The 120,594-nt window shown below is 45.2% G+C and overlaps 1 protein-coding gene across 2 annotated transcripts; it reads left to right on the top strand.

Moving 5' to 3' along the window:
* The first annotated feature begins 4,291 nt into the window (after window positions 1–4,291).
* On the top strand, window positions 4,292–102,941 carry SH2D4B (SH2 domain containing 4B). Of its 2 annotated transcripts, XM_058542789.1 has the most exons (8): window positions 4,292–4,489; window positions 36,723–36,886; window positions 39,028–39,175; window positions 57,628–57,775; window positions 74,809–75,025; window positions 79,043–79,170; window positions 99,033–99,253; window positions 102,849–102,941. In XM_058542789.1, exons 1-8 carry the CDS (start codon window positions 4,292–4,294, stop codon window positions 102,939–102,941), a joined length of 1,317 nt encoding a protein of 438 aa, XP_058398772.1. The 2 variants fall into 2 exon arrangements, with proteins under 2 accessions (XP_058398772.1, XP_058398774.1); XM_058542791.1 differs by lacking the exon at window positions 99,033–99,253 and having other exon boundaries at window positions 79,046–79,170; window positions 102,849–102,937.
* The last annotated feature ends 17,653 nt before the right edge of the window (window positions 102,942–120,594 follow it).

A 120,594-nucleotide genomic window follows, 5' to 3' on the forward strand; every position in this document is an offset into this window, starting at 1 on the left:
CAACCCTGACACGTGTGAGGGGCCACACAAGGTCGTGAACGCCAGGAGGCGGGGACCGTCGGGAGCCCTCTGGAGACCAGCTAACACAGAGGTGAACTGAGCATGTCCCAGGTTGGGTCTTTCTGAGGGTGAATGTGCTGTGTTCCTACTCCAGCTTAACGCCTAGGTATGTTTCAGTGAAGGTTTTCACCTTTCTTCCTACGAGTCCCCACACTGTTCCAGTCATTCCAGTATTTCATATCTGTTGTGAATGGGATCTTTTTCTTGTTGTATTTTCTAAGTCATTGTTGTACTCATACAGGGACACTATCGATTTTTACAGCCATGATTTTTCAGTGGAGCTTAACTGGTGACAAGGCAGTAACTACTCTAGACTTTCCCTGAGCCCTTGGATTGCAAAACCGAGACCAGGTGAGCTCCTAAAGGGGCTCTGGGAGCAGCTTCCCCAGGTGACTGTGCCAGGGGAGGTGGGAGGGATGTAAGGAGAGCCTTCCTGCGGCCTGTCCTTATGTGGTGGCTGTGCCCAGGGTGCCTGCAGCTGGGATGATGGGGTTCTCTGGCCACCAGTTGATCCTGCCTTTGAGGGGGCTGTGTGGTCAGGGCATGGGGGAACAGCGAGGGCAGGTGGTCCACCTGATGGCCCACAGATTGAGTCCCTCTGCCCCCACCTCGCAGGTCCAAGTCTCGAGCAGCCTCTGTCCAGAGTCTTGTTCTGGACACCTCCCCAGCACTGCACAGGCTCTGGTCAGCTCCACTGGGAGAGTTCCTTCATTCATTCTCTTCTCCAATAGCTCTCATCTAGCGCCCCTCATCAAGCAGTGTTCTAGGCACTGAGAACTGCAGTGAAGTACCTGCCCTTGTGCTTGTTATCTAGTAGGGAGAGAGAGACAAAGCACAAACAAATAAGTAAAGTGGTATCTTACAAAGTAAGTGAGAAGGGAAAAAAGTCCAGCAGAATAAGGGAGGATCAGGAGTATAAAGGAGTTAAAACTTTGAGCAAAGATTTGAAGGAGTGAGTGAGCCACGTGGGTTCCTGGCAGAGGGAACAGCCTGGTGTGTCTGCAGAACAGCAAGGAGGCTGGCAGGATGGCTCTGTGGTGGAGGGAGAGCGGGGCGGGGCTGGGGTGAGGCAGATGAGGGAGGCCTCGTGGGCTTCGCCTCTGACTGAAATGGGAGCCGTGCGAGGTTTTGAGCAGAGAACGACACGATGTAAGTTTTAAAAGGATCTTCGGTGGAAGCAGAGCTGCATGGTAGGAGGCTCTGGGATGAGGAAAGGCTCCCCGTTCTGCCCCAGGAAGACCGACAGTGCCCATACTGTCCTTGTCACCTCCCTCCTAGACTTTGGCCAAAGCCCGCTGACTGTTCTCCCTGCGTCCCGTTCTTCTAGTCTCCTCTCCGTGCCAGCGCCAGCGCCATCTCTGAGAAACGCCTCCAAGTCCTTCTCCAGCTTAGGAAGCTCTGGGGACCTGAACGGTCTATCCATCCCCACAGTGTAGGCTTCCTGGCTAGGGAGGTCTGGCTGTGCCTGCAAGGCCCTCTCTGGGGGTGGGTGTGGTGTGGACAAGGCTGTGCATGTGGGTCTCTGCCCCAGCAGCACTCACTTCTAGAGGCCAATTTTTTGGAGTCGCATTTTAGGACTTTTGAAATACATTTTATTTCAGTCATATGAATTATATAAGTATGCTTTGCTCATTGTATAAAATAATAGGACGTTTGTAAAAGTGGTCCCCCCACCCCTTCCAAGAGGAAAGCAGGAAAGCATGTGTGCTCTTCCAGTCTTTCCCTTTGTCTACATAAAAGTAATCAGACATAAAGAATTTAAAAAATGGATTACACTATGCACAAAGTTCTGCATGTCGCCTTTTCATTTCATCTGCCGTAGACCTTTTCCCCGCCCCAGGAGGCAGATAGACTCCATTCTTTGTGACAGATGTCGTGTTCTGCTCTGGGCGGCTCCCCACCCCACAGAGGGGCATCCGGGGGGTTTCCAGTCCCTTGCACAACACAGCTTGCTTGCACCGCCTGCCCAGAAGGAACTGCGGTAGCGTGCAAAATTACATCACACTGGCCAATGAAAAATGAAAACAACAAAACCAGTGGATAGGCGGCAGAAAACCGGGTCTGAATACCCAGGGGCCTCACCCTCAGCCAGAGCCGCGGAGCTCCTTCCCCTGGGGTCCCGGCCGTTAAGAGGCCCAGTGTCCGCCCCTCCGCCCGGCACGACCCCGGCCCCCCACGTGCAGGCTCCCGCCCCCGCCGCCAGGGGGCGCCCGAGGCCGAGCAGCCCCCACCCACGCCCGCCAGCGCGTCGTCCCTGCCCAGATCCGCCCCCGGGCAGCTGCGCCCGCGGACCCGGGGTTGCCAGGGAGGCTCCCCTGCGGCACAACGCGGGGCACTAGCTGTGTCACTGCCGTCAGTGAGGATGACCCCGTCGCCACTCCGGCGGAGGCCGGCCCCTTCCTGCTGCGCCGTGCAGTGCTCGCTGCCCGCTCCTTCCTGTAGGGTCTGGGGACCCAGAAAGGAAGGAGGGTGCCGGCAGGAGGATAGACGCGCGTCTGCCCTCCGTCCCCTTGTCTCCTCTCTGGGCTCCAGGTGCCTACCCGGCCACAGTCAGGGCACGAAAAACGAGCTGTGCGGAGGCAAGGAGGCTGGGGAGCCCTCGTCTGAGAAACCGAGGGGGCCCGGACGCTGGGTCGGGAGTCGCTGAGAGGTCTGAGGTGGGAGGACAGACCAGAGGGCAGGGTGGGAGCCCGGAGCACGGCGTCGCGGGGGCTGGAGCCTCTGTGGGGAGGCTCCAAGGCCTGGGTCACACTGGGACGAGCCAGCTAGTCCTGGGGAGGGGCAGCTTGGCCCTCTACACTTCTTTTTGACCCTGGGGGCTTAAAGCTCATCTGAACCCGCCTGATCCTTCTCTCTTTTGTGGGAGCCTTGCAGAGGGAGAAGAGCGCCCACCCACAGCTGCCTCCCATCGCTTTTGGGTGCCTGACCCCCCTTTGGTCCTCATGGGGAGGGGGAGACTCGAGGACCAGCAGTCCCACCAGGCCACAGTGCCAAACCCTGTTTGTTTTCTCCTGGTCGGGTTAGGTTTTCACGCCATCCAGTTTCAAAACACTCATCCAGCGGCCAGTGGATGTCCAATTTGAAAACGGAGTGGAGTCCCTGTGCAGAAACGTGTGGACTGGGTAGCCACAGGCAGGTCACTCACCCTTCCTGGACCCCAATGGCCTTGTCCGAAGTCAAGGGCAGCTGTGAGGAGCTCTCAGCACCTACTGGCTGAGCTTTGGGTCTCAGCAGCGGCAGCTCTGAGCCGTTGGAGAGCAACACGGCGCTCTGTCCGGAGCGCTTCAGATCCAAGGCACAGAGAAGACCCTGTCTCATTCTTTTTAGTGATCTCCAGACACCCGCAGAAAACAACAAACAGTTAGCGACAACAACCAAAACTGACCCCTGGAGGTTGATGTGTGAGCACACGCAGAGCTTTAGAACCTGTGACAGGGAAGGGGGAAAGGGCGGCCGCTGCCTCCGTGTCTGAATTCTGTGATAAAGCTCCTTCAGTTGTCCCTACTGATTCCATTCTGGTTTCTTCCTTGGCTGTAACACAGTTAGAAGAAAAGCTCTTTCCTCCCCCCAGGCAGTTTTAAAAGCATTACCTCAGGATGCTGAGTGTCCTGGAAAAGAAGGTTGGCAAGGTGGAGCAGGCAGGGCAGAGGCTGAGGAGCCCGGAGGCTCCTGGCTGGCTCCTCTGGCCTGTTTGAAGTTGGCTGAAAAGACATGGAATTAGTAGGCGAAGCTGCCTCCTCCTCTTACCTGTGGAGGAGAGATCGGTTCCTGGCTGGCCCGGGCAGTGTCATTGATACAACTGGTGTCATCGTTACCTTCCACTAACAGATCACTCGACACCTGCCAACCCAGGCGGGGCTGGGCCTGGGCATTGCCCTGTGAAGCTGGAGGCTTCCCCTCTCCCCATTGTCCCAGAACTCCAGGGGAGGCCAAGACACAGGCGCGCTGGGCTGCGGTGCTTGGTGACCCAACAGGAGGACTAGATTGCTTCTGGTGGCTGCTCCCCTTGCAGGGTCCGGCTCCCTCTCCGTTTCCTGCTGCCCGGCCCCTGTTGCTGTCCTGGGAAGAGGAGATGAGTTTGTCGCTGGCTGGGAGTTGAGGCCGAGTGACGATGCTGCATGGAGAAGGGGCTCTGGGGGTGAGGAGCCAGGGTTGAGGAGGGGCCTGGGTGTGCCGCCTGCCCCGGCTCCCCTGGCTACTGCCCTTCTGCCGTGCGCATCCAGGTGGCATCATGCTGCAGCAGATCTTGCATGACCTGTACATCGACCCTGTGCTCCTCGCTGAGCTCAGCGATGTGCAGAAACACATCCTCTTCTACAAAATGCGAGAGGAGCAGCTGAGGCGCTGGAGGGAGCGCGAGGCTTGGGAGGCGCTGGCCCAGGCAGAGGGCCTCAGGCCCCCAAAGGTCAAGCGAGGTATGTGGCTGGGAGTCACTGAGGGGCCGACCCTGGCCTCCCAGGAAGTGGAAAAATTATTGATGCCAGGCTATGTTCTTCTTTGAAATGGGCACTGGTGTGATGAGGGCTGGGGGCTTGAAACCCTTGTTCTGTGAACATTAGCCCAGGCCTCTATATTTTGACCAGGTCTGTACGGCTCCAAGGCTGCAGAGGGGGCTACCCAGGGACCCCCAGGGGGTTGGGGAATGGGGACTTGCTTTGTCTTGTTGTGGGAGGCCCAAGTTCTGGAAGACACTTTTGAGATCTCAGATTGTCCTCAGACACAGTTGGTGATTGCCTGGTGAGAGAGAGGGCGTATTCTTGACCCTCATCTGTGGTTCTGGGACAGAGGGACAGGGTGTAAGATGTGAAGTTCCTCCTTCCCTGGTGTGCGCGCCCCAGTGGATGTCAGCTAGCCAGCACCGTGCACCATGCCCCGCCTCCCTCGGCTCGTGTGAGATGATGCTTTGGGTTGTGCCTGGAGCCCCACTGGGCATCCGGAGAGAGGGTGTCAGGGAATGTCCTGCACAGTGAGTGACCAGCCCCTAATGGCAGCAGCAACTGCAGACAAGAAGCAAGGCTCCAAGCTACGTTTCGGGTGGTTTCTATGCAGTCAGGTGCCAGTCAAGCCCGTGGACCGGTGCACCTGTGAATGGAGGTGCAGCTGAAGCAGTCAGGCTGCTGAGGCGTGGCCCCGGACTCAAGACCCTGCTGGGGTGGCACTTGACGTGCATGCTGCACTTGACAGTTTGCGATGCCTGTTCATCTTCTCTCCTTCGCTCCCCACAGCAATCATCCTCTTGGCCTCCGTGCTGTTCACCAGAGTCAAGTGTAGACGTGGTCTGTTTAAAGTTTTCAATCCAGGACAAAGTCCTGTTTCTGGACTGGGCACACGGGCCCCTGGGTGACCTGGCTCCTGCTCTCCACTCCAGGCTCCCTGCTGGCCAGTCCCTCCCGTGTGCTGCAGGCCACGCTCACCTATCAGAACCTGCTTGCTCTAGCCTCTGCCTTTGCACATGTAGTTCTTCCTGTTGCTCATGTCCGCCTGCCTCCGTCCTTCCGACAAACTCCTCCAGGACTAGCCCCCAACCCCTGGAGTCCTCTGGGGATGCTCCTGGCACGGGGAAGTCCTTGCTTCTCTGCAGCTGCTGGGTGTGTACGACCCAGCTCTTCCCTAGTACTCACCATGCTGTCATCGTCATTTGTCCCCTGCTTGCCTGGCTCTCCCAGGGGACTCAAAGCTGCCACACTCCATTCTGTCTTCCATCCTTGGGTCTGCCACAGAGCCAACAGAGTGTTAAATCCCTGTTTTGAACAAAACACTCCCAAGGAGGGAGAGCTCTGACTTGGCTGCACGTGTCTGGTGCCGAGGCTGGGGCCTTCCAGGGAGGCTGCGCTGGTAGCTGTACCACTAGCTGGTGAAAAGGACGGGTTGCCTTTCCAGCCCCTCCCGGCCTGGGCCCTGGGACCTCACATCGTCTGTATGGTGGTTCTTCTGGGAGGAAGACAGATGTCTCAAAATTTAACTGCAAAAATATTTTTACAGCGGTTTGTCACACAGTGACGTATACATTTTCACATATAAATTATACATTAAACTCATTTGGGTTTCTGGTGCAGAAGACTCTTTTCTGGGTAATTAGTTTTCTGATTTATAAACATGGAAAAGAGGGTGAAACACACTGTGGAATGTGTGTGTTCCCGGTCAGGGTCCTGCCAGAGCCTAGCTCTGTGCTTCGGTCCTGCCTGTGGAGGTGTCTGGGCAGACCATGGGAAGCCCGTGGGGAGGGCTCTGCCCCAGGAGGCTGAAGAGCATCCTGCTGCGGGCCCAGGATGCAGGGTGTCTGCTCCCTGTCCTGGGAGCATGATGAAGGGTCACAACCACCCCAACCTGCTCTGTGAGCTTTACGTTTACTAGTTGCCTGCCCTCCCGTAGCCCTGTGACCCCATTTCAGATGAGGAAGCCACGGCTCACAGAAGTGACACAGTCCATCAGATGCCAAGAAATGGAGTTGGGGGACACATCCCGTGACTTTGACCTTGGGTCCGATGACTGATGTTTTTCCGTTCATATACTTCTGAACGCAGACTTCATCCCACAAATGATCTGTGCACAAGTTCATTTGCTCATCCATCCCTCATTCACTCCCTTATCCGACGTCACTAAGTACTGGCTTTGGTGTACAGACAGACCACAGGGAGCACAGCCAAGTGGAGGGCCAGGGGCCAGGCTTCGTGCAGAGCATCCGCATGTTGGCTCTGGGCAGGGGTCCTTGGGCATGGTCTCCATTGGCTAGATCTTTGCTCCTCCTACCTTCACAGGCACCCCCTTCCGGGTTTTTGCCAGCCCCCGCCTGTCCCTGCCCCCTGATTTGTCCTGGAGGAGGCATCTGCTGTGGCCTGTTGAGGTGTGTGCCAGCCCCTTGGGGTCTCTGAGCACAGCCTGCTCGGGCCTTGTCGGCCAGAGTGATGCCTCACCTCCTCCTGCCCGTCTCCCCGCCCTGCTTGTCCTCTGATGCCTCCCCCACTCTCTTTCCTGGGCACATTTCCCACCTCCTGGCAGCCCAGACCTCACTGTCCCTAGGGCTCAGGTCCTGCAGGGCAGGGCAGGGCAGGGGACGCCCATCCCTGAGCATTTCCCCGCTCTCCACCTGTGCCTGGAAAGGGTGGAGTAAACACTGTGACGCGCCTCATTCTAGCTTACAGATCTCGGGGGTTTTACTGATGCAGGGCGCACGTTTGGGGTCCACAAAGCAATAAGCTGGGGTGAAAGATGACGGTCAAGGCCGGCACACGTTGCTCGCCTGACCGTGCCAGCCCGTCTCTTTTGTTTTCACTTTATACTCTGGTGCGAATCTTCTGCCATGTTTTGGAAGACACAGACCCTCAGCTCAGGTCGTTTTCTCATTTACCATCATGTTTGCTGTTTTGTCACGTTTCTGACAAACTCTGAGGTTTGGCGGAAATTGGTGCGGCTATGCTGAGACCCTGGGAAGGCGTGTTGTAATGCTTGTTTCTGCTAGATTTCAGCCGAGCCCTTCAGCATCACTCTGACCTTTGCAATGTCTTCTGTCTCAGTGCCCTTTTGCCACCACAAGAACCCACAGCTCTATCAGGAGCTGCAGCCTTCACAACCTTGCAGGCCCCTCTGTGCTTGCTCCTTATCCCAGTTTCTTGGGGCTGGAGCTGGGTGTTGCCTGGGACACAGGACTCAGGACACGTGTTCACACTGCTGCTGTGACCCAGGAAGCTTCCCCACCTGGACCTGTCCATTCTGCCATGACTGACAGTTCATGTCAGTGTTAAACTGGTTCCTCCGTGACTACTTCCTTATCCGTCTGGATGTCCTTTGCCTGGGAACCAGATGGCCTTCCCCACCCCCCTCCTTCTGCTTTCTCCTTTAATGTGGCCAACACCAGCCACGCTGTGAACCAACCCACACACTGAGTGGGTGGCTGCCCCTCCTCTGTCTTTCTCACCCACACAGCCAGCCCTGGGTCAGAATCCCCGCATGCCTCCTGTGCTGGCTCACTGGCGCGCTGGCCTGCCCGCTATTCCAGCCTATGGAGCCCAGCTGGGCTCCAGCCCCCGCTGCCTCCATGCCCCACGGCTCGGGTCAAGAGGCAGCTCCCATCCTAGGCACGCCCCTCTCTGCAGGCTCAGCCCTGAGTTGGGGCTGGAGGGAGACACCCTCGTTAGCGTCCTCTCTGTGTCTCAGCATTGACTCACTCCTGCTGCATATCTGCCCTGGCCTTGGTGCCCCAGGAGGGCCACGTCCATGCCCTGATGAAAGCTGTGGGATGGTTCTTCTCACTGGGCATCTGCCTTCTCTCTTTCCCGGGAACCATCCAGGAACCCTGGCAGCCTGCTGGGCCTGAGCCCTCCAGCCTCCCTGTGTTCCCTTTCCGGCGTGGAAGTTCTGCCCTGAAACGCCAGCCCTGCCTGGAGCCCTGTGCTTGCCTGCACACATTCCTAATGTAGCCGTGTTGTCAGTGGTCCCCCTACCCCCCCCCCCCTTTATACACACAGCAGCCGAAGGGCCTTTAAAGTACTACCTAGCTCAGGCAGCTCCCTGCCTCGGTGGCTTCCATTGCACTCAGAGAAAAGGTGAATGCTTTTCACTGGCCACTGCCCACTGCCCACTCTCAACCTAATTTCCACCCACTGGTGTCCCTCCGTGTGGAGTGCTCTTTTCCCAATTCCTCTTGAGGCTGGTTCTGTCCCATCATTCATTTCTCAGTTAAACATTGGGCTCTTCACTGACCCTCCAGTCTCTCTTACAACACCTGCCTAATTGTCTTCATAGCATTTACTGCATCTGAAAGTATCTTTTTTTCATTGTGGTAAAATACACACAACATAAAATTTACCCTTTTAACCATTTTTAAAGTGTGCAATTCAGTGATATTTAGTACATTCAAAATGTTGTGCAACCACCACCTCTATCTAGTTCCAGAACATTTTCATCCCATCAAAAGGAAACCCTGTATTCATTAAGCAGTCACTCCCCACCCCCTCCTCCCCTCAGCCCCTGGCAACCACCGATAAGCTTTCTGTCTCTATGGATTTGTCCTCCTACCCGCCCCCCCACCCACGTGAGGTACATCAGAGCCAAGTCATGATTATCTCCTTCCTTTTCTACTCCCCGTCCCTCTGGTTCTGGTGGCAGATCCCTTGGCATTGGTTCAGCCTCTTCCTGAGTGCTCCACCACTAGACCTAGGCTATGGGACCAACTACATCACTGCCTGGCCAGCCTCTGCTTTTCTGGAGTCTCAGAGGTGGGGAATGGGGCCTTTTCTGTGGCTGTCAAATCATCACCCCTTGTGCGGTTTTACTTTTTTAGGATAAGTTGGAGGAAATTCAGTTATTCCAATAAAAGTCGTCTTTTGGTTCTCGGGATGCATTATGGTGGATGCAGGACTAGTCCGCAGGGAGTTGCTGTGATCTGCTGACAGTATACGGTGGGTGCAGCACTAGTCCACGGGGAGCTACTATGATCTGCTCAGAATTGGAGGCATGGCAATATGGCCTGGGACTGCCCTGGTTGTGACTGTGGGGCTAGGTTTGGGGCCCCCTCCTGGGAAAGGCAGTGGAACAGAGGCCAGGGATCTGAGAGCTGTGTGTGTATGTGAGAGTCATATGTGTTCTCCTGGTAGTTTGGGTCGAGGAGAGAGGGGCTGGGGGCCGGATCTTTCTGCTCCGCCAGCCTGGACTGTGAGACCCAGTGTGGGCCTTCCAGGTAGTAGGTGCTCCACCCGGGTTCATGGACTTGACCTTGATGGGGCCCCACTTTCGGGCTCCCCAGCCCCATGTTTTGCCCCGTGTGGCAGGCAGAAAGGTGGGACGGCAGTGCTGGTGAGGGAACTCCTGTCACTCTGCTCCCCCCAGCTCAGTTCCTTCCTCTGTAATGGGAGGGTCCTGGGTCGTGTGAGGGTGAAGGAGCTCACCCTGCCTGCACGGCACTGGCTGTGGGCCTCTGGTTCCTCTGAGCCCACCCCTCACTCCCTGTGCCTTCCCGCCTTCCCCAAGCCCGGTGGTGTGGTTCTGACGGAGGCAGCGCTGTCTGGCAAGGGGCGCAGGCTCCCCGGCTCCCCGGCTCTGGCGCCAGCACTTGCAGAAGCTGAAAGGCCCCCGAGTCGCTAGGCGGACAGCGAGAGGAGCCAGGCAGAGGCTGCTGGGAGAGGACGTGGGGGCACCCGCTGTGATGGCTCTTGGTGCCTGGCAGGCCTGGGTGTCTCCAGGGTGATGGTGCAGTTCTCTTGGCTGTGGAGAGAGATCAACCTTATGTAGGGCCCTTAACTGTTGGCCCCAAGATTTCTGTATCTAGAAGGAGAGAACCGAAGGCGTGGCCTCGTCCAGCTGAAGGCTTTGATAGGAGGACCCTGAAGGGGGTCCCGGAGAGGGGGCTCAGATTCTGGAAGCTAAGGAGGAAGGGTGAGGGCGGCCAGCAGAGCAAGGCCTGCAGACTCACCCAGAGGAAGTGCTTCCTCGTGTCTGGCGTGTCCTGGGCACTTTATGTGCCCCCGTTTACCTCACCCCTTAGGGAGCTGGGAGTTGAGTCCTTTTTATTTCATAAAATCTAAGACATCATAGCTTGAAAATCACTGTTGTTTATATACTACTAAGAAAGCTCTAAATGAAACCTGGTATACCATTGTTTGTAAGACATCTTGATTTCAGAAATGTTTAAATGTGTGTCTTCAAATCAATGAAATTAGTTATTATCCCCATTTGAGTTGAGCAAACTGAATCTCAGGAAGGTCAAGCAGCCTGCTCTGGGGACCGTGTAGCAGGTGGGGTTGGAATCTGATGGAGGCCTGCTAGGTTCAAGATCCCTGTTCTTCTCAGCACAGCACACGGCATGTCCCTCCTCACAGCTGCTCCCTCGGGGAAAATGGTATACTGCAGGTGATTACACACCAGCACGAGAAAAGCAAAAATAAAACAAAATTATAAAAGTAATCAAAGAAAATATGAGAGAATATTGGGGAGAGCAAAGGCTTTCTTAAAATAAGACACAACAAGAAAAAAAAGGAAAATAAAGATCACTATGACTATATTAAAAAAATCTTGATGAAAGATACTAAACTAAGTTGAAAAAAAGAACACAGATAAATGAGAGAAAAATATTTGCAACATATATAACAGGCAGAGGATTAGTATCCAGAGAACATAAAGATGCTCTCCAAATCAATTGGCAAAAGACAAACAGTAGAAAAATGGGGAAAAGATGCGAACAAGCAATTCACAGCAGTAAGATTTCAGCTCGCAGTGACCACGTGATGGCTGTTCAACCCCTGGTCAAGCACATGGATGCGAACTGGACAAGGAGGGTGGTGGAAGTGGAAGAAGTGCGAGGGCAGTCACGCCAGGGAGGACCCAGGGAGGCAGACAGCCTCTCCCTTCCATGGCTGAGGGGCAGACGTGAAGAGGGACACAGCGCTTGTCCTTTTCCATCATTTCTGCAGGTTCCTGAAGAGCTTGGGCCCACAGGATGGGGTAGATGATGAAGGCCAGTGCCCAGGACCGCACAGCTGGCAGCGGTCAGTGGCCCAGCAGAGGACTGGAGTTTCCGTGCAGTTCTCCTCCGTCTCCTGTCCCGCTTTCTCCTGGCTGCTGCCAGAAGCCCAAGGACCGTTTGCACAGACGGAGTTTTGCTCGGCTCTGAGGGGAAGCGCCTCTCGTGCCTGCTGCAGGGCTGCAGTGGGGGATGCTGGGCTGAGCCCCCGGGGTTAATTTCTGTCCCCTTCCCTCAGGGGTGATCACATCTGCCACCTGCCTGTCTCTCCTTCCAGCCTGGAGGTTGGCAGGGGCCTGCTGAGAATGGCCACCACCTGGTTATCTCCTGGCTCCCTGTAACCCCACCCCGTCTCAGCTCCAGCTCAGAGAGGCTGGGCTGAAGGAGCAGGTTGCAGACAGCTGCCGGTCCCTCTGTGTCTCTCCCAGTGGCTGGCATGACTGCTTTCCAGGTGTTTCTCACGTAAACATTAGCTAAGCTTCTTAGGGTTTTCCCATTTGGAACCAGATTTTGCATTAGACTTTGGGGTCTAAATTCTTTGCGTGCATTTTCACACCTATTTCCCCCATGTCCTTTCAAACTTACATGACTGTAGGCCTCAGGCATTGTTTATTTTTATGCTTTCATTTCACTGATGTGCTTATCTGGCCACCACGGTTGGGTTCTCACATTTGGACTCTGTGAGATGCAAAGATTTAGGACATCTGGTCCCTGCCCCTGGTGCGTATGCAATGTCTGCATTTTACAGATTAAGCTACTTGTGCCTCAGACATTGTTCCAGATGAGGAAACTGAGCTGGTCAGGAGCAGGGGTGAGACAGGGCTCAGAGAACCTCCGGCACACTGACTCGACCATGACTCAGTACTGAGGGCGGCTGGTGTTAGAGGCGGGCGACTGTGGATGTCCCAGTGATCATCACACCACGTCCGACATATGTGGGGCATTATGGTCCTGCTGGAAGATCTTAGGTTTGTCTCTTGTTCTTCTCATAAGAGAGGCAAGGCTGCGTAGAGAGGCGGCCTTGACCTTGGAGCCATTATACAGTCATGAGGTTGGAGGGAGTGAGGAGAGGATGGTCTCGTGCGACCTGACCCCATGCCTGTGTCATTCACCCACAGCAAGGACAGTTCTGAAAACAGCCTAAAGCCGCCTGGCATTGTTGACAACGAACCTTATGTCCACACTGTGCTGGCCTTCACATCCTTTGTGCTGGAGGGAGTTTGTACAGTGGTTAGGGTGCCTGGGTTCAAATTTCAGCTCTGCCTACTCGCTAACTGTGGCTATTTTCCACTTATTATTAGACTTTAGAAAGTCGCTCAAGCCTCCCTGAGCCTCAGTTTCCTTTTACGTAAACTGGGGATGATGATAATAGGACCCATGTCCCAGATTTGTGGGGAAGATGAAATGGGATGGTCCCAGTAAAGCCCGGTATGTTGTAAGTACCTGATAAACATTGGTATAAGCACATTTCTCACACGCCTGGTCGAGTTCTTTTCCGTTTTTTCCAGAAGATTGAAGTTCACAGCCTAGAGCAAAGACACCTATGTTAAAAGAACACACTAGCTGTTGGGGCAGCCACCTCTTTGCAGGATTTGCTGGAAGGCACCATTTCATCAGAAGTGGCCCTCCCCTTAGTAGATATCTATCTGTCTATTATCTATCACCTATCTGTCTATCTGTCTATCTGTCTATCTATCTATCTATCTATCTATCTATCTATCTATCTATCTATCTATCATCTCTCTATGTATCTCTCTATCTATTTATTTTAAGGGACTGGCTCACATGGTTGTGGGGGCTGACAAGTTCGAAATCTGTGGGGCATTCAGGATCTCTATGTTACAGGCTTGAAGTAGAATTCCTTTATCTTGGGGAAGTCTCAGTTTTTTGCTCTTAAGGCTTTTAACTGATTGGATGAGGCCTACCCACATTATGGAGGGTAACCTGCTTTACTTAAAACCAATTAATTGTAAATGTTAAATCACATCCACAAAATACCCTCACAGCAACATCTACACTAGTGTTTGACCAAATAATTGGGCACCACAGGCTAGCCATGTTGACACATAAAATGAACCATCGCCACCTGTAATTGATTCTGCTCACATGTAGTAAGCACCTACTGTGTGCAGTGTGCATCTACTGTGAGAGGTGCTAGGAGTCTGCTTATTAGACTCCTATGATCTGGCTTGGGGGTGGGGGGCAGACAATTCAGCAAGGACATGCTAGGGAAAGGAGGATTCTTCCAAGCTATCTCCCAGGATCCAACAACAGCAGACACAGCCCCACTAAAGCTATCCCAGATCTGAATCCTTGTGGCTTCCACTTCCAAGATCTATTATCATCAAATGACCCCCACCCTTTCTGTGTCTCAGTTTAGATCGCATTTAGTGGGCGTCTGATTGCCCAGCTCTGGCTCAAATCTGTGAGCAAAGAGGCAGGGTCGTGGCCAAGCTAGGGCTGCTGCCTTTCAGGGTTATGAGCTATGGAAGGCAGAGCTAGAAGGGAAGTTGGGTATGATGGGTAAGCTGATAGTATCTCTGCTTAGGGTGAACCATCTTGTTTTCGTTGACCCAGACTTTCCCATTTTGGTTTGTTTTTTTTTGCTGAGGAAGATTCGCCCTGAGCTAAAATCTGTGCCAATCTTCCTCTTTTTTTGCTTGAGGAAGAGTAGCCCTGAGCTAATGTCTGTGCCAGTCTTCCTCTATTTTGTATGTGGGTCACTGCCACAGCATGGCTGAGGAGTGGTGTAGGTCCATGCCCGGGATCCGAACCCGTGAATCCGGGCCACTGAAGTGGAGCATGCTGAACTTAACTACTATGCCATGGGGCCAGCCCCCCCAGACTTTCCTGGTTTTAAAACTGAAAGTTCTGCATCTTGGGAATCCTCCCCAGTTCCAGACAAACTAGGATGGCTCGTCACCCTATCTCTAGTACCTTAAACACACTCACATGAAAACTCCAAAAAAAACATGAGTTTAAGGAACAGGAAAACTGGTACCATATAAGTGCAGAGGAGGAGTCACAGAGAAGGGAAATCTTCCTGGGCTATTTCTTGAGGCAGAGACCTTGCAGCTGGGTCTTGAAGGAAAACTAGGATATGGTGGGCATGTATGGCTCAGGCTTCCCAGCACTTGGACACTCTTTCTATTTGGAGGGAAATTGGAAGGCAAAGGGGGTGATATCAGCTTTCCCGCTCTTTGGCTGCTGGAAGGTGCACGTCTAGAGTGTAAAGTAAGGGTGAAGGCTCTGTTTTGTTTGTTTGTTTATGAATGTCTATTTTTTCCAGTAGTATTTGATGGAAAAAAAAATCCTTTCTCCATTGAATTACCTTGGCACTGTTGTTGAAAAGCAATTGACCATATATGTGTGGGTCTATTTCTGGACTCTATTCTGTTTCATTGATGTATATATCTAGACTTACACAAATACCACACTATCTGTAGCCTTATAATAAATCTGGAATCTAAGTTGTGTAAGTCACCCAACTTTGTTCTTTTTCAACATTGTTTCGGCTATTCTAGGACCTTTGCTTTTCTGCGTGTATTTTAGAATCAGCCTGTCAATTTCTATGGAAGCCTGCTAGGAATTTGAGATTGTGTTGAATCACCATTTGGGGTGAGTTGACAATACAGTTGAGTTTTTGAATCCATGAAGAAGGTATAATTCTCCATTTATTTAGGTCTTTGATTTCTCTCAGCAATGTTTTGTAGATTAGAAAACACATTTTGTTAAATCAATCTCTCTTTTATGTTTTTTGATGCTATTGTAAATGGTATTTTAAAATGTAATTTTTACTTGTCTGTTGATAAAATATAGAAATATAATTGATTTTTGTATATTGATCACCTTATCTCCTATGACCTTGCTAAAATCACCTACTAGTGCAAATAGCCTTTTTTTATAGATTCTTTGAGATTTTATATGTAGATGATTGTGCCATATGCAAACAGAGACAATTTTATTTCTTCCTTTCCAATATGTGTACACTTTTTATTTCTTTTTCTTCTGTTATTTTACTGATTAGGATCTTCAGTACAGTGTTGAATAAAAGTGGTGAGAGCAGACCCTTGCTTTGTTCCTACTTTTAGGGGGCAGTATTCAATCTTTGATCATAAGGTCAGTGTTAACCAAGATTTTTCATAGCTGCACTTTATCAGGGTGAGGAACTTCTCCTCTATTCTTAGTTTGCTGAGAATTTTTTTTAAATTGCTGTTTTAATAGTTTTTAACAATGTGAGATTTTGGGTGGTACATTTTTGTTTGTCCTTCACCATATATATGTCTCCCTTCACCCCTTTTGCCTACCCCCCACCCCCATTGCCCCTGGTAACCACAATACAGTTTTCTCTGTCCGTGTGTTGACTTATATTCCACATATGAGTGAGATCATACAGTGTTTGTATTTCTCTTTCTGGCTTACTTCACTTAACATAATACCCTCCAGGCTCATCCATGTTGTTGCAAATGGGACGATTTTGTCTTTTTTTATGGCTGAGTAGTATTCCATTGTATATATATACCACATTTTCTTGATCCAATCATCAGTCGAGGGACACTTAGGTTGCTTCCACTTCTTGGCTATAGTGAATAATGCTGCAATGAACATAGGGGTGCATAAGCCTCTTTGAATTGTTGATTTCAGGTTCGTTGGATAGATTCCCAGTAGTGGGATAGCTGGATCATAGGGCATTTCTATTTTTAATTCTTTGAGGAATCTCCATATCATTTTCCATAGAGGCTGCACCAGTTTGCATTCCTGGCAGCTGTGTATGAGGGTTCCTGTTTCTCCACATCCTCTCCAACATTTGTTGTTTTTTGTCTTGGTGATTATAGCCATTCTAACGGGTGTGAGGTGGTATCTTAGTGTTGTTTTGATTTGCATTTCCCTGATGATTAGTGATGTTGAACATCTTTTCATGTGCCTATTGGCCATCTGTATATCTTCTTTGGAGAAGTGTCTGTTCATTTCCTCGGCCAATTTTTGATCGGGTTGTTTGTTTTTTTGTTGTTCAGTTGTGTGACTTCTTTATATATTAAGGAGATCAACCCATTTGTCAGATATATGTTTTGCAAATATCCTCTCCCAGCTGGTGGGTTGTCTGTTCATCTTGATTCTGGTTTCGTTTGTCTTATAGAAGCTCTTTAATCTGATAAAGTCCCACTTGTTTATTTTTTCTTTAGTTTCCCTAGTCTGGGTAGGCATGTCATCCGAAAAGATTCCTTTATGACCAATGTCAAGTAGTGTGTTGCCTCTATTTTCTTCTATGAATTCTATAGTTTCAGGTCTCACCTTCAGGTCTTTGATCCATTTTGAGTTAATTTTTGTGAATGGCGATAGCAGATGGTCCACTTTCATTCTTTTGCATGTGGCTGTCCAGTTTTCCCAACACCATTTATTGAAGAGACTTTCCTTTCTCCATTGTATGTTCTTAGCTCCTTTGTCGAAAATTAGCTGTCCGTGTATGTGTGGTTTTATTTCTGGGCTTTCAATTCTGTTCCATTGATCTGTGTGTCTGTTTTTGTACCAGTACCATGCTGTTTTGATTACTATTGCTTTGTAGTATGTTTTGAAGTCAGGGATTGTGATGCCTCCTGCTTTGTTCTTTTTTCTTAGGATAGCTTTAGCTATTCGGGGTCTTTTGTTGCCCCATATGAATTTTAGTATTCTTTTTTCTATTTCCGTGAAGAATGTCATTGGGATTCTGATTGGGATTTCATTGAATCTGTAGATTGCTTTAGGTAATATAGACTTTTTAACTATGTTTATTCTTCCAATCCAGGTGCATGGGATGTCTTTCCATTTCTTTATGTTATCATCGATTTCTTTCAATAATGTCTTGTAGTTTTCATTGTATAGGTCTTTCACTTCCTTGGTAAGATTTATTCCTAGATATTTTATTCTTTTTGATGCAATTGCAAATGGTATTATCTTTTTGAGCTCTCTTTCTGTTAGTTTGTTATTAGCATACAGAAATGCAACTGATTTTTGTAGATTGATTTTGTATCCTGCAACTTTGCTGTAGTTGTTGATTATTTCTAATAGTTCTCCAATGGATTCTTTAGGGTTTTGTATATATAAAATCATGTCATCTGCAAATAGTGAGAGTTTCACTTCTTCGTTACCTATTTGGATTCCTTTTATTCCTTTTTCTTGACTAATTGCTCTGGCCAAAACCTTCAGTACTATGTTGAATAGGAGTGGTGAGAGTGGGCAGCCCTGCCTCGTTCCTGTTCTCAGAGGAATGGCTTTCAGTCTTTTCCCATTGAGTATGATGTTGGCTGTGGGTTTGTCATAAATAGCCTTTATTACGTTGAGGTACTTTCCTTCTATACCCATTTTGTTGAGAGTTTTTATTGTAAATGGATGTTGTATCTTGTCAAATGCCTTCTCTGCATCTATCGAGATGACCATGTGGTTTTTATTCTTTGTTTTGTTGATGTGATGTATCACATTGATTGATTTGCGGATGTTGAACCATCCCTGCGTCCCTGGTATAAATCCCACTTTATCATGGTGTATGGTTTTTAATGTATTGCTGTATTCAGTTTACCAATATTTTGTTGAGGATTTTTGAATCTATGATGTTCATCAGCGATATTGGCCTGTAATTTTCCTTCTTTGTATTGTCTTTGTCTGGCTTTGGTATCAGGTTGATGTTGGCATGCTGAGAATTTTTATTAGGAATGAATATTAGATATATCAAATGTTCTTCTGCATTCAGATAATCATAGTTGTTTCTTTTTTAGTCTGCTGATACGACAAATTACTTTGATTGATTTCTGAATGTTGAATCAACCTTGAATTCCTAGGATAAACCCTGTATGGTCATGATACATTATTTTTTAAATATATTTCTGAATTCAATTTGCTAATACTTTATTAAGAATTTTTAAAATCTGTCTGTGAGAGATCTTGTTCTGTAGTTTTCTTGAAATATCTTTAGTTTAATGTCAGGATGATGTTGACTTCATAAAAATAAGTTGGAAAATAGTCTCTCCTCTTCCATTTTATGGAAGAGTTTGTGTAGAATTGGTAATATTTCTTCCTTAAGTATTTGGTAGAATTCACCAGTAACGACTTCTGGGCCCAGGCATTTGTTGTGAGCAGGTTTTAAACCACAAATTCTTTAGTAGACATTTTATATCTTTCAAAGAATTTATTTAATCTAAGTTACCAAATTATTGGAGTTGAATTCATGATGTGAACTATTGAATTTATGAAGTTGTTCATAAATTCGTTTGTCTGTAGGATCTGTAGTGATGACCCCTCTTTCAGGCCTGATATTACAAATTTCTGTCTTCTCTCTTGCTATTTTGAACAATCTGGTGAAAAATTTATCAATTTTACTAATGATTTCAAAGAACCAATTGTTATGTCATTGATTTTTTTTTCTATATTCTGTTTTATGGATTTCTTTTATTATCTTTCTTTCTTTTATTTTTAGATTTAATTTTTTCTTATTTTCCAGTTTCTTAATGTGGAAGCTTAGACCATAGATTTGAGATGCTTCTTAATTCTTAATGTAAGCATTCAACACTATAAATTTCTCTCAATATACTGCTTTGACTACATCCCCTGGATTTTTGTGTTGTATTTTAATTTTTCTTCAATTAAAATATTTACTAATTTACCTTGTGATTTCTTCTTTTATCCATGGGTTGTTTAGAATTGTGTAGTTATACTTAGAAATATTCAAAGGGATTTTTTCTAGATAACTTTCTATTATTGAGGTCTAAATTGATTCTCTTGTGGTCACAGTACATACCATAAATGATTTCAAACATTTTAAATTTGTTGAGATTTTTTTTTTGATGGCTGAGAATATGATCTATCTAGATGAATGTCTTGTGTGCACTTGAAAAAGAAAATATTGTGTTGTAGTGTAGAGTGTTCTATAAATGTCAAGTAGATTAACTTTGTTGATAGTGTTGTTTAGACCTTCTATACCCTAACTAATTTTTTTTCATACTTATCCTATAAATTACTAGGATGTTTTAAAAATAACTTTATTGAGAAATAGTTCAGGTACCATACAAGTCACCCATTTAAAGAGTAGAATTAAATGGTTTTTAGTATATTCACAGATGTGTGCAACCATCACCACAGTCAATTTTAGAATATTTTCATCACCTCGAGAAAACCCCATACACTTCAACTATTGCACACCCTAGACTCCCCTCTCCCTGCCTCAGCCCTTAGCAACCACTAATCTATTTTATGTCACTATAGATTTCCCTATTCTGGATTTTCATATGAGTAGAATCATATAATATGTGGACTTTTGTGACTGGCTTCTTGCACTTAGCATACTATTTTCAAGGTCCATACATATTGTGGCCTGTATCAGTACACCATTCCTTTTTATGGCTGAATAATATTCCTTTGTATGGATCTACCACATTTTATTTATCCATTCCTCTCTTAACGGACATTTGGGTTGTTTCCATTTTTTGGCTATTATGAATAATGCTTCTACAAACATTCATGTACCAGTTTTTGTGTGGACATATGTTTTCATTTCTCTTGGGTGTGTACCTAGAAGTGGAATTGCTGGGTCATTTGGTAACTTGATGTTTAATCATCTGAGGAATTTTCAGACTGTTTTCCAAACAGTTGCACCATTTTTACATTACTACCAGCAGTGTGTGAGAGTTCCAATTTCTCCACATCCTCACCAACACTTGTTATTATCTATGGTTTTGAGTAAAGCCATCCTGGTGGGTGTGAAGTATTATGTCACTGTGGTTTTGATTTGTATTTCCTTGATGAGTAATGATGTTGAGTGTCTTTTCCTGTGCTTATTGGGCATCTGTATATCTTCTTTGGAGAAATGTCTATTTAGATCTTTTGCTCATTTTTTGACTGGGTTGTCTTTTTATTATGGAGTTGTAAGAGTTTTTATACACTCTAGGCACAAGTCCCTTATCAGATATATGATTTGCAAATATCTTCTCCCACTCTCTGGGCTGCCTTTCTACTGTTTTGATGGTGTCCTTTGAAACACAAGTTTTAAATTTCACTGAAGCCTAAATTATATATGTATATATTTTTTTGTTGTTGTTGTTTGTGCTTTTGGTGTTATATCTAAGAAATCATTGTCTAATTTAAGGTCATGAAGATTTATGCCTATTTTTATATCTATATTTTCAAATTTATTGAAATTCAAATTTATTTAACACAGAATAGCACATGATATTCTCATATTCTCATGTAATCACTTCTTGTTTTACATTGTTTTTATCATTCCTAATGCTATGTATTTTTGTTTTATGTCTTTTTTGCTTAATTAGGCATGCCAGGTGGTTTCTTATTCTGTTACATTTTTCAAAGAACAAATGTTTGTTTGTATTTATAATATATACACTTTGCATTTCACTAATATTAGCTTTTTTCTTCATTAATTTTTTCTCTTTTATCTTATTTTATTGTTCTTTTTTATTGTCTTAGATTGAAAACTTAGTTTATTTATGTTACATCTTTTTTAAATAAAGCTTTTAAAAATTCTCATTATAAAATATTTGAACATATAGGCAAGATAGAAAATAACATAATAAATACTTATGGACCCATAATGTCTTTATTAAATGTTAATATTAGTGCCTTCTTTGTTTTTATTTAAACAGTTCATATATATACTGTTGAGACCCACTTTAATGTCTTTCTAAAATTTCACTCCCCATCTCTCTCCCCATATGCAACTCTTATTATAAGTTCAATGTGAATCATTCTTATACCTCTTCCATACTGTAATATATATTTTTTAAGCAATATGTTGCTTAATCATTAAATTAATGACATTATACTATATGCAATCTGAATTTACTTTAATTTTGTGGTTCTGCATTTTTAAAAGAAATATATCTGTGTTGTTCAAACCTATCTATTTTTCTTGCTATAGAGTATTGCATTATAAAACATACCATGATTTATTTATGTTTTCCTTTATTGGGTATTTATGTTGTTTCCAATTTTTCATATTTTGAACAATATTTACATGAACCTTCTTGTTCAGGTTTCTCTGGGCATATGTGCACAAGATTCTGTAAATTATGTACCTGGAAGTGCTGTTCCTTAGTAATACTGTATAGCATCTTCAACTCTACTAAACATTGCCAAATATCTTCAAAGTGGTTATATCAGTACCTACTACTCTCAGCAATTTGTAGGAATTATTATTACGCCATATCTTTTCCAACACTTGCTCCATCAGACTTTTTCATTCTTTCCAATCTTGTAGGAGTGAAATTGTAGTTCATTCTTGTTTTTGTCTGCTTGTGTCTAATTAGTGATGAAGTTAAACATCTTCTTTTTGTGTGAAATTTTTGTTGTACGTTATTGTTTGTCAGTCACCATATAAATGCATCCCTCCACCCCTTGTGCCCATCTTCAACCCCCCTTGCACCTAGTAACCACCAAGCGGTTCTATCTGTTTGTATGTTGGTTTATCTTCCACATATGAGTGAAATTATACAGTGTTTGTCTTTCTCTTTCTGGCTTATTTTGCTTAACATAACACCCTCCAGGTCCATCCATGTTGTTGCAAATGGAATGATTTTGTCTTTTTTTATGGCTGAGTAGTATTCCATTGTATATATATACCACATCTTCTTTATCCAATCATCAGTCGAGGGACACTTGGGTTGCTTCCATGTCTTGGCTATAGTGAATAATGCTGCGATAAACATAAGGGCGCATAAGCCTCTTTGGAATGTTGGTTTCAGGTTTGTTGGGTAGATACTAGTAGTGGGATAGCTAGATCATAAGGTATTTCTATTTTTAATTTTTTGAGGAATCTCCATACTGTTTTCCATAGAGGCTGTGCCAGTTTGCATTCCCACCAGCAGTGAATTAGGGTTCCCATTTCTCCACATCCTCTCCAACATTTATTGTTTTTTGTCTTGGTGATTATAGCCATTCTATGGGTATAAGATGATATCTTAGTGTGGTTTTGATTTGCATTTCCCTGATGATTAGTGATGTTGAGCATCTTTTCATGTGCCTATTGGCCATCTGTATATCTTCTTTGGTGAAGTGTCTATTCATTTCCTCTGCCCATTTTTTGATCGGGTTTTTTGTTTTTTGTTTTTCAGTTGGGTGAGTTCTTTATATATTATGGAGATTAATTCCTTGTTGGATATATGGTTTGCAAATATTTTTTCCCAGCTGGTGGGTTGCCTATTCATTTTGATCCTGGTTTCATTTGCCTTATAGAAGCTCTTTAATCTGATAAAGTCCCACTTGTTTATTTTTTCTTTTGTTTCCCTTGTTTGAGTAGACATGGAATTCGAAAAGATGCCTTTATGGCTGATGACAAATAGTGTACTACCTATATTTTCCTCTGGGAGTTTTATAGTTTCAGGTCTCACCTTCAGGTCTTTGATCCATTCTGAGTTAATTTTTGTGTATGGTGAAAGAAGATGGTCTGCTTTCATTCTTTTGCAAGTGGCTGCCCAGTTTCCCAGCACCATTTATTGAAGAGACTTTTCTTTCTCCATTGTATGTTCTTAGCTCCTTTGTCAAAGATTAGCTGCCTGTAGATGTGAGGTTTTATTTCTGGGCTTTCAATTCTGTTCCATTGATCTGTGTGTCTGTTTTTGTACCAGTACCATGCTGTTTTGATTACTATAGCTTTGTAGTATGTTTTGAAGTCAGGGGTTGTGATGCCTCCAGCTTTGTTCTTTTTTCTCAGATTGCTTTAGCTATTCAGGGTCTTTTGTTGTTCCATATAAATGTTAGTATTCTTTGTTCTATTTCTGTGAAGAATGTCCTTGGGATTCTGATTGGGATTGCATTGAATCTGTAGATTTCTTTAGATAGTATTGACATTTTAACTATGTTTATTCCTCCAATCCAAGTGCATGGAATATTTTCCATTTCTTTATGTCATCATTGATTTCACTCAATAATGTCTTATAGTTTTTATTGTATAGGTCTTTCACTTCCTTGGTTAAATTTATTTCTAGATATTTTATTCTTTTTGTTGCAATTGTAAAGGGGATTGTCTTCTTGAGTTCTCTTTCTGTTAGATCATTGTTAGTATATAGAAATGCAACTGATTTCTGTAAGTTGATTTTCTACCCTGCAAGTTTGCTGTAGTTGTTGATTATTTCTAATAGTTTTCCAATGGATTCTTTGGGGTTTTCTATATATAAGATCATGTCATCTGCAAACAGCAAAAGTTTCATTTCTTCCTTTCCAATTTGGATTGTTTTTATTTCTTTTTCTTGCCTAATTGCTCTGGCCAGAACCTCCAGTACTATGTTGAATAGGAGTGGTGAGAGTGGGCACCCTTGTCTTGTTCCTGTTTTCAAAGGGATGGCTTTCAGTTTTTCCCCATTGAGTATGATGTTGGCTGTGGGTTTGTCATATATGGCCTTTATTATGTTAAGGTACTTTCCTTCTATACCCATTTTGTTGAGAGTTTTTATCATAAATGAATATTGGATCTTGTCAAATGCCTTCTCTGTGTCTATTGAGATGATCATGTAACTTTTATTCCTCATTTTGTTAATGTGGTATATCACATTGATTGATTTGTGGATGTTGAACCATCCCTGCATCCCTGGTATGAATCCCACTTGATCATAGTGTATGATCTTTTTAATGCATTGCTGTATTCGGTTTGCCAATATTTTGTTGAGGATTTTTGCATCTATATTCATCAGGGATATTGGTCTGTAGTTTTCTTTCTTAGTATTGTCTTTGCCTGGCTTTGGTATCAGGGTGATGTTGGCCTCATAGAATGTGTTGGGAAGTGTTCCATCTTCCTCTATTCTTTGGAATAGTTTGAGAGGGATGGGTATTAAATCTTCTTTGAATGTTTGGTAAAATTCTCCAGGGAAGCCATCTGGTTCTGGACTTTTATTTATGGGGAGGTTTTTGATTACTGTTTCAATTTCTTGTGATTGGTCTATTCAGGTTCTCTATTTCTTCTTGATTCAGTTTTGGGAGGTTGTATGAGTCTAAGCATTTATCCATTTCTTCTAGAGTGTGCAATTTGTTGGCATATAGTTTTTCATAGTATTCTCTTATAATCTTTTGTATTTCTGTGGTATCTGTTGTAATTTCTTCTTTTCCATTTCTAATTTTATTTATTTGAGCCTTCTCTTTTTCTTGGTGAGTCTGGCTAAGGGTTTGTCAATTTTGTGTATCTTCTCGAAGAACCAGCTCTTTGTTTCATTGATCCTTTCTACTGTTTTTTTATTTCAATTTCATTTATTTCTGCTCTGATTTTTATTATTTCCCTCCTTCTGCTGACTTTGGGCTTTTTATTCTTCTTTTTCTAATTCTGTTAGGTGTAGTTTGAGGTTGCTTATTTGGGCTTTTTCTTGTTTGTTAAGGTGGGCCTGTATTGTTATGAGATTCCCTCTCAGGACCACTTTTGCTGCATCCCATATGAGTTGGTATGGTGTATTTTCATTTTCATTTGTCTTCTGATATGATTTTATTTCTCCTTTAATTTCATCAATGACCCTTTGGTTGTTTAGTAGCATGTAGTCTACACAGCTTTGTCACTTTCCCAGTTTTTTTCTTGTAGTTGATTTCTAGCTTCATGGCATTATGGTTGGAAAAGATGCTTGTTATGATTTCAATCTTCTTAAATTTATATAACCGTGCTTTGTTTCCCAACATACGGTCTATTCTTGAGAACATTTCATGTGCGCTTGAGAAGAATGTGTAATCTGCTGTGTTTGGATGCTCAGTGATCTCTGTATATCTATTAAGTTGATCTTGTCTAGTTTTTCATTTAAGTCCACTGTTTCCCTGTTGACTTTCTGTCTGGATGATCTATCCATTTATGTAGTAGGATGTTAAGAGCCCCTACTATTATTGTATTGTTGTTAATATCTCCTTTTAGGTTTGTTAATAGTTGGTTTATGTATGTTGGTGCTCCTGTGTTGGGTGCATATATATTTAAAAGTGATATGTCTTCTTGGTGGAGTGTCTCTTTTATCATTATATATTGCCCCTCTTTGTCTTTCATTATCTGTTTTATCTTGAAGTCAACTTTGTCTGATATAACTATGGCAACACCTGCTTTCTTTTGCTTGCCATTAGCTTGGAGTATTGTCTTCCAACCTTTCACTCTGAGTCTGTGTTTGTCTTTAGAGCTGAGATGTAATTTCTGGAGGCAGCATATTGTTGGGTCTTGTTTTTTAATCCATCCCACTACTCTTTTGATGGAGAGTTCAGTCCATTTACATTTAGGGTAATTATTTATATACAAGGATTTATTGTTGCTATTTTATCACTCTTTTTCTGGTTCTTTTGCATTTATTTTGTTTCTCGTCCTGTGTGTTTTGGACTACCAATTCAGTTTCATAGTTCTGTATGGGGGTTCTCTTAGTTTTCTTTTTCTTTATCATGTGTGACTCTGTTCTGATTATTTGGTCAGTGGTTACCATGAGGTTTGTATAAAAAATCTTGTGGATGTTATAGTCCATTTTTGGATGGCCTCTTATTCCCCTAGATTGAGTCGATTTGATCCCTTTCCTCTTCTTCTAAGTTATTGTTGTCACATCTTATTCATTCTTGTGTTGTGAGTTTGTGTTTGACATCATGAGGTTATATTTATTTTTGGTGCTTACCTTCCCTTGATCTTTGGTTTTATAATTAAGTGTTTGCTAATCTATTCTGATAGAGAGCTGCAATTTTTCTGGTTTTGTTGACATATTTTCCTCCTTGTTCAAAACTTTGAATCCCCTTTCTCTTTTTTTTCCTCAGGCACAAGGGCTTCTTGAGCACTTCTTGTAGTGGGGGTCTTAAACTTCCTTAGCTTTTGCTTATCTGCGATAGTTATTATTCCTCCATCATATCTGAAGGATACTTTCACTGCATAGAGTAGTCTTGGCTGAAAGTTTTTGTCCTTCAGAATTTTGAATATATCATTCCACTCTCTCCTAGCCTGTAAAGTTTCTGTTGAGAAATCAGCTGAAAGCCTGATGGGAAATCCTTTGTAGATTATTATTATTTTTTTTTGTCTAGATGCCCTTAATACTTTCTCTTTGTCATTGATTTTTGCCAGCTTTACCACTATATGCCTTGGAAAGGGTCTTTTCGTGTTGATATATTTAGGAGATCTATTTATTTCATTCACTGGTATTTCCAGCTCCTTCCCCAGGTTTGGGAAGTTCTCAGATATTATTTCTTTGAACAAGTTCTCTTCTCCTTTTTCCCTCTCTTCTCTTTCTGGAATACCTATAATCCTTATGTTGGATTTCCTAATTGAGTTGGATATTTCTTGGAGGGTTTCTTCATTTCTTTTTAGTCTTAGTTCTCTTTCCTCCTCCATCTGGGGCATTTCTGCATTGCTGTCCTCAATATTGCTAATTCTTCCCTCCATATTGTGAGCCCTGATGCTTAAGGCTTCCAGATTTGTCTTTATCTCCTCTATTGTGTTTTTCATCTCTAATATTTCTGATTGGTTTTTCTTTATAGTTTCAATCTCTTTTGTGAAGAAACTCCTGATTTCATTGAATTGTCTATCTGTGTTTTCTTGTATTTCATTAAGCTTTTTTATGATGGCTATTTTGAATTCTCTGGCATTAAAGTTATACATTTCTGTGCTTTCTGGGTTGACTTCTGGGTGCTTGTCATTTTCCTTTTGGTCTGGAGATTTAATATATTTTTGCATAGTGCCTGTCAGTGTTGGCTTATTTTTCCTCATAGTGAAAATATATGGTCACAATTTCCTCTTGCTGCCACTGGGTGGGGGTCAAGGGCTGTGTATTCTGGCCCACCTTGATCTGTGGGCACTCTGGTTGGCCCCCAGCTGAGCTGAGGCATGGCTGAGCTGAAGTGCAGCTGATCTGAAGTGCCCCTGATCTGAGGTGTGGCTGAGTGGAGGCTGCTGGGGAGGAAGTGTGGGAATAGCTGGAGCTGGAGCACAGCTAGGCCAAAGCAGCTGGGGCTCAGGTGCGCGTGGGTTGAAGCAGCTGCAGCTGAAGTGTGGCTGGGCTGAAGAAGTAGGAGCTAGAGCACCACTGGGCTGAAGAAGCTGGAACTGGAGTGCGGTTGGGCTGAAGTTGCTGGTACCAAGTCAGCTGGAGCCTGAGCACGGCCAAGCTGAAGCAGCTGAAGCCAGGCTGTGGGGAAAGTCAACTCAAAGGAGCTGGGGCCGTGGTGCAGTGGAGCCAGAGCAGCTGGGCCTGTGGCGTGGTGGGCCCTGAGCTGCTGCCACCTCTGGTACAGGGGTGCTGGCACGCCCTGCTGCTGGTGGGCCCGGGCACCTGGGGTCCGCTGCCTCTGGGGCTGAGGCCAAGCTGAAGTGCCACTGTGCCAAGGCTGCAGGTCTGCTGTGCTGAAGCGCCAGCAGGCCAGGTGGCGGAGGGGCGCTTACCTTCCCCTCCCCTATCTCAGAGGTCTCGCACCTCACTGTCACTCTCTGCTCTCCTGGGGGGCTAGCTTGCAACAGTTCCACTCCCTCCATAGGGGGATTCCCCATGGGCTGTGAGAAGTCTTGGTGCTGGTTTTCCCAAGGAGACCAGCCCCTCCCCCCCTCTCTGAGAGGTGGGTGGTCTCAGTCTCAGGGTCACAGTCCTTGGGGAAGGAAGGGAGCTCCTCTTACCTCCTTCTACTTCCTCTGGGGATTCCAGCACCTCAGTCCTCGTGTGTATGGCTATGTGGGTGCCTCTTATGTCCCCTGTGTTGTGTGAGTAGCTTCTGTTGGAATATGAATGTCCTTTTTGTTGTGTCCTAGAGGGAGAGTTCAATGGGGGAAGCTCCCTCCACCATGATGCTGACGTCACTCCTAAACATCTTTAATGTGTTAGTTACTATTTATGTTTTCTCTCCTATGAAATACCTGTTCATAACAATAATCTGACAGGAATGTGTTAAGCTGCAAGCAAGAGAAAATCCAATCACCAGGGAATTCCATAGTAGGGTTTTTTTCTCACCTAAGAAAAAAATCTAAAAATAGGTAGTCTGGAGCTGGGTTAGTGGCTCTATGATATCATGACTGTCTCTGGCTCTTCTTTCATGATCTTCAGATGATGGCTCAGCCTTTTGGGTCTTCACGTGGTTGTTGTACTTCTTAGCATCACATCTGTGTGCCAATCATGAAGAAAAGGGGGAAGAAAGCATGGTCGTGTCTATATCAGAAAAGCAAAAATTTCTCACAACCTTCTACTTATATTTGTTGGCCAGAAGTTTGTCATGTGGCTGCCCTTCCCTGGAAGGGAGACAGAAAATGAGATTTCAAAGCAAGCACATTACTCTCTTGATTAAACTCAGATACTAAGAGCAAGGAAGTAATGGAAAGAAGGTGGATGGATAACCAGTGGGTAACTCAGCATTTGTGACAATATCTATTGCCCTTTTTTTCTGTAGGGTTGTTTACCATTTTCTTATTGATTTACAAGGATTCTTTGTATATTCCAGATAAATTTTTTTCCAATCAAGATTCTGTGAGAAAATTGAGCCCTAATGTTGAATTGTGGTCCATGGATTCCTGGAGGTCTGAGACTTTCCATGTTGATAAGGTCAAAACTGTTTTCACAATAATACTAAGATGTTATTTGCTCTTTTTATCATGTTTACACTTGTACTAATGATGGAAAATCAAAGGTGGGTAAATCTGTTGGTATCTTAATAGTAGTAGTCATTGTATCTTTTCACCGTCACACACTCACAGTAAAAATAATGATGGTTTCACTCGATGAAATAGTAAACCTTATTCAGTTTATTGTATGACAAAATGGGAAGTATGCATAAAGCATTCTGCTGCATATTGAAGAATGATGAATGTCGTGAGGAAAAGCACTGTGTGATTCTTTGAGTTACATGCTGAACTAGCCTCTTTATTCATGGAATACCATTTTTACTTGAAAGAAGACTGACAGCCAAACTATATCTTTTTTCAGACTTGGGTATTTGAAAGTGAATAAAGTGAATCCATCACTTTAAGGAAAACAGCTGACAGAATTTATGCCCATGATAAAATTCCAGCTTTCAAGCAAAAATTAGAATTTTTTGGAAGACTTGTACTTGCCACAATGAGCTTATTAGATTCCCAATACATAAAGGCTTTTCTCATGAGATTCATAATGATATTAATAAATATGATTTTCTAATGTTGTAAAATAAAATGAGTCCACATTCAGAAGATCTGCTTGACTCAGTGAGCAAATATTTTCCAAAGGACCAGTGAATAATGTTTCAAAATCATTCAGGAGTAAAAGCTCCATTCCAAATGCAAAACAAATCAATGGATTTTTATTTTATTTTGCTTTTTAAAATTATAAACTTTTTGTTTTGAAGTAATTTTAGACTTACGGAAGAGTTGCAAAGTGGTTCAGAGAATTCCCATATAAGCTTCCCCCAGCTTCCCCTAATGGTAACACCTTATGTCACCATGGTACATTAACCAAAACTAAGAAATTAACATGACCAAAGAATTTTAATATAAAAAAGTACAATAAATTCATTGTTATGGTTTCAGGTTCCACATCACAACTAACCTACTACCACTTGCTTGAGTTTTAGTATAGTATCAAAGAAGATTATTGATAAATACCTGTAAAACTGTTAATTTTTCTCTTTTCTTGTTTTCCAACTATATACCTGTGTGAAGTCAAAATTTTTTTATATACTTCAACTAACATTACGGATCGGAACAGAGCAAATACAGAAGCAGATATGAAAATCCAGCTGCTTTCTATTAGCTGGACATTATAAATAGATTTGAAAAAAATATAAAACATGGCCACTCTTCCAATTAGATTTTTTTTGTTTTAGAATATTTAGTTGTTTCATAAAAATGTTATATAAGTTAGTATGGAATGAATTTGCCATTATTTTAAATAAATAAATATTAAAATTTTTCTCAGTTTTAATTTTGAATGTGGTAAATATTGACAGATATAACCCATATGAACAAAAACTCTTTGATATACTCAATATTTTTAAAGAATGTAAAGGGGTTCTGAGAGCAAATTATTTGATGACCATTGCCCTAATATACGTTGAATGTAGTGAGTTAACTTTCCTACAATGCATGTAGACTAGTACTATCTTTATATACCATCCTTGGGAGAACTCAGAAAAATCATTATTCAAATTACATTTTATAGGGTTTATTTCTCTCACAGGACCCCAGTAGAGAAAGATTGTTCTAAACACTAATACATTAATAGAAGTAAGATATATTGAACTGTGATTAGCAGATAACCCCTCTGTAGATGTTAGCTGTTATTATTGCTTTTATTAATTGTTGAAATCATTTGACAGTTATGTGTATTCAAATATCTTCTCTCAGTTGGTGTTTGATTTTAATTGTTTTTATGGGGTGTTTTGTTGTGTAGAAATTTTAAGCTTTATGCTGTATTCAAATTTATCAACATTGTCTCTTATACAACATGATTGTCCTTTATTCTTTCTATGTCTTGTAGAAGAAATTCTTCCCTTCCCCAAGGTTATAATGATATGCTTTTATATTTTCCTCTAAAAGTTTCTAAGTTTCCAAGTATTCCTTTTCACAAACTCCTGAAACCAGTCTTTTCAACATCACCAGTGACGTCCACGTTGCTGAATCCAGTGGTCAATTCTGTCTTCATCCCGTCCACCACCAGCAGCCTTTGACATGGTTGATCTCTCCTTAATTCCTGAAATTCTTTCTCCCCTGGGCTTCTGGGATGTCACTCTTGCTCGGTTGTTCTGCCTCACAGACCTCTTTGCCCTTGCCTCCTTTGGGGGTCGTCCTCCTCTCTAAGTGTTGGAGGGTCCGAGGCTTCCATCCAGGGACCTCTTCTCTTTTCTACCTGTTCTCACTCTCTACCTGCTCTTAACCAGTTTTGTGGCTTTAAATATCTATACACTGATGACTCCAAACCTTTATATCTGAGTTCCAGCCTCTCCTCTGAACTCTGTTTTATTCAGCTGCCTATTGGATGTCCAAGAAGCACCTCAAACTCACATTGGCCGAAACAGAAACAGTGATTTCTCTAAGCTGTTTCTTCATGTTGCCCATTGCAGTACATACACCATTCACTTGGCTGCTTAAGCTGAAACCTTGGAGTTTTCTTGTTCTCTTTCTTTCACAATACATATCCAAAATTTAAGCAAATATTGCTTTTTCCTTCAGAATAAATCCTAAATCTTAACCACGTTGTACCTCCTCCACCAGCACCACCTGAGTCCAAGAAAACGATGGTCTTTCACCTGAACTATCACAGATGCTAACTCGCTTACAGGCTTTCTTGACCCCATCTGTTTTCCACAAAACAGAGAGAGTAAGCATTTTGAAATGCAAATGACATTATGTCACTTTCCCCACCCTCCCCCTCTCATGGCTTCCCATCTCACTCAGAATAAACTCCCCAGTCCTCACCATAGCCGAATGCCAGCACGCTGGGCTGCTGCTGCCTCTCCAACCTCACTTCCAGTCCTCCTGCCCGCCCTCTCGACTGCAGCCACAACAGCCTCCTTGCTGTTTCTTGAACTTGCCAAGCACATTACCAGCACCTGGCTTCAATAATGATCCCATTCAGGCCCCTGTGTCACCTGGAGAACTTTTATTCCCCTTCACCCTGTAGGAGTCCCATTCCTGGTGACCACTCTTTGCTTCGAGACCCACATGGAAGCCTTGAGTTTCACACTTATGTTTGATACAGACTCCAGAGAGGTATATCTTATATTTCTATGCATTTTTTCTTGTTATTTTGTATCTATTATTGCTATGTGTTTGGAAAAAAGAGATATCTTCATGGGGACATCAAAAAGAAAAGCCTTTAAGCCTATAATTTTCTTTTGTGCTCACTGTTACCTGTGCACATATTTTTTTTGCTTCATTTTCCTCCCTGCATAATGTGTAATTTCAGTTTTGATTTCCTCTAAGATTCATGGGTTAGCTAGGAGATATTTTCTTGATTATACATCAGTTAAGATTTTTAATGGTTATTATCCCCCATTGAGTTCTAATTTTTGTATTATTATTAAAGAATATGGCCTATATAATTTTTCTCATAATTGCAAGATCAAAAGGAAAAAATATATTCTCAACGTTTAAGGAATAAAGTTCTGTAGTTGTTAAATGAAATTTATTGACTATATTATTCAAATCCTCTATATTACTAATTTTTAAAATCTATTTTAAAACCCACTTCTGAAACAAATACGGTAAAACTTCCCCCCCATGAGTATATACATTTTCAAATTCTCCTTGAGTTGTTAGGAGTTTTTTTTTTTATGCAGTTGTCTGCTATGTTGTATGTTGTATAAAGTTTTATGACTGTTATATCTTCTTTGTGGGTTGCATCTTTTATTATCACATAATATTTTTCTTTGTCTTGTTTAATACATTGTCCTTGAATTTGCTTTGTCTGACACTGCCACTTCTGCTTTCTTTTTGCTTGCCTTTGCACAGTCTGTTGTTACCTAGCTCTTTATTTTTTAACCTTTTTCTTTTTTTCTTGGTGAGAAAGATTGGCCCTGAACTAACATCTGTGCCCATCTTTCTCTATTTTGTATGTGGGATGCCGCCACAGAATGGCTTGATAAGCGGTGTGTCAGTCCGTGCCCGGGATTCGAACCTGTGAACCCTGGGCCGCTGAAGCAGAGTGCACGAACTTAACTACTATGCCACCGGGCCAGCCCCTACCTTTTTCTTTTTTTAATGTGTGTTTTATTGAGATAATACATAGTTGGATTTTATTTTTTAGCCACATCTGACAGTCTCAGATTTTTAATAGGGGAATTAATTCTGTTCATATTTTTGTGTTAACAAATATACTTAAGGTTTAGAGCTTCAGTGTTATTTTGTGTTTGTTATCTTTACCAGTTGGGATGTGCTTGACCATAAGTAACAGAATACACGACTAAGAGTTGCTTAATTAAATAAATCCTTTGTATTATATTCTCATAGTTCATTTAATAATTATAGAACTTTATTCCTTGAAGTGCTGTATTTTTCTCAAATGACAAGAAATCTGGAGGTGTACTTCGAGGGGCACTATTGGCTTAGCCACTCGACAAGATCATTGAGGCTCCATCTCCTTCTGTCTTTCTGCTTACTCATCCTTAGCTTTTGTGGCTTTCTTCCTCATGGTTGCAAAAGCCTTCCAACAACTCCTGCGATCACTTCTTCATTGCAGGAGGAAGAAGGAGGTGAGGTAAAAGAGCAAAGGTGAAGGGGTTTCTCCTAAGGAGTTTTCACTTTTAGTTTGGAGAAGGAAAGCCCTTCCCTGGGACTTCTGCCTACATCCACTTCGTCAAGAATGGGGACATCCGGTCACTCCTAGACTGATCACTTGCCAACGAGAATAATATTACGTGATGGGTTTAGAACAATTTTATTTGTCCTTTGAGGCTGGGGTGGAAACTTGCCTCTCCTGAAACTGAGGGATCTCTGTTGTTCCCTGAACAAATTGGAGTTTTCTGATCAGGGAGGAAAGTGGGCTGGAATGGATGGTGGGTAGGTAACTGCAGTGTCTGCTGTAACAGCTACATATTTTTGTTCTTTTTTCTTTTCCCTTTTCATATTTTTGCAGGATTGGTAAGCCTCTCAGTATTCCCTTTCCCCCACTATTAATTTGGAAGTTTTATAATTCTAACAGTGGTTGCCTCCTTGTTTCTATCTAATCATAATTAAACCTGTGTGTATCTATAACTATACTGCTTTTAACATGCTAAAAAATAACAGTGTCCTCCTATATTAGTCAGGGGAATTAATGCTGCCTTCTGCAATAGATAAACCCTGGAATTTCAGTGGATTAATACAAGGAAGGTTTATTTCCTGATTACACCACAGTTTGATGTGGATGGGGTAGCTGTTGTGTGGCTTGCTTTGAAACACTGACTCATGGATCAGAACGCTTTTCTCTTGCAATTCCACCATCTTGGAGTCACCTATTTCCAGCTGGGTGGATGAGACACAGAATGTGGAAACGGCACACCAACTGCAAAAGCCTCAGCCTGAAAGTGGTACAGTCACTTCCCCCGACATCCACAGACTAGAATTCAGTCATATGGCCCCATGGAACTGGAGGGAAGCTGAGAGAAGTAGTCATCTGGTGCGCTCAGGGAGAGGAAATGGGGTGCTGGACACAGCATGCTCGCTGTGACAGACTGTCATTCTGGTCACCCACACATTTGATTCTTCTCCTCCATATGAATACACTCACCACCTGCTTAAGGGGGACACTCTCATGTCTCATTCAGTCACTGCATCCAGCCCAAAGTCCACAGTCTGCAAGGCTTCTGCATTAGTCTCTATAAAGTCTGTATGTGGCTGAAAAGACAGATCATCTAAACACCCCTCACCCCTTTAAGAGTCAACGTGCAGCGGTGGAGCAGGGTCAGTATACCCACCGCGGAAAAGAAGGAGGGTGCGCACCCCACTCAGGCACTAGTCTAGAGCACTGTGACGTCCCCTGCCTGGCAGTGAAGGGACGGCCTTGACCAGATGCTGACTGGCCCTCGAGGGGCTCCTCCTGTTCACTGTTCCCTGGGCCTCATCTGAATGAGTGTTGAGGATCACGCTTTCCTTGGACCAGCATAGCCTTTGAAACCTGCCTCCTGTTCATTGAGGTTGGGTACCCGAGGGCTGTTTAAGTCTTGAACAATCAAAGGCTTTTTTTAGTCCAGACTGAAAACCTCAGGAGGCTTCTGATGTGTTTGCTTCCCAGTAACAACAGCTAAAATTCTTTTCAGGACATATTCCACAAATTGACTGTACTTCTGCAACTCTTTACCCCATGTCTCTGCCTTTCAACTGAAGGACATCTACCTTAGGCTCTTTGAAAATAGTTGTGAGAGATCACACTCAATGTGTTTGCATTAGCCAGGCTCTGCTGAGGAGCAGAGACAAAGATGGGATTAAATACACTAGGGTTTTGTTAAGGAAATACCTGTGAGAGAAAGAGGGCAGAGAGCTGGCGGAGTCTGGGAGAGCCATCACACCGAGACGCAGGTCTGACCTTGAGTGAAGGAGCCGGGAAGGAAGGTTGGATGGAGGTGTTGTAGCAGCCATGCAGTCCACGGAAGGTCTGCCAAGGCCTCAGGGAAGCTGTCCATCAGAGAATCCCGTGTCTCCCAGGAGCGAACCTGCCACGCTCAGTCTGAGGCTGGGTGCCACCTCTGAAAGCCCGGCCTTGGGCGAACCCCGGAGCAGGGAGCTGGAGTACTCAGTCATTGTGCTCCCTGTGGTTGGATGTCTGCGCAGCACATCCTCATGGCCGCCATGGTGCTCTCTGCCCTAGGTCACCTGACTCACTTTGGAAGTTTTACTGGGCTCTGTCATGCAAAACCTTTAAAAATCCCATCTCTTGCAATTTGGGCCCTAGAAAGAGGTGTTTTTTCCAAGCCTACAAAGTCCCAAATTTCTGTATTCTCTCTATTCTCTTTCATTTCTACTTGCAAAGCACTCAATTCTTTCTTGAACTCATTTCTTTCTCTTAAAACCTTGCCAAACACAGCTGCTAGCAACCAACACACAGTGCCCACGTTCTATTTTCCAATCTCCTCCCTTAGAGTGACAAGTTCAGAAGGCATGAAGGTGTCTGCCTTTTAGGTTGGTGTCTGACAATTTTACCAAATGTTTTGCTCCTGCGTCTCATGGATCTCCAGCCATTCAGCCTGCTAAACCTTACTCACGGGCCAACTGCTAAGGCAATGACACAGTTTATGTTTCTGTCTCAGTAGTACCCCACTTTGCGGATAGATTTCCATTTTAGTCATGGTATCATGGAATCTCTTGCAGTAGGCAAACTGAAAAATCTCAGCGTCTTCACGCAACAGGGGTTTGTTTCTTGCTCATGTTACAGCTGATGGAGGTCAGGCAGCCGCCCAGGGCCTTCATCTTGCAACTCCACCGTTTCCAATTCCTTGTTTCCAGACAGCAGATGGGGAAGAGAGAAAGAGAGAGAGAAGGCTCAGGGCTCCTAACTGGCTTGGCCCCGGAGCCACACGGTCACTCCTTCAGACAGTGCTGCTCTGTGTCTGGTGTTCTGTGCTGCAGGCCTCCAGCTGCGGCCGCCAGTGCCGGCCCTGGACACCTGCTCCAGCAGGCTGACTTGGCTGCTGCACTGCTCACTAGAGGCAGTGGCAGGGAGAGAGTGCAGGCCCATGTCTCTCTGGGATCCTTTCTGTAGATGTCAGCGTTCCGCAGAGTGATGTGAGGCTGTGCACCAGCCCACCGGGGTCATTCCTTACTAATGAGAACTGGGGCCTGTTTCTTTTCCTCCCTCATTCCTCCTCCTGCTGTGAGGCAGCGAGCGACAAGCACATCCAGTGGCTCCAGGGGGCGGACGGCGAGGTCTGGGTCTGGATCATGGGAGAAGGCCCCGGCGACAAGCCCTACGAGGAGCTCTCCGAGCAGCTGATGGCGGAGCGGGCGCGGCTGCAGGCGCAGAGGGAGGCCGAGGAGCTCTGGTGAGCGGCGGGTGCGGGGGCCCGGACGCGCGGCCTGGGGTGCCGCCCGCTCCCCTCCCCGCGAGCGTGGTCGCTGTGAGCATTTCTGCCGCAAACCTTTTCCCCGCTTTAATGATGGCCGTCAGGCAATTGGCTGTAAAAGATAGCAGTGACTGGTTGACAGTGTCTGTCTTGGTCGTTTCATTTCTCTGTTGGCGAAGTCCTCGCAGTCACTCCGTTGGACGTGACGGAAGTCTCAGCCCTCCTAACGGTGCGCACAGCGAGGGTGCGGGTGGTGCTGGTCTGCAGTCAGCAGCGTCTCCTCCCGCGGCCACGACACCGACGCGTCCTCGGGCTGGCGGGGGCGGCCGCCCTGGAGCGCTGGGTGCCCCCGCCGCGCCGCGGAGGGCTGCCCGGCCTGCAGACGCCCCTCGTGGAGCCGGACGAGTGCGCGGGACGTGCCGGCCACACACGGAATAAAATCGGTTATTTGCACAGCATCACCATGAATCTACATACACACGTTTTAAATGTATTCAAATATTTTGTATTTCGCTATAAAGTCTTTAATTTTGTTATTCATTTTTTTCATGTTTCATTATGTCCTTTTTAATTAATGTCCCTCTTTTGTTTTTCCAGATTTTATCTTTTACGGCAAATTGCCTTACGGCCAATTAGTTATGTGGAAAAGATGCTTCCAGCAAAGATGCTTGTGGGGAAACTACCCAGACCCCTTGGGGTGGGTCTGAGCTGGAGGACAGGGGTGGGTGGAGGGAGCAGGTACAGGCGGCTGGCCGGCTGGTTTGCCCTCTGCTGAGATCAGGTGACCCAGCATCAGGGTCTTGCCTCAGATGGACCTTGAGGGTTGGAATCCTGGCTCCACCAATGAGAAGTGAGCTGAACTGGGGCCTCAGTTTTCACATCTGTGGTGTGGGCCTCACAATGCCCTTCTCCATGGGCAGAATTCAGATTCACCGAGATGGTACATACAGAGATTTCGTGTTTCCCTCAGGGGGTTGCCCTCGGGACAGGAGAGCCTTCACTTCCTTATCTGCTTGTCCTTCTCCTGTTACCTGCAGTTTTCATACAAGATGGACAGTGGAGCCCCCAGTGAGACTTGGAGTCGGACTTCTTTCATAAACAACTTTCAACATTTTTTTGCCAAACTTAGAAATCCATATAAAATTTACTCCAACATTTTCCACCCAGTTTTTAATGATAGTGTTATTTTGTTTTTGTGAGGAAGATCAGCCCTGAGCTAACATCCAATGCCAATCCTCCTCTTTTTGCTGAGGAAGACTGGCCTTGGGCTAACATCCGTGCCCATCTTCCTCCACTTTATATGGGACGCCACCACAGCATGGCTTGCCAAGAGGTGTGTTGGTCCATGCTCAGGATTGAACCTGCGAACCCTGGGCCAATGAAGTGGAGCGAGTGAACTTAACCACTATGCCACCAGGCCGGCCCCTGATGATAGTGTTTTAATTGTAAAATTGTAACAACAACCCACACTCACCACCTAAGATGACCTGGGTGAGCATTTAGGCAACACATGCTTTGTAAACTGCTTTATTCACATCTTGATAAATTGATTAATGTAGATCCACAACATCATTTAAGATTACTGTATTCCATTACATGAGAAACCCAACTTACTGGTCCTGTTAGTGGACATTTAGGTTCTTTGCCATTTTTTATGTTATTAAAATCCTCTGATAAACATCTTCTACCTACACTTTTGTAAACTTGAGTGAGAAATGGGATTTCTGACTCTTTTTGCCTGGGTTCCAGAACAGTTTGACTGATCTACACCCCCATACAGGAGAGTGCCTATTTCTCCTTACTTTTGCCAACATTCAATTTATTTAATTTTTTTTTTTTTACTTTTTTTTTTGCTGAGGAAGTTTCGCCCTGAGCTAACATCTATGCCAATCTTCCTTTATTTTGTTTGTGGGTTGCTGCCACAGCATGGCTTGGTGAGAGGTGTGTAGATCTGCACTCGGGATCATAAACTGTGAACCCCAGACCACCGAAGCAGAGTGCATGAACTTAAGCACTACACTACTGGGCTGCCCAGTTCCTAGTTTCTGTTTGAAGTTCTGTTGTTATGTGGTCCTTCAGTTTCCCATAGGAGCTTATACCTGCTGCTGTTCTCTTGCAAGGAGACAGAAGGAGGCAGAGATCACCAAGAAGTTCCGGGATGCTCTGGCCAATGAGAAAGCCCGGATCTTCGCGGAGAAGTGGAAAGTGGAGATAAAGGACCGGAAGGCTGCAAAAGTTTTGGAGGAGCGCATCCATGAGGAATTCAAGGTGAGCCAGTGCATGAGGCATCTGTGTGTGGCCATCTGCTCTAGCTCCCACGCCTCTGGGCATGATCTCAAGTTTGGACCAGTCCTTGGCCATTGATTGGTACTGAGTGCTTTATGAGAACAGAAATCTGTCATGTCTGAGCAGGAAGGAATTTGACACATCATTTGGGCTAATTTGCTTCTCATTGTACAGATAAGGAAACTGAGGGTCAGACAGAGGAGGAGACTTGCCAAGACCACACGTAATTAAGGACAAAGCCTGGATCAGAACTCAGGGCTTCTGCCTCCCAAACCAAGTGTCCTGAAAGGAGGCCTGGAAAGTGCTGAGTTTGTGGTCAGACCATCCTGGGATACAGTTCCAGCTCTACTGCTTACTGCTGTATGACCCTGGGAAGCTTGCTGAACTTCTCTGAGCCTTCACTTTCTTGTTTGTAATATTAGTGTAATAACAACACCCACCTGGAGGTTTCTGGGGGGTTCAAGGAGATGAAAAAATGCACATTTTCTAGTCCTGGATAGGGAGTTGTTGGTAATCTTGCACAGTTTTTTTTTTTTTTTTAACAGCTGTAAATGCACTGGCCACCCAATCCCAGACATTCACAATAACTTATATACACCTATGTGGTTCTATTTTTTGGTCTTTTGTAAGTTTATTGTTTTATTTAAGTGCTCCACATTTCTTTTCTAGTTAAACCTTTGGTTTAATATTTTTTGTTGCTATTGTGAATGAGATTGTTCTCATTACTTTAAAACCTGTTGCATTCTGGGAGAGTTTGGAGCTGGTAAAGGCGGTTTACAGTCCTCTGCTAGGAAGGTTAGGTTGCCTGAAAAAAATTTTTTTTGTGGTCCCTATTTTGAGATTTTTTTTTGTTTTGACTACAGAAATAATACATTTTTTGGGGGTAGAAAAGTCAGAAAATACATACAAGCAAAAAGAAGAAAATAATAATTGTACTGAATTCCAACAATTGTATTATTTTGTGAATTGTATATTAATGGCATTTGCCTATTTTTGAGTTTTTAAGACCTTTTTTCCCCCCCCATAATGATTAGGTAGTGAGGACATTGGCCCCTTAAGATCATATCTGTTGGAAATATTTTTCACAGTGATGTTGTTTTTTCTTAATTTTGGTTATGGTGCTTTTGGATGTACAGAAGATTAAAATTTTTATTAGCCAACTATATCAATCTTTATTATTTGTTTCATGCTTAGAAAGATCTGTGCCACTACAAGCATATAAAAATACTAATTTACAGTTTTTTGTATCTCTCTCATGACTTTATTTCTTTGCACTTAATTTTCCTTCACTTTGGTGTGTGTTGTGACAACAGGGCTCTGACTTTCTTTTCTTCCAGACGGTTCGCCAGTGGCCCCACATCATGTGTTATGTAGTCCGGCTTCTCTCCTCTCATTGGACTTGCTGCCTTCATTCTTACTTCTGAATCTCTTCCTGGATTTTTCTTCTTTGACTGGTTATTCCTGAGCCAGATTTACTTATTATTGTAGCTTTAAAATAAATCTTTTATTTATTTTTTTATTTTATTTTATTTTATTTTATTTTATAAACATCTGTGAAGGTAAGAACCTGTCATTGCTCTTCATTTCCAAAATGTCCTTGGCTCATCTTGTCCGTTTTTTCCAGCTAGAGCTACATACGAATTATTTTGTCACTCTCCTCCTCCCCTCGACAACAAAAACACCACATGGTGATTTTCACTGGAATTGCCTCAATATTATAGCTGTATTTGTGGAAGCTGGACATTTTTACAATAGTGAATCAATAAATCTTCTTGTTCAGGAATATGGTATGTTCTTCCTGTTAGTCAAGCTTATTTTTGTCTTTGATAAAGTTTTTTTTTTTTTTTTACACCTGCAAATGCACTAGCCACCCAATCCCAAACATTCACAATAACTTATATATACCTATGTGCTTCTATTTTTTTGGGTTTTGTAAATTTATTGTTTTTTTAAGTGCTCCATATTTCTTTTTTATTTAAACCTTAGGTTTAATATTTTTTCTTGCTCTTGTGAAGGTATTTATTTATTCTCATTACTTTAAAACCTATTGCAATTGCTAGTTATATATTTATACAGTTATTTTATTTATTGATCTCCTTATTTAACTTTCCCTGAGTTATATATTTTTTTGGAGATTCTATTGCATTTTTATTTATTTATTTTTCTTCCCCTCAAAGCCCCAGTAGATAGTTGTATGTCATAGTTGCACATCCTTCTAGTTGCTGTATGTGGGACGCGGCCTCAGCATGGCCAGAGAAGCGGTGCGTCGGTGCGCGCCCGGGATCCGAACCTGGGCCGCCAGCAGCGGAGCGCACGCACTTAACCGCTAAGCCACGGGGCCAGCCCTCTATTGCATTTTTAAATGAAGCGATATTTACTCTCAAAACATTTTATTGGGAAAGAATTTCAAACTTGTAGAAAAGTTGAAAGGAAAATAAAATGAATATATTCATATTCTCATATATTCTCCACTTAAATTCACCAATTATTAATATTTTGCCATATTTGCATTCTCTCTTTCCTCCTCTCTCTTTCTCTCTATATATGTATATAGACACATACATATACATGTGTATACTTTTTTGTTGCTTTTTTTTGATTGAGGTCATAATAGCATAGAACAATGTGAAATTTCAGTTGTACATTATTATTTGTCAGTCACCATATAAATGCGCCCCTTCACCCCTTGTGCCCATTCCCCAACCCGCTTCCCCCTGGTAATCACTAATCTGTTCTCCCTGTCCGTGTGTTAGTTTATCTTCCACATATGAGTGAAATCATATGGTCTTTGTCTTTCTCTGTCTGGCTTATTTTGCTTAACATAATACCCTCAAGGTCATCCAGTTGTTGTGAATGGGACAATTTTGTTCTTTTTTATGGCTGAGTACTATTCTGTTGTATATATATCACATCTTCTTTATCCTTCATCAGCTGATGGGCACTTCAGTTGCTTCCACTTCTTGGCTATTGTGAATAATGCTGCAGTGAACATGGCGGGGCATAAGTCTCTTTGAATTGTTGATTTCAATTCTTTGGATAAATACCTAGTAGTGGGATACCTGGGTCATCTGGTATTTCTATTTTTAATTTTTTGAGGAATCTCCATACTGTTTTCCATAGTAGCTGCACCAGTTTGCACTCCACCAGCAGAGTATGAGGGTTCCCTTTTCTCCACATCCTCTCCAACATTTTTTATTTTTTGTCTTGGTGATTATAGCCATTCTAATGAGTGTAAAGTAATATCTTAGTGTAGTTTTGATTTGCATTTCCCTGATAGTTTATGATGTTGAACATCTTTTCCTGTGCCTATTTGCCATCTGTATATCTTCTTTGGAAAAATGTCTGTTCATATCCTCTGCCCATTTTTTTTTTAATAATTTTATTTATTTATTCCCGCCCCCCCCAAAGACCCAGTAGATAGTTGTATGTCACAGCTGCACATCCTTCCAGTTGCTGTATGTGGGACGCCGCCTCAGCATGGCCGGAGAAGTGGTGCGTCGGTGCGCGCCCAGGATCCGAACCCGGGCCGCCAGCAGCGGAGCACGCTCACTCAACCGCCAAGCCACGGGGCCGGCCCAGTACCATGCTGTTTTGATTACTATAGCTTTGTACTATATTTTGAAGTTAGGAATTGTGATGCCTCCAGTTTTGTTCTTTTTTCTCAGGATTGCTTTAGCTATTTGGGGTCTTCTGTTGCCCCATATGAATTTTAGGATTGTTTGTTCTATTTCTGTGAAGAACGTCATTGGAATTATTATTGGGATTGCATTGAATCTGTAGATTGCTTTAGGTAGTATGGACATTTTAACTATATTTATTCTTCCAATCCATGTGCAGGGTATATCTTTCCATTTCTTTATGTCATCATCGATTTCTTTCAGTAATGTCTTATAGTTTTCATTGTAAAGTTCTTTCACCTCCTTGGTTAAATTTATTCCTAGACATTTTATTCTTTTTGTTGTAATTGTAAGTGGGATTGTATTCGTGAGTTCTCTTTCTGTTAGTTCGTTATTAGAGTATAGAAATGCGACTGATTTTTGTAAGTTGATTTTGTACCCGGCAACTTTGCTGTAAGTTGGTTGATGGTAAGATGATTTTGGTGTAGTTGTTGATTATTTCTAATAGTTTCTGGATGGATTCTTTAGGGTTTTCTATGTATAAAATCGTGTCATCTGCAAACAGTGAGAATTTCACTTCTTCATTGCCTATTTGGATTCCTTTTAGTCCCTCTATTTGCTTAATTGCTTTGGCTCTATATATAAAATTGTGTCATCTGCAAACAGTGAGAATTTCACTTCTTCGTTGCCTATTTGGATTCCTTTTATTCCCTTTTTTTGCTTAATTGCTCTGGCCGAAACCTCCAGTACTGTATTGGATAAGAGTAGTGATACTGGGTACACAGGTTTTCTTCCTATTCTCAGAGGGATGGCTTTCAGTTTCTCCCCATTGAGTATGTTTTTGGCTGTGGGTTTGTCATATATGGCCTTTATTATGTTGAGGTACTTTCCTTCTATAACCATTTTATTGAGAGTTTTTATCATAAATGGATGTTGGATCTTGTCAAATGCTTTCTCTGCATCTATTGAGATGATCATGTGGTTTTTATTCCTCATTTTGTTAATGTGGTGTATCACATTGATTGATTCGTGGATGTTGAACCATTGCTGCATCCCTGGTATAAATCCCACTTGATCATGGTATATGATATTTTTAATGTATTGTTGTATTCAGTTTGCCAATATTTTGTTGAGGATTTTTGCATCTATGTTCATCAGGGATATTGGCCTGCAATTTTCCTTGTTTGTGTTGTCATTGTCTGGCTTTGGTATCGGTGTGATGTTGGCCTCATAAAATGTGTTAGGAAATGTTCCATCTTCTTCAACTTTTTGGAATAGTTTGAGAAGGATAAGTATTAAATCTTCTTTGAATGTTTGGTAGAATTCTCCAGAGAAGCCATCTGGTCCTGGACTTTTATTTTTGGGGAGATTTTTGATTACTGTTTCAATCTCTTTACTTGTGATTGGTCTATTCAGATTCTCTATTTCTTCTTGATTGAGTTTTGGGAGGTTGTATGAGTCTAAGAATTTATCCATTTCTTCTAGATTGTCCAATATGTTGGCATATAGTTTTTCATAGTATTATCTTAAAATCCTTTGTATTTCTGTGGTATCCATTGTAATTTCTCCTCTTTCATTTCTAGTTTTATTTATTTGAGCCTTCTCTCTTTTTTTCTTGGTGAGTCTGGCTAAGAGTTTGTCAATTTTGTTTATCTTCTCGAAGAAACAGCTCTTTGTTTCATTGATCCTTTCTTTGGTTCCTTTAGTCTACTTTTCATTTATTTCTGCTCTAATTTTTATTATTTCCCTCCTTCTGCTGACTTTGGGCTTTGTTAGTTCTTTTTCTATTTTTGTTAGGTGTAGTTTAAGATTGCTTATTTGAGATTTTTCTTGTTTGTTAATGTGGGCCTGTATTGCTATGAATTTTACTCTCAGGACTGCTTTTACTGCATCCCATATGAGTTGGTATGGTGTATTTTCATTTTCATTTGTCTCCAGATATTTTTTGATTTCTCCTTTAATTTCTTCAATGATCTATTGGTTGTTCAGTAGCATGCTGTTTAGTCTTTACATATGTCACTTTCGCAGCTTTTTTCTTATAGTTGATTTCTAGTTTCATAGCATTATGGTCAGAAAAGATGCTTGATATGATTTCAATCTTTTTAAATTTATTGAGGCTTGCCTCATTTCCCAACATATGGTCTATCCTTGAGAATGGTCCATGTGCACTTGAGAAGAATGTGTATTCTGCTGTTTTTGGATGGAATGTTCTATATATATCTGTTAAGTCCATCTGTTCTAGTTTTTCATTTAAATCCACCATTTCCTTGTTGATTTTCTGTCTGGATGATCTAACCATTGATGTAAGTGGAGTGTTAAGGTCCCCTACTATTATTGTGTTGTTGTTAATTTCTCCATTTAGGTTTGTTAATAGTTGCTTTATGTTCTTTGGTGCTCCTGCATTGGGTGCATATATATTGATAAGTGTTATGTCCTCTTGGTGGAGTGTCCCTTTTATCATTATATACTGCCCCTCTTTGTCTCTCCTTGCCTGTTTTATCTTGAAGTGTACTTTCTGATATAAGTATGCCAACACCTGCTTTCTTTTCTTTGCCGTTAGCTTGGAGCATTGTCTTCCATCCCTTCACTCTGAGCCCGTGTTTGTCTTTAGAGCTGAGATGTGTTTCCTGGAGGCAACATATTGTTAGGTCTTGTGTTTTTGATCCATTCTGCCACTCTGTGTCTTTTGATTGGAGAATTCAATCCATTTACATTTAGAATGATTAATGATATATGAGGGCATAATGTTGCCATTTTGTCACTCGTTTTCCAGTTGTTCTGTATTTCCCTTGTTTCTCGTCCCATGTATTTCAGACTACCAGTTCAGTTTGATAGTTCTCTATGATGGTTTTCTCTTTATTTATCATTTGTGTCTATGTTCTGATTATTTCTTTAGTGGTTACCATGAGGTTTGTATAAAATACTCATAGATGAGATAGTCCATTGTCTGGTAGCCTCTTATTTCCTCAGTCTAAGCCAATTCCATCCCTTTCCTCTTCCCCTTCTAAGTTATTATTGTCACAATTTATTCCATCTTGTGTTGTGAGTTTGTGGTTAAATGATAAGATTATATTTATTTTTGATGTTTTTGTTTCCTTTATCTTTAATGTTATAATTAAGTGTTTGCTAACCTGTTCTGATAGAGAGCTGCAATTTTCTGATTTTGTCTACCGGTTTATCTCCTTGCTCAAGGCTTTGTAAACCCTTTGTTTTTTTCTTCAGGTATGAGGGCCTTCTTGATCATTTCTTGTAAGGGGGGTCTTGTGGCGATGAACTCCCTTAGCTTTTGTTTATCTGGGAAAGTTATTTTTCCATAATATCTGAAGGATATTTTCACTGGATAGAGTATTCTTGGCCGAAAATTTTTGTTTTTCAGAATTTTGAATATATCATTCCAGTCTCTCCTAGCATGTAAGGTTTCTGCTGAGAAATCCGCTGAAAGCCTGATAGGGGTTCCTTTGTATGTTATTTTCTTCTGCCTTGCTGCCCTTAATATTTTTTCTTTGTCATTGACTTTTGCCAGTTTTACTACTATATGCCTTGGAGAAAGTCTTTTTATATTGCTATAATTAGTAGTTCTGTTAGCTTCTTTTACTTGTATTTCCAGCTCCTTCCCCAGGTTTGGGAAGTTCTCAGCTATTATTTCTTTGACCAAGCTTTCTGCTCCATTATCCTGCTTCTCCCTCTGGAATACCTACAATTCTTATGTTGCATTTCCTAATTGAGTCAGATATTTCTCACAGAAATTCTTCATTTCCTTTTAGTCTTAGTTCTCTCTCCTCCTTCATCTGAAGCATTTCTATATTTCTGTCCTCCAGATTGCTAATTCTGTCCTTCATAATAGCAGCTCTGTTATTCAAGAGATCCAGATTTTTCTTTATCTCATCCATTTTTTTCATTTCCAACATTTCTGATTAGTTTTCCATTATAGTTTCAATCTCTTTTTTGAAGAATTCCCTCTGTTCATTAATTTTATTCCTGATTTCATTGAACTGTCTATCTGTATTTTCCTGTAACTCATTACTTTTTTTATGATAGCTGTTTTGAATTCTCTGTCATTTAGATTGTAAATTTCTGTGCCTTCAGGATGGATTTCTGGGTGCTTGTCATTTTCCTTCTGGTCTGGAGTATTAATATATTTCTTCATACAGTTTAATGGCATGAATTAGTGCCTTTGCATAGTGATGGTATCTGGTTGCAGATTCCACCTGCCACCACTGGGGGGGTATCAAGAGCTGTGTATTCTGAGCCGACCGTGATCTCTGGCGTCTGTGCCAGTCCTTAGAATCTATGCTGACAGGCCCCATCTGCAATTTCTGGCTTGCTCGCTCACAGCTGCTATTTTTCTAACGTATGTGTGGGCGCTCTGGCCAACTGGCTGAGCTGGAGCACCGGGCAGGGAGAGGGGCAGTTTCTTTTGTGAGTGTGAACCCAGGGCCAGTATTGCTCTTCCCTCACTATCTGCTATCCTGGGGTGCTGGCTTGATGAAGACACCCCCACAATAGCTTAGCGTCCTCTGTGTGGGGCTTTCCCGTGGGCTGTGAGGGAACCTGGAGAGCGAAGGTGTTCCTGTGCAGAGCTGCGCCTCCCCTCTCTCCTCTCAGAGCTATGCACAGTCCTGCGCCCTGGGCCACTGCTGGGGAGGGAAAGGAGCTCCCCTTACCTCTTTCCACTTCCTCTGGGGGTTCCAGCACCTCCACCTTCAGATGTGTGGCTGTGTGGGTCTCTTAGATGTCTTTTGTGTTGTGTGAATGTCCTCTGTTGGCATATGAATGTCCTTTTCCTTGAATTTTAGGGGGAAGAGTCTAAGGGAAGAGCTCACTCTACCTTGAGGCTGATATCACTCCCCAAACGGTTGTTGTTTTAAGCCACTAAATTTTCTGGTAATTTGTTGTTGCTCAGATAACGGAAACAGTTTCAATGAAGTGTTTTATGCATTGGGTTAGAGATTGGCTTAGACAATTTTTACTCTGCCTTTCAACACCAAGATTCTAATATATGCAAGTCTTGCATGCAGCGGTGTGCCAACAACATTAATTTAATTTAGTACTTTTTTTTTTCCTGAGAACCTAAGTGCAGGTTGTTTGGGGGAGGGTGGTAGTGGTAGCAATAAACACCCTGCTCTCAGAAAGCTGACAGGATTGCAAACTGGGGCAGCCACTATGGAAAACAGTATGGAAATTCCTCAAAAAATTAAAAATAGAAATAGCGTATGATTCAGCTATCCCACTACTGGGTATTTATACACAGAACATGAAATAGACAATTCAAAGAGATGTATGCACCCCTATGTTCATCACAGCATAATTCACAGTAGGTAAGACATGGAAGCAACCCAAGTGCCCATCAAAGGACGAATGGATAAAGAAGATGTGGTGTGTGTGTATATATATATATAAAATGGAATACTACTCAGCCATAAAAAAGACAAAATTGTGCCATTTGTGACATGGATGGACTTTGAGGGTATGGTGCTAAGTGAAATAAGTCAGACAGGGAAAGACAAACACCATATGATTTCACTCATATGGAAGATAAACAAACACATGGATAGGAGAACAGATTAATGGTTACCAGAGGGGAAGAGGGTGGGGGGAGGGCAAATGGATAAAGGGCCACATATGTATGGTGATGGATAAAAACTAGACTATTGGTGGTGAACACGATGTAGTCTATACAGAAACTGATAAATAATAATGTACATCTGAAATTTATACAATGTTATAAGCCAATATGATCTCAAGAAAAAAAAAGCTTACAGGGTGCTGGGGAGAGAAAGATGACTCTATGAGCAACCCTCAGCCCAACCACACCCTAGGGGCTGCAGTGGAGGACAAAGGAGTTCCTCTAGGAATCTGGGCATGAGCAAAGACAGGAAATAGAAGGCATATATGTGGACCGATGAATGATCTGCTGGGGGAAAGAAAAAAGTACATGATGGGTGGAGCCAGACATAAACCTGGAAAGGTAGGCTGTGGAGCCCTTGGATGAAGCTACATTAAAGAGGTGGACTATTCTCTGTGGGCAAAGCAGAGCTGTGAGGATCTAGCTACAGAAGGACATGGTTGGATCAAGTTTTATGAGGATAGCTGGTGGTGATGGTGTGGTTCAAGTGATGCAAGTTTTGAGGCAGGGAAAGGCCAGTTGAGATTTTTGCAATGGTTGAGATTTTTGCCATGGTCTAAGTGGGAAATGATGAGTCTGTGACTGAGAAGAGAGAGAAGGGATGGACATAGAGAAGTGGTGGTGGTGAAATCAGCATGGCTTGGCATCAGTTAGGTGTTGGGATGAGGGAAAGCAAAGGGCAATGGCATCTGAGCCCTAGGTGGAGGGATGAGTAGATGGCACCACCCTCTTGCCATGGAGAGCTGGGAAGGAGGTGCTGTCTTGGAGGAAAGAGAATGTACTTGGACTGGCTGTGCTGAGGTTTTGTTTTTTTTTTTACCACTCAGAACTGAGTGGAGAGAAGGGCTGGGGCCTGGGAGAGAGGGGAGAACGTGGGAGAGAAGCCTGGTGGCGGAGGGAGGTTGGCTGGGCTCACTTCGGGCAGCCTGTGTTGAGGATGTAGGCAGCTTCTGCGAATTCTCCTGGTCATAGGAAAGATAATAGTGAAAATTCCTTGTAGAAAACAGGGGGAAAACATCCCAGAATCTTATGTAGGGTTAAAGAGGGAACTTCAAATTAGAAGATACAGACAGCTGGAAACCTGTTTTTAAAAACTACTCTGTTGTGGCTGGCACCATTTGAATGTAATTTACATGCATATAAAAGTGTTCCTTTAGAAAAAAGGAGATCAGGGGCCAGATAAAATTTGCATTTCTTTTCTGCTTTCATAACTCATAAGACTGCTTTTGGATGTTTCTTCCTCTGCTTAAGATGGCAGAACGGGGGCAGTAAGGATCCTGCTCTCTCCCTCTGCCTCAGGTCCTGTGACCTTCCTTCTCCACCTCCAAGTCTCCCTCCCCCTCCCACCTCCTTCCAGGTTCCTTGATAAGGAACAGACACAGTTGTCACAGCTGATACAGTGAAGTTGTCCTTTGATTTTTCTCCATTTTCTATTCAAGGCCGCTCTCTTTTTGTTTTTTCTCTTTTAAGGTCGGGGCTCATTTTGGCCGCTTAGTGACATCCTCTTCAACTATAGAAACTATCGTTACTTTATTCCCAATAACGTTACAAGTGGTGGGAAAACCTCCCACTTTTCAACTTTCTCTTGAAAATTGTAGACTTTATCTGTGTTTCTCTTGGACAAGATTGGCATCAACAAGACGACATAATGTGTTTTACCCTTTCCTGTCATGGATCATCACAAACCCTGTCTTATCTTCATCTGTTAATTAGTTCACCTACTCGTCTGGTTAGCGTTTATGGAGCACCTTCTGTATGCTAGGCCTTTGCTGGGAACTGGTGATGGAGGAATGAATGACATAGGCCTGGCCCTTTTGGAGAGCGTCTTCTCACAAAGCACAGTGGTATTATTGGGACCAGGCTAACAACAAAAATGACTGAGCCTTCCAGGAAAAAGCAGCTGTCTCGGTGATATTTTCCATGAGGGTGAGGCAGACTTGGGCTTCTGTGGGCTCCTGTGGTGTGCTGTTACTAATGGTTTACCAGGAGAAGGAGGATTGAGTAAGGTGGCCAGCTCAGAGGGCTTTAGGCTTGCCAGAAAAAGGCAATCGACTCCTATGGTAGAAGTGGGTATTCATATGTCTGCCTTTAGGCTGCATTGGCCTGTGGGTGCTAAATATAAGAAGGATGAGCTTTTCTCTTGTGATCACAGATGGGTCAAAGGATTTGAATAGTAGCAACAACAATGAGAGTTTCTAGGCAATTTCTGCTGAGGGTTGATCATTTTAGCAAAACCATGGAGAGAAAGATGCACTACTCTTTATTGTAGTTGCAAAATGTTTTCTTTTGTGGTCCCCATCCCTGTGAAGAGCTTGCCTGTGTCACAGTAAGTGGCCGGTTATTTTCCTTTGAGATGGAGGTGGCTGCAGGCTTATGGCTCCCTGGGTGTTGTCTCACTCTCAGGGGAAGAGGATGGAGTGAACAGAGGAGCTGCTGTGTATTCATTTATTTGTATATTTATTTGGGAGTAGTAATTTTTTGCCCAACTTTATTGAGATGTAATTGACAAATAAAAATTGTATGTAAGATGTACAATGTGATATTTTGATATATATATACACATTGTGAAGTGATTACCACAATCAAGCTAATTAACGTATCTCTCACCTTACTTAGTTACCTTTTTTTTTGTGGTATGAACACTTATGATTTACTCTCTTAGCAAATTTCAAGCCTACAATACAGTATTAACTATAGTCTTCATGCTGTACATTAGATCTCCAGAATTTATTCATCTTGCATAACTGAAACTTCATGCCTTTTCACTGAACACAAACTAAGTGTCTGTTGACAGATAAAGGGATAAAGAAAATGTGGTATATGTATATACCACACACACATATATATATACAATGGAATATTATTCAGTCTTAAAGATGAAGGAAATCCTGCCATTTGTGACAACATGGATGAACTTAGAGGACATTATGCTAAGTGAAGTAAGCCAGACAGAGAAAGACAAATACTGCATGATCTCACTTATATGTGGAATCTAACAAAGCTGAACTTGTAGAAGCAGAGAGTAGAGAAGAGAGAGTGGTGGTTGCCAGAGGTTGGGGTTTTGGGGAAGTGGGTTCTGCCATTTAACTTGCTGCTTCATGGTATCCACAGCGGGTTGGAGTAGGAACACTGCATTGTACCTTGAGGCAGGCGGTCAAATGCTGCTTATCCCCTGTACACCAGTCAGGGGATAAGTAGGGTTGCAGCCTCTTTGTTAAGGGCTGAACTGTGACCCCCTAAAATACATGTGATGAAGTCCTAAACCCTAGTATCTCAGAATGTAACTGTATTTGGAGATGAGGTCTTTAAAGAGGAAATTAAGTTAAAAAGAGGTATTTAGGGTGGGCCCTAATTCAGTATGACTGGTGTCCTTATAAGAAGAGGAAATTTGGACACAGACATGTGTGAACACAGAGGAAAGACCATGCCCATGTGAAGACACAGGGAGAAGATGACCATCTACAGGCTAAGGAGAGAGCCCTCAGGAGAAACCAATGCTGCCCACACCTTGATCTTAGAATTCTGGGTTCTAGAACTATGGGACAGTAAATGTCTGTTGTTTAAGTCTCCCGGTCTATGATACTTTGTTATGGAACTGTAGGAGAAGAGAGACAATTGACCCTCACCCCTTTCCCGCTGGTTCTTATGGCTGGTCAAATAATTAAGAAGGCAGGTTAGCAGGAGAAAATAAAATAAAGTTTAATAACATGTATTGTACGTGGGAGAAACCCAGGAAAACTGAGCAACTCGCCATAAGGGCCAAAGTTGCCACCTTAAATACCATCTTCAGCTCAAGACAAAGGAGGATGTGGGGGTAGTGGTTTGGGACTTCAAAGGGGAGGAAGACGATTCACCTGGAGACAGAAAAGCAAATGTTTGTTAGACAACTGTTTGCTGGGCCATCTATAGAGGATGTGGCTCAAGAGACAGAATTTTCATAAGATGGGCTTGTTGGTGCCTTTCTTATCACACCTATTTCACATTATACTATAGTTATCTTATGGTATTAGCTCCTTCCTAGAACAGGCCTTCTTTGTTAAATTCTTTTAGGCAATTTGGGGGAAGGCCAAATGTTCTTCCTGAGTCTTCTGAGCCTTTATTGTCTTCAGCTCGAAATAACTGCATTCCAGAGTGGTGCATCTTGGGGCGGCCTGCCCTGAGCCCATCAGCAGCCTGATCAAGCTAGTACACTCCTAATCTGCATAAGGGAGTAGGAACAGGGGATCGAAGCCCCTATGGCTCTGACAGGCCTTGCCCTTTTGTGTTTTTCCTGAGACCTGCTCCTGCCTGGAAGCCTCCCATGGGCGGGGATAGATCTGAGGTGCCTAGGTGGAAGCACCAAGGTTGGTGCCCTGTGTACTGAGGGACGTGGTGACCACAGTCAGATTAGGGAGACCTGGGGAAGGAATGGGAAACCCACTGTGTAAACTGAAGGGGTGTGCCAGTGGGAGAAGTGATTTTTCATGCTACTGAGATGCTAGTGACTGATGAAAGTAAAATATGGCTCTGAGGTAAAACTCAGCTTATTCCGCTTTGGAGTCAGGCAGACTTTGGTTCTAATTTTTCATCAGTCATTAACTCTCTGGTCTAGCATTTCCCATCTTAATACCAACCCACTCACCCCCTTTCCATCTTAACCCCACACTCCCCTCTGGCTGCCGCTCCCTGAAAGGGTCGTCTGCAGTCCCTTCCACCCCCTCTGCCCTGCAGCCTGGACAGTTGCCCCTCCACTCCACGAGGGCTACTCTAGACAAGATCTCCCATCACGTCCTGTGGCCACGTCCAGCAGTCCCTTGTGGCTTCTCTGTCCTTATCTTTTGTGGTGTCTCAGTGGCCTGCAGCTCGGTTTACCACTCCCTTTTACTTGAAATGCTTTCTTCTCTTGGCTTCCCCGACAGGCATCGCCAGATAAAAACTTCTGGGTTTTTATCTCACCCCTTGGCCTCCTTCTCAGTCTCCGTTTCTGGCTCCAACTCTTTCTCTCAACCTTTAAATGGTGCAGTGTCCCAAGACCCTCTATAGTTTCGTCTTGGTCTGCATTCTTCTCTGGGTGACAGCACTGAGTCCCACGGCTGAGAAGCGTTGTCCTGGTGGAGGTAACTCTTGGTCACCATCTGCAGCCCGTGCGCCCACTGCTAACGGCAGGCCTCTGGCGTGTTGGACGGCATCTCAGACTCATCAAAAATAGAATTTTGATTTTTTTTCCTCCAGCCACAGTGGATAATTCTGTACTCAAACGTGCCAAACCCATCTGCAATGCTGGGGCCGCTGCATTGTTGTTCCCTCCACCTGGAAATTTCTTCTCCCTGATACTCGCTTATCAGTCTCCATATTGTTCAGGTCTCAGATCACGTGTCACCCCTTCTGAGAGGACTTCTGGTCAGGCAGCCTCAAGTGGCCTCCAAGATTCTCTCTATCACTTACCCTGTTTTAATTCTTTGCACACTGTTGATTATTTTCTGATATTTCTTGATTTTTATTTGTTGAGTGTTTTTCACCCACTGGAAGGCAAGCTCTGAGAGATGGGGACTGTGTCTGCCTTGCTCACTGCTGTATCCCCAGTGCCTAGAACAGGCTGAGCCTCCTGGATTCTCAATAAGTATTTGGTGAATGACTAGATGAAGCCACTTAACTTCTTTAGCCCTGAATTCCCAACTCTTAGAGAGTGGGTTATTAGGAAGTTGGAATTTTGTCTATTTTTTAGAATTAAAAAATTGATCACTGAGGTGGAGAAAAGTCCTCAATCTATGCCATTTCAGGGGCAACAAAAACCTTGTCTTTTTTAAAACAAAGGATTAAAAACTCACAGTTATCTCTTTTTTGTTGTTGATCCATTAAAATAGAAGCAAAGGACGGAAAAAGTTATAAAACACAAAGAGAGAGAAGATGAGAGGAGAGAACAGATAAGAAGATGTCCACAGAAGTCTGGGAGCTGGAAGAGAGGGAGAGTGGTGAGGGTTCCCTGGGGCACCTGTCGGAAGAGGGCTGATGCTGTGAGCTGGCTCAGCCCAGAGCCCCACAGGCTCAGGACTTGGAGGCGCCAGAGGCAGTGAGGGTGGAGCTGAGAATGCGGGATTGGCCACAAGTTTCTATGTGGGTGGCCGGACTCTCACGTCCCCACTTTCACCTGTTTCTTCCAGGCTCTACATCCCTCCTGCTGACCAGAAGGAGATGGGAAGTTGGAAGGGACAGGCTCAGGGCTCACCATATCAGGCCGAGTGGAGAGAGCAGGCAAGAGGCAGATGGGAAACAGGAGGATTAAGCAAAGGTCTGAACTCTGAACAGTGGTACCTATAGTTGGGATTGCCCCTAGGGTGTATGGTGCCGACAAAAACATTTTTATGAGGTCTTTGTCTATATTAACAGTTTGAACCACGTAAAATCAGCCTGTTAGCGCTACTCTGGTGACCCAATCTCCTGTGAGCTTGTGGTACAAATACTGTGCTGCCATCAGGATTCATCTGCTGGCCAGGCCACCTTCCTGGAACCATGGCTTGGCCACAGGTCCCAGGATGACTCCATAAATGTGAATCCTGGGACTCCTTGGGGCATTTGGTCAATGCTTCGCATGGAGGAGAGTGTCAGAGAGCCCCCAAAGGGGAGAAACAGGGACTAGGGCTCATGCAGAATGTGATGTGGGCTTGGGACACCTTACCTGGACTGCACTTTGGCCCCTGCCAGTCCTTGGGGTACTAGTTCTCGCCAGGCCTGGGGGAACTTAAGGGGGAAATTTCCAAAGAAGGCCCTTCAAAGCATGGGGTTCCCATGAAGTGTGGGGCCCAGGCCAGGGGCCCTGCTTGCTTGGGTGTAAGGGCCGTCCTGCCTCCCCCACAGCCTCCTGGAATGCTGGTAGTCGGACACCACCTAGCTGGGATAGAGAAGACACTGGGTCATGTCAGAGAAAGGACCTGTAGATCCTTACACTTGAGGGTTCCTCAGTGAAATGGCTAGTTCCTCATCCAGTTGTCCTAGAGTGAAGCCTAGCTCTCAAGGAAGCCCTGCGTATACACGCTGAGTCTCCATGCAGATGCTTCCACTTCTCTCCTGAATGTGAACAGTCAGGGAACGTCAGGTGTCTGAGGAGAGCCTCCAACATGAATGACAAGCACCAGATAAAGCAAACTTTAAAGAAAACAAAGAGCGAAAAACAGAGGAAGTAGACCTAAATGAGAATATGGGGAGAAAAAGCTCTGAACTCCTCAGCGATGAGCTATTGCATCCATGAAACAAGTACAGGGTGCAATGAAGCGAAAGGGAACAACCAAAGAACAAGAACGAGGGCTTGGAAATGACAAAGGCAGTAGCTGAAATGACAAATTCCAGACGTTTGGAAGATAAAATCAGTGAAATCAACTAGGAAGTGGATCAAAAAAGAAAAGAGACAGAAAAGAAGAGAGAAGTGATAGGGCACTTGGAGGATCAACTCAAGAAGTCCAGCGCCTAACAAACAGGAGTTCTAGGAAAAAAGAAGAGAACTGAGAGGAGAGGAAATTATCAGAGGGATCCTAAGCACAGATGTGTTAGGTGGGAAAGACCTGAGACTCCAGGTTGAAAGCACTGTGAGTGCTGAGCACAGTCAGTGAGGGAAAATCCACACCGAGGCACTCCATTTAACAAGTTCATAACATGAGTAACAAAGAGAAGAATTAGGGCCTTACACAGAAGAATGAGAGTCTGAGTGGCAGTACTGGATGCTAGAAGACAAGGAGGGAAAGACTTCCAGATTTGGCAGGAAAATGATTTTTAAGCAAATTTTCAGACAAGATTCAGGAGGTGTCTCTCTGTGCATCCTTCCTGAGAAGTGCTGGAAGCTGTGTTGCTGCAGAATGAGGAAGAGCATGGAACAAACAGACAGGGGCTTCAGCGCAGGGGAGGCTGAGCTGTGAGTTCTGGGGGGTAGATGGACAGGAGACCGAGATAGCAACCATTTGAGATTGGAGAAGAAGGAAAGATGGCGCCTGGGGGAAGGGGTGTCCCTTGGAAAAAAGATAACTGCTGTATTATCTGTTACAAGAAAAAGCACTTGGTTAAACACAGAGAAAGATTTACTACAAATCTTAGAGCAGTTTCGGGAAATTCAATATTTGACTTCAAGGTAAAACAAAAACTAACTCAGGAAAAAAATTATTTGAAAGGAAAAGCTATTATACTACCATATTTTACTGAATTTAAGATGTCATTAATTGTAAAACAAAACAAAACAAAACAAAACTGTTCCCTGTTAAAAAAGCAACTTGTAAGTTGTGAGACATATCTGTATTTCAGAAATTATGTTATCAAGTTAAAAAATGTACTTCTTAGAATTAGTGGAAATAGCACCCTATTTGGCTTTGCAGTGAACTATGTTTACACTAATTATTGATTTAACCACAAATTGTAATGTAAATATATTGTGAGGATGACAAGGGGAAAAGTATGAGTGTGTACCTGCATGGGAAATCTGAGTGTTAAATACTTACGTACCAAAAAAGAAAGGCAGTAATTAATGCCTAGAATTGATAAATCAAGAATTAGCAGCATTATTCAGACATAGATGTAACCATGTGAAGGAAGAGCTAAAATAATTGAGAATGGTGGCCTCTGGGCACTGGATGGGGTGGGGTAGGTTGGGTGAAGTGGCTTGGAGAATTGCTAATTGTTTTTTCTAACAAGCCTTTGGCATATAATGCATGATTGACATGTACATGTTACTTTGATATAAACAAAGGTAGAGGAAAATATACACATATAAGACCTTTTTGGAGCTTAAAAATGGGACGAAAGTTGGAGATTTGGGGCGCTGAAACCTGCTGTCTCTTTGAAATTTCTTATCTGGACATAAGGTTAAGACATGATCATATCCTGCTCAATTGGCCTCCAGAAAGACCAGGTCCCCTCCCATACTTACCCTCCCTCTTCCCCCAGAATGGAAGTGCAGTCAAGGATGGTCCAGAGTCCTCTTATCTTTGCAGAAAGCTTTGAGTTTACAAACTGTTCCCACATATTTCAGCCATTTGATCCTTACCACAATCTTGTTGAGGTGTAACTGTCACCATTTCATGTGTGTAGAGACTGAGACTGGAGCGGCCACCACCGCCCACCCCACCCCGAGACAGCTCAGCCCTGCCCTCCTGCAGAGTCACAGAGGCTCTTCTCCTCTCTCGTGAAGTGTCACTGTCACCTAACGCCCTTCTGTCCCTATGATATTTTAGAGGAAAGAGGAAGAGGAGAGGAAGCGAGGAGAAGAGCAGATTCGCCTCCAGGAAGAGCAGAGGGCGAAGGAACTCTACTGGAGCCTGAAGCAGGCCCAGCTGCAGAGCCACGCCAGTGAGAGCGAGGAGCGCCATTGGGAAGAACAGTGTGAGTAGCCCTCACTTCTCAGGGATGGGAGACCAGCCTGCCTGCCCCGCCTGCTCTCCTCCCACTTGTTGATTTGCTCAGTCATCATGCCAGTTCACTCACTCAGCCCAGAGGCTTTACCAGGGCCAACCACGTGCGTGGTCCTGCTGAGGACCCAGAGGTAAAGGCTGTGTCCTCAGGAGCTTACATGCCTGTGGGAGAGATTTCTTATACTAAAAAATCAAACCCTACATTTACTGAGTTACCAGTAATCTCCTGGCTCTGTACTAAGCCCTGGGGACCCAGAGGTGAGAGACCATGGTGCTTATCTCGGAGGAGCTCACCTGCCGGGCAGGAGATAGACACACAGGCTAAGGGCTTTGAGAGAGAATGTACCACGTACTGATAGAGCACAAAGTGTCTGTGGTGGTGGTGCTCCAGCTGAGGTGTTGTAAAATGAGGCTTGATGGTGGCATGGGAGTAACTGAGATGAAGAGGCTGGAGAGGCCCTCTAGAGGGAGGACCCAGTGTGTGTAAAGGCATGGCCACAAAAGAGTGTGGTGTACTTAGGAAGCTGGAGAGGGATGGGTGGCCATAAAGCTTGGAGAGTGTTGGGGGTAGTGAGAAGTTAGGTGGGAAAGGGAAGGTGGAGCCAGGTTTGAAGGGTGGTGTTTTAATATGTACGCGGGATTTCCTTTAATGAGGCGTGGTGAGACATGCAGACACAGAAATGACTGTCACGCAGGAAGAGGTGTTTACTCATGAATTCCTAGAAGCAGGAAGCATGGGACACCATGCAGGGCCACATGGGGCAGCACCAGGGTCAGTCAGGAGGCAGAGGGAGTGAGGGGAAAATGTGGGCAAGAGCCTTTACTGTGGTTTCTTTGGGAAAGGTAAGGTGAGGTGGGGAGAACAGGTTTAGGATTGGCTAGTTTGAATAATTTCAGAGGGCTCTGGGGTATAGGCGCTGCTCTAGCTGTCTGGCACCCAGCCCTCGGGTGATGAGGGCAGGTGGATAGTGACCCAGAGTGTGAGAACTAAATAAAGGAGGTGGTTGGGATGTGGGTGTTGGACTGGTTGCTTGTGTGTGGAAGGCACACTTGCAGGTGAGTCCTTTCCTGTCTTTAGGGGTTGGCTTGCCCTCTCTAGGATCAGCAAGGCCCCAGATGTCAAAACATCAAAAAATACAGAAAATAAAAAGGTGTGATTAATACAGGTGGACCGTGGGAAACTTGTAAAGGCAAGTGACGTGATTCAGGCTGGGTTTGGGAGTGAGTGAGAGGAGGCTGTTGCCATGGGGCACTTTAGAGATGTGGAACTAGGGCTGTGGCAGGGAGAGCAGAGATGTGAGGTCCCTGCTACTGGCCAGGCCTCTGGTCCTCAGCACTTAACCATGTGCCAGATTCATTAAACAGACTTTAAAAAAAGTTAAGATATAAATCACATACCATAAAATTCATCCTTTTACAGTGTACAATTCAATGGTTTTTAGTGTACTCACAAAGTTTTGCAACCATCACCACTGTGTAATTCCAGAACGTTTTTATCACCACAAAAAGAAACTCTGTGTCCATTGACAGTTACTCCTCCCCCTGCCACACCCCTGGAAACCACTAATCTAATTTCTGTCTCTATGGATTTGCCTATTATGGACATTTCATATAAATAGAATCATACATTATGTGGCCTTTTGTGTCTGGCTTCTTGCACTTAGAATAATGTTTTCAAGGTCCATCCCTGTTGTGGCATGGATCAGTGCTTCCTTCCTTTTTATGACTGAATAAAATTTTAGTGTATGCATTTGCTACATTTTTGTTTATCCATTCATCAGTTGGTGGACATTTGGCTTGTTTCCACTTTTTGGCTATTATGGATAATGTTGCTCTGAACATTTGTGTATGTTTTTGTGTGAACATATATTTTCAGTTCTCTTGGGTATACATCTAGGAGTAGAATTTCTGGGTCATATGGTAACTACATAAAGTTACATTTTGAGGAACAAAAGTGACTGCAACATTTACATTTCCACAAGGAATGTATGAGGGTCCCCATTTCTTCACATCCTTGTCAGCACTTGTTTTTGATTATAGCCATCCTGGTGAATGTGAAGTGATATCTCATTGTGATTTTGATTTGAATTTCCCTAATGACTAAAGATCTTGAGAATATTTTTATGTGAGATTTGGCCATTTGTATATCTTCTTTGGAGAATTATCTATTCAAATTCCTTGCTCATTTTTGAAAATTATTTTTTTTGTGGACTTGTAGGAGTTCTTTATATATTCTGGATATTAATCCCTTACAGATATATGATTTGTAAATATTTTATCCCATTCTGTGGGTTGTCTTTTCACTCTCTTTATAGTATCCTTTGAAGCACAAAATTTTCGATTTTGATGAAGTCTAATTTATCTATTTTTTCTCTGTTTGCTTGTACTTTATGTCATACCTAAGAAACGATTGCCTGCTCCAAGGTCACAAAGATTTACACCTATGTTTTTTCTAAGAGTTTTATAGTTTCAGCTCTTTCATTTATGTCTTTGATGCATTTTGAGTTAAGTAGGGTTCCAACTTAATTCTTTTGCATGTGGCTATCCAGATGTCCAAGCACCATTTTATTGAAAACATTCTTTGGGTGGTCATGGTACCCTTAGTTGAAAATCAGTTGACCAAAAATGTGTTTGTTTCTGGACCCTCATTCTAGTCCATTGATCTGTATACCTGTTCTCATGCCAATACGACACAATCTTGATTGCTGTAGCTTTGTAGTAAGTTTTGAAATTGGGTAGTATGAGACCTCCAAGGTTCCTCTTCTCTTTCTGGATTGTTTTGGCTACTCTGGGTCCCTTGCATTTCCATATGAATTTTAGGATCAACTTGTCAATTTCTGCAATAAAGCTAACTGGGATTTTCTTTTTCTGTGAGGAAGATTGGCCCTGGGCTAACATCCATGCCCATCTTCCTCTACTTTATATGGGACACTGCCACAGCATGGCTTGACAAGCAGTGTGTCGGTCCACGCCTGGGATCCTAACCTGCGAGGCTGCTGCAGCAGAGCACGCGAACTTAACCCATACGCCACCGGGCCGGCCCCCTAACTGGGATATTGATAGTGATTGCGTTGAATCTGTAGCTTAACTTGAGGAGCATTGCTATCTTAACAATACTTTTTCTTCTAATCCACAAGCATGGGATGTCTTTCCATTTATTTAAGTCTTACTTAATTTTTTCAATAATATTTTGTGGCTTTCAGTGTAGAAGTCCTGTACTTGTTTTGATAAATTTATTACTAATTATTTATTCTTTTTGATGCTATTGTAAATGGAATTGTTTTCTTAATCTCATTTTTGGGTTGTTCATTGCTAGTGTATAGAAATGCAATTGACTTTTATATATTGATCTTGTATCCTACAACCTTACTAAACTTGCTTATTAGCTCTAATAGATTTTTTGTGGATTACTTATGATTTTTTATCTACAAGATAATTTCATATGCAAACAGAGATAGTTTTACTTCTTCCTTTACAATCTAGATGCTTTTTATTTCTTTTTTTTTACCTAATTGCTCTGGCTAGAACTTCCAATACTGTGTTGAATAGAAGTGATAAAAGCAGGCATCCTTGTTTTATTCCTGGTCTTAGCGGGAAAGCTTTCAGTTTTTCATACCTAAGTACCACTTAACCACTTACGTAAGATGTTAGCTGTTGGTTTTTGTAAATAACCTTTATCAGGTTGAGGAAGTTCTGTTCGTTCCTAGACTGTTGAGTATTTTTACGATGAAAAGGTGTTAGATTTTGTCAAATGCTTTTACTGCCTCTATTAAGATGATCATGTGGTTTTTGTTCTTTATTCTATTAATATGGTATAATAGTTGGTTGAATTTCATATGTTGAACCAATCTTGCATTCCTGGCATAAATCCTATTTGTTCATAGGGTATAATCATTTTGTATGTTGCTGGATTTGGTTTGCTAATATTTTGTTGAGGACTTTTGCATCTGTATTCATAAGAGATATTGGTCTGTAGTTTTCTTTTGTTGTAAGGTTTTTGTCTGGTTGCAGTAGCAGGGTAATATTGGCCTCAAAGAATGAGTTGGGAAGTGTTCCTTCCTATTCTGTTTTTTGGGAAGATTTTGTGAAGGATTGGAATTAATTCTTGTTTAAACACATAGTAGAATTTGCTAGTGAAGCCATCTAGTCCTGGAATTTATTTGTGGGAAGTTTTTTTTATTACTAATTTAAGCTCCTCACTTGTTTTGAGACATTTTTCTCGAATAAATGTTCCCCAGATTGCTGCAAGCCTTTGGTTAATTTCTAATATTCTGAGAAAGTTGATTCTGACAATTTTTGTCAGTGTTCTCATTGCTTTTATGGAGGAGAGCATTTTAAGAGGTCCTTAATTCACCTTTTCCACTGACATCCTCTTAAACCTATATTTAATTACTTCAATGCCAGTCCTAAAACACCCAGAACTTGTAGGGGGCAGATTCAGAGACATAGTTGGTCTGCTGGCAAGAGGGATGAGTGGGGAGTATTTATTTTAATGTTGGATTTTTTTTTATTCCATGTGACCTAGTATATAATCAAGTGCCTGAAGAGAAATAAGCCAAACAGAAATTGATAAAATGAGAAATTGATTAAAAATTTTTATTTAATTTGAATTTTATGTTTTACGTTTTTTGCACCATGAGGCAGTTGCAATTTTTAAGATACCAGTCTTCTTCCTACTTCTCAGCACTGATGTAGGATGACCACTTGACCCCCAGCTCTTGGGCCATGGCAGCCTGATGGGTGTGCGCAGGCCCAGAGCAGACGTTATCCCGTATGTAGAAGCCTCAGAGCACCAGTGCCAGCATGGTACACACTTCCTCTGTCAACCAGCCCTTCTGTCTTCCTATCCTGGGGACTTGATGTCATAGTCATAAAAGAGCTTGAAAACCAGGCTCTCCAAAGTCCCCTTAGGGCTGTTGTTTCCATACTTTGTTGTTTATGCTGAAGCCCATGGGTAAAGCAGGTGTGAGCAAACGGCCTGGTGAAGAGGATGTGAGGGCGCTTGGTCCCTTAGCCCCATGTTGTCTCCCCATCGCCTGTGGCTTCAGGAGCCCTTCCATGAAACCCTTTGGTTTCCATGACAACCTTTTGAACAGTACTGGCCTGACCTAGCAGCTGCCCTTAACTTAAAATTTTCTTCTCTTAAGGAAAATTCCTTTCTTACGTGAGTGATCTCTATACTAGGCACTTAGAATCAATGAGAACCCAAGAGATTGTGTCATCCAGCTAGAACTGAATCTTGGGCCCATCCCAGCAGTGTAAGCAGGGGCAGACTCTCCTGGTCTCGCCTCCTGGAGCACCAGAGTGGTGAGTTCATCTAGCTCTTCAATTCCTCCTTAACAGTACGTGAAGGGTGAAGGGAGGGGTCTTGTCAGGATTTGTTGGAGACAGCAAAATGACTGGTTCAGAAGAAGCCTCTATTTGGAACAAGAATGGAATTATTTTATGGAATGTGTGTGTGTATGTCATTGAAATTACAATGGGGTTTTGCTTTAGAGTCTCCATTCCTTGTTACTTGGGCATTGGTATGCCCTTAGGGCTGGGGAGGAAAATGCAGGTGGGGTTCCTGGCCAGAACCATGTCCTCTTTCTTCTGTTGACCACTTCTGGCCATGGCATCTGTGTCTGTCTGTACTAGTAACTTTCTCCTCTCAGACCCAACATTACAAATGCAGACTTTGGGTTTAAGGCTCATTTTTCTTCAAGGGCAAGTGCATGGGAGGGAGAATGTTCCACTCACTCATTGATAGCTGCTCTTTAAGTGTTTCATGCCCATTCACGTAACGGTTAGAATTATTTCAAGTATTGCCAAATATTACTAGTAACTGTGTCCTCATTAAATCCAACTGAATGCCCCAGACCCTGAGAGATCACAGAGCCATAGGACAGTGGTTACTCGTCTGCTTACAACAGCGTTACAGCAGAGCACTTGTAGTTATTTCTGTTTTATTGATGAGGAAAATGAAGCTCAGAGTCAGGAGGCACGTCGGGGGATCATGCACAAATGAAGGTTTCCTTTTTCCTTACTCCTAGCCTAGTGTCTGGCCTGTGGATTAGGTGTTCTCCAAAAGCAAGATGTAGGAGGAACGTCTTTGGCCATCAGCTTCACAGGGCCTCCAGAGGTCTGTGCCCAGGAAGTTTCACAGAGAAGCCATGAATACTCATCGATTCCTTCCTGTGGAGTTCCTGAAATGCAGTCATCAATTTTGCTCCTTCTGCTATGATGCTCTTCCCCACCTTCTTTACCCTCAATTTTTCCCAAACAGAATGCCACTTCCTCCACAGGGCCTTTCCAAAAGCTCATCCTTCTCAGATGGGAAAAGATATTCCATGTAAGTGGAAACCAAAAGAGAGCAGAGGTAGCTATACTTATATCAGACAAAATAGACTTTAAGACAAAAATAGTAATGAGAAAAAGAAGATCATTATATAATGATAAAGGGTCAATTCATTAAGAAGTTAATAACAATCATAACTACATATGCACTCAACACTGGAGCAACTAAATACATAAAGCAAATATTAACAGATCTGAAGGGAGAAATAGACAGCAATACAATAATAGTAGGGGATGTCAGTACCCTGCTTTCAATAATGGATAGATCATCCAGTCAGAAAAACAATAAAGAAACATTGAATATGACTATGCTTGAGACCACATGGACCTAACAAACATGTACAAAACATTCCATTCAACAGCAGCAGAGCACACATGCTCAAACACACATGAAACATTCTCCAGGATAGATCATATGTTAGGCCACAAAACAAATCTTAACAAATTTAAGAAGATTGAAATCATATCAAGTATCTTTTCTGGCTACAATGGCATGAAACTAGAAATTAATAATAGGAAGAAAACTAGATAATCCACAATATGTGGAAATTAAACAACACACTCCTGAACAACCAATGAGTCAAAGAAGAAATCAAAAAGGAAATAAAAAAATATCTTGAGATAAATGAAATGGAAACATAGCATACCAAAACATATGGGATGCAGCAAAAGCTGTTCTAAGAGGGAAGTTTATAGTAATTATGCCTACATAAGGAAAAAACAACATCTCAAGTAAACAATCTAACTTTACACCTCAAAGAACAAGAAGAAGAACAAACAAAGCCCAAAGATAGCAGAAGGAAGAAAATAACAAAGATCAGAGCAGAAATGAATGAAATAGAGACCAGAAAAACAATAGAAAAGATCAATGAAACTAAGAGTTGGTTTTTTGAAGTGATGAACAAAACTGAGAAACCTTCAGCCAGATTAACTAAGAAAAAAAGATAGAAGAAACAAATAAAATCAGAAATGAAAGAGGAGACATTGCAACTGATAACACAGAATACCAAGGATCATAAGAAACTACTATGAACAATTATACTGCAACAAATTAGAAAACCTAGAAGAAATGGATAAATTTCTAGAAACATACAACCTACCAAGACTGAATCATGAAGAAATAGAAAATCCGAACAGACTAATTACTAATAAGGATATTGAATCAGTAATTAAAAATCTCCCACAAGGAAAAGTCCAGGACCAGATGGCTTCATGGTGAATTCTACTGAACATTTAAAGAAGAATTAATACAAATCCTTCTCAAAGTCTTCCAAAAAATTGAAGAGGGAACAATTCCAAACTCATTTTAGGAGGCCAACATTATCCTCATACCAAAGCCATGTAGAGACAATACAAGAAAGGAAAATTACAAGTCAATATCCCTGATGATAAACAGAGATGCAAAAATTCTGTAATATTTTGCTACAAAATATTAGAGCAGTTGGAAAGGCCCTGTGGAGGAAATGGCATTTGGTTTGGGAAAAGTGGGTGGGGTGGAGGTGGTGGTAAAGAAGTGAGAAAGAGCATCATAGCAGAGGGAACAGAGTTGAGCAAAGGCAAGGCCATTGTGTGCACAGGACATGGCGCATGTTATGATGTGGCTGCAGCCTGGGGTTCACAGTGGGCAATGATGAAAATGAGGCTGGAAGATAAGATGGGCCAGAGTAAAGAAGAATTTATTCATTTAAATTCAGAATGGATGAAGAGGGAGGTGAAAAAAGAAGTCAGGGCAAAGGTTTTTTACTAAAAACAACAGTGAACAATTACAAAGTGAAGTCATACAAGGCTGGCTGCTGTAGTGTGGGGCAGGAGCACTGGACTGGGAGTCCTGTCCTAGCTCTGCCACCAGTAATGTGACCTTGAGCAAGTTCTTGCTAAGTCGCTCAGTTTCTTCATTTGTAAAATGAAGGTAATCATGTTGAGTTGAGGCTTCTGGGCAGGGTGAAATGAGAAGAAGAGACAGAAGTGCTTTCTGAGTTGTAAAGGGCTGTCACTCATGAAGTCTTCCTCTTTCTGCAGCTACACGATGAGATGGAAAGTTATGGGCTGGGCTGGTGTTTCGTTAGAGATGGAGAAAGGAAATCATCTGGCCTAAGAGCTGCCTGATTGCTAGTTAATGTACCATGTGGCAACTGCAAATGGAAAAACCTCCAAAAAAAACAGAGAAAAGATGGGATAATTCAGGCCCCATGATTTTGGTTCCTTATTTTATGCTTTCTTAAAGAATGATGAGCCCAACTCTGGAGCCTGTCATTCAAATCCAGCAAAGCCATTCTGCACTCAATTAATTTAATATGAAAGATATAGTGGGCCATTAATCTACCGGGAGCAGCAGTTTTTGATAAAACACCTAAATTAAATTCTCCAAGTTAGAAGGAAAGGGAATTGCTCCTTTTAGTATCTCTTGAATAGAGAGTTAGTTATTCCGTTCAAACAGCAGAGCAGGCTCTGGCTTCTGAGAAGCTCTGAATATGTCAGGCAGAAATTCATTTAAAAAAATTTCTCAACTGTGGATCTGTAGGGCTGTAAGTGAGGTAACATCTAGTTGCCCAGAGATTTAGAGATGAGCCAGTGTGACTTGGTAAATGGTATTATTTACAAAAATTGGAACTTTATTGTTGTTGTGATTTGATTAAAAGTGTAAACAGTGTTTTGCAGCCCCCGGCCAGGCTTGTAAGGACCCCCTGGCTCCTTGTGCTGTGATTCTGGTCGGGCCCCAGATCTGCGCCCTGGCTGTTTCACACCTTGCTGGGCTGTTGTCAAAGCCGAGTGAGAAAATGTGTGCTCAGGCCCAGGCTGGAGTCCGGTTATGTTGGCTCCATCTCTTGCCTCTTAGGAAGGAGTGTGCTCTGGGGTCTAAGTGAACGGCAGTGACTCTAAAATGCTGTGTGCTCAAGACAGGCAGAGGAGCCTTGTGGAGATGGGGTGTGGTCTGGAGATGGGGTGGGGCAGAGTGGAAGGAAAGCTGAAGGATAACATAAAAGAAGGGCCTTTTCTATCCGCTGAAGAGTTGGGAAATTGTGTCGTTTCTCTTTGGACATAACCAGTTCAAACTGCTCTTCAAACTCCTGCTGCCACATATTTTTGGTTTTAAACCTCAGAATAATGCCAGCCTGAGTCCCCACATGCCCTATTCATCTCTTCTTAGGGTTCTCTCTCCTCTTGAATTACTCAAGAATCCCTGGGGGTCTGTGTTGTCCCAAAGTGGAGTCCTTCTGAGACTCACACGGGCGTGGGGAGTGCTCTGGTCTTACTGAATCCCTGCAGGTGCTCTGGCAGCCACAGGGGGTCACTGTTGGTAGCCACTCAGATTGCACGCAGGGCAAGGATGGCTGGAGCTTGCCCTGAGAAGCCTTGGGGTCTGGATGGATGGAGCCCCTTACCTTGCCCTCGTTTAGCTGTGGGTGAGCCTCACTTGCTTTCCCTGAGGCTCATCTCTTAGGGTTGTCTTGGTGCCAAACTCACCTATTCCTCAGGTGACGGTTGTTCCAGCAGGCTGAGTCAGCAGAGGCCTGCGTGTATATCCTTCAACATCTGGACTCCCTGTTTCCCTTTCCTAGGGGTCAGGAAGCCTCCCTGTTTCACGAAGTTTCACTTTTCTCATGTCTCCGACAGGAGCTCCTGACTCTACCCAGCCCTACTCTGCACCACTTCCCCAGCTCCAACCCTCTGTGCCTAAACAGGGCGGACCCCCCCTAAAGGGGGCCTTCCGGTCCGCTGAGCTCTCAGTGCACACAATGAGAACAACAACAATAGTATATTTAGCGAAGCTCCACATGTGCCAGGAACTGTCCAAGCCCCTTCTATGTGCTAGCTCGTGTACGTCTCAAAGCCACCCTACGAGGTCCCTGTTCTGCAGGTGAGGAAATAAAGTAGCGATCTGGCAAGTCAAGCTGCCCGAGGGCACGTAGAGCGGAACCGGGAGCAGAATTCCAGCTCGTCTGCAAACATACACCATTTAAACCTGCGTCGGCGCCTCTTCCCATGTACAGCACTACTCACTAATTTCAGGGACATTATACTATTCACCCAAAGGGTTACGACAAATTGATGTTACTTTGAAGCATTAGGCTTCTCTGTAGGATGTGACTGGATTGTCTGAATTCTATAAAGCGCTGAGTCCTTTCTGTCTAGGCTGAGGCAGGGAGAGGGCCCAGGGAACCAGCAAGTTCACCAGAGAGGGGTCTTGTGAAGAGCAGCGACTCAAGATCTTCCAGAACCTCCTGCTCAGGAGATCCTTCCTCCTGGAACCCCACGGGCACCTCTACCTCCACACATCCCAACCCCATCCTCCTCCCCCACATGCTTCGTCACCTGGCTGTCAGAGTCAGAAACTCAGCTGTCTTTCTGGTCTGTCACTTTTGCTCACTACCAGTCCCCAAACTTAGCAAGTTGTAAGGATTCTACTTCCTTACCATTTGAATTTACACCCCTCCCTACACCTTCTCCAGACCCTGTCTTAGCTTTGACCCCCATTGCTCTTTGCCTAGATTTCTGTTTTTCAAATCTTCCTTCTTGTTCTTGTTGGGTTCATTCCCAACACTGTAGCCAAATCAGTCTTGGAAAAGTGCAAACAACATCCTGCTCTCCTCATTAAAACCTTTTAGTGGCTTCCACTCATCCTTTGGTAAAGCATTAAAATTCATTAGCCCGTATTTACTGGTCTCCTAAATGGCCTTTTCTGTTTCAGTAGGCACTGAATCCACATGTGCTGAATAAATGTCCACACCCTGCCCGAAGGTGTTGTCTAAAGCGTAAAAACCCTGTCTCTCGCCATGACTAGCCTGGCTGTTTTTGTGGAGATGTGTAACATTCACAGGGATTCTGCCAAGAGGAAAATCAATGCCTGTCATTTCTCTTCAGCGCTGAGACTGAGCAGGAGCCTTGAGCACAGACAAGGACATGATTCCAGAACAGCCTGGCACTTGTGGCTGCCCCTGGACGAAGGATGCACCATCTCTATTTTCCATAGAGGGAAAACGAAGACCCAGAGAGATGAAAACCCTGTCGTAGGTTGACAGAGAGTTAGGAGCAAAGCCAAGCGGATGCTCAGCCCTCTCCCCACCCCCACACCTGGGGCCGCTGGAACTCCCAGGTCTGGTGCGGGTGAGGCTGGGCTCCGAAAACGGTGGGACTCCTGGTTTTTTACTGAGCAGAAGGGTTCTAGGCTGGGTGGTACTGGAAAGCGATGTCTCAGTTCTGGGGAGGTGGCCGCGGGCCAGGCAGGTGTGGGTGCATCCCTGTGGTGGGAGGGCAGAGCAGCAAGGGACCTTCCCCTCCCATCTGCAGACAACAGAACTGAGGGATGGATGCGGGGACACAGCTGGGCACACATCTAGTTAACAGCGACACTCAGGTCCGTCGATTCTCAGCCCAGTGCTCATCAAGCTGGAATATTATAGAATGTCCATTTTTTTAGTGTGGTAAAATATACAACCTAAAATTTGCCATTTTAACCATTTTTGTGTGTAGTCCAGTGGTATTGAGTACACTCACATTGTTGTTCGACCATCCACCATCCATCTCAAGAACTTTTTCATCTTCCCAAACTGAAACTCTGTCCCCATTAAATGATAGCTCCCCATTCCTCCCTGCCCCAGCCCCTGGAAACCACCATTCTTCTCTCTGCTCTGTGAATTTAACTACTCAAAATACAGTAAGTGGAATCATACAAAGTTTGTCCTTTTGTTTCTGGCTTATTCACTTAGCACAATGTCTTTAAGTTCCATCTATGTTGTAGCGTGTGTCAGAATTCTCTTCCTTTTCAAGGCTGAATAATATTCCGTTGTCTGTATGTATACCATATTTTGTTGATCTATTCATCCATCAATGAACATTTGGGTTGCTTCTGTCTTTTGGCCACTGTGAATAATGGTGCTATGAACATGGGTGGACAAATATTTGTTTGAACCTCTGCTTTCAATTCTTTTGGGTATATATCCAGAAGTGGAATTGCTGGATCACATGGTAATTGTATGTTTAATTTTTATGGAACTGCTATGTCATTTTCCACAGCAGCTGCACCATTTTACATTCCCACCAACACTGCGTGAGGGTTCCAATTTCTCCATATTGTCACCAACACTTATTTTCTGTTTTTTTTTTAATTAAAATTTTTTTTATAATAGCCATCCTAATGGGTGGGAAGTGGTATCTCATGGTGGCTGGTCCATTTTTTAATGTCTAAATTCAGCCTCTCTTCTGCAGTCCTCAGTGTTTTCTTGCTGTCTCGGTTGTCTTCACAGTATTTCTGTGAGATGAGGCCCATTCTCCCATAACAGATGGAGAAAGGAGGCCCTGGAACCTGCCTTAGAAGTGGGAACGGCCATGTCCCCCTTTACTCTGCGTGCACTGCAGGCCCGTGGGGAGTCATCCTGGGCCAGAATGTGGGCCGTGGGAGGAAGCACATGACTCAGTCTGGGCCCTCACCTCTGCAGTGGGTCTTCTGGGGCACGGACAGTCCAATACTTGCTGGCTCAGGGCAAAAGATACTTGTGGCTGTTCCTAATGTAGCTTTTGGTTGTTTTCATTGGATTAGAAGAGAACTCCATGAGTTCTGGCTGAGGGTTTCCATGGCAGATTCACGGGACACAGCCCAAATCCAGCCCTGATTCTCAGAAGGAACTAAAGCAACCTTTCAAGCTTTCAAAGTATAATTTAGGGTGAGCTGCTTGTAAACTGACGCAGAGCAGATGCCAAGTGATTGATAATCAAGGGTGCCCTCCTGGACTGGCCAGGAGCTGTTCGTGGCTCCATTTTGCACATGGCAATACCAGGGCTAATGAAAATAAAAATTTCAGCTAACACTTACTGTGGTGTGTGATATGTACCTGACACGGTTCTAAGTGGTTTATATTATTAGCTCTCTTAATTCTCAGAACATCTTTATGAGGTAGGGACTATTATTATCTCCATTTTACTCATGAGGAAACAGAGGCCCAGGGTGATTAAGTAACTTGTCTAGTGTCACACAGCTGGTGAATGGAGTTGGGAGGTGAACCCAGGCAGCTTGGCCTCAGACTCAGGCCTTGGGAGATCTGAAGACAGGATCAAAGTCAGAGGCCTGACTTAATAAGACATTACTTTTCCTAAGCACTTCATAGTTTGTAATGTTTTTGTATGTTATATTTAATCTTCATAATAGCTTCGTGAGGCAGACCTTCATGTCAGTTTCTTTTTGACAGAGGTGCAAACCGAGGCCTAGAGACATTCAGGGGTTTTCTTAAGAAAGCTGGCATGGGGTGCTGGTGACGATGTGGAGAGAAGGGAACCCTTGTGCACTGTTGGTGGGAATGTAATTGATACAGCCACTGTGGAAAACAGTATGAAGGTTACTAAAAAAATTAAAAATAGAAATACTATATGATCCAGCAATCCCACTTCTGGGAATAGGTCCAAAGGAAATGAAAACAGGCTGTTGAAGAGATATCTGCACTCCCGTGTTCATGCTGCATTACTCACAATAGCCAAGTCACAGAAATAACCTAAGTGTCCATCAGTGGATGAGTGGATAAAGAAGATGTGGTGTATATACACAGTGCAATATTATTCAGCCATGAGAAAGAAAGAAATCCTGCCATTTGTTACAACATACATGGACCTTGAGGGCATTATGCTAAGTGAGATAAGTCAGACAGAGAAGGACAAACACTACGTGATATCATGTATATGTAGAATCTGAAACAGCTGTATCTCACAGAAACAGAGAGAAGGACGGTGGTTACCAGGGGCTGGGCTGGGAGGAACTGGGGAGATGGTGGTCGAAGGGTGCAAACTTGCAGTTAGAAGATGAGCAAGTTCTGGAGATCTAATGCACAACATGGTGATTATAGCTAAAAAACTGGATTATATACTTCAAAGTAGCTAAGAGACTGGGTCTGAAATGTTCTCACCACAAAGAAGAGATGATAATTCTGTGACGTGATAGAGGTGTTAGCTATGGTGGCAAACATCACAATATATAAATGTATCAAATCAACAGGTTGTACACTTCAAACTTACACAATGTTATATGTGAATTATATCAAAAAACAAAAAAAGAATGCAAGGAGAGAAATAAAATAAGACAGCTGTTGTGGAGCTGCCCTTGACCCTGTCTGCCTGCAGGTCAGTCCTTTTCCATAATGGGGCTGGGCGGCAGGGCTGGCTTGGCCAAGGCTGAGCAGAGAGCCGCTTCCTCAGCTGGGTGCCCGCGGGGCCGCTGCCCCGGCAGCTTGGTGGCCCACGTGGTGAGCACGGCTGCACAGGGGGGCTCGCAGAGCAGTGGGAGCTGGGTGGAGCTGGGCGCAAGTGTGGGAGGCGCTCAGAGGCCCCCTGGGCCAGGAAAGAAAGTGGGGCAGCTGGGCCACTCCTAAGGGCTGGGGGTTTGCCCTCTGTCCTGTGTGCAGCGGGGCGCGGAAGGCCTTTGAGGAAGAGAGGGGCGGGGTCAGAGCTGGGCCTGGAGACTGGGTGAAGCCTGTGTGACCAGCGGCTGGGGCCTCACCTCGCTCAGCTCCAAAAACCTGTCTTCCTGGTCTGCACGTGACTTCCTTCCGCCGCCTGTCTGTCTGTCTGTGAGGTTGCCGTCTCTCAGGGTCACTGGCCTTTGCAGGGCACGAGCGTCTGTGTTTAGTTTGCAGTCGAGTGACTGCAGAGCCTGGCCCGGGCATCCCTGTCTGAGCCACTCACCACACCGCAGGGCAGGCGTCGTGATGCCGTGGTCTCCGCAACTTACAGACCAGCCAACTGGGCACCGAAACCTCAGTTTTCTTCCTGGGGTGGCTTTCTCCCTCCTCTTTCTCTGGAAAACCCCTAGTGACCTTTCCAGACTCAGCGGGTTCCACCCTCTCCCGCGATGGCTCCCTGCTCCCCCTCGGAACAGGAGTGCTGCTGCCCTCAACTCTGACAGCACTCCATCTGTCCGTCTCCACTGGGTCAGAAGTGCTTATGTGTCTCATTTCCCAGCCTGGCTCTGAGGGCCTTGAGGGAGGGGTCTGGTCCGTGTCTCTGTGCCCAGCCAGGACCTGGCACAGGCATCCAAGAATGTGGACTGCCCGCCGGCTGTGCTCTAGGCACCAGACTACAGCAACGAATGGACCGAAGAGGATTCCCCACTGCCCTCGTGGAGCCCACAGCTACAGGATTCTCTGCGTGTGACCTCCACTTCCACAGTGCCTTCTGAGGGACAGACCTCATGCTGCCTTCCTCAGTGCTGGGGGATGATCTGTTTCAAGAAAGAGTGTTTGACAACTTGAGAAGCAGAAGTGCTGTTTCAGGACCGGGGCTGTTTACAAGGTGTCCTCCAGATGGAACAGAGCACAGTTCTCTGACCGTGTAGGTTGCAGGTGTTGCCACCTGTGCGTGCCTTGGGGTTGCAGTTGAGGTAGACTGCGGGTGGGGTTACTCCCAGGGCTGTGGCCTGCTTGGGCCAGTGTGGTCACTAGTCACGCCCAGTTGGAGGCACACAGCCAGCTTCAAGAGGGCTCTAGAGAAGGACTGGATTTTGGAGGCAGACGGGGCCTGCCAAGATGCAGTCAGACTACAGAAAATGATTTTGATTCTAGCCCTTGCCTGTAGCGCCCCTCGTGGCAGCTCCTGGGTCCAGGGCTCCCTTTTGAGTTCCAGAAGCAGCGACATGCAGATGTCTTTTCAAGGCCATTCGGCTGAGACAGGGCCTGCCTTGAGGAACACAAAAAGCCGGAAGGCTGGAGATAGGGGTGTGTTGGAGCCTTGTAACCTGTGGAGTGACAGCTATCAAAGGACCCTCTCCCCCTCCCTCCAACACACTCCCTCAGCTGTCAAGGCCACAGGAAACCAGAGGAGGGGCACCAGAAAAGGACATGGTGTCTCCAACAGCTCATCCTGTGATAGCAGAAAGGACAGTGCCTGGCCTGGCTTGACCACTCAGCCAGCTGGGCAAGGCACTGTCCTTTCCTGGGCCTCAGTTTCCACATGAGTAACACGAGAGGACTGGACTGGATGGTCTTAAATGCTCTTTTGGCATTTGGTAGGCAAGAGCAGGGGCTCTGCTGTCAGACACATCTGGTTTTAAAACAAAGGGGGCTTCAGAGGTGGCGTCCATGTGGTGGGAAGAGATGCACGAGTGTTAGAGCCACACACGCCTGGGTTCCAATCAGAGCCCTGCCCCTTATTAGCTATTTCCCTTTGGGCACTATTTACCCTCCCAGAGCTGGGCTTCTGTGCAGAGTGACGGGCCCTCCTCCTGGGTGGTGGGAAGAGTCTACAATGAGACATGCAGGGAAAGGCAGGAGCCCAGGGCTTGGCACAGAGAAAGCCCTCAGTCATTGCAGGTGATGGCATGGTATCTGGAGATGCTGACCACTTTGACAGGTGCCCCTGAGGCTAGGTGGATGGGCACCGGGTTTGAGAGGCTGCTCTGAGCCCAGCACTCCCAGGAAGAAATACATATGGAGATGTAACCATCCAAAGGTTGCTTGCTCATCCTGGAACAGGGCCACAGGAATAGCCAGATGACCCTAAACTGCCATGAGTGTCTTTACCCCCACAGCGACAGGCTAGCCCCAGGGTTGCTGGCTAGAGCTGGGCCTGCCCTGCCACCCTGGGGCCTCCGAGCCTCCATGTAGCTCCTGGCCTGCGCCTAGTCTCTGCTTGTGCAGTGTACAGCCTGGGCTGCGGGGCTGGGCAAACATGCTCTCCATCCGTTTCCAGTGCGTCGGTCCAAGGCGGCGGACGAGGAGCGGAGCCGCCGCGCCCAGCGCACCCGGGACGAGTACCGGCGCCACTCGTTGCGCGCCATCCAGAAGGGCACAGTCGCCGGCCTCAGCTCCATGTTCCGAGAGCTTGGCCAGAGCCACGAGGAGGAGGCCAGACTCTACTACCACCTTCCGGGGCCTGGTCCGCCTCTGCCCCTCGCGGTGCCTGGCAGGTGGGTCGGGGGCTCCGCGTGGTGGGGTTGGGGGAAGGGCCTTGGGCTGGAGCATGGGGCACGGGGACCCGGTCCCGGCTCTGCTTCCGAATTACTGTGAAACTGGGGGCTAGTCGTTTCCCCTCTGTGGGCCTCAGTGTCTATAATGGGGCGAAAGGGGGTGGGGAGGAGAGAAGTCGAGGTGGGAGATTTCTGGTAACTCTGAAGTTGGGCATCCTAAACCTTTTTACAGTCTAGGATTCCTTTGAGAATCTAAAGAAAGCTGTGTACCCTCTCCCCTCCAAAATGTGCATGTAATTTCAAGCGTTTAAAGGTCCACAGACCCCACGTAAAGAACTTGTAATATAAGACCTCAAATGGGTTAAATACCTGGAATTAATAAATTAGTTAATTTAATTAATAAATTAAATACCTGGAAACCACAGGCGGTGCTGGTGCATCCTGGGTTCTGAGAACAGGTGTGCGCATGAGTGTGGCGGAGTGCAGGAGGGTCCCACACACAGCGGCGTTTCCAGAGGGGTTTGGCAAGGGCACTGCAGTGACTGCTGGTGATTTCCAGGCCGGAGGATCAAGAGGTTGTCTGGAGCCTCTCCATCTTCCACCTGGGTCTACCTTAGGCCAGCCCCAGGGTTGGTCCCCCCACCCTTACACGCCCCATCATTGTTGAACATTGTTTTCTTTTTACAGCTGCATAGTATTCCACTGCAGGGATGTGCTATAATTTATTTATCAAAAACTCTATTAAGGGACATTGGTGGTGTTTTAAATCTTAGGTTATTACCAATATTGCCCTTAACAAATAACCTTGTAGACATTAATTTTATACACATACAATTATTATCTACAGGGGAGAGTCCAGAAGTGGGATCACTGGTTGAGGGTGTGTGCGTTCACAGCGGTGATCATTATTGTCAGATCGCCCTCCCCGGGGCTGGTACCAATGAACGCCCTCTTCCTTGAGCTTTGCCAACAGTAAGGTGTCAGATAATATCTCAGTGAAAGTTTAAATTTGCATTTCTATTTATGGGTGGAATACAGTGTTTGAGTATGTTTAAGAGCCATTGGTATTTTCTTATCTGCCTATTCATTCCCCTACCTGGTTTTTCATTGTGTTATTGGTCTTTTGCTCATCTATTTCTAGGAAGTCCTTAGATATTAGGGAAGAGGACCCTTTTGTTTGTGATAAACATTTTTTTCTCAGTTTGTCATTTGTCTTTTGACTTTTGAGATGAAGCTTTCTGTCACGCAAGAATTCTTTTTTTTTTCTTGTGATGAGAACTTTTTTATCTTTGGTGAGGAAGATTGGCCTGAGCTAACATCTCTGCCAGTCTTCTTCCACTTTGTATGGGGATGCTGCCACAGCCTGGCTTGATGAGTGGTGTGTAGGTCCGTGCCCGGGATCTGAACCTGCAAACCCTGGGCAGCCAAAGCAGAGCACGTGAACTTAACCACTATGCCACTGGGCCAGCCCCGACTCAGGAATTCTTGATTTTTATGAGGTCAGATTTTCTTTTATGTTTCCTGGATTGGGAGACATAGTTAGAAAAGCTTTCTTTCCTGTGTGCTTTTTTTAAGGAAACAGATAATTTGTCCTTTGGGCCCATGTGACAGCACTGCATGGACTGTGGGCAGCCTGGCTCCGGGCTGGCTGTGTGTAATTGTCAGTAGTGACTGCCACCATGAGCCACTGAGGGGGCCGGGGGCCATGCAGATGGAGCGGCAGATCTGGGCACCGGGAGGCCATGCATCAGCCTCCCTGCTGTCGCTGCCTATGGGACTGCCCGAGCACTGTGGTGCGGGCACTGGCCGGCACGCCCTTGTCTGGCTGTCTGGCTGTGCTGAGGGGCGGGAGCGAGGCTTCTGGCCAGGTGGCCTCTCGGAGCACCCCATCCTAGTGTTCGTGTTCTGGTGAATCAGGTTCTCTGCTTAGAAACAGAGGGAGAGGAGTGAATGAATTTCCTTTGCTGTTATTTATAACCTCCTCTTGCCTTCTAAGGAGAATGAGTCCTAGAAACCAGAGAATTTTTTCCCCTGAGCACAGTTATTTAATGGGGAATGCAAGTGTGAAGGAAGAGGCTGGGGCAGGGCTGCAGTGTGCTGCCCAATAGAGAGGGAAGGCATCTGGGCTTACCGAGAAGGGGCAAATCCCACTGGGCAGATACAGCAGGAGTGAAGCTGGCTGGAGGGCATAAAGGAGAGCCTAGGGCCGCAGCAGTGGGAAAGCGGGGTTGGAGAACCAACTCCACAGATGATGGCTGTGAGCCGTGCAATGGAACCTCACCCTCGGTCTGTCTTATGATGTTCTGCCTAAGATCCGCACGGTTCCCTGCTGTGTGAGTATGTGTGTGTGTGTGTGAGTGGATTCCTTTTGGGGTAGGTAAAAATATGAACTCATCCTGGGGTTTGCACGGAAGTGCTGAACTCAGCACCAGTGTGGGTGCAGGGCAAACACAGAGACAGCTGACGTTGATTTATAGAAAATGAGCACAACAGTAGGGGGTTCTAAATGCCAGTGCTCTCAGGTGGCTACAATGACCCAGCAAGAATGTACCAGGTTTCTGTCACTCAGCTGAAAATACGAAAAGGCTGTGGTTGTTCGATTTGCGTCAAAGAGCTGCTCTTCGGGTGCTGTATTTGCAGACCGTAAATTGATGCAGTGTGGTCTTGTCCTTAGTGCCCTTGAGTCAGTTCCGACTCCCAGACCCTGTGCACAGCAGAGGGAGACCTGCAAGGTCTTTCTGCGCCATCCTCTCACCTTATGGTGCTCTATCAGACAGTGCTCCACTGCTATTCATGGAGTTTTCGTGGCCAATTTTCTCGGAAGTGGGTGGCCAGGTCCTTCTTCCTAGTCTCTCTAGTCTGGAATCTCCGCTGACACCTGTCCACCATGGGTGGCCCTGTTGGTATTTGAAATCCCGGTGGCAGAGCTTTCAGCATCACAGCCACACACAGCCGCCACAGTATGACAACAGACAGACGGGGTTAGGGCTGTGGTTCTCTAACTAGGAAATGAGCCCAGGGCACAGTCATGAGAGCACTGAATCTTAACCACTAGACCACCAGGGCTGGCTGTAGTGTGATCTTACTACATATTAACTCAACAGATGGTTAGTGTGTGCCTGGTAGGTCGTGTGCTGTGCTTCATGCTAGTGTAGCTCAAACGTCACAGGGGTCTCGTGTGGCCCAGTCTCTGTGTGCATTCAAGAACCACAATTCAGACACAAAAGCAACGAAAATCTTGGCTTACTTGTGAGAAAACCTCAAAAAGTATGGAATTCATTACTCATAAATTCTTCCAGTGCCCCATTCACTCAACCTCAGAGCCCCTTCCCTGATGGTCAGGAGTCAGCCAGTGTGTGTGGGGGGCCCTTGGGTCCTTCCCCTCCCCCTGTCATCTGTCCTCATCCTTTTCATTTCTTGCTGCTGAATCTCAGCCATTTCCAGAGCAGATCCAGGTTCTTGGTTTCTCTCTCTGTTCACTGTCCTCATTCTGCCTCACAAAAGTGTGGAAGGTAGCTGGCGAAGGCAGGGTCCCCTTGGAAGGCAGGGGAGGGGGACATGGAGGGCGAGACAGGATTCTCTTTGGGGGGAGGGGGGCGGAGGACACTCATGCATTCATAATTTTCCTCCTGTCACATTGGGATCCTTCTCATAGGTGACGTTGTTTATGCCCTGGCCTTTCTAGAAGGAAAAGATGCCCTTTCTTTCCCTCAGATATCCCCTCCTGTCCTCTTTTCCACTCCCACCTATGTGGCTTTTTTCAAAGCAAGTAATAAAAGTTATCTTTTGAGAAAAACAGTAATTGCTGGTACATTATAATGCGCAAAGTGCCTTCAGTACCTGGACTCATCTAGTCCTCTCCACAGGCACGAGTGTGGGCATCGTGCGTGTTCGCTCTCACAGTGGGCTTCCCCTCCTTCCTCCTCCCTCCTCCCCTCTCCTCCCCCTCCCTCCTCTTCCCTCCTCTCTCCCTCTATCCGTCCCTCCCTGACTCCCACACTCCACCTCTCTTCTCAGCAGGACTTGGGAGCGCCCACTGCGTCCTGTCTCCAGAGAAGTCATAGTCCGCTGGTTTCGGGAGGAGCAGCTGCCTCGTCGAGCTGGCTTCGAGAGGAACACCAAGTCCATCGCCCCTTGGTTCCACGGTAGGATGGCTCTCTGGGCCCCGGGGCAGATAATTCCCAGCTCTTGGCCTCCCTGGTCAGAGGAAGTCCTGAAGGACTCCTATAATCAGGGAAGGAGAGGACTTGAGACTCTGCTGATTCTGCTCTGCCCCACGAGGACTGGCCAGTCTCCCGGCGTTGGGAATGAGCTTCCTGGCTGGCCGGAGGGGGGAGTGGGGGAGGCCCTGTGCCATCCTTTATCTGCCACTGAGTATGCTGAGTTCAGGGTGCAAGCTTTGATTTCCCAGGGGCGCGTGCTGAGACACTGAGCCCTTAGAGACCAGGGCACACCGTCTCTGGCTGAGTCCTGGAGACCGGAGGCACTCGGCGTTCTGCGCCCCCCCCCCACTGCTCTCACCTCACAGCCTCCTTGGCCATCAAAGGCTCCTCAGAGGCATCTCCTCTATGCTCACAAGACAGTGAGCTGTCAGTGGACCACGAGCTCCTAGTGGGCAGGGCCCACATTTTGTGGTCTGAGCCTGCATCCCTGGATCCTGGCCGTGGCCTGGCATGCAGTAGGCTCTGAGCAATTACTTGTTGATTGATGACGGAATGGCTGAATGAGAAGGTCAGAGTCCTCCACACAAAACATTAGAGCTGGAGGCTCCCTGCAAGTGTCTAATCCCTTCATTCTACAGATAGGAAAACAAGCCCAGAGAGGGGAGGATATTTTCATAAGGTCACCGAGAGACTTGTAAAGTCAAGGTCAAGGCTATATCTCAAGCCTCGTGACCCCAGTCCAGGGATCTGACCATGCAGAGGCCCTAAACAGGGAACCTGTATTGGGATTTTAGCAGAGACTTGCTACAGAGAAACAGAAGGGGCTCCTGGCCATCAAACCTCTCGGTATCAGTTAGCGATTGCTGCGTAACAAATCACGCCAAAACTCAGTAGCTTAAAATGAATAAGCATTTATTATTTATTCATGAGTTTGTGAATCAACTGGGCAGTTCTTCTAGAATGGGCCAGGCTCAGATGATCTGAGCTGAGCTGGGTCATGCGTCTCCAGACAGGTAACAGGTCAGCTGGAGGCTGGCTTATCCAGGAATGCCCCAGCTGAGACGTCTGTTCTCTGCTCCACGTAGTCTCCTGGTCTCCAGTAGCCCACAGACTCTCAGGTTTCATGCTTGCTGAGTCTCCCCTCCCTCATCAGCACTGAGGATTCCCCTGGTCAGAACTGACCTCTCCTGCCACTGCTAGCACCCATCCGTTTCTCTCCTGCCAGCCTGCTGGGAGCTTGATCAGCCTCCCCCTTGGCCTGCGTTTCCCCTGGTGATGTGGACTGCCCACCTGCTCCCTGGCCAGCTTCCGTGTGTTCTCAGTTCCACCCAGATGGAGAGGAACCTGGTGTCATGGTGGGCACTAGAGACTCTGGGGTCTTGAGGGCAGACAGGGAGGCCTTCACAGGCAAGCTCTGGGCAGGGCAGCCCCGGGAAAGGCAGCTGGAGTGATCAGAAGACATCGTGCAGGGGAGTGAGGCCACGTGCACCATCATCCCTGCCGCCAGGAGCCCACGGAGTCTGGCAGCCACGCAGTGCAAGCAGTAGACACACTCTGCAGTGGGGATGGCTGAGACCTGGCACTGTGCAGGGTCTGCCCAAGGTCACAAAGGTTGTGGCACCACCCAGTCCAGTCTGCAGGAGTGTCCTCATTGGTATGTCTCCTTAACTCTGGCCCCTTTACAATCCACCCTCCACACAGCATCCTGAGAGTCTTGGACATATAAATCAGATCCCGTCGCTCCCCTGCTCAGTGCCCCTGCCTCCCTTCGTACTTGCAGTGAACTTCAAGCTGCATCCCGGGGCCCCCAGGGTGGCGGGGCCTGCTTCCCACTCCAGCCTCATGGCATTGTTCTCCCCTTGCCTGCCTTGCTGCCGTAGCTCTGGCTTTTTTCCTCTTCCTCAAACAAGCCCTTTTCTTCTCCACCTCCAGCCCTCTGCACTTGCTGTCACTCTACTTGCTATTGCTCTTTTTCTGCATGGCTGACACGTTCTCATTTCTCATCTCAAACATCCCCTCCTCAGAGAGGCCTTTCCTAGACCCTTTACCTAAAGCAGGCTTCTCCAGTTTCTCTCAATTCACCCTGCTTATTTCCTTAAAAGTACTCACCCAATTGGTATTGATCTTGTTATTTGCTTATTGTCTGTTCTCTTACCTGAATGTAAGCCTGTGAAACTAAGGCCCTTGTCCATCTTCCGCAATGCCTACCACAGTGAGCCTCCCTGGGAAGGATGGATGACAGTGGAAGTGAAGAGTCAGAGTTGGGATTAGACCCCAGTCTTTCCAGTTCCAGAGAGCAGCCCTTGCTTCTCTGCAGTGGGCGCTGGTGGGTGAGTCCCCGTAGGGCCTGATGGTGAGGGTAAGCTGGGAGCAACCAGAACGCAAGAGGTGAGGCTCGCCTTCCCGGTCGTGTGCTCCTCCAGGCCGGGGCCCAGGTCTCGGGAACCTCTGTAGTCAGCCGTCCCCTCTGCTTCTCGCCCGCCCGGGGTCAGGCGCAGAAGTCCATCTGAGACACTTGCCGTCTTTCTCCGTTGCCACTGTTGTCGAGCTCTCCAACTCAGTTACTGTCCCCCGTTGTGTCAGTCAGATTACTCCTGGTTATGCCGCTGTGACAAATGACCCAAAATCTCAGTGACTTCCGCCAACCGAGACTCATTTCTTACCCATGTTATGTGCCCACTGGGGGTTGGTTGTGGACTTTGATCTGGGCCTCAGCCTGAAGTAGCTGCCTCTGTTGGAAACTCTGCTGGTCTCCTGACAGAGGGAAAAGGAGGCCTGGCCAGCCACGTATGGGTTCCTGAAGCTTCTGCCTGGAACTGGCACATGCCATTGTTCTCCCGTTTCTCTGGCCAGAGCCAGCCTGGCATCTGCAGCGTGGATGGTTTTGAATGACAACAGTCTGTTATAAGCACCGTCCACTTCTAGAGCCCTTCATGCTCTCAGGCCTCCACGTACTCTACAGAAGGATGCAGTGGCTCTTTATGGCTCAGAAAGAAGACAGTCAGCATTCACAGGTGACTGAGCCTCGTGTCCCTGGAGCTGGTCTTGGGGATCTTCTGTCCCTGGAGCCCCTGAGAGAGCTTCCGTTGGGATCACTGCTTTCCTTTTCATTCTGCGTCATGGTCATCACAGGAACACAGCATCTTAGGCATCTGTATAGTGCAACCCAAATCTTCCGTGGATGCGGGGGTTTGGCAGGGGTGCCGGTTGCTCTGCAGTGCTTGCGGCAGCCGGTGGAGAAGGCACGACGGGGGTGCTCAAATTTATCTTGAGCTTTATTTTGTGATGAAAAAACGTTAACTTTATATTGTCACAGAACAAACAGAACCATGATTTAAGTCTGGAAGTTTATGTGACTGATTTCATGTTCTTTTGACAGCTCTACCATAAAGCATGCAGGAAAGTTACTAATACATGGACTGGAGCTATTTAGTGACAAAGTTTTCATTGATCTGTGACAGAATGAAAGAAAAAGGCTCACATCTGGAGGGTGGCCAATTCTTTGCTTGGAAAGGACTGTGTCGTGTTCTAAGTGATATTCTTTCCTCAGTTTTAATGTTAGAATGTCCTTTCTTTTATGAATTGATGGTGATATTAAGCAGTAGTTATTTTAATATATTGCCTTTGCTCAGAAAAGCAAAAAGGGGCCGGCCCCGCGGCTTAGCGGTTAAGTGCGTGCACTCCGCTGCTGGCGGCCCGGGTTCGGATCCCGGGCGTGCACCGATGCACTGCTTGTCCGGCCGTGCTGAGGCCCGCGTCCCACATACAGCAACTAGAAGGATGTGCAACTATGACATACAACTATCTACTGGGGCTTTGGGGGAAAAAAATAAATAAATAAAATTATAAAAAAAAAAAAAAAAGAAAAGCAAAAAGATGGCAGCTCCAAGTTGGTTTCCAAACTCTTTAAATGAACTTTACTCATACCTAAAACCCCCAAGTCTGGAACTACTGGTATGGCCCAACTTCTTCCCCAGTGTAGGATTTCCCTGACAGCATCCCTGGTAGGACTCCCCAGTACGAATCTTTCCAGCGTTGGAGCCTACTGTCCCACAGGCTGCCTGCACCAGTCTAATTGTTAGGGAGTCTTTGCTGTGGGTTGGCTGGGGACGCTGCTCTTGACTGGTCTTGGCTGGGCATCTTAGCGGGGGTGGCTCTGCTCCCTGTATCTCTCGTGCTCCTCCTGGGCCCAGTAGGCTTGCCCAGGCATGGTCTTCTCAGGGACCAGAGAGCAAGTGGCAGCATGCTAGGCCCTTGAAGTCTAGTCTTCGAACCAGCACACTGTCGGTTTCACCTCCTGCCGTTGGCCACAATATATCGCAGAGCTGAGTGGTGGGAAAATATATTCTGCTCCTTTTGTGTGAGGGACTGCAAAGCTGTATGCTGAAAGGTATGAAGACAGGGAGGGGAGGACAGTTTGAGCCAATAACACAATCTGTTACAATCCCAATGTAAATCTTTTCTTTCCCAAGTAAAACATTCCTGGTAAATTGAGCAGGGTGTTAGATGCAGGTTACCAGTGACTACAGTGCTGTGACTGCTGTTTCCTTGCCTTCCCTCAAACACCTTTGCATATGTTGTGGTGTAATGCAAAGAGCAATGTGGACAAGCAGTCTGAAGATACGTGGCCCACTCTAGAACCTCGCAGCTCTGTGACCTTGGGAGGGTCCTTTAAGTTCCCCATCTGTGAAGTGGGGATTAGGACATCGACTGCTCAGGATACTTAGGAAAATCAAGCCAACAAAGGTGCTTTGTCCACCATAACGAGCCATGTCAGGGTGAGTGCGCTATCTCCTGGCGTCTGAGGGGCTGCCAGAGACCCCGCCTCCTCTGCAAAACAGAGTTTGGGAAAAAGGGCTCAAAGCATAGAGGGGAAGGGGAGGGAGAACTGGCTTCCCGCTGGGACCACGGGCTTCTCGATAAAGTGTCCTCTGTTAAAAAGAGAGATAAAGCCATAAAATCATTCCTTGTTTTTCTTTTGTTCATTGTTATGTTCCAGGGGCTACAAGAGACTCCTAGTCATACAAAAAGACTCCTGAGAAAAGCTAGTGCACATAAGCTGGGATTTGAGGAAAAAAATCTATTTTTGGACTTCAACAGGTATCTAAAATTATTAAAAACAACTCGGTCTGAAGATTGGCTCACTTGGAACCCATTTCTCTTTCTGAGCTTTACTTCTAGAAAAGAGTCGCAGCGTGGTCCGTGGTTGATTGTCTTGGCACCAGCCACTGGCTGTCTTGCACTGGCTTGTCCTTAGGGTTTGGCGGGGACTGGGGCTATGCGGTGGATGGTGTAGTTGGTGTTGGTAAACCATTCCTGCAGGACCCTGCTCACGTACTGGGGGTGGCTCTCAAGCATGGCCTCACCTGCACTCACGTGGGGTGTCATTGTCCTGCCTTTTCTGACAAGCACAAAGTGGGGGCTTCACTAGGGAGGAGGCACTCCCCATCCATGTAGACAGTGCAGTCTGCAGGGAGCCCAGCGGTTAGGGGTGCTTTCTGTGTGAAGCAAGAGCTCCCACGTGGAGTGGGCATTGCTTCCTACCTTCCCACTCTGCGACTTCAGAGCATACTTAGAGGAGAGGAATGTTGAAGGTCACAGAGCTGCGAGATTCTAGAATGGGCCCATACCTGTAGCAGACTCCTTGCTCTACAAGGCATCCAGATGTGTTCGAAGGAAGGGAAGGAAATAGAAGTCCTAGTAGTCATTTTTAGTGATTACTTGGGGCAGTGTCTGTCTTGAAAAGAGAAGCCTTGTGGTGGGATGGATGGGCTCTGGAGTCCCATCTTGAGAAAGGGAGATTGTCAGAGAGGACGGAACTAGAGTTGGGGCTGAGAGTTCTGAAGAGACACATTTCACATGTAGAAGAAAGGGCTTTTTGATGGTTGCAGCTTACTGTTGGGCAGTCTGGATGGCTAGTGGACCCCCCCAGGTTGGGGAACGGGCGGCCTTGAAGCTTTCTGCCCCTGGCGTCTGGGAAACGGTGTGATTCTGAGAGCGTGTTCTCCTGGCATCATTCCAGGACCACCGATCCTGCCCCTGCTGAGCCTCCAAAGTTTTCTCAGGTGGTCGGAGCATTGGAAAGGTTGGCCAGGGTGCGGGGCTGGCCCCGGAGCGGGTGCCAGGCGGTCTGTGGGCTGAGGACTGAGGGCGTTCTCCTGCCGGCTGTTGGGTTTCTTTGCCTCGCTCGTTTCTCGGTTGCTGGTGGCGTTGTTGGTCCAGGAGCCGAGACATGGCCAGGAGTGACCCCTCTGGATGGCCCTTCCAGGAGTCCTGCAGGTGAGGGGCAGGGAGGCAGCCCCAGGGAAGGCGGGAACGGTTGTGCCCTGGGAGGCAGAGGCTGAGTGAGAGTGGAGTCTCAGCTCGGCCCCTCTGCCGCATGCTCTGGCAGGTCACCTCTTCTCTGAGCTGCACAGGACAGGAAGGGCCTGGACTGGCTGACCAGTGCTGGCCCTGGGCGATCCCTCTGGCGCAGTGCTGCTCTGTAGTCGACGTGTTTCCTGGCTGTGTCTATGGACAGAGTGGTTTGATGTGCTCTGTCTCATGGGTACTCTCAACTGCCTTGAGCCAGTCGTGGTTAGCCCTCTACAGGTGACCACACTGAGGCCCAGAGGGCTCGGAAGACCAACCCCTCTTTCCGCAGCAGTAAGCACAGGAGCTGGACGAGATGCAGGGCTTCTGGCTCCTGCTATTTCCTACTCTGTTCTGGCAGCTCCTTGAGTATAGTGCTATCCAGGGGGGGAGATTGAGGCAAAAACGTGTCCCCCCTGGATTCACAATCCCTTCCTGTATCTTCATTTGAACTTCTTTTACGCACAGCCTGAGCTCTTTATTTTACATCTCACCCCTCCTCAGGCTACCTTGCAGAGCTGATCTGCCACCGTCTCCTGGCCCAGCTTGAGGGAGAGTCTGGGAAGGCCCTGTTTGCTCTTCGGGATTACTCTCAGGAGCTGGCGTCTGGGGCAGAGATGGAGAGAGTGAGTGAGCTCAGGCCCTGGTCCTTGGCTTCCAGGATCAGTGGGAGGACAGGAACCCATGGTGAGGCTTTGGAGCCAGTTGAGAAGTGGCAGCCAGAGTGGGGACCTGGGCGCTGTGGACCCAGGCACTGAAGCCGTGTCAAGCAGGGAGAGCACGCCCGGCGTGCAGTAAATACTTCCCTTTGTTGCATGGAATAAGTACACACTGCAGTCTTGGGGATGCACATCAGGATTGGAAGTGTGTAAATGGTGGCTTCATACCCTCAGGATATGCCACTGACACCACTTGGAAGTAAAGAAAAAGACGACTTTAAATGACAGTGCACAAAAGGAAGATGATACTTATTTAGGCTTCCATAATGAAGCACAAGTCTGAATTCTCTTTCATTATGAATTGATACCCATCTTGAAATGTTTTGTAAAAGCTGTGAGGGGTGACACATGGGTCATCTCTCGATCTGTCATGTCAAGTCAGATTGCTAGCTTTCCTTTCCTGAGCGGGATTTGGAATGGAAAATTTCCACCAACTCTGATCCCAAATGCAAAAATTCTAAAGAAGGAAAAAGAAGGTCAGTTGACTTGCTTTCCTCTTGAGTTCTTCGTTAAGCTGTTCCAACAAAGAAATAAAGGAATCTTTTTCCTTCTTTTTTTAAAATTGGGCCCTGGCTATAGAGTCTCAAAAAAAGGATTACAAAGAAGAGCGAAATTATTTTTTGCTTTAGGAAAGCATCAATGGTGGTGGTGTTCCTAAGATTTTAACTCTTTTCTTTCAGCTGTCTATGGTTCTGTTTTTGAGTTCAGACCCTTTGTGTCTGGTCTGCCTCACCCCTTTAGTTTGGATGTTTTGCTGAGGTCTTTGTTTTCTGACCCACAAGTGTGGGTAACTAAAATATGGTGTGTGGGAAGGGGGGTTGGGGGACCTAGAGACTTGGATTTGATAGAACTGATTTCTTTATTTTCTATCTGCATTAAAAAAAGCAAAGAATAAAATAAACCGTGATTTCTGCTTATGTAATTGACTTAATATACTTCTGATAGTCCCATTGTATTTCTAGTGGATACAAACGATTCCTCTTACCTCCCTAACTCTGGGAAGTTCCCATTATAGGTTAGAACCTTCTTCAACTCCGGGAAGCTGCCTTTGGGTTTTCATAATTTTATTTATTTATTTTTTTCCCCCAAAGCCCCAGTAGATAGTTGTATGTCATAGCTGCACAGCCTTCTAGTCGCTGTATGTGGGATGCGGCCTCAGCATGGCCAGAGAAGCGGTGCGTCAGTGCACGCCCGGGATCCGAACCCGGGCCGCCAGCAGCGGAGTGCATGCACTTAACCGCTAAGCCATGGGGCCGGCCCATGCCTTTGGGTTTTCTTTGCTCCAGGCCCTGTGGTCTAGTTTCCTCGACCCAACCCCAGGCTCATCCCAGCCCTGGCACCTGGGGCCCCAGCTCAGGCCAGAGCCCTGGCCTCACGTGTTCATGAGGGCAGTCACGGGACGGAGAAGGAAGACGTAGGGTCGGGGGCACAGCTCTGTCTTCAAACCACTGATATCCCCCAACCTGTAGGGGGCCTCAGGGTCAGGATACAGGGCACTTGGTGCTGACTTTGGATCAGTTGAATGCACTTTGTAGCAGTTAGTCATCTGAGATGGAATAAACTACCCCCAGGAGTTGTCAGTAGTGTACACAGGGGCCAGAGAGCCCCTCAGTGAAGACAGTGAGGGCATGGATTGTCCAGTCTGATGGGATTGGATCAGATCACAGGACTTTCCTCCCCTCCCCTCCCTCTGTGAGCGGTTCTGTTGCTGCTTATCTGAGAAACAGATGTGGTGGCCTTGACACTTGCTGGAGAATAAAGTCCAGTCGCTAGAGTAGTTGAGAAGCCTTCCTGGAGGTGAAGACGCATGTTAATACTCATGCTTAATTATTAAAAGTTTATCAGACTCAATTACTTTCTGTTTAGTAATTAAGTTCATTACAGATTCATGTGCCGGAGTCATTTGCTTAGAGGTTTCATTTAAAATAGTGATGCTCCTTTGGGTGTTATGATTCACACGCCCCTCACCAGCCCCAGGTGTGCACAAAGCGGGAGGGCATCCCCCACCCAGGGATGTGGCAGCCTAGACTTGCCTCCTGGAGGGGTCAACATGGCTTGCATATGCAGTTAATATGTGGTTTCTCCTGTAATTGTCACAAGGACACCGTCTGCCCCCTGCAGACAGTAGGGCAGTACCAACATGCCTGCAGCCATGCTTCGAGCTTAAGTGTACAAAGAAAATGTAGTTCCTTCACTTCTCTGCAATTTCTCCAATCTCATGAAGTTATCACCACCCCCTTCTTCCCCTCCAGGTAGTGGGGAAAAAACCTCTAGTCCATTTTGTTTAACTTCATCCTATTCAATGGTGTAGTTTTTTTAGTTGACTTGGTCCTTTTGGGGAGACCAGGTCTTTAGGATCCCCGCCCCACTCCTGCTGCTCTCCAAGAGGGTGTCTGAGTGTGTGGGGCTTCCTTCGGCTTGTGGGAGGTGGTCAGGGCTGGGTTGCCATGCAGATGTGCAGACTTCGTCCTGCAGCAGGGTGTGTAGCTGAGGGGACAAGAGAGGCCGAGATCTGGGTCCCCGCTCTGCCGCCAAGCCCTGTACCCTGTGTGGGGCTGTGTCCGTCTGGAGGTGCACAGGGGCACCACTCGGATGGGTGGCATCTCTGGCCAGGGGTGCCTGATCTCGGACTGCTCCTCAGGCATGCATGGTCGGTGTCCGTGGGGTGTGGTTGGTTGGCCTCACCTGTGGGGGTCATGCTGTCTTGTTTGTGTTAACTGACAATTTATTGCATGTTTACTTTGTGCTAGCTCTTTATCAAGTAAACATGGAACATCAGTGTTTCGTTTATTCCTCGCACAACTCTCTGGAAGAGGTAATAATACTGCAACTAGGTCCACAGTGCTTACAGATGCCGCGCACTCCGCTAAGCACTTCACACACATTAACTTATTTAATCCTGATACCATCCCTCTGTACTTGCTGCTAGTGTTAGCCCCATTTTACAGGTGAGGGAGCTGAGGCAGAGAAGTGAGGCCACTTGCCCGCGGTCACTGTTAATGAGTGGGGCGGTGAGCTCCAAACCCCAGTGGTCTGGCTCCAGACTCCATGCTCTTATCTGTGCTGCACCGCAGCCTTGTTGCCGTCTCACAGGTGAGGAACTAGAGCCTCCGAAGGTTAAGTAACTGCCCTGGGGCATCTGCTCAGTCAGTTTCTTTCCAGTCCAGGACGTCTCCTTGAGGATGAAGTGGTAGCTGTTCCTTTGGGAGACACCTAGCCGTCTCTGTGTCCTGGGCCAGCTGTTTCAGCTGCCATGCCTTATTCCTGGCTGGGGCAAGTGTCTGCTCCTCCTGAGGCTGGTGCCCCCTCCCATGGGATTCCTGATGGGTGTCATTCAAGTCTCCATACAGCCTACAGAGTCCTCATGCCGTAAATGGAGTAAAACAGGGAACTGCCAGTGTTTGGGATTGTTGAGTTACTTGGGCAGGGGCACGAGCAGGCAGGCTCCCTGTGTAAGGCATTTAAATAATTGGTTTGTTGATTATTGGTATTAAGCTTCTGTTGTGTGCTAGGCACAAAGGGACATGTGGTGAATAAAACTTTTAACTTCCCTGCCCTCATGGAACTTACATTCACTTGCAAGTAACAGAAAAAAATCAAACTGATAGAATCAAAAAGAGAATTTATTGGCTCATGTGACTGAAAAACCCAAAGGGAGGGGCAGCTTCAGGCTTTGCTTGATCTGAGGAGCTTAAGTTCTCGGCACCTAGCCTCTCTCTGTCTCTCAGCTCTCTTGCTCTCCGTGTTGTTTTCATTCTCAAGCAATGCATTGGCCTGTGGTTGCATGCCTGCATTCTCCTAGGTTCAAATCCAGCAGAAGAGAGGGCACACTCTTCTCTCAACAGCTCCAGTATTAGTCCCAATATTCTGCCTTACTGGGTCTGGTTTGGTCACATGCCCACTCCTGAACCAATCACTATGGCCAGAGGGATGAGCTCGCTGATTGGCTAGACTTGAGTCCCATGACCATATCTTGGAGTGGGGTAGAGTCCATCCCATTGCAACTGCATAGGCTGAGTGGGAGGGTGTGGCTTCCCAAAAGAGGTCACCATTCTCTGGCCAGAAGAAGGGCAGACGGTCCTGAGCAGGCAAGACCAATCGATGTCCACTACAGAGAGGAAAATCACTTGTCCTCTGTCCTAGTGAAACCGTCAGTCCCGTCGGTGAGACTGGCATGAGTCAGATAATAAATTTACACCTCCAGTTGAGGTTCGTGCTGCACAGGATCCTTGTGTAGCCAATTTCAGAGGTCATTTTGCTGGGTGATTGCAACCCTCTATCCTGAGCAGCGGTATTAGGGATTTGAACCTGGCATGTCAGCTTGGAGCAGACGATCGCGGGGGTGGGACATTCCCTCTTGTAAATATATCTGGAACCAAGAAGCTTGTCCAGTGAAACCCTTGTCTCAGCAGTTAGCCGTGGGTCAATTTCATTTGGAGTTATAAAAAATGAAGGCATTTGAACTCATTCATCACAGTCTCTGTCACTTTAGGATGCTTTGAGAAACTGCTGAGAATGAAGAGCTTAATAATTCCAGCCTCCTTAATGATACCATCTGGGAAGTATGGCAGTAAGAAAGGAACGCCACAGAAGTGAGAAATAGCTCTGTGGTAACGGAGGCAGCGTCGGTCGGTCGGTGAGGTGTAGCTGCAGAGAGAGCTTTGAGAAATATGCACGTCAGGTAAACTGAGACCCATAAAAAGTAAAACGTCGTGTCTGGCCTGCCTGGGTTTCTTTCTTTTCAGGGAGAAGCCTTAACAGAGGACTAAAAGGAGCTCATTTGGTTGCTCAGGTTCAGTTCTGAGCTAATTATTTCAGGGGCCTGTATGGAGGTGGAGGAGGGGCTGGGAAGCGAATCCCGGCTCTGCTCGAGGACTTGCTAACACGTGGATTTATGGGTCCATTATAGCAGAGCGTCTTTTGAAAGTACGCTTAGAGTGCCTTTCCTCTGCTGGGTGCCGCCGATTAGCACTGACGGAGTGAATATTTTGATAGCGAACGTGAAGTGGTTGGTGATGTTTGAGAGCATCTGCATGGAGTCCAGGGAGATGATTAGAGAAGGTGTCAGGAGGAGTACAGGGGGATTGTAACAGAGAGGAGTTGGGGCTGCGGGCCCCGCCTCACTGGGGTGCCTGTGATGTTAGTGTGTGGGTACTGCGACAGCAACACAAGCCTTGACTTCTGTGCTGTGCCGGCACACACCTTCCCTTTTGCATTCCCTGCCTTTCTCTCCCTCCCCTGATGCAACCACGGGGAAGGGGGCTGCTGCCCTGAAGGGCCTCTGTCCCTTGACCTTGGCCCTGTCTTCTTCTGAGGACCTGAGTTCAAATTCTGGCTCCACCACTTAATAGCTCTGTGACCTTGGGTAAGTCACTTGTCTTGCTGACCCTCAGTGGCCTCATTTATGAACTGATGATGATGTTAAGACGACTAAATGAGATGAGGGCCACAGAGTCCCCCGGTGGTGCCCAGTGCTGGCTCTGACGTAAGGCTTCTTATGTCACCCTCAGTGTGTTCTTTTGCCTCTCTGCCTCAAAATGGGAGCCATTTCCAGCAGCCTGTTGGTCTGGGAGCTGGATTCTAATGCTACAACTGTGGAAATGTAGCTCTGAAGCAATCCTTAGATGAGGAAGCCCTCACTGAGTTGACATCCCGGACTTGTATGCCTCCAATCCATTTTCCACCCTTGAACATTCTCTTATCCTTCTGTTTAGGAAACATTGGTAGCTCCCCATTGCCCTCAGAATTAAGTTCACGATCCTTTTAATGGTATGGAGGGCGCTTGGGGCCCAACCCCTGCCCACCACCATGCATCTTACCACTGCGCGGCTCCTACTTTAACGACAAAGAGCTGTGGGCTAATTCCTTCTGCAAAGTGCACTCCTTGCCTTGCCCCTTCGTCCTAACCTTTCTGGTCTCAGTCTAAATGACACTTCCATCCCTGGGCTCCATTGTTGGGGGGGTGCCTCCCCTAGGTCTGCCATAGCAGCTGACCCCACACCCTACATGGCTTTTATTGCCACCAATTACAGTGAGCCTTTTTTTAAAAGAAAAATTCTGCCGATATTTATTTCTGTCCCGAGTTAGAGCTTCTGGAAAGCAGGAACTGTTTCTCATTCACACTGACTCCCAGGAGCCCCACGTGGGCCTGGCTCCGAGGGAGTGCTTAATAAATATTTATTAAAAGGGGAAGGAAAAGAGAAGAAAGGAAGGAAAGAGAGAAAATGCTCCTGGAAACTATAGGAAAAACTATGTTTCCCTTTGTCTGGGGGTGAGAATTGGCTCAGAAAGAATCTGCAGTTGTATTCTCCAATGATCATTCTAGAACAGCTGCCCTGGAGCGTCGTCTGGTAGGGCCGCATCCCTCAGCTGGCCTGGTCATTAGCAGAGTTAGAAAGTTTCTGTGATCCTGACAACCTGCTTGCTACCCAGCTGGAAGGGGTGAGGTGAGGCTCTCCCCTCTTTCCTCTGCCAGGAAGTTGTAAATTTAGAAGGGGCAGAGGTGGGATGGGATGGGATATGATTGATGCTTGGTTCCCAGGACACTTGGCTTAGAGGTGATCCAGGGGGAGAGAGAGATGGGGAGGGCAGAGTGAATGGGGTAGGAAAACATAACACCTTCTCCTTGCAGGCTTCCTACAGGGCTCTCAGCCACCAAAGAATTCTCTTGGGGGTTGGGTTTTCTGTGAAATGGTCTTGCCATCCTGAACTATGAGGGTGTATTACCTTTGTTCTTGGGCCAAATTACAGTTTTGATTTCTAGATAAGTATCAAAGATAGGGCAGAGTTGACAGATGCTGACTCTTTGAGACACCTGGAGAGTCTCCTGGGAATGGCTCAGCTGACTTTCTGGCCCAGGTTGGGGCCCAGAGATCCAAGCAGTCCCCTTCAGAGGAAGTCATCCTCAGCAGCCTCTGTTTGAGAGGACCTGGGGTGTGGGTAGCACAGCCTGGCAGTACTATGACCATTGCTGCTACCAGCAGAGAGTAACGCCCAACACTAGCACATGTGTAGGACTCTTAGTGTATCCAGCACAAACGAGTTACATCGTATTAGATAGTCCTCATGTTATCAGGCACCGTGATAAGCACATTCATGCGTTAATTTAATGAATTCTCAAACAACCTTATGATGTAGGTAGTAGTATCAGTACCACTTAGTAGATGAGGACACTGAGCTGGGTTTCAGAGGGGCTTAAGGAACCTACCCAAGGCCACCTATTGATCCAGTCCCTGAGCTGTGATTTTAATCCACACGCTTGATCACTGCACCAAAGAAGCCCCCCAACAAAAAGATAAGGTTTCAGTGTCTGTTTGGGTCTTCCAGGAAGCAGAAGTGCACGAGATTTATTGGAGGAAATGCCTGTGAAGGATAAAGGGGAGAGAGAACAGGAGAAGGTGGGGAGAGCCTGTGAAGGGAGAGAGGGAAGGAAGGATGGTGAGGAGGAAGAGCCTGCTACTGGAGCACAGCTCAGGGAAAATCTTGGTCAGGCTGATGAGAGGCCCCAGAGCACAGACTGCTCAACGGAGGAGTCCCACATTGGTTAGAAATGGCGGCTCAGTCATAGATCCCCCTGTGCCCTGAGTCAGGGGGTACTCAGTCTAGTACCCCCTGTGCTGGAAGCAGCCTGGGGAGAGCATGCCTCAGTGGTGGATGGGGAGCGGCTCTCAGCTTCCCAGGCCGCTCCTTGCAGCAGTCTTTCTTGAAGGGAGGCTTGAGCAGCACACTCCCACGGCTGCCACAGGCTCTGTCCTTGAGCTGTTCACAGCCTGTTTATGCATAGACTGTAGAGTTTGGGCAGGATGTGATAAAAGCCCAAAGATGGGATGTCCATGCAGCCTCTTGGGATAGAAGCGACTTCCTGTGAGGTTGAGCAGGTTGTGCACTAAATAAAGAGACCCTGCGAAGGGGGCTGGTTGCAGGGAGGAGGGATTGAAATGCAGATGTGAGCTTTGCCATTTTGGCCCAGAAAGGCACCCTTTACTAATTCAACCGTTCAGAAGGACATCTTTTTCTCACCTGCACCAAGGATGTGTGTAGGCAACCAGCAGCCTGTGCTTCCTGGGAGAAGAGGAACCCTTCACTGAGGATTCAGGGTCTGCTGGGACAAAGGGGACTGGGAATGAGGATGAGGCTTCTGCACAAGGCGCTCGTGGTGAGCAGCCAGTAGGTGCATGAAGTGAGCGGGCAGTGGGCCTAGAGAGGTGGGCAGGGGTGGGTCCCAGAGCCCAGTGTCTGTTGTTCCTGAGCCTGGATTCTGCTGGAAGTCAATGGGAGGCCTTTCAGAGGTTTTAGATGACAGAGAGCCATGACACTGCCATTTTGGTGGTCCTGGTCACTGTTGGATATTAGAAAGTCGAGTCGTATTCCAACTGGACTGTTTGGTCTCCCACTCAATGTAGCACTCCCTCCTCTCCAACTCCAGGCTGGGCTGGGCTTCAGCTTGAGATGCGTGGCTTGGGGATAGTGCTGACATCTTCTGGTCCTTCTTCCTCCCAGCCCCAGGCTCTGCCCCTGTCTCCTCTGACTTACCTTCCTGCCCCAGCCCCCTTTAGGTCTAGGTCCTCTGGTGTTGGGGCAGGGAGGTGGGTGAGGGAGAGATCCTTGCTGGGCCCTTTTGGTCCTCTTCTGTCTGTCAGTGCCCCTTGGGCTGAAGGCACTGAGGCCCTCTGGGGGCAGCCCCAAGGTGCATCTTCCATCCTTCATGGGATTCCTGTGCGAGTCTTCAGGCGCCCTGTGGCGGGAGTGCTCCCAGCTTCGTTCCCTCCCTCCCTCTCCCTATGTAACTTTTCTCCGTATATAGCCTGGTTGGGGAGGGTGTGGCTGGCTTGATTGCCTCCTAATAAGTCCTGGGCAAGGAGGAAAGAGGTGGCTCCCAGTTGTGTTGGTTGTCGATAAAAGGCGGACATGTGACAGTGTGATTGCTTCTGTGTCCTCTGCTTTGGGCACATGGCAAGTGCTGCCACTTGTCCTGTTCAGTAGGAGAGAAATGGGAGGGGAGTGGGTCTTCAGGTAAATTGGGAGTGGCACTGAAGAAGCACTGGGGGAGAAGTCATAGTGTGTAGTGCCTCTCAGAGTCTTGGGACAAGCAGCCCAGCTACCTTCCCCCCTCTGCTGTGTCACTGACAGTAGATCATCCCACTGAATGTCTTAGAGGGTAAACAAGTGGGAGTGTAAACGGGCAATGTTGCAATTCACCTCTCCCCCAAAATAACAGATGATAACAATAGCCAGCATTTCCACTGCTCTTCTCAGTTTTGAAATGATTTTAAATTCTTTATCTGACTTGAAAGTCATAATGTGCTTTTTTAAAAATTTTATTATTATTTTTTATTGAGGTCACATTGGTTTATAACATTATATAAATTTCAGGTGTACATCATTATATTTCAACTTCTGTATTGACCACATTGTGTTCACCACCAAAAGTCTCGTTTCCATCCGTCACCGTGCAAATGTGCCCCTTTACTCCTTTTGCCGCCCCACCCACCACTGTCTTCCCCTCTGGTAACCACCAATCTGTTCTCCTTATCTATGTGTTTGTTTATCTTCCACATATGAGTGAAATCATATTGTAATTGTCTTTCTCTGTCTGACTTATTTCGCTTAGCATAACGCCCTCAAGGTCCATCCATGTTGTCGCAAATGGCCCGATTTCATCTTTTCCCTGAGTAGTTTTCTATTGTATGTATATCCCACATCTTCTTTATCCATTCATCAGTTGATAGGCACTTGGGTTGCTTCCACGACTTGGCTGCACTGAACATAGGGGTGCATAAATCTCTTTGAATTGTTGATTTCATGTTCTTTGGATAAATACCCCGTAGTGGGATAGCTGGATCATATGGCATTTCTATTTTTAATTTTTTGAGAAATCTCCATACTGTTTTCCATAGTGGCTGCACCAGTTTGCCTTCCCACCAGCAGTGTATGAGGTGTTCCTTTTCTCTACATCCTCTCCAACATTTATTATTTCTTGTCTTTTTAATAATAGCCATTCTGACAGGAGTAAGGTGATATCTCATTGTAGTTTTGATTTGCATGTCCCTAATAATTAGTGATGTTGAACATCTTTTCATGTGCCTGTTGGCCATCTGTATATCTTCTTTGGAAAAATGTCTGTTCAGATCCTCTACCCATTTTTTGATAGGGTTGTTTGTTTTGTTGTTGAGTTGTATGAGTTCTTTGTATATTTTGGATATTAATCCCTTATAATATATGATTTGCGAACATCTTCTCCCAATTGGTGGATTGTCTTTTTGTTTTGTTGGTGGTTTCCTTTGCCATGCAGAAGCTTTTTATTCTAATGTAGTCCCATTTGTTTATTTTTTTCTTTTGTTTCCTTCGCCTGGTGAGACATGGTATTCAAAAAGATACCGCTAAGACCGATGTCAAAGAGTATACTGCCTATGTTTTCTTCTGGGAGTTTTATGGTTTCAGGTCTTACATTCAAATCTTTAATCCATTTTGAGTTAATTTTTGTGTATGGTGCAAGTTAATAGTCTACTTTCTTTCTTTTGCATGTGCCTATCCAGTTTTCCCAACACGATTTATTGAAGAGACTTTCCTTTCTCTATTTTATGGTCTACACTCCTTTGTCAAAAATTAGCTGTTCATAGATGTGTGGGTTTATTTCCAGGCTCTCAGTTCTCTTCCATTGATCTGTGTGGTTTTTTTTTTTTTATTTTTTTAAGAGAAACTATTTATTATTTATATTTGTTTTTGTGAGGAAGATCAGCCGTGAGCTAACATCCGTGCTAATCCTCCTCTTTTTTTGCTGAGGAAGACTGGCTCTGAGCTAACATCTATTGCCAATCCTCCTCCTTTTTTTTCCCCACAAAGCCCCAGTAGATAGTTGTATGTTATAGTTGCACACCCTTCTAGTTGCTGTATGTGGGACGCAGCCTCAGCATGGCCGGAGAAGCGGTGCATCGGTGCGCGCCCGGGATCCGAACCCAGGCCGCCAGTAGCAGAGCATGCGCACTTAACCGCTAAGCCATGGGGCCGGCCCTGTGTGTTTGTTTTTGTGCCAGTACCAAGCAGTTTTGATTACTGTAGCTTTGTAGTATATTTTGAAATCAGGGAGTGTGATACCTCCAGCTTTGTTCTTTTTTCTCAGGATTGCTTTGTATGATCATCTCAGTAGATTCAGGGAAAGTATTTGACAGGATTCAACATCTGTTTGTGATAAAAAGTCTCAATAAAATTGGTATAGAAGGAAAATACCTCAATATAATAGAGGCCATATATGACAGACTCACAGCCAATATCATATTTAACAGTGAAAAACTGAAAGCCATTCTCTGAGAACAGGAACAAGACAAGGATGCCCACTCTCACCACTCTTATTTAACATAGTACTAGAAGTCCTAGCCTGAGCAATCAGGCAAGAAAAAGAAATAAAAGGAATCCAAATTGGAAAAGAGGAAGTAAAACTGTCACTATTTGCAGATGACATGATTCTATATATTGAAAACCCTAAATCCACCAAAAAACTTTATAAATAATTAACAAATACAGTAAAGTTGCAAAATCAACATTAAAAAGTCAGTTGCATTTCTATACACTAACAGCGAATAGCAGAAAGAGAAATCAAGAATACGATCCCATTTACCATTGCAACACAAAGAATAAAATACCTAGGAATAAATTTAACCAAGGAAGTGAAAGAGCTGTACACTGAAAACTATAAGACATTATTGAAAGAAACTGAAGAAGACATAAAGAAATGGAAAGATATTCTGTGTTCATGGATTGAAAGAATTAACACTGTTAAAATGCCCCTATTACCTCAAGCAATCTACAGATTCAGTGCAATTCCAATTAGAATTCCAGTGACATTCTTCACAGAAATAGAACAGAGAATACTAAAATTTTTATGGAACAACAAAAGGCCCCGAATAGCCAAAACATCAGATGCTGTTGAAGTAGAGGGTTAAGATTATCCCTTAAATGTCAAAGGACATTGGAGAACTTGAGGGCTTGGCTGAAGATCACATAGCCAGGTGAGGGCAGAGTTGGGTGGGTAATCTAGGTCTTCTGACTCCCCTCCTCTTCCCGCCGCCCCACCCTCCAGACCTGATCCCCTACACTTGCACTGCTCAGATGACAGTGGCCCCTCCGAGCCTTTTGGGGGATTGCCACTGACATATCAACAGCTCCAAGGCCAGACCTGATGCCCATACTTGGTGAGAGCACATTGTGTAGGACTGCAGAACCTGAGAAAGTTTTGTTCTTTGAGCTGAAGTGAAGCTTAAGTATGTGACCTATCAAGAAACTGTTTGCCTAGTGTCCACAGGTAGACGAAGGAAGTCTTTTTATTTTTTAAGAGGAAACACTGTTTTCAGGTGCTGCTCCCCGGGTCCTGGGGAGATCGCTGAGTGAGGAACCATATGGCACTCTGGTCTCGTCGTTAAAGCGGGACTCTCAGGGCTCTCCACAGGGTAGCGTTTGTTGACTTGTACTTGTAATCGATAGATGCTGTAATTCCACCTCATGACTAATTCTGTGCTTACCCAATTAATCCAAATTAGTGTGGCTTCATTTGGAGGGAAGTGTGCTAAACTCGGGTCTTCGTAGAAACTCTGTCCCCAGGCTCACAGCTGGTTGCTCTGGGCCAAGATGTGCCCTCTGTGGAATGAGGCAAGTGCTGGACACCCTGAAGCCCCTCCCTTCCCAATCCCTCCACAGAGGATGAGGGGCAAGGATGAGTGGGGGAGGCTGCGGGAAGGGGTTGCAGAACCTGCTGACTTGTTCTTTTCTTTTTTCCACCAGGAATTATTAGCCGAGAAGAAGCAGAAGATCTCCTCGAGAACATGACTGAGGGAGCATTTCTGGTTCGGGTCAGTGAGAAAATCTGGGGGTACACCCTCTCCTACCGCCTGCAGAAAGGGTTCAAGCACTTTCTTGTGGATGCCTCTGGGGATTTTTACAGCTTCCTGGGAGTGGACCCCAATCGCCATGCAACGCTCACCGATCTCATTGATTTCCACAAGGTAGCCCTCTTCGGGGTACTGGGGGAGATGAAGTGGGTGGAAACTTGAGCTGCAAGGAGAGCCACGCTGCAGGCATTCTAAGAGATGGGGATGGAGAGTGAGCAGGAAGCCCTGGAAGGTCCTTAGCGTCACAGGGGTGTGGAACATCGGGGTAGAAGAGACCAGAGCTTGGCTAGACCAGGCTCTGGGGCCCGCTGTTTTTCTGGCTGGCTTACCCTCTGACCCATGCCGGCTCCTCTAACCCTGGTGCCCAGGCCTCTTTTCACCTAGAGTACCTGGGTGCTCGCTGCTGTCCACACTTAAGGGACAGTTGACAGTTGGCTAGCCTTCTGTCAAGCTCATCCTCAGGATGTCCCTTCTGAGGACTTTCTGGGAAGGCCTCTGGCAGCTTTGTAGAGTTAGTTGAAAGCTAGAGAGCAAGCCCGTGGATAGAGAAGCTTTTCTAGTCGAGTTATGTCTCTTGGTCCAACTGCAGCTTTACCACTTAGGCTGTGTGTGACCTTGTGCCGGTTGCTGAGCTTCAGTTTCCTAACCGGGCAAATGGATGTGTGTAATACTTAGCCCAGATCCTGTGAGCACTAGGTGAGGACATGTGCATAATGGCACTCTAACTGTGAGGTGGTAGGAAGTTCTCATTTCCCAGAACTCTTTCTGTTATCTGTTTCCTGTGTGGACCTCACATTGAGAAAGATGTTGCCTTCCAAACAATATATGTAGAGGGAAGCACCTTTTGTGTTCATGTGGCTGTTGGCATCAGCAGTAACTGGGAGAAAGCCAAAGGTGGAGCTCGGTGACCTGGAGGGTGGGACCAGGAATTCCCAGGGACAGAGTTGTGGTGGCTCAGGGTCCACCATCACCTGAGCTCTGCTCGTGGAAAAGGTTCACAGAATTACTTGCCCGTCTCACTGGGCTTTCGCTGTACTAGGGACTCTTGGATCTGCATTGCTTTTTCTTCCTGGATGTCCCCAGGGCTCTAGGGACAGTTCTTAACCTGACCTTATATGTAAAGTACATAGAAAATCACCCATTTACCATTATCTAGACGCCAGGAGGAGGGCACTGCCCGGAAAACTAGACTACCCATGATCAAGGCAGATTTGTACTTGTGTTGAGAAGAGCCTTCTGACAACCCTTGGAAAGAGAAAGGGAGGGGATGTGTGGGTATTGGTACCTTCTCTGTGTCAGGCACTGTGCCTGTTGCTCCACATCCGTATTCTCATTTAATCGTCATGATGGCTCTGTGAGGGTGGCACATTAGTCCCATTTCGCAGATCAGGAAACCGAGGCAGGGAGCTTCAGTAACTTCTCTGAGTTTTTAGGGCTGGTACCGGCCAGGTGCAGGAGTTAAGCCTCAGGTTGAGTCCCTCAAAAGCTGGTGCTTTTTCCTCTATACCACATTGTTTGCTTTCCCTGTCCAATGTAAGCTACTTTGAGCAGTGATGAGCTCCTTGTCCCTGGAAGTATTCAAGCCAAGGGTAAATGTCCATCTCTCAGAGATGCTATGGAGAGGTTCCTGCATGGGAAGGTTCGACCAGATGTCTTTGAAGGTTTTTATTCTCTCCCAGATTTAAGATTTGAGACTACCAATTCGCTTCCTAACACTAAAGAGGGATCTCATCTGTGCCCATGTGGAGATCTGGTGGCCAGCTTTTAAACATTAAAATTTTAATTACACACTTACTTTATGATCACATTCTAAGAAAAATCAAATACAATACAAAGTGAAAGCTTGTCCATTTCAAATATCCATTTTCATCCTCCACCTTGAATTATCAGTTTGCCACGTACCTGTTTAGGTATTTCCTGAGCATTAATGCAGAAATTTATGTACATAAGGAAATACATAGTTTTGTTATTTTTCACATAAATTGGATAATCCTTTACCAATAGCTCAGCAATTTCATTTTTTAACATCCTTAATATATCATAGAATGTATTTTTTGAAAGGATGGTCCCTGGAATTAGGCTGCCAGGTTTTAAATCCAGAGTTCATTTCTGTGCGTAACTTTGGGCAACTACTCAAACTTTTGTACCTAGTTTCCTCCTCAGTAAGACGGGTTTAATAACAGCACTCCCTCCTAGGGTCACTGTGAAGTTTCAATGAGATTTCACTGTATAAAGTGCTAAAACAGTATACCTGACATTTGTAAGTTATCAGGACATGTTGGCTGTCGCTGAAATATGTCTGTGAGATCTTTCCATGTCATACACGTACCACATCCTTGTAAATGCTCTATGGTATTCTATGGTATGGATATGTATTACAATTTAGTTATCCATCCTCCTTCTGATGGCCACTTCTATAGCTTCCAAGTCTTCATGGTCACAAACAGTGTTGCAGAGACTTGCTTGTATATCACTTTGGGCACATGTGCAAGTATTTCTCTAGGATGGATCCCTCAAACTGGAACTGCTGGATAGAAGACTATGCACATTTTAATTTGAAGAGATCTGCCAGATTGCCTTCCAAAAATGTAGCACCAATTCATGCTCCTGCCAAAACTATGTGAGGCCATTTCTCCACACTGCTGCCAACACTGGGGGTTATCAGTCATTTTAATTGTTTCCCGTCAGATGGGCAGACACTGTGTATCACTGTTGTTTAGTCTGCATTTCTCTGATTACCAATGATGCTGAGGATCTTTCATATGTTTAATGGCCACTTGGATTTCTTCTGTGAATTGTCTGTTCATATCCTTCATCCATTTTTCTTCTTAGATGCCTCTGTTATTGGTGTGTCAATTCTTTCAGCTACTAAATTGCTCTTTAGTTATGCCAATGCTTCTCTTCAGTTCTTCTATTGAAATTTTTCTTTTAATTTAAATGGGCATCTTTTCCATTTCTATGTTCTTTAATTGGTTCTTTTTTTCTAATGGCCCATTCTTGTTTCATGGATAATGTATCTTCTTATTCCACTGAGGAGATTAATACACATCTCTTAAAGGCTCTTTCTGTTTTATAATCTTGATATTCTTTTGGGAGTCAGTTTTGTTGTTGAGTTTGGCATCTTTCTTTTATGGTTGTGATTTCCTTAAATGTTTATAAGTTTGGGGCTATGAGGTGATCTTTGAACTGTGACTTTCCTGTTCATCCATCAGTGGATGCAGTCCCTGTTTCCCAGGTCCCGTCTCTTCATGCTGTAAGGGTTGATGGTGAGTAGCTCATCGTGGGCGTGGGAGTATCCGAACTTTTTGGGTCTTTTCGGCCTCCTGAGGAACTGTGTGCCTCCCCTCACTTCCTGACCTACCTGAGGCAAGGACCTCTGCTGTCTGAGGTCCCCCAACCGGTCCCACGGATACTTGCTCTAGCCCTGCCCCACACTGACTCCTCTGACCATCTCATCCTGTATGTCTTTTGGTTTTCAAGGATTCTTCAACATTTTTGCTCTGTTGATGTCCTTCCTTCTTATTTTTCCATATTTTATGGATTCATTTCTTTTTAAAAGCAGATTTTTTTCTGTCATTTCTATAAATTATTGTGAGGAGGAGGCAGATACATATTCTTAGTCTTCCTTTCTTGAACTGGTCTCTCTCTGGTGGATGTTTATTTCCCTTTCTTGATTATAAGTGAGTTTTCCTTTTTTTTCCCGTTTTAGGAGGAAATTATCACTGTTTCAGGGGGAGAGTTGCTGCAGGAACCTTGTGGACAGAGGGACAGCCCACCAGACTACCATCTGTTGTTTGAATGATTTTTTTCTTTCCTGTCAATTGGATTCCTTTGAGCATCCTTTTGTGAACTCAACTTAGAAACTTCCAAGATCAAATCATTATGGCCTTTTGGAAAACCCACCACCATCCAAAGGATTAGTATATTTCAAGGGATATGAAATATGTGGCATAGGTGCTGGTGGTCCCTGACCCAAAGCCCAGGACAGAAATTGCTGATAGCTGATGCAACTCTTTCATGAAGAGTTTAGATATGATCTCAGAAGATGAAGCCTATTTGTCTTGACTGCCCTAAACTGAGCTCCCAGAGTGCACAGATCACGTTTTAATAATCCAAGTAATTCCAGTGCCGAATTCCAAATTTAACATGTGGTAGACATTCAATAAATGTTTGTTGAATGAATGCACTTCTTCTGAAAGTTTTCCAACACCAGTCAGCAATGATTTCTAGTAAGTTATTTCCTGTTTGTCACTGTTTATCAAGTCATAGAGATTATAGGAGAAATATTGTAAAGGATTTATATGGAAGACGTAGACGCTGTATTTTCAATGATGTTTATTATCCTCATTGATATTATCATTGGAATTACCTAAGGCTCCTGAGCCCCAGCTTCCAGAACAGATGACTGATCTGCCCTGCCCTCCTTCTTTTCCTCTTCTTCTGCCACCCCTCCTCAGTTTTGGAATCATCTCTTGGCTCTGGTTTTGCAATATTGAGGCAGTGGTTTCATATGTTCCTACAGATGTGCCTAAGACCTGAGGTGAGTTATAAATCCAAGAGTGGTTTGTAGATGTCTGGTAAGGCTCTCTAGGATGTGGCCCTCATTATGCATGTTACTCAAATGGTTACCTCTGCCCCTATAGTCCTTTTGATTGTGAGTCTACTGTCCACTTCATCTGAGTATGTTCTTCACATTAACAAGAAGACTCTCCCAGTAACTCTCAGGGATGGTGTCCATTTGTGCATACTCATGTTGCACGTTTATGGACATATACATGGAGACAGCATGGGAATATTACAGGTTCTAGAATCAAGCAGACCTGGTTCAAATTCCCACCCTGAAACTTACTAGTGTTATAATGCTAGCAGCATTGTATTTGGTGAGAGTCAAAGGATGAATGGACTCTGTGGATGTCAGTGAACGGGTTTACCTTACTTGATAGTTGCATCAAACATCTCTTATGCTCTGTTTACCTTCTTGCCTCACCTGTTCCTCGGATCCTTTGCCACTTGTTTCACCCCAGTTGCTACCACTGCAACCAATTTTGCGTGGGCTCTGCTCTTCCTCACTGTATCCTTCAGCTTCCTGTGAGCAGAAGCCTTTGGTACCTTGTCACTTTGGTGCTCTGGGCCTCTCTCATCCCCTGTTGCTGCAGAGACATAAGACACCATGTAGCCAAGAAGATGTTCACCAGGCAGTGAGCCTTTGATCAGTGGGAGGCAGAGGCTGGTAGATAAATCCTTCTCCTTTTCTCCTCCTCGAGGGATGGGTCTGAGAGGCACTTCTTCATATGGCCTCTTAGAAGACAGTCCTGCAACATCCAGCAACCAGTCATGATGAAACCAAGAAGCAGACAGATCAGTACCAGGTCTTCCTCCTTCTCTGCCTCACTCCCCCTCTCCCCTTCCCCCTCTCCCCCTCCCCCTCTCCCTCTCCCTCTCTCCTGCTCCCCTGGGATTGCTCTCCTGAATAAAGTAGCAGCACATAAGCGTTTGCTTCAGGCTCTGCCTTCTGGGAAAGCCAGGTAGGGACCCATCATACAAATGTGTTCAATAATATCAATTTTGCAACCTGACTCCATGGCTTCTCTTTCATCTATGTGCCTCACAGGGCCCCTGAATGGATAAAATAAAGTGATTGTGGGAACCTGCTCTCTGAACTTTAAAGTGCTTTAAAACTGTAACTGATTATTATTATAATTACCTTCTTTCTATTAGCCCCAGAGGAACCAAATTTTAGTTTTGGCTGTGCTACTTACCGACTGTGTGACTTTGTTCGAGTCATTTAATGTCACTAAAGCTCGGCATAACAGAGGAGAACTTTCTGTATGGCCCTCATTAGGTTTCTTGGCAGATCAGTTAAATGATAAACATGAAAGCCTATCCAGATGAAAGATATTGCTATTGACAACTGCAGTGACAGCAGCAGCAATGTGCTCAGCAGTGACGTGTCAGGAGATGTGATGTGATGATTCTCAAGGTGTGAGAAGAAATTAACGAGAAGAAACTTCTTGTTCCAAAGCAGCTTTGAAAGCAGACCAAGATGGGTTGAGAACCTGAATCCCTGAGCTGTTGTTCCTGTCACCCCTAATTAATATGTGGGAGACAACAGCTGAGTTTTTCACGCCTAACACATTTATTTCATTTTATTTGGGGCCTGCACTTTCTGCATGTCTCATATATTTTAGGTTTTACCTGGCCTTAAAATAAATTCCTTGTAAGTTGTCCTGAAAATGAAGTTAATGTCTAGAAAACTGCGATTTCATCTTGAGAATTTTATTATGCTAATAAATGTCAAGATTCTCAAATAAAAGAATTGCCTTTTTTTTTCCCCCTGAGCCCTACAAATATAATGAAAAACAGTCAGCTACAAGACTCAGCAGAGGGAAAATTTACAATCTATAACTAGAAAGAAAAGTTACAAAAAACACTATGCAACTTAAGGGAAGATAAATTTCAAGGAATGAAAGGGTAACTTGGGGTACAGATTCAGGGAGATCCCTGTGTGGCAGAGTTGGGGAGCTGTGCGCATGTGGAGTGGGGGAATGTCTAAGGGGCATGGGCTAAAAGGCCACTCGGTGGATGTTAGAAGGGACACGTGGACATGGAGACCTGGAGCCTGGGGAGTGTGTCCCCCTTTGGTACCCTTGAACTCCTCATTATCCTCAGGATTAAATTACTGGACACAGAAAGACTTTTGTTTTGTGACCCTAGACAAGTTTCTCTAGTTCCCTGGGCCACAGTTTCTCATGTGAAATGGAGTAAACAATGCCTGTTTAAGAGGGTGGCTGTGAAAAATAACATAATGTGAGATTTTGTGATAGTAACGACAAATACTGTTTAAGCTGTGCATGTGTGTTAGTGTGTGTGCAATTCTCACAACCCTGATGAGAGAGACAACTCTGTCATTTCCCTCTTGCACATGGGGAAACTGAGGCACAGAGCGGCTGAGGCCTTCCCAGGGCCGCTTCTCTGGGAAGCTGTATTCTAGCCCTGGGACTCACAGTCTGGCTTCAGAGTCTGCGTAGACCTACACCAGTGCTTCTCAAACTGGGATGTGCAAATCAAAGCCATGGTGATGTGGTAAAGTGCAGATTCTCCCCCAGTGGATCTGTCTTCTGACAGCTCCTGGTGCTGCTCATGCTGCTGGCCTGAGCACTACACCTGGAGAAGCAGCCTTGAAAGTAGGCGTTGGCAAATTACAGCAGCAGGCCAGATTCAGCGTGCTGCCTGTGTTCCTACAGCCTGAGAGCCAAGGGTGGTTTTTAGGTTTTCAAATGGGTGGAAAAAATTAAAAAGAAGAATAATATTTTATGACCTGTCAAAATTACATTAAATTCAAATTTCAGTGTTCATAAATAATTTTCTTGGAATACAGCCATACTCATTTGTTTACATGATGTCTTTGGCTGTGTATGGCCAGCAAAGCCTTAAATATTTACTACCCCCACCCTTTACAGAAAAGGTTTGCCGACCCTGGCTTTAAATTATGGTACATACGTTGGGAATTATGTTGCTCTCTTTCTCTGCTTTATCTAAATCTACTCTTAGGAAAGATGCTAACACCATCATTTTATACTTCAGAGAAACCTAAGTAACCGTGCTACATTTTCCAGTAGGGTTCCTGTTTTAAATTTGAATCTCATCTCTGGTAATCAAAAAGGAGGCTCCTTTCTTTGTCAAAGGATTTTAACCAAACGTAAGCACGTCCTATGTTATATAGAGTTATGTAACTGCTTTACATTGGCACAGAATCATTTCTTTCTAGAATTTATCATACTTTCCTACAGTTGACTGTGTAATACTTGCTTTGCCCTTCAGTCTGTGAGGTCCTGCAGGCCAGGAATGCCCTTTGACTGGTGTGTTTTACGGTGGACGCTGTTGAATTGCATTTGTTATGGATTAGGGACAAACTGATGGTGCAGATCTCAAAGACTGGCTTTAACTTTTAGGGGAACTCTACAGTCAAAACGCCCGGGCTGAGCATTACAGTGGCTTTGGGTTGGAATCTCGAATCCACTCCTTTCAGTTGTTAAGAGGAATAAACAAACAATTGAGACTGAAAAAGTCAAAGACACCTCTGCCAGCAGCTAGTCTGAGATGCGGGAATTGAGACTTGAAACAGAAATCACGACTTGGAAAAAGTGTCCTGTAACTGGCAAAACAGATAAGCTGAACTTAGCTTATCTAAGCTATAGCGTGCAGGAGAAACTGGCTCAGCTCAGACTCATCCAACCAGCTATGCAGACCGTGTGTTTTAATAGGACATCAGATGAGCTGATCTAACAGTAACTTTGCACGACTTTTTTTCTATCATGGTAAAATATACGTAACATAAAATCTACCATTTTAACTACTGGTAAGTGTACAGTTCAGTGGTATTAAGTACATTCACATTGTTGTAAAACCATCACCACCATCCATCCTCAGAACTTTTCGTGTTTTGAAACTGAATCTCTGTGTCTATTAAACAACAACTCCCCATCCTCCCCTCCCCCCAGCCCCTGGAAACCAGCCTTCTACTTTCTGTCAGTATTAACTTGATGACTCTAGTTACCTCCTCTAAGTGGAATCATACAGTATTTGTCTTTTTGTCACTGGCTTATTTCATTTAGCATAATTACTTCAAGGTCCATCCATGTTGTAGCATGTGTCAGTTTTTTTCCTTTTTAAGGCTGAATAATACTCCATTGTATGGATATACCACATCTGTCAACGGGCATTTGGGCTGCTTCTACCTTTTGGCTATTGTGAGTAATGCTGTTGTTAACTTGGGTGTGCATCTGTATGACTCATGTTCTAGAGAGTCCTGGGTGCTCCTGCAATTCCCCAGTTGACAGATTCTGACCAGTCCCTGCCGAGGCCATTCTGTGATCAACTCCAGCTCCCCCACCTCCACAAGTAACCTTTCCTAACTCCCACCTTTTGAAATGTTCACGATCCCTCTGGTATGTTCTCTGCCTTGTTGCAACAAGCTAATAAACCTAACTGTGGTTACATGTGTGTTCTGGGTGGGCTTTAGCTGGTGGGCTTTAAATAGATGATATCTGTAAAGTGTGGGGTCCATGATAACTGCTTAATAAGAGCTAAATGTCTTCTCTCCATTTACCATGCTAAGAGCAGCTGTGTCAGTCCCCACGGTGAGTAGTGCTCTGTGTCCATTGATATCCTCATCTCAGAGGATGTGCTCGTGGACTTGCTGGCTTATGAGCTCATCCCCCAGGAGACTGTGTAAAATGGAGGATGGTGAAGTTGCAGAGCCAGAGGCAGCTTAAAAAATGGTTGTTCCGGCTGCTGTTACAAAAGGAAATTTCTTACCCCAGGGGCATCCAATGTCAGAGGCCCAGCAATAGGAGGGACCCCCCTAGAGGGAAGCTAAAGGAGAGTGGACCTGGGAGCATCCACACTCTGCAGAAAGAGGAGGCTGGTAGAGCTTGTCTATGGTGGACCCTTAACCCATTTGCCAAGGGCCTCTACCCTCCATGGGCATTCCTTTTGCTCTGTCCCCCAGGCAGGAGGAGGCAGCAGAGTATAGTGGGAAGAGTGATACTTCAGGGTTCGTCAATATAAATCTGAACTTAAATGGTAGAAGAATAGAAGAGGCTTCCAGGAAGAGGCAACAATTGGCATAAGCTCAGGTACAGAGGCATGAAGGTGCATAAGTGTCTGCATGTGTGTTTGAGGGCAAAAAGTCTTAAATATGACCCATGGGTCATTCAGACCCAAAGGCGGGCTCGCATGTGTGTGTGTGGTGTGTGTGTGTGTGTGTGTGTGTGTGTGAATGAAGGCCTGATATGGTTCCTTAGCATATTATACTCTACCCCTCCCTTATCATACAAACTAAACATTTGCACAACCAAATTCATCACTAGGGACACATTTTTCTCAGATTCTCAGCCATCAGCCAAGTGTCTTGGACACTTCTGCAAGCCTATGGACCAACAGCAATTTGTGCCAATAACTTGGCTGTTGACCAAAAAATTCAGCCTAGACCTGCCATAACTTGGTTTGTTCCTCATATACCTTTTCCTGACTCCTTTAATCAATATTGTATATTGCTGATTACCTTGTACATCTTATGCTGGCATGTCTCTGGTGAATTTCCCTTTTATTCTCACTTCATGAGTTTTTGGTGGGTTTTCCATTTGGCTTGACCCGATTGGATGTAATTATTGCCTTTCATTTTGCCTTTTCATTCTTTAACAATTCTTTTTTCCCTGGGCAGCTGCTGGGCAGTTTGATAAGAGGGGGAACCCACCCCCTTATATGTGGCATGTGTATTCTTTGCAGCATCATATTTCTACTGGTAGTTGGTTGTTGAACAGAATTACAGAAAGTTCTTTGGGATAATTAAGCCTTTCCCCTCATTTCTAGTTTCTAAGGATTTATGAAAGGTAAGAAGCACTTGTGGCTTATAAGCCAACAAAACAAACAGAACAACCAAAATATTACTCTGAGATACAAAAATTAGCATTCAATAACTAACTAAATCCATAAAAACATCTATGAGCTGGGAGCCCAGAGTCTGACTCTAGCACACTGTTTTAGGAACAAATCAGACACCTCCCAAGTCTGCCTAACAAAATATCGTTTTCCAGTAAGGGCTTAGCCGTTTGTTTGGGAGCATGGAATCCCTGAATAAATGGGCCAGTGGGAAACTAATGAATGACGCTCTGCACTAGAAATGTTCCTAACCTTAAAAAGCAGATGCTAACTCATAGCTGAAACAGAAATGCAAAATCATTTTAGGAACAACTTAACTTTTATTACTTAGTACCTACCAAGGTAGGAATACTTTGTGTTCAGAGCACTTACCTGACATGTCTATAAAACAATAAAGCCCAGGCTGGTAGGCATAGCACACACAGCTGTTAAAGAGAAACTGTCAAGTATTCACAATAGAGATTTATGTTCTCAATTAAGCAATTCAATTATTGGTTTAAGGGAGGTACCATTTCTCCCAGAAATTTTAAAAGCCCCTGAACACTAATTTTTAACCAATTGTACTCAAAAGTACAATGGTGACTCAAAAAGGAGAAAAAGTTAGAGACATTTCATAGGCCCCCTCAAGCTTTTTCTCTTGCCTCTGTTTCTTACTTCTTCAGGTGGAATCATTTTTATGTCCTGTTGAATATGTAATCTGTCTTTTTCCACACACACCTGGGAATGGCCAGGAAAAGAAGATCTAGGGGCTGTTGGGGTCTATGTTAGTCAAGGTCCTAATAGGAAAGAGCAGGGAGCCTCAGCAAAGGGTCATTTGATGAGGTTTCATTCACAAAAGTGGGGTGTAGGGGAGCCACAATGGAAAGTGCGGTGACCTGTGGCCTCGCAGTATCCCAGCTGTTACCTCCAGCCCTAATAACAGGGGAGGGAGCCATTACAGCGGGAGGAGGGAGATACGCATGCAGTGGGCCATTTTGAGAGAACCAGAACTGTGTTCTGGTTCTCAGAGCCAGCCTGAGGCGACCTTGCAGGGAGGCAGCCAGGGCAAGAGATAGATACCTGACCTCACCCTCCTCCCTCCTTCTAATCTCTGCTAGGTGCCACAATGGCTGAACCAGCCCAAAGCCAGAGGGTCTGAAACTCTTGATAGTAGTTTTCAATGGTACTCACGTGAGAATAGTCCAGGGATCTCAAAAAGAAACAAACAAATAAACAATTCTTTCTCTAGAGAGATGCTGATACCATTGGTCTAAGCTGGGGGCCTCTGCATCAGTATATTTTAGGAAATGGTTTCTGAGGTTAAGTGTCCCCTCTGTGGGGCACAGGATAGTGTGGACATGCTATCTTTGTGGGGATGATGACATTTACAATCTTCATTAACTCAGATAGCTGTGCAAGAAATGCAACTTTAATTTTCTGTAATTGAATCTGATTTATGTCAAGTTCCCATTCTGCTGAATAAAACTTGGTTACTTAAGGTTCAAGTCAGTCAGTTCACAATCCCCTCTTCTTCCTGAGGGATTTGTGACTTATCCTAGTGTGTGATGGGGCTGGCTAAAGGTCTGCCTTTCAGGAGATGTTCCATCCTAGTCAACATCCACTGGTACATGCAGACCCATCTGATCTTTGGGGTCTGTCCTGCTTTCCTGCTGGACCCTGGCAGGACCCATCTAGTTCCCAGGCATCAGATTCCCATGATACCTGCTGGTAGTCTTGCCCTGGCTTCAAAGCCCCTGCAGGTCCACCTTGTCTCGAAGCCACACAGGACAGGGTTTGTCAGCTCTCTGAGTGCTCTCTAGCCAGACATGTGGGGACTCTGTGACACCACCTGGTTCCATCCTTCTGAGCACCTCCACGTAGCCTTCTCTTATATACATATAAATCTGCGGGATGGGCCTTCAGGCTGGAGACCCAGGAAGGAACCGATGTTGCAATTCAAGTCCAAAGACTGTCTGCTGTAGAATTCCCTCTTGCCAAGGGGAGCTGGGTCTTTTGTTCTACCCAGGCCTTCAACTGATTGGATGAGGCCTGCTCATGTTATGAGGAGCAATCTGCTTTATTCAAAGTCAACAAATTTAAAAGTTAATCTCATCTAAAAAACACTCTCACAGAATAATAATGTTTGACCACATATTTGGGCATCATGGACCAATCAAGTTAACACATAAAATTAACTATCGCAGTGGCCCTTAAATCCAGAAGCCAATCAATGGTGGTGTTAAACATTGACCTGCTGATGACACGACCTGGGCCATGGTGACCCTACGGAGGGCCTTACCGGGTGGTTGCCTCTCTTGGCGGTCTGCCACATTCCTGGGGCTACTGTCTCTGCCTCAGACTAGAAGGACCCAAATCTCTCTAGCATCCCCAATGGAGCCTTTGCTAAATCACTCCACTCTGCTTTTTCATCCTGAAATGGGAGAGGCAGATTGCCCCAGGCTCTGCTCTCTCTCTCTCTGAGGTTGGCCAATTCAAAGGCATGGGATTAAAAAGAGCCCTCTCTCCAGAGTCAGCCTGGAGAGATTATTCCGGGGGCTGTCCTGTGAAAGCACATCCATCAGGGTTTCACGAGCCTGTCCAGTCCTGCCTTCCACTTCTAGTAGGTGAAGAGAAGTGAGCGGCTGTAGCAAATCGCGCACGTCCTTTGGGTATTCCACGTGACTTCTGGAAGCCATCTGCATTAGCTCCAGCTTCTGTCCTCTTCCCGAAGGGACTGGTAGTTGTGAGCCAGCTGTGTCTGAGAACTCAAACGCTGTTCACCTTCTAGAGACAAGCTTTTACTCCACACTGGATCCTCCCTAACAACAGGGGCCCTCTGACCCCGGAAACTCCATGAAATTCTTTCCTTTGACAGTTAACAGTGTGGCCAGGGCTTTCGAGATAATGAAGGGACTATAAATCCAGATTGGAATTCCCTGACCCTCACCTGCTTGCCTCCCGTCTGGGTCTGCACTGGTCCCTGTTGCTTCATTTCACCCCGGAAGCAATATGCCCTTTCTAGCCAGCGTTTATTCACTTTTTGGACGTTTTCTGGACCTGCTAAACTCCTGCCCTGTGTGGGGTGCTGGGAACATAGGGGCAAATCAGCCACAGGCACACTTTCGAAGGGTCCCACTCCAGTGGGGTCACTGGAGCAGACAGTGTCAGAGCTCCACCGCAGCCCCATTGGGCCACCGCTGCAGTCAACGTCGTGCTTTCAATAGCTTGCACTTGCCGCTCTTCTTGGAGGGCTGTGCTGGGGCACCTGGAGCCACTTTGCAAGGACGTGCCTTGGAGTTCATATTCCCACCTTCCTTCTCCAGCCCTGGCTGCCATTAATCAACGCCTTGCCTTGGGTTGGGACAGCTCTGAGGCGGAGTGTCCCCTCCCGAGTTCAGTTGTGGGGTCAGCTTGAAGCCAGCCTCCGCTTCCCTGTTGCCACATCCTCGCTCAGCTTCCTCCTCTTCCTGTGCTGCTGCCCCGGCCTCCCCGATCTTCCCTGGAGAACTTCCTGCATAAATGACTGTACGTGATTTCTTTTCTCAAGGCCTGCTTTGGGGGAGTCTGTCCTGAGGCAGTCACAGAAACCTAGTCAGAAAATTATAAAACCGTGTCATCAAGTTTAAGGGGTGCTGGGAGCATAGTTCAGGGGCTGTGTGTATGTGTGTGTGTGACACACACACACAGAAAAGTGCATCAGGGAAGTTTTGGCACCACCGTGATGCTCATGAGGAGTTGTAGTGCCCATTTTCTTTCTGGCTGTCTGGCATCTGAGCCCTTTACCTGAGTGGGTCTTGCTGGAATGCAGGCTCTGTGTCCCACCAAGAAGTTGAAAAGCCCAATTTTCCCACTCTCTGCCTCCCTTGTAAGACGGGCAAAGTCCCCCACACTTGCCCAACTGGACGGATCTGCTGGAACTTGGCCTCGCTGCTGGTGAGCTCATTTCCTGGATCTGAGATGGCGGCAGTGTGGGGGCAGTCAGCCCGCGGTGGTGGGGGTGGGGGGTGGCATTGGTAGTGCATACACCCATGGCTTCCGGTGCTTGGCAGTGGCAGCAGAGGGGTCGTCCCTGGACTGTTCTGCACCACCGTCTGGGCTGTGCTTTTGACTGCGCTCTCCTTCATCCCCATCCACCTGTGCAGCTGCTTTCTCCAGCCTTCTTGGTGATTCTGCTATCCTTGGATATGCTGCTTTACTGCTTAAGTCATCCAGAGACAGATTCTGTTGCAGCCAAGAGTCTTGACTGGTCCTTGAGTCAGAGTTTGGGGAGGATTGAGGGAAAGGACAAGGGAAGGGAAGGGGAAAAGGTGTGGAGGTGTAACAGGGCACCAGGATCTAGGGAGCGACGGGACTTTGGTGTCACTGGGCACGGAGTCAGGGATGAGCTGGAGAGGGCCAGTGCAGAAGCATCCTAAGGGCTCTGCTATGGACATGGGACTAACATTGTGTCAGTCACTCTGCTTCAAAATGTAACCCAGTTGGGGAGATGGGCCTTCAACAATTAGTGACCTACACTTTTTGACCGTAAAATAAATTGCAGTATATTTTATTTACAAATGAACATTTCTGTAACATCTGCTGCCTCTAACTTCCTGGATCCTTGGGTCCAGAGCTAGCTGTGGAGAAAGCGTCCTGATTGATCTTAAATTCCAATCCCTCTCGCACAGGAGGAGCCCAGGCAAGGGGGATGATCATTTTCAAAGCAGGTCACATTCTACGTCTAATTTGGAGGCATTATTTTCATTGTCTCATTTTACAGATGAGGAAACTGACGCTCAGATAACTTACGAGGGTGCAATGACAGAACACTGATGCAAGTGTGTTAGCCCAGACCCTCCAGCTCCACAGCATCCACTCTCCCTGTGTGCTCTCTGCAGATCTCATTTGCAGGTCACGTTCCAGTGCCTGCCTGGAGCGCGTGTGGAATACGGCTCACCTCCAGTGTGGCGAGGAGGCATCAATCTTGTTTCTTCTGTCTGTCTTGTGTAGATGGAAGAGGAGATGGGCATTCCTCAGGGATGCCTGAGACCACTGTTCGGGATTCAGCTCTAACTGACCGAGAGCCTCAGGGTTCACAGTTACAGGTGGAGCTAACCTTGGCAGTGAGGGGCTGATAAATGAAACTATGATGTTTGTAAGTTTGGGATGCTATGATTTACATGGTTGTGTAAACCAGAGCCTTTTATTGGTCTCCATGAACAGTCAGCTGCCAAGGACATGAACCTATTAGGAGAAAATTCACGTAATGGTAATAGTTGCCATTTACCAAACATCCATTACATGTCAGATACCATCCTAGATACTTATATATGGTAGCTATACAATCCATGCAAAATATAGTGAGGTTGGTGTGGACATGCCCATTTACAAACAGGGAATTCAAGGTTCAAGATGGTTAAGTCCTTCGTCTGAGATCATGTAGCTGGTAAGTGGAAAATTCGGGATTCAGACCATTCTGTCTGACTCCAGAATCCAGGCACTTTCATCTACAATCTTGCTACTCAAAGTGTGGTCCTTGAACCTAGCAGCATCAGCATCGCCTGGGACCTTGTTAGTGATACAGGATCCCAGGCTCCATCCCAGGCCTAGCTAATCAGAGTTTGCTGTTGAGCAAGATCCCCAGGTGACATCTATTCACATTAAATTTCACAGCCCTACTCTGGGCTGCACTTGCTGGCCTCCATCCTTCCAGGATCTTATAGATGGAATTCTGATTGCCATAGTCCAATTGAGCGTGAACAGAACAGAGTCTCATGGAACATTTCCTTTCCCCTCTATGTGGAGAATTGTTCCACTGTAGCCCCATATCTTATGTACAGGTATTAACCCGCTGGAGACTGGAGACTGTAAAAGGGAGGGCGGCCAGGCCTGTGATATTTGGTTTGGCCAGCAGCAGGCACCTGCAGCATCTGCCACGGCAGCCTCTCTAGCAGCAGGAAAGAGAGGTGGGGAGCTCAGACCCCAGCAATACGGAGGGTGCAATGTGTGGAGTAAATCCTGCTATGGTGAAAAGCTTGCAGCTTGCTCAGCCTGGGAGACCTGGCTCTGCAGCGTGTGGTGCAGAGGTGAGGGGGCTTTTGTCAACGTGTGTGTTTCAGAGTAAGTTGGGACTAACCCCTGGAAAAATCTGTAAACCATTGCAGGGGGGCAGGAGTGTGTGGATAGGGGGTAAGGGGCTGGGTTCTCGTTCTGCCTTTGCGGAAGTCAGTGTGATTTGGGGACTTGGTTCCTTTTCTCGGTCTGAGTTCTCTCAGCTATCTGAGGAATAAGGCACAAAGATCACCTCGAAAGTCTTTTCAAGCTGTAATGTTCTATGAAGTCATAATTAAAATGCCCTGGGAGAACACTCTATTTAAAAGAATTTTTTGTTAAATCGAACTGTGTAAAGCTAATTATCGCTCCTTAATTCATCTATTTTATAACTTTCACTTTATTCTGCCTAAGTTATTTTTTAGGTATGAAAGGGAATGTTTCAAGTATGAAAAGAAATCACAACAAAACACAAATTTGAATAAGTTGCAAAATACCACAAACATCCTCAAATCCAGAAAGAAGGCATGTTTACTAAGTAACCACCTAACACATCTCTATAGTACCTTCATCTTCCTACTTTTTTTGGCTTCATACTCTTTGATCATCTCTCCATATAATTGTCATTTCACAATATTTTGCATACAAAGCATTAAAAAGATATGCTCTTGTTTTCTCTAACAGAGTTGATCAAAATTTGTTTTATTCTTGATATTTAGGATGTATGAACTATATGACTTCAGACAGACATACTCATTTTTTTGTAGTGTTGTTACCGAACCAAGTGGGCTCGCCTCCTGGTGAGTTAAATAAGACGCTACACCAGTGGAAGTTGTCTCACCAAGTAAAGTGTATTTGCAGCAAATAGGACGCCATGAGGAATCATTTCCAAAGTCATGGCGTCCCGAACAAAGGGAAGCAGGAACTTTTATTTGGTTGGGGAATGTATATTCAAGAGAGAGAGGTGGGTATTCACTTGCACAGGCTCAGCTGGAGAACATGAGTCCACATCATGAGGACTAAGCTCCTCCTGGAGAGATCTTTGCATTAAAAATAAGGCAAAGGTCATGGGCATAGCTCTTGTGGTGAGGCTTGGTCAGTTTCAGGATGGCTGGTGGTTACATCTCCTTAACATACAAAAGGAAAAGAAAGAACTTGGAAAAACAGTTAATTGCTTCCAAACCCACCCTTGAGTTTCCCGAGGCACCTAGTTGGTGACAGTATTGCTACAGGATTGTGCTTTTCAAACAGGAAATCTGAAAAAATCATATTTCACCCAATTCCCATCAACACAGAAAATATATGGTGCATTTATAACTTTATACACTGCATTCTTGAGTATATTCTTGAGAGGAGAGAACTTCCATTTTGACTAAATGTCAATGAGAATTCTGGTTTCTGCCATCAATTGTATACATTTGATGATTTGAAGACTTTTTCACAGATTGACTTCTGGCTCAGTATATTTTAAACCCTGTTTCTCCTCCATTCTCGATTTACTTAATGTGCCAGGTGCAGCAGGACGTGTTCCTAGGGTGACAGAACCGGTGGTCCTACCCATTTCCGAGAGGAGGTCAAGTGAGCCAGCATGGAGTATATTCCTGGAAGCCACTCCTACACTCCTGCTCTCTGCAAAGCTCTGGGCTAAATCGGGCTGAGATTCCATCATTGCTGCTGAAGGATTCCATCGGCTATGGCTGAGCAAGGCTTTGATCTTCCCCAGGAGAGGCTTCAGTGGAGGATGGGGCAACTGGAAACCCTTCTGTCACTGCTTTGATTTTTCTTCACCTCCTCTGAGCTGGTTCAAACGAGTGTCATTTCTCTCCTATCTGATGTGTCCTTTCTTCCTATTAATTATTTTTCTCACCACATTCCCAAAGTCTGGAACTATGAGTAGGCTTGGGATAGAAATAGTTGCATCCTACTCTTCCCTCTTGCGTCTGTCGGGGGAAGAGGGAGAATCTCCCTCTGCCCTTTCCCTTAAGGTTCTTCTGGCTGGCCAAATAATCAACAAGACAGGTTAGCAGGAGAAAATAATACCAAGTTTAATAACATGTATACATGGGAGAAAGCAGGGACACTGCGTTTCTCAACACAATAGCAGAAATTCTCGTCTTAAATATCTTTTTCAGCCAATGACAAAGGAGGATTTTGGCGGTGGGGGGAGTCAGTTACAGGAGATTACCACTAAAGCACAGTAAACAAGAGTAAGGTTTATTATGTAGCTCAAGGCCTCACCTTCCACATTGATAAGTCACTAGAAATGAGCTCATCCCCCTCTGTTCTCCAAACAGAGGGGGAGATACCTTTACAAATGGAGATTTCCCTTATAAATGTAAATGATTGTCTGGCAACTCTTCGCAGGGTCATCCAGAGAATGTGGCCAGAGAGACAGAACTTCTGATAAGAGGGGCTTGTTGGTGCCTTTCCTATTGTAACATTTACCCTACGTTATCTTTACAGCCATCATGATAGATCTGTTCCAGGAAGGAGCCACCATGTCAAATTCTTTAGGCAGTTAGTGGGGGAGGTCAAATGTCCCTAGAGAAAACAACCAAGGTAAAGAGATAGATTTCAGGGTGGCCAAATCTTGATCTCCCACACGTCAAACCACAAACTGAAGGATTGGTATAAAGGGAAACTGATGTTTTGGTTATTTTATTTATTTATCTGGAGAATATCTCTCTGGTAGGCCAATCTGCCTCTCACTTGTCATGTAAATTCTCTTTTTTTTTTTTTTAATTAAACCTCTGTGGGAGATCAAGATTTGGCTCACCCTGAAATATATCTCTTTACCTTGATTGTTTTCTCTGAGGGACATTTGACCTCCCCCACTAACTGTCTAAAGAATTTGACATGGTGGCTCCTTCCTGGAACAGATCTTCTATCATGATGGCTGTAAAGATAACGTAGGATAAATGTTACAGTAGGAAAGGCACCAACAAGCCCATCTTATCGAAAGTTCTGTCTCTCTGGCCACATTCTCTGGATGGCCCTGCGAGGAGTTGCCAGACAAACATTTACATTTATAAGGGAAATCTCCATTTGTAAAGGTATCTCCCTCTCTGTTTTGGGAAGAGAGGGGGGTGGCCTCATTTCTAGAGGCTTATCAATGTGGAAGGTGAGGCCTTAAATCTGCATAATAACCTTACTCTTGTTTACTGTGCTTTAGTGGTAATCTCCTGTAACTGACTCCCCCCATCCCCAACATCCTCCTTTGTCGTTGGCTGAACATGGTATTTAAGACGAGAATTTCTGCTATTGTGTGGAGAAACGCAGTGTCCCTGCTTTCTCCCATGTATACATGTTATTACATTTGGTATTATTTTCTCCTGCTAACCTGTCTTGTTAATTATTTGGCCAGCCATAAGAACCTTAAGGGAAAGGGCAGAGAGGGATTCCTCCTCTTCCCCCAACAGTTTTGGCGTAGTCGCCAGGAGCCACACTGGCTGGCAAGTTGCCTTCTCTGGCTGGAAGACCTGCCTTCTCCCTGGACTACTGCAGATGATGAGATACAGGAACGCCTGACAAAAGCTGGCAAAAAGGTAAGACTTACCACGTCAGCCTCCCGGAATCTCTATCTGCGGAGTCCGGCGGAAGGAAATGGTGAGAATTTTTTTCTCTTTCTAAATTTAGATTGGCAGGAGAAAATATTTGGGAAACTAGTTTCTTGGGCTTTTAGTGACTCTTGGTTTAAATTTGGTAGAGTACTCTTGGTTGTGATCTTGATCCCTTTTCCTCCCAGAGTAGTCTCTGTCTTGTTCTGTGTCCTGAGAACTTGGCTTTGTGACCAGTGAGAATATTCTCCTTGGTCTCCACCATACGGAAGGTTCATTTACCGGGGTGCCCCTTGGTGGCCAGTTGAGTAGGTTGGGGTTCCGAACTGTCTCTTTGTCTGGCTGTGCCAAGCTCTCAGGGGAGCTTGTCATAAAGGGCCCAGTCCATAAGGGCTTTTGTCGTCTTAACCTTCGTTGCTTGTTAGTGCTGGAAAATCCCATTCCAGTATCACTTGCCCGATGTCGCAGATTAGCGGGTCTGTGACTGGAGGCGTCCCACACTATTGTGGGAGACTGGAGACACCATCCTTACCGCCTGTGCAACGAAGGTTTTTACTTTACTTTCTCTGAATATCTTTGGGAGTGAATTCTGTGGATCATGGGGGCTACATCATCTGCGCCCTCACCAGGGATGCCTCTTGCGTCCATGGTAAAGGTTTATTCTAAGCATGGAAAGTTACCTCCAGGTCTTTCCTTAAAAAGGCTTATTGGTTCTAGTCACTATTGGAATAAATATACAAATGAAGATCCTACTCGTCAATGGCCAGACGATGGATCATTTAAATTGGAAAAACTTCTAAATTGGGGGGGAAAAGATGTTTTGAGAGCTCTCACATAATTATTTATTTGGTACCTAAGAAAAGGCCAGAAAAAGGAAGGGAAAAATTTGAATAGCCTTAAGACCTTGACTCAGGTTACAATTGAATTGAGAACATGTAAAAGTGTAAGTGTTGATAAGATTATAAAGGTTAGAATGTTTGAGCTAATTTTATATAAAGAGGTTACATCAACTTTGCCTGAGTATGTTTTAAAATGTCTGACTGGGAATGCTTCCCTTGTCCAAAATTAGAAGACCAAGACCTATTGATAAAAATCTTAATGATAACTATGTTTAAAGGTATAAGAGGTGACGAAATTTACATGAAATTTTGTAGAAAAAAACTGATGTTATTTCTGTTACAGAACTGGTTAACAAAAATAGTAATTTAAATGATGGCTAATTTTATCTAATGTCTTATGAAGTCTTGTAGGCAATCTAAATAGTTATTGGGAATAAGTAACTAAATAGTTGTGAAAAAGATGAATGTTAGATGAACTTTAAACAATAATTATGTGTTATGGTGGTTACAGCTTCCAAACTCTTTTTGGTGACTTAAAACTTTAGAGTTTTGCTAAATTTTATGATAAAAATTCACTGAGTATCATCATTTCCAAATAAGATAAGAT

The sequence above is a fragment of the Diceros bicornis genome, chromosome 6 (assembly GCF_020826845.1).
Source record: "Diceros bicornis minor isolate mBicDic1 chromosome 6, mDicBic1.mat.cur, whole genome shotgun sequence".
NCBI classification, from domain to species: Eukaryota; Metazoa; Chordata; class Mammalia; order Perissodactyla; family Rhinocerotidae; genus Diceros; species Diceros bicornis.

Coding starts and splice junctions, on each gene's coding strand:
- SH2D4B (XM_058542789.1), top strand. CDS start 4,292: ATGCTGCAGCAGATCTTGCATGACCTGTACATCGACCCTGTGCTCCTC. Junction 75,026..79,042: donor CCCCTCGCGGTGCCTGGCAG/GTGGGTCGGGGG, acceptor CTCTCTTCTCAG/CAGGACTTGGGAGCGCCCAC. Junction 79,171..99,032: donor CATCGCCCCTTGGTTCCACG/GTAGGATGGCTC, acceptor TTTTTCCACCAG/GAATTATTAGCCGAGAAGAA.